The sequence below is a fragment of the Rhea pennata genome, chromosome 2 (assembly GCF_028389875.1).
Source record: "Rhea pennata isolate bPtePen1 chromosome 2, bPtePen1.pri, whole genome shotgun sequence".
NCBI lineage: Eukaryota > Metazoa > Chordata > Aves > Rheiformes > Rheidae > Rhea > Rhea pennata.
In genome coordinates, this window is record NC_084664.1 from 131,837,966 (window position 1) to 131,947,904 (window position 109,939).

A 109,939-nucleotide genomic window follows, 5' to 3' on the forward strand; every position below is an offset into this window, starting at 1 on the left:
TTGACTATCTGCTGCTAACTGGTATTGTCATGTCTTAAAAACTTGAGAACAGCTGTAAAAACATAGTTTTTTCCTGGGATAAATATCCTCCACTTCAGGAGTTACAGATTATGTAGGTTTAAAAAGATGGAATGTCTCACTGAAGCAATGTTTGTGTGTTTTTATTAATATTTACAACTTCTTTCCTATTAAGTGAGTTTATTAATACAATTATAAGTGTAAGTAGTAAATAAATATATTCACAGTTAAATCACTGTAGTAACCCCAAACAGGAATAACAAATGCAAAGAGATTATTTCTTTCCTTTACTTTCCTGAGTTACAATCTTCATTTTTCTTTTCCTTCTGTCTCCAGCCGTTATTTTTTTTCACAATACGTATTGAAAACTTGCACAAGAATAATGAGGGGAAAAGGAGTTAAGGCCTGAGGAAGGTGAATATTAAAATATCTAGAGCCGTAAAAGCAAAATTAATTGGACAGATGCGTCAATAATAATTTGTTGCTTAAGTTTTAGATACAAAGTTATACAAAGTGTTACAACCTCAGACACAGGCATTTGCCTCTATCTCCTTTAATCTAAACCACGAACAGGAAGTGCAAAGTTGTCTAAGGTCTTTGAAGCTTGAGACAGTCAAGTTGGCTGTGACAGGGCTCTTGTGCACCTTACACCAGGCACACAGGTGAGCGTGCCCCTCGTTACCTGCCAGTAGGTACGCAGGGCTGATGAACCTGTTATCCTGAAGGCAGTTAGCTATCTGACAATGCCTATTTTCAGTGTTTCTGCTTGAGATGACGATTTCATGAATGATATTTGGCTTTTCCTGTTTTCTCTGTAGCCCATAGCTCACTGTGGTGGGTTTGTTGGATTTACTATAAAGGTTCTGTTCGCACCCTGTGGGTTGGGTTAAGAATTAGGATTTATGCATTTACTTCTACTGTTGTATTGTTTATACAGCTTTGGTTTAGTTTTGATCCCCCCCTTTTTTTTTTTTTTTTTTTTTTTTTTGCCTTTGAGGCTCTTCCACAGTGTCAGCTGCTGACTGATAGTAGGAGAACGGCCTCGTGGTGTGAATGAAAGGGACCTAGCGGTTGGTAAACAGAGATAAGGAATAAATAGAGCACAGGCAAAAGGAGATAGTTCTGTGGGAGCCCAGATTGCCGCCAGTCTGTTCAAGTGAGATGCAGTGCCTGTCCTTTTCCCAGATTAAATTAGTGTGCGAAATCTCCAGTGACCTCCTCCCCTTCTCCCCATACTCTTTAGCCAAGCTGAACAGCCTCTGCTGTAAAGTATTCATTTTATCCGGGGACAAGTTGGACAATAGAACTCTCCCTGTTACTTATGGACAGCTGTCGTCATTCATAGGGCTTTTCAGCATTTCATTTTTCATAAGAGTTAAAAGGATTTTACCTAGTAACTGACGAGAGGTTAGAAATGCAAAGATGCCAGCCCTGAGGTTGCCATCCTAAGGAAGTTAATAAATAAATATCGCCCCCCCCCCAACACACACACGTCTCCCCTCCCCAGCATGTGAAAGGCTGTGTATTTTGTTAGTGCTGCTGCTCTTATTTAAAGGGGTTTAATTGTGATAACACGATTACACTGAGGCATGAACTGCACGGAGAAACTAACAAGCAGAGACACAGCGATATGCAGGGCCCCCAAGGTTCCCTAAATTAAAGGTGACCAGCGCAGACCCGGCTGAGTGCCCCTCTCCCTTCTTTGCCCTTGCTTTTGCCTATATCTCCTATCACTTTATTACCTACAAATAACTCCCAGGAAAAGTAAGTCCTCATGAGATACCTCTCTGGTCCCGTATTTTTTTTTTTTTTTTTTTTTTTTTTTAGTGATTTACTGCAAATATATTCAGCATTTTGACTGATTAAATAGACCTTCGGCAACCTTGAGGGTCACTGTGTAGAGTATGTACATAGAAAATGCATCAGCCCATTGTACCCTGGCAGCTAATGAGATTGGTCGTTAAGTAAATGACACAAAGCCTACAAAAAAAGCTTAGCAGCTCACTAGAGTATCACAGAGTGTCCCTGCACACCACACAACGACACAAACAGTGGACTAACCTAGCCCACCCCTGCTTTATTCTACATCACTGCTTCCCTGATGTCAGCGTGAGAGGCAGAACAAAGGCTAAAAGGCACACGGTAAGTCAGTCTGACAATTACGCCCGAGGGAGAAAGTGGAGCAAATCTTAGCCTAACCATGGGGTTGAAAGTCCGTTTCTAGACAAGTAGGTCATAATGAAGGGATTGCTTTCCCTGTCACTTCACGAAGGGGAGAAAAATGTCTCTGGGATCAAGGTTGGGTTTCTTTCTCGCTGTTCGTTTCCTTTGCTCTCTGTTATTGTTTGCCAGCTTACAAAAGTTTCTGGAATTCCAAAAGTAGCGTGGAGCAGGATGTTTTGTGAACTGGGTGTTGTAGTTATTATAGCGTAATGAAATAAATGTTCTTTGTAGGAACTGCCACACAGTAAGCACCACCTCAGACGTACATTAACATCTGATGAACTTTGCAGACAGAAAGTTTCTGTTTACTTCTCTGTAAAAATCTACTGAAAATATGTTATATGTGGGAGTACACAGTTCAGTCCAGTAGCCTGCTGCTTGCACCCTTGAATAAATGGTACAGTTTTTAGAATTGTGCAGACATAAGTGGATTTGTTACTATAATTTGGGTTTCTTGTTTTTCAAGTGAATTTTACATGCTGTCTCTCTAAGTGTTGTCTTTTACATGAGCTGAAATTAAAGAAAAAGAGTTGGAAATACGGTCATTATCCATTTTCTTTACGCAGCAGCAAAATATTCAGCTGATATTTTGCAATAGCAGTTGCCTGTCTGTGTATCCAGTGATAAAATCTGTTCTATCAGTGTTTGAGTTTAATATCTTAGGACCCTTTATTTTGCTGAAAAATGGCAACAGGAAGTTACCAGAAAGTCCTGTTTGTATTACTAGAATGTTTCTGTCTGCTTTGCACTTTGGAGGCTCAGGGGAAGTTAGATTCAAAAGAACATGATATTATTACAAGATGTCTGTGTGAATTATTTTTTTTCCTTAAATCACTGAAAAAGAAACAAAAATGATATTTTAAGACTGTTATCTCAAATATAAATAGTTAAAGAAGTGGAGTTTAGATATCAGCCTGCATTATAGTTGGGTTTTGATGCTTTTTGTTTTGGAAGAGTTACTTAATTTGGGAAAACACTTTGCAATGTTTGTTTGTACAGACATGTCAGGATAACCTGCTTGTTTAATTAAAACTCCTCATAGGTCACAGAAGTCAGTTTGCTATGATGTATCGCTTACCCAGAAACATCCTTTTTACCGCATGGACAATAGAAATATCATCATGGCTTACAGAAACTAAGATAAAATGTGTCTTTTTAATATATGTGCTTGGGGAGTCCTCCAAAGGTGTGTGTGTGTATGCATATAGATGAATCCACACATGCTTATTTATATAACAGTGTACATATGCAGAAGTCTATGTTCACCTATATGGTACTAGCAGTATATTGAGACTCACTATATATTCAATAACAGATGATGTCTGCTTTTTACATCTCCCAATATTTCCAACTTAGGAAATTTAATGAGGGAATAAGCAAACACAAGTAAAATTTTATATTCATTTTTTTTTTTTGCATATGTCTAGGTGTTTGCATCTCAGCAACGTTTTCCTTATGTTATCTCAGAAAATATACAGCATCAGAAAACAAACTTGCTTTCTCAGCTGAGTCATATAATTCATACCTAACTCTTGGATCAGCAGAGGTTTTAGTAGGCTACAGGGTTAGGACACAGTTTTGCTTTGAACTTTGTGATTGATACAAAGTTTTCACTACATTTTAACAAATAAAAATCTGAAGATATTTTATGTTCTGTTACATCAGCACAGCTTTTAAAAATGTGCATGTCCCTGTCACACAGACGTCAGGCTTTTTACATACCTATGTGAATGAGAGTAAAGGGTATTTGGTATTACAGCATTCATCACATTACTGACCAAGTTCAGCAGCCCTTTATCCTCTTAAAAGTGCAGAGTGGTTTCATAGGGGTGATGTACAAAAGTAGCAGTGCTGCAAAAGTAATAACCATACTGAAATCAGACAGGTTGAGCCACACTAAGTTTCTTCAGTTTTTCATAGCTTCATTCATTTTTATCTTGTCTTTTTTTTTTCTTTTTTTTTTTGGGGGGGGGGTGGGGGGGGGTGGGGGTTATAGCTAAGCAAAAAGCAAAAAACCCTTGATTTAGGATAATTAATGTTGTCAGCTGATCTCTCATATATCTGAGATAAAAATCTCAGATTTTTAGGCAATACTTTTAGATACAGACTTTCTGGACCTCACCTTCCAGCCTTTGCACATATCTTAGTGTTCAGTTCTGATGAACACCAATTTCTGTTGTGCATATGAGTCTGAAAACATTTATGACACTGCACAAGTGATTCGAATAAATCTAATTCAGTCTTCTGAATGATAATATTTTTTCAAACCAGAAATACCAAAATATCTGATATTCCTGAAGAAGTACATATTTCCAATGTCACTTATAACTATCCTTTTGAAGGCTTGACTGTCACTCCAGAATAAAATGTGGCAAATAACATGTAGATTAAACTTTATGTCCTAACACATCCATATCTATTCAGAACGTTTAGACCAAAATCTTGTTACTTGCACTGATTGATTTGGGAATTGCGCCTGGATAACTGAGACTGCACCACTTCTTGAACTTGTAGTTTACGTGGGCATAGTTGTAGGTTATTAAAAACTCCATAAGCAGAATGAGTGCTTCTGAATTTTAATTATCTTGAATCATTTCAGACTAAAGATACTGTTCAATTAGTGATAAAAAAATTCTCCCTCTTAACCTGCTTTAGTACTTAAATAAAATCTCTTTGAAGCAAAATTGCTCTCATTTATGTTCATGGGAAGTCTTTTAGTAATATGGGCAACTTTTACCTCTCTAAATGATAGATTTCTATTTCACAAAAGATAGTAACTTATCACTACAGTGGTGCCTTGGGATGAAAGCGGGGCCTACCTGCTCAGGTAATGAACATTTACGGAAGCAATTGTGCATATGCGAGTGCTTCCACTGAGGTCGGACGGATGGCTCACTTCAGTGGAGTAAAGCAGGTGTGTAAGTGTTCGGAAGATGAGGTGTTTATTGATTTATTTAGTAGATTTGGGTAACATCTACTAGGTCATTTTTCAGATTTGGCTTCATATATAAGTTTTTCCTCCATTAAGGAACTTTGTTTAAAAGAAGCTTATTTCCCTTTAATTTAAAGACATTTGAATTCTTCTACATCAGAAATATAAATGCCTTAGAACTTTTTCAAATTATCATTTCATGTGAGAATCGGAGATTCCAGTTTCTTCCTAACAGTGTTTCGACAGGTGATAGTCAGTTCACTAAGTTCCTTAAACCTCAGGAGAAAATTTGACACCTTCATTGCCCCCCCCCTCCGAGCACATGTACAGCAGCTGGATTGGCACAACAAAATAGTAATGGCTCCAAAGGCACCGTTATGGACTATCAGGTCAATAATCCTTCTGCTAAGAAGGATTTACATGATACAGAGTAATGGCTCTGTCATTTCTCAAGTAAAAATCCACTTTTTAACAAGCATCAAAATACTATTTTCCACTCTTGATATCAGAGATATTATGGTAGTAAAAAAAAGCATATATTCTCCAAATAAATGTTCATGTTTAAATATTTTTGATTAATAAATGTGAAAATACTGTAGGTCTTATATAGACAGCTAAAATACCGCAGAGCGAGATGTTTTTGAAAATGCATCTAGGATTGTTTTCAAATCTCTTCTTTCTTGTTATATCGGAAAATTATAGGATATTGGTGAATATGATGTCTTCAAATAGCATTTTTATGATGCAGTCTAGAAATAGATTCCACTTGGGGGAATTTATTGTGGTTTATTTTGTTTAATTTTTCTACTGTGTGACTTTCTCCAACTTCAGACAGAAGTTTGACATAATCTATCATATACAATCGAGATCTTATTACAAAAATAAGTTTCAAGGTAAGAAAAACAGTGGCCAGAGAAATATAAGATTACGATTTTTATGTTAATTTATTTTTTCATATGATACAATTTCTTGCGATGAAAAATATTTAATAAATTTCCCATACTTGGGGGAAAATATTTCTTGCTAACAGTGTAGTTACTCAATAAGTGAGTATAAAATAATAAATGAGTATACAAGCAATAGAAAGTCACAAGATCTTAAACTGAAAGACGTACCATAGCAGTAGAAATGAAGAGACTGAGTACAGATATTTTCATTGTATTTCTAACATTTTATAATATTAAACATCATTTTGAACTATGCATCTGATGGGAATCATCCTACATATAAGCACTACAAAATATAATGATCAAAGTGCAACTGAACATATAACTCATTCTAAATAACATTGACACTTGGTCAAAAGAAACAAATATATTTAAGGCTCAAGTGTATGGTCAAGGTACTTTATGGATAGCCCTTCCCATTATTTTTGTGAGATACAGTACTGTCTAAAAAAAGGGTTAAAGAAAATGCATTCTGTTGCATCTGCTTACTAAATCCCTTACTTTAGTAGAAATTCAAATTTTGTAAAGATTATTCATTTTATTGATGCATATAATTATAATCACAAGCCATCTGCTGATTTGGCAGGCATGGTTAAAATTCTCTAACTCTCATAACCTTTCAAGTACAGTGCCCTTGGGACTCTATTTCACTTTTATATTTTGGAAAACATGTAGGGACAAACAAGAGAGGTCATCTGCCGAAAGTCAGACTTCTAAAACATTAAAAGAATAAAGATCGTGATGACTGCTGTTGTTTTAATAGCAAAGAAAGTGTTTTCTGTTTTATTTCTGACTTCAGGAAGGATTATACTGGTTTCCATCATGCACTTTGGGAATCTGAGTTTTTTCTAGGGATTAAAGCTCTCTCCTAGCACTCCTGGGATCTGGGTTCCAAGTCTAAACTGAAAGAACAAATATTGTTCATTTTGATTGTCACAGGTGATTTAAATATATTTGACCTTGGCCTTCATTTTCATTTTAAGCAAATCTGATTACATTTATATTTGAAATGTTTTAAGAAACACTTTCCTATTTTTATTTTTTTTTTTTAGTTTTTGGAAGTTGATCAGTTTTTGATTGAATGGCACAGAGTAGCATCTATCATGTATTTAGTTTTTTCCCTGAAGCTCAAAAAGGTATTTTAATTTTGAAGGCAGCATACAATAAGGTATAAAATGAATAGCTAATATTCTTTGCCATAGTCCTTTTGAAGTGCATGCCTATATGTATATTAGCCTACCACGGGCAGGTAGTGAGCCACAGTTACATGTGTTACATATGTTTGTTTGTATTTTTGGTTATGTCAAGTCTAGTTTTCCATTTTCTTGTGTCCAGCATCACGTTTAGCCAAGCTATTTCAAACCTAAATTTCCTTCCTTTCTTTCTTTCTTTTTTTTTTTTTTGTGCTGTTACATGTTACGTCCCCTGCTCCTTCTAGCATAAAACATCCACAAGAGAAAAAAAATATTATCTAGGAGATGCTCTCTCTATATGACAAAAAATGATTGGATTTCACCAAGCTGTAGGATACTGTCAATGTTCTGGGCTAGGAAAACAGGGGTGTTTTAGAGAGAAAATACACGAAGCTGAGAAAACTTGTTGCAGAATGGGATAATCCAGCGATTTCTCGGTACTAGGCAAAGACGATCACCCCTCAGCAGAAGTGTCTTGCGTAATGCTGTGTAGACGTGTATCTCATAGGCACAAAAGATGCAACTCTCACTTCGGCTTAATTGGTACGTCTGAAGGCCCGTGTGCGGCCCGCGTGCTGCTGTGCCCCTTCGGAGGGCTCGGCTCTCACCCCGCACCCTCGTTACGATGGGCAGGAGGGAAATGCACATGTTTGAAAGTGTCTTCACAGCTGAAACTAGGGAAACGGGCCGAGAGTAGCTCTGGTTTATTTCACAACCAATTAAGTATGACATCTGTTGAAACTCAGGAAATAAGTCTCCCTTCCCCCTGTTCGTATACTTACTTAAGCTGCCAGTCTTTTGTTTGGATACGATGGATTTTACTCCCAAGACTTTGTTTTGTCACAGCGAATACACAAAATAAATAAACCGAGATATAAAAGCTGCTTTTATTTAACTTGGTTTCAGTAAGCGCGTGTGAAAAAGCCCTGTGTGGCACACACAAACTGAGCGAATATCTGTGTTAATAATTCTTTGCCTAAGCACTCACCTTACTTGCTGTAAAAGGGGATGTTTGTGGCAGGCAGCGTGGGCACAATAACACTTTCTTTTTGAAAATTTGGCTCTTGCCGTTGACTCTTAAAAGCCATTGAGGGTTGGTAGAAGGAATCTGGATTTTGATTTCTTTAGTTTAATGATCGGAAACTTGTTATTGCAAAGAAGGCCCCAAACAGAGCAGGGCGTATGGCATTATGAATGGTTAAAAAAAAAAAAAAAATGCAGAACCACTGTTATTGATGAGATCAGGATGCTTAAGTATACAGAAGTACATTAAAATCTAAGTGAAAAACTCAGCTGAGCTTAAATAGCAAACCTATTGAGAAAACCCTATAAACAATCATAGTCAGTATCAGATAATAGTAATTCAAGTTGAGAGGCACTTTCCATTTATCAGACACCCAGCCACGAGAAGCATTTACTTGTCTTTGAAACTTTTATTCCTTCATAAAATATTTTCAATCAAAATACTAAAAAGATATCATTTCAGTCCATACTGACTCAGAGAGTTCAGTCTATCTCTGCTGTTCTTAAAACTTGATAGTATTCATTCTTTTATGTCTAAGTAAAAGAATATTTTCCATGTCATCCCAAGCTCATTCTTTCTCTCCCTCTGGACACTGGATCCTCCCATCATTCTGAAGCCACACTCCTCGTATCAAAGCCATGACTAACTCTTCTTTTTTCTTTAGTTTATACCGTCCACTCTTTCTATTTGTTCGTCAGCTTCGTTTTCTTTTTCTTTTTCTTTTTTTTTCTTTTTTAACCAATTCTTCCTTTCTACAAAGATCAACATTACCTTCATTCCTGGAGAATGGATTCCCTACTTTATTTCTCTCTTTTTTTTTTCCCCATCCCTATTTTAAGTACAGCTCAGAGCCACATAGTGTACCTGTTTTATAAGCTGTAAGATGTTGCTCAGCAATTAGCATGCATTCCTTGTTTAGGAATCCTCCGATGAAATGTCTGGGTACACAATGTAGGTATCTAGACCTAAGCTAGTCATCCAGTCATCCCTTTAGTCAGTGGAAAGGAAGAGACATTTCCCTGATGCAATTTATCTCATCCAGAAGTAGGTATATAAAGTAAGTAAGAGGTATCACACATCTACACAGCGGTAGAAATGCCTAGTGCTACCCACAGCCCCTGGGGAGCCAAGGGAGGTAGCTAAGATACAAATGTTTCAGATATGTAAAGCTAGGTGAATTCTGTTGTTCCTGTCCAGCCTGTAGGACTTCATTTCTTCTTGTGTCTTGTCTCCACAGCAACTCATTCTATCTCTAAATTTCATAAAAGACAGTGCTATGAATAGTATGGTATAACTTAGACCAAAACTTTCCCCTTGCATATACACAACACAGTGAAATCTGGTATGGGCTTAGATATTAAGAAAGAGCAGAATAGTAAAGCTGAATATCGCTGTGCAGCTCTGAAAACAAAAATTTTCCCTGGAAACATGGTATTTATAAAAAAGAAATTAATTCCTTTTTCTCTTCTTAGGAGCCATTATTTTTTCCTTCCAGAAAATGTTTTATTTTCTCATAGCTAATTCTTAAAAATAACAAAAAAATGAACTGTAAAGATTACAATATCCATGTTCATGTCAATATACAATAGAGATGTCTACATTAAATCAGCTGGATTTTTTAAACTCTAGTAGTAGAAACATTTCCAGATTCTCAGCTCTAGATTTTCTTTCTCTCTTTGATCACTACTAGGGCTCTGCAGGCATTTTTACAGATGCCTCTGTGATTTATCTCTTTTTTCAGGCTTTCAAGACTTTGTTTCTCAAACAGTAAGGTAGTGAAGGATAGAATAGATGATGGTTTGGTGGTATTTCTTCCCATGATTATAGTGATTCTCATGTTATTATAAAAACTAAAAGCAAAGTTTCGTTTCAAAATTCCGGTTGCTGGGTATATCCTACATGTATTTTTGTTTGTTTTTGTATTTGAAGAGCTTTAATGACACAACTTTTGTTTTTCAGAGGATTATATATCATAAACATAACTTTAGGATATATATATATATATATATATATGTATTTTAACAAGTCTTTGTTCCTTAAAGCTCTAGGGACAGGTTCTCAAAGTTCTTCAGAGTCAAGGAAAAAAATGCTTAAGCTGTATTCCTAATTGGTCAGTTAAGAATTTATTCAGGAATCAGAGTTAGATGGGGCTCCATTAAGGTGTGCTGACTAACTCTGATGTGCTGGACGGTCGCTGTGGATCCATACAGGATCATATAGCCTATGGGTATACACTGTCCTGAGCTATACCATGGCTGGCACAGATTGACCTTCGATGCAGGGAGCCGTAGTAATGTCTCTTAACAGTCTGTCACCTACCATACTGTCTTCCTGAGTGGAGACAGCCACAGTAGTAAACTTTGCCGTAAGATTATGCTCAGTTTGATCTAATTTTTTAATAAGTTTTATAAAGTGTTAGTAGCTGTGTATTTCCGGTAACACTTTCACATACAGTCTTCAAAATCAATGAAAATGGTGCCCCAAATGTGGATATGCAAAGTACAATTTAACACCAGCTAAATAAGTAGCCATTAGACCAGCTTAACATTTGTCTTGAAAAGCTCATGCTGCTCACACACACTTTTCTTAGAATTTTTTTCCCTCACAGTCAATATTTTAGTGATTGACATTAAAAAGTGTCCTTTTAAATATCCGTAACTCATCTTTAATAATGAGAGTAATTAATTTTAGCCTTGAACACTTTTGAGCCCATTATTTATAGCAACATTAGTAATGCTACTTATTTGTATTAATATTAATAATAATTGCAAGTATTTTGTGATCACAGCAAATACTGTAATATTGTGGAAATGCAAGTTGCTGTCAGTCAGTAGCAACCTTCAAAAAGCAATTTTGGTATAGTGGGGTACCTTCCCTCCAGATCATACAGCATGCTGTATTTATTTTATTATTATTTATTTGTGGGGTTTGTTATTATTTTGTTTGATATTCTGTTAGCAGTGTGATATTCTCTATTTTTTAAATTTAGAAATTACATGGCTATTTTGATGACACTTAAAAAGTAACAAGACAAGTTTTTAATTGGGCACACTATGGGAGATATCAGGATTTTTTGGCCTTATATTCTTCAGAGAGACTATTTGGCATGCCTTCTCCCTCCTGAACCTCTAAGAGGGATCCCCGGAGGAGAGCTGTCATCAATCCAGTAGGCTCTTTAGAGAAGCTGTCTTATAGTGTCTCAGCTGCTTTAGCAAACAGCAAGAGTACTACTTCTAATAGAGAGCAAGCACACCCTAATACTGGTGGGGCTGAAGTTAAACAGATTGTACCTTAGGAACTGGTGATCCTAGATGTTCCTATCAGCCAAATGCAGAGGACTGGTTCCCAGTTTTCCTGCCTGTGGACCAAGAAGGCAGAATGTTCTTGAGAACTCAGGAAAAGACAAGCAAGCAGCATGTGATGATCTTTAAGTAGAAGGAAAAAGTCTGTCCTATGCTATCCCTGAGAAGGTTTTTGAACAGTAGAGGGGGGTGAGGTACAATGTGCTGGACAAGGAAACAGTTTCTTGAGCAGTGAGAGGATCTAAGACAAAGTGGCTATTACATAATAATGGTTTTCCCTAGCTGGACTTGAATGATCAGTAGTTTCTGTGAATCATTAAGCCCAGTTAATGCACCTCCAGGAAATTCCCTTTCATATAAAATTCCAAAATCAAGCAAGAAAATTGCTTCTAATAGAGCCTTAAATAACTATCTGCCTTTTAAAAGATCATTGCTACATAGCTGATGTTTTCTCATTGCTCGAAGTGGCTGAGGTTGTGGATGCAACTTGCACAACTTGGGCATGGGAGAAAGGGGTACTTCGTTATTGTAACAGTCAAAAAAAATACTTGACTAATTTCCCAGATGACCGTTCAAGTGATCCCTTAGAATCCCATAGTCCTTGTTGTCTTGGTAATTTTAAAAACAAGTTTATCATATTTTGAGCTGCCAGCCCTGCGAAGTTAACATGGAAAGTTTATCTTTCCTCCTCCATTGTCATACACAGGAGGTCATATTCTTCCCTTAAATTTGGCAATTATCTTCATATTATGTGACAGCAAGCGAGGAATTCAGCCTCAAATAATATCATCATGAGCAGTTTGTTAAAAATACGACTGCAAGTAGTTGAGCTTATTCTCATATAATTTGTACTGGGTGGTGTTCCTTTGGTGTGTTGTGAAAATTTACTTTCTTGGCTAATGTCTACAGATATTTCCAGGAGGGCTGCAGCTCAGATGTGGGCAATCTCTGCAGTTTAGCACAGATGCGTGTTTTGAAGACATTGCCAGGTTAGAATCCAGCCCTCAGCAATGGGAAAAGCAAACATTTCCTGACTTTCGACCAAAGCCGGACCTGAGCCTTGGAAGCTCTCTCACTAAGGCCAACTTTAGCCATAGTTTTCTTAGCTGCTTATGAGAAAGCTGGAATCATTTAGTGAGTGGCTGAGACCTGCTGTAGGTGCTCAGTACTGCCTTGGAGAAGCCTGGTCCTTACTCCTTTGGTAATAAGGCTAGAAGAGAGTCCTCTCCCTGTTGCTAAAATTAGTGTTTTTAAATATTCTCAAAGTTTTATACAATCTGTAAGGAGGACATGTAAAGGAGATACACAAGGATCTCTGCTGATCTTATACAGCTGTAAAGAATACATCCTGTGCATCCCAGTTGGAAAATGATGTGTTTTATTTGGTTGCTATTGAATTACCTATTAGAATTATGTAAACTCATTAGCAAGAGGTTACTGAAAGCCCTAAATCATTGTCTCATTAGATTTTGCCATAATGCTAATGCATACTCTTTCCATAAACACATTATTTTTGCACTATTATCTGTTCTACTGGTTAATATAATATTTTATAAAGAAGTTTTCCAGTCCATAAACCAGCAAGTTATAAATAAACATTCTCACCCAAAAATCGGATAAGACAAGCTGGCTGGATGTACAGATCCAATCTTCCTTAAATAAGCTCTTATGCAATATTACAAAAATGAATTTTTATTAGTTCCCATGTCCTTTGATTTGTAGTCTTTTTTATTAATTCAGTAGCTTTGAGAACACAGTGTTGGTCTGAAAAATACAGTTGTTTCCATGAAAAGGGACGTGGAAATGGCAGGACTTTTATATATATTTTTTAAAAACTGCTTTGCAAATTCTTTGCACAACAAACCTCACCAATATGTAAACAGGGCTCTAGCTACTGTGTTTGTCCACAGCTAGAGCTACAGATGAACACAGTGTAGTTGTGTGATGACAGGAACAGCTGACTCATTAGTAGAGAGCAGTGAAAGGTAATTAACCCTGGGAAAAGTACAGCTGCCATGCGAGCTGTTCCTTTCTGTAGAATCTGATTAGAAATTAGTGTTAAACCACTGATTCTTTTAAAAAAATGTCATTTATAATTCACTTTCTCTCTCAGGTGTGGCCCCTAATAGGGGCTTAGGATAGAACTAGTGTACAAAAGGTCTTCCATCTGAAACAGCCCTTTCTGAGAGAAGTACACACCTGTTTGGCTGCTTCTGGAGTTTTCTTAACCATAAATATTGTCCCGGCTTTGAACGTTTTGAGGACACCCTCCAAGTCTATGGGCAGAGAATACATTGTCAAAATGATTTAAGGCAGAACATCATTGTTTGCCTTAATGGAGCTCATAGTGAGGCTGATTATGTAAAAATCACAGCCACTACCTCTTGCGTCGGGACATAGTTCTAATGCAAAGTGATGCAGTCTTCTTCTTAAGAAGACGAAAATGTGTCTCCTGAGGTAGGAGAATATGAAAGAGGGATTATGCCCTGACCACGAAAGGTGGTCTCCCCACCCTCCTTTTTCTGCACATACCTTGGGCATGCCAGCAGAGGAGACAGAACCCATGATTTATTGTGACGGCCAAACAACAAGCCAGCCAATTACTACATATTCAGACACCTGATACAGTCCTGCTTATCAAGAACGACATAACTATCAACTAAAATAGCAATATTTCTTGAATGTGCTATTGAAATTTCTAAAGTACTGTTTTTTATTTACTGTTATAATATGCAAAAGTGTTTTTAATCGTCATACTTTGTTAGATCTTCTAGCCAGAACTGTATCTTTGCATACCTATGTAATTAATACTGAGTGTAGAGGCGTACTTCCACGCATAAATTAATGTATTTACTTCCACATGTAAATACCTGTATTATTGAGGTCCAAGAGAGTTTTCTGGTGGTTATTAATGGAGCCAAACTTACACTGGGAAGTTTGAAGGAAAACTGTTTTTAAAGTGATAAAGCATATAATACATCTTTTCATCGGAAGATTTTAGCTTACTGTTCAAGCCATGTTCACTGAAAAACACAAACAAATCTGCCACAGTAGGATGAATATTGGATTTCTATTATTTAACCAATATAAAATAAAATTACAAAAATATGTTTCTGTGGTTTCATTGTTAGTGCTAACAGTGGGCTATTTTCTTACTGTACATCTAATATAATCCCATTGAAAGTAACTTTTCTTTTCTGGATTCTTTTAAATGAAATGTAGTGCTCACTCCTATGTACAGTATTTGAACTCAGGGTTACCACAAAGATATATGTTTACTGTATTGATTGATAAAGTTTTCAGCATTGAGAGCAAACCCATTCAAACCAAAAGGGCTGAAGATATTTTCTAGAAGAATGTTTTTCTTTGTAAGAAAATAGGTAAAAAAAGATTTTTAAGACAAAGACCTGAGCATGCCAAGAGTGCACTTGCCTCCTGTTTGGCTAATATGTTAAGAGAAAAGAGATGAAAAACATTTTGATTTTTTTGGCCATTCATCATATATTCCTTAGTATTTATTCTCAGAATTATCCTTTTTTGATTGTTTGTTTTTAGTCAAAACACTTGAAGAGAAAGAGGAAACATTTTTTTTCTTGGAAATCCCAAATGATAGCATACTCTTCAAGTATCAGATTGCATTTCAGAGGAAGTGAAAACATGAGCTTGCTATTAAATTGATGAACGCATCAGGATGAAAACAATATTCAGTACCTTAAAGCATGGTTAGAAATGCACAAAAGCACTTCACAGCACTCTACATCATTATCCTCATTTAGCTGAAAGGTTAAGAGACTTGCTGAAGGTCATAGAATAGATCAGTGGCAGAGGCAAGAATGGAGAGTTCCTGAATCCTATTTCTTTTCGTTATTCTCTCAGTCATGGTCAGTCTTGGTGCCTCCTGTTTGTGTCCATGACAAAAGACAGATGCCATATTTTGAAAAAATCTTTGTCCCTCTCCAAAATCATAAAGGCCCCCAAAAGAGAGTTGAATCCACCATCCCTGGAGCCATTTGCCTCTTGATATAACTGAGCAGGCTGAATGCCTTTTTCCTTGCTCTACACTCATGATCTAAACTTTTGCTAAGCTAAACATTTTCAGATAGGAAGTCTCTGTCAGCAGCTATATTATGTATACACTTCGGTATCTGACAAATATTAGTGAATATTTTTGCATAAGCCTTGTTGCTTTGATTTTCAAGGTGGTATTTTTATTCTCAGCTTGTTTTTTTGCCTGTGCTGCTCGACATGCTCCCAGGATCTTCAGGGCAGTGCAGTAGTGTAAGCAAGTCCCATTATCTTTAGCAGTTAGGGTCATTACAAGTCTTTTAGATGGTGGCAGACTGTACTTCACATGGCACTCTTGAAGTTAATGAACATATGTGATTTGCATGTTGAGGGAAGGCACACTTCTTCCCTTTGTGTGACTTTCCCCTTCTTGGGACATGTCTGTCATGCTTAATGAAGAGAGCTTGTTATTCAGAAAGGCGAGGATGAATGCATATGAAAGCAGAATGGTAGTTGCATTTCTTTTTATAAAAATAGTTTGTATTTCTAGATTCATTGTTCCATTTGACTCCTTGTCAGAGAATATTCAATGAGCTAATTATTTATTTCATTTTATTTATTTATTTATTTATTTTGTCCAGCATAAAAACTGGTATGTTCTGTTTCTAGCTACTAAATCAATCCCATAAATATTGATTAGAATAGATAGAAATCAGAGGAAAAGAATGTAGTAACCTAGATTAAGCCTGTGAGTACGTGCAAAGTGACCATTTGGACTGAACCTAATCAGCTCCAGCACTTTTGTAGAAGTTCAGTGCAACCATAATAGCACTCCCATAAAATTGCCCTTTAAACCCACTGATTCCTAGTTAACTTACTGGAAACCATATAGGGTACAAGGACTATAAGAGCAGTCCCTAAACACAGGACTGTAGCAATACCGGAGCATCTTCCTGCTGTTGAAGAAAGCTGTAGTAGGGTAATTAAAACACTGCAAGATTTTGCAACTCTTAGTTTTACTGATCTATGTGCTCCGGTATCTCACTCTGGCCTCAATCCTGCCACTTCTAAGCACCCTTTCGATGAGCTTACCATGGTCAGCTCGTGCTGAAGTCAGTAGCAGTCCCCACACACAGCAGCTCTCAGCAGAGATGACTCTATGCAGGAAAAGTCATCCAGGCTGAAAAAGAGTAAACATGTTTTAAAATAAAACAAACCCTGTGTTCCAGAATCAATGACGCATGCTCTTTGAACTTTCTTTTAAAATTGCTCTGAAATCATAAGGTTGTTATGGTGTGGTTTTACTCAAAATAATGCATATCATTGTAACACAAGCCTTGAAGTTAAGTGACTACTTTAATGAAACATAGTTACCATAGTTACCACAGGAGAACAGAGAATAAGTTTTAGTTCTTTTGAAGCTATGAATTAGTTTAAAAAGAGGAAAAGGAATAAACAAGCATGCAGAAGTTTATTATTCAGTGTTTCATGCCTGATCAACTCTAAAAAAGGAAAACTCTCCCTAGACTAGGGCATTAACATTTTCCAGCTGAAAACTATAATTGCCCATCAGCAAACACAAAATCACATTTCAGCTCTTCAGTATCTCACTTTCCATGTTTTTTCCTGAGTCAGAGAAGAAACAGATTTTTCCAAAATTCTACCTTCAGAATTTTGTTAGTAAATGACATTTTACAGTATCTTGTTTGCTAAAAAATAGGATCCTGTAGGCAGTAATACATTGCTAAACACAATAACTCATGAAATCTATGGTCTAATTTTATTATTCGTTATAAACGCTATCTTCTTTAAAGCTTGATGGGAGGGAAATAAGAATCTGTCTTAGTGAAGATGTCTTCCAGGACCAGCTCCATTGTTTTTCAGTTTAGCGTTGAGATGTGCTCTCTCCCTGAAGTGTTAATGGAGGTCACTGTTGTTGCTCTCCTTTACTGTGTCAAAGCAAAGGAGTTCCTACATAGTTGACTATTGAGAAACAAAATGATGTACTTTCCAGTATATCACCTTCAGCTTATGAGCCTCTAAAGCAGTGGTGATTAACAGGACTTTTATAAAGTTTCTGTGTAGTTACAAGGACAGCTTCAATCTTCTGTCATTTTTTTGCATTAGCTATGATTATGCTTTTACCACCAAAATGCATTTATTTTAAAGGTAACAATACAGACTCAGAGAATAGCTTATGTTTCATCTATATTTATCAGCACTCACTGTACATTTGTGTCTTCATTACCAGGAAATATTAAGGGACATTGTGCCATCTATTCCTGTTTACAGTTTATTATGCAGAGATAGGAAACACTTAGCATGTAAAATGAATGTAGAAATTATTCCTGGATAGAAACACGGACATTTCCCACTCGTTGGCTCTTTCTCCTCCATCACCGGATCAGAGTGTAATTGTCAGTAATCAGGCCTGCTTGCTGCTGATAAAACCACTCTGAATGCTAGCAGCCTTCTTTGTGTGATGACTCAATTATTCCAGAAGTGCCTCATCAAATCTGCCCCATCAGCTGGGCTAATAAATAAGGAGAAGAAACTGGCCCCCCAAAGCAAATTATAAATCCATTTGCATTAACCATTTCGCTGGTCCATGATCTAGGCAGAAATAAGCATGGCAGATTGTGTTAAGCTTATTTGAATATGTTTATAATGTTTACAGCATGCAACCCTTTTTTTTTCACAAGGTGTTGGAATTATCAGTCATGAATAGCATCTAAATGCAGTTATGTTAATTACAGCAAAGCCTCAGGCATCTTTGAGGGATAGTTTGTAGCTTAAATCAGGTGAAAGTTAAACCCTTCTGCTAGGCGAAATATGATCTTGCACATGGCACTGGATTTACTGCCATGTTTAAAAGAGAGAACGAGGGCAAGAGATGTATTTTTTGCAGGTACTGGAAGGACAAGGACATGTGTTATGAGGCTGTCTTGCACTGGTAACATGACCTCTTGTTCATCTCAGTGTAGAAATAAGTAACATAAAATTAAGCCATGTCTGGCAAAGAAATACACTAGTCGAGGTAGCAGTGATTACGTTTGATAGCGCAGATGTTTTGTGCACTTAATAAAACAAGTGTAAAGAGTAGTACTCTGCCCCGAGGAAATTCTTTTCTGAATCCCAAATTATAAACGTTGATGCAGCCACATAGTCCTCTTCATATTACCAGAACTTCTCATATATACTCTGGTGAGCATGTTAAAGTATCAGAGGGCCTGGTGAAATTCATTTTAGTCGTGTGCTGAACAGTTCACATCTGCTTAAGGATCTCACTGAGATGCCCTATAAATCTGTGCATAACTTAGTGTGTAAAGTTAGGTACTGCCTTCAGCCTCTGCAGAATAAAGATCTGCTTGCAGACAAGAACTCGTTATGTCTTTATTCATTTGTAATGGCATCTTTTGCTTTCACATTTTTTTTCTGATACTAAATGTGTTATTTTATTTTAAGGAAGATAAACCATTGTCACTATATAAAAAAAATTCTGAGATCATAGCGGTGAGCACATTGGATTTTGTTTCTTAGCTATTACTTCTATTCTGAGTTAATGAATCACAAACTGTTACGATAGTTCATTTTCATATTTGCAAGTTATCAGCTGCTGATGTGGTAAATACAAGAAAATCAAACTCATCTGTTGGAAATTATATCCATTATGGTCAAAACCTAGTTGTTAGGGGTCTTTCACAAAGCTAGTGGAACTTTGTGTACTGCAATTCTGTCAGAGAAACAACCTCAGAGTTCTGGTGAGACTATTTACAAATATAGAATATAGTTTTTTTTTCACTATTAAAGTTTTCAGAAAACAGCATTTTTATAAACTAAGGCTACAATCTAGTAATATAACCTGAATGAGTGGACTTTCACCCATAGACAATGGGTCAGCAAGAATGCTTGCTTGAAGGGATTTGTCACATCCATCTGATTTGAGGATCATGGCCGTAACGGTGATTCACACTGGCATCCTGATGTGACTCATGGATCTCAGTAGGCTGTGACTTCAGAGTCAGTACAAAATCATGTTGCACTGGAAATGGCTATGAACCAAAGAATGAATTGCAAAGGTTCCAGGTGACTTCACTGAACCATTACATTGACAAATCAAGCAACTCGTTTATTCCATCTTTGTGGGTTTATAGAGTTTATCATTTTAGCTGAATTGGGATGCTGGTTGACAAGGGTGGGCAGGCAAGCTTCACCTTCCGGGTAAAAAAAAGCAAAAAAATCTGTTCAGACAAATAGGAAGTTTAAGTGTAGTCATTAGTTACCATCTGTAAGTCACAGATTTTTAGCCTTCCCAATTCTTTACTTAAATGGATAAATGAACTGATACAAGCTATGGATAGATTGGGGCAAAACTCTTCACATGAATATATGAGTGCGCTTAAGGTGAATGATCCTATCAGGGAGTATTTATAAATTGTTTGACAAATAAATAAATTATTACTATTACAATCTTATCATCAAAATTTCCCCAAACCTACAGAGATAGTCCTTGGGGCCTCTTGGGGTTGAGGTAGTCATTCTTTAAGTTGGCATTGCAGCCTGAAGCCCTTTTCACCATACTCCTTAGTCAGCCTCAGAATCTGGCCCACAGTTCACTTTATGCTGGATAAAATATACTAAAACAAAGCGTTCCTCAATAAATTATTGTATTGGACTTTGATGTTCAGGAAAATCAGCACTAGCTCTTCCCAGTTTGTTTGCTACCTGAAGTATCAGATCTCAGCACTGTATTTGAAATCCAAGTTACTTTTTGGAGTGTGGCACAGATGACACACAGTTTATATTCCATCAGAGGTGTGTCACATCCTGTGACACAGCGTAGTCCTACACACCCTGTTTATAACATGACAGATGCATGACACTGTATTAGATAGGAAATATCTTCAAATGTGATACTCACCCACGAATCAGTTGTATGGCAGCCAGTACCTTGTTATATGAAAAAAAGTAGAAAATAGCAAATTTACACTCATTTATCAATAAATTCTGTTGTAATCAAAACATAGGAGAAGGGTCAGGTTTTGTGCTTTATGTCAGTCTTGCTTTTGTCCTGCTATAATACTCTCTGCTTTACAATGATAGATGATGATCTGGTATACAAGACAGATGGGAATAAAATAGCAAATGGCACTGTTGCATGTAGTTTTCCAGCACAGTTTTAACTTCCCCCTACCAGCGCAGCCTTCTTTTCTTAAAAGGAGGTTTTTCAATGTATGTGCTTATTATGTAAAAGTAAATGCAAAAAGTTTTGTATTTTTTTCCTGTCCTTTGTGCACTTTTCTAAGTGGATCTCAGCTGTGCTGTCTTAACTCTCAGTCCCTTAGGATGAGAGAGACAGCAGATGGGGTTAGGGCAGAGGGCTGATGCTTCTGACAGCAAACGGCCTGGTTGTTGAGTGGAAGCTGTGAGCGTCAGGAAGCTCCTTTTCCCCAGAGAACCAACTAACCACTGAAGAAAGTTGAAAATGAGCCCTTTGAGAAACGCTATTAAAAGTAGTAAAAAATTGCAATTGTGCAGATGATGTGCTGCTGTGTGGTTATTCGGATGCTAATGAGTTTGACATTAGGGAACTCAAAGGGTTTACAGCTACTCCCTTATGTGATTTAGTTCTTTATTGGCAATCTTTGAGAAAATAAATGAAAAATGTATTGCTAATAAATACATAACATGATAGGATTTTAGACAAAAAGCTGCTAAGTTTTAGGCTTGAGAGCGAGCTTTTTTTCACCGTTGTGGCTATTCTCAGAGCTCTTTTGTTTTAGAGTGTATTTGGAACAAAGAGGAAGAGGCAGGTAGCAAGCTTTAAAAGTCCTCTTGGTTCTTTTCGTGGATTAAAATAGAATAACAGGAAAAGAGACCTTTGAGCTTAAACAGAATCCTTTTCCTGGAACATACTGTCTAGAAAACCGCTTAAAAATGTTTTAGGTATTGAGCTGTTTTATTCTGTTTTTTCTACCCTCTTTATCATGTTGCATATGTTGTCTGTTTTGCCACTTGATAAAAGCTTATTTATTTTAATTAAAAGTTATCGATGGGATGCAACTAGTATAACACTCTGCTGCGACTCAGGCATAAATCCATCAAAAACTCTAACTTCCCAGAAAAACTGTTTAGAATGAGTCTTTCCAGTAAGAAAAGTTAAAATTACAAATTTTACCGACAAAATTTTATCAGACACCATTAAATGAATAGATAATGTTTGACCTTGAAATTCCAAGTGTTTCTGTGCAAACTTTTCCATTAACCTACAAATGGAATAGGTGGAATGAATACCTGTATTTTACTAAATATGCTGGATAATATCTGAAAAGAACCTCTGAAGTTGCAGGTGATAATAAAATATTTATATTTTGACCAATAGCAGGAGTGATGCTGATAGGTTGCATATAAATAACTGATCACAACTCGATTTTCCTAGATTACAAGTGCCTAGAATTTTCTCTTAAAATTTCTGCGGGCATGGGTGTTCATTATTTCTGAGTACAAGGCCTTTAGTATTGTACTTATCAACCTCTGCAGCTCTTCTTCCTTCATTGTTATTCTTCATTTAGTGTGAGTTACCTCACAGAAAGGCATAAAATTTGAGAACGCAGAAATGTCAAGAATTTCCTCTGGTTTGCTTATGGTGAGAACACTGCCACTCTGCCAAACTTTAAATACTGATTTTCAAAATCAGAAAAAAATAAAACTCAGGATTTCTCTGCTATGATTAAAATGTTTTAGAATCTTTCCTAAATGCTTCTCGTTTTGCATCCTGTACTGAACCACGTTACTTGATTGAAGGGATACTGGTGCAATAAAGATGTTTGAGTCCGGACTTTTAGGTGTATAAACTGTAAGTTTCTGTCTGTGCAGGAATAAAAACTTTTCTTAGAGTAGGTCAAATTCATAAGCTACTGCAGAAGGCATTTGTAATATAAACAAGGCACCGTAAAAAATAAACATTTTCCTCTATTTCTACCCTTTAAAAGCATCACTGATGCCTCTGTGCCACATCTCAGAGAAACAGTGCAAGAAAACAATGTGCCTGGATTCTTTGCCTATTTGATGTAATACTGTCCTGTTTCATCTACGTTTTATTTAGTTTAACTGTTTTTTTTTCTTCTTACAGAGAATGAATTTCAGGATTATCTGTTAAATCAGTCAAAGCTTCTTGGTCAGAGTGACAAATTCGGTCCTTTGGAATCTGCCCATAATTTCACCTGGAAACACGCAAAGGTGGGATAATTTGTTTACATAAATTAATTTGAGTCAAAATGTATCTGTGTATTAATACTAGTATACTTTATGTTTTCACTTGTATTATTCATCTTCTACGGCTATTTTCCTAGTATAGTCTTTGCTATATTAAAACAGCAGTCTACAAGAGTCAAGTGTAACAATACTGAACAACTGGGAAAAATGTAAATGTTTATAAATGCCTAGAAATTTTAGTTTTTTACTTTCGTAACTACACTTTGTTAAGTTAATATACTGACAAAGGCACAAATATCTTTGAATCTCTATGCCTCTATGTGTGAGAATGTATTTCAAAATGTACTGCTTAAATTTAATCCACAAGGGATGACTTGTTTGAAAATTTTTGATAATGAATATTGATTTTTTTTTTAGTATAGGTCAGTAGGGTGGAATAAATGCTTTTCCTTATTTGTTAAAGATTTCAAGGTGTCAAAGCAGTTTGATTTTGAGTATAATTAATACTTTTTTCCTTCATTAAGAAAAAAATGATTTTTAGTATATAGTATTATCATATTAAAGTAGCCTAGGAGATAGTGACAAGGCATTGAACTATGTCCAGAATAAAAATCCAAGAAAAAAAAAACTTCAAAAAGTAACATCTCATGTCAGCTTGTGTTAAGCTGCATTTCAGTAGGGTACAGTATATAATTTTGCTCTAAATTTATAAAGCTAGCAGTTGCCCGTTAATTTCATAAAGCTGTGACTCTGCCCTCTAATGCCTTGGTAACGCAGACTAATAGAAATACTTGGCACACATTGGTTACCTAAGGGAATAATAGAACTATTTGCTGTAGTCGTTTGGCAAAAGGACATAAACATATGGCTTTGGTTTATATTCAGCACTGCCAGTTGTGCAAAGTTGCATGGATGAAGTATACAACAGCAGTGACAACTCAGAAATCAGAAGTGAGAATCAAAATAAATCATCCTCATTACAAAACCATTCAAGCTTGTCTCTGATTTAAGGTTTATTTTGCTACCACATATTTTCAAGTAGTGACTTCATTGTAAAAATATCTGCTTCTCAAAAATACATATGCATTTAACAACATTGCAAAATAACAAATCCTTCGTGGTTTACAAATATTATGAATTTACTTTAAAGTTTACATTCTGTTGATGCACTTGAAATACATCTGAACCGATTATTTACATGTTATTCAGGTTTCTCCTAGAGAAATCAAAAATAGTATTGTGTAAACTAGAGCAAAAGTTTAAAAATAAAGATTTGATGACTCCTTGGTTAAGAATAATCAAAACCATAAAAAGGCATGTTTTCAGAAATAGTCTTTAAGAACAAGTCATTTTTTTAGTATTTCTTCTTCTTTCTATCAATTTGTGATTAGAAAGAATAAAAAGAAGAGGAGGAGGAGAGAAACTTTAAGCCTCAGTATGGACAATGTTCCTGAAAATATTATCTTCAGAGTTTGGTGCAGAAATATATGAAAATGGGAAAGTCTGCTTTTTCGCTTCTAGGAATCAGAACGTATAAGCTTTGTCTAGCTGCTGTACTTGCTGTACTTGCCGTTTGCAATTTCTTCTCACTCTGTACTTCTTACCTTCATTCTGTCATTAATATTTCACATTAAAAAAAGCTATCATAGAGTGACAAAAAGATGCACGTACATGTATACATGAATAGCTAAACACAGTTCTGTACTCTTGGACAGACTGCAGGAAATTTTATTACTTTGTGATTCATTAAAGAAAAAGTTTTTCTTTATGACTATGATCCCCTTTCTAGATTCTTAAGTCAGTCGTTGAAAGGAAACATTGAAAGATGGGTGTCAAAGACACTGAAAAGCTTCCTCTGACGGTATTCTTTGTAGGGAGAGGGACCATTTTCCCACACAGTGCCATCTCATCTTGGGGTACAGCACAGCATAGACATATGTTCATAGTGCTTAGCAGTGTCTGACTTCAACTTTGAAGTTTGTAGCTTGTGTTTAAAAATTGAAGAAGGGCTTCTGTGCCTTAAAAGTCATCATTCTTTTCTGCCTAAGTCCATTGGCCTAATGACAGATGTACATATTACTTCTATACTGACTTATGTATGGATAATTATATACAAATATACAAGTAATACAGTAAATCTATCATTTTTTCAGACCTTACAAAATCAGACAAAATTTGTCCTAGAAGAGTTATTTGCCAAATTTCATTTTGAAAATTAGATCTAACTTTTGCTGGAAAACCAGAGGGAAGGAAACATCAGCTTTTATACTCCTTACCACTGTATAAACTGGTGCTTTTCTTTTCTCCAGTTACACAGAAGGAAACAGGCTGCCACTTCAGGAGCCTGGAACCCACTCAGGGAAGGTCATGCTTGTGCCGAGAATACAATAGATGTTGGAGGGTGCATAGCTCTTTGCAGGAGGTGCATTTCCCTTTTATGTATGTCAGGAGCACTGGCTTCCCAGGTCGTGCTTTTTTTCACAATAATGTACTAGTGGCTCAGTTCAGCTTCAGAAATTAAAGTCTTAAAATGTGCAAATAAACTGAAAGAGTCATTATTATTATTATTATTATTATTAATTTTACGTGTTCTATTTCAGCTGTTAGTCATATTCTTGGATCCCGTTATGACATCTGTACACGCACACGTGCACGGATATGCTCCAGGCATGCATAAAAACGAATTGAGAGCCAAACCCTAATTCCCTCACTCAGGGAAGTATTTCCAGGCCCTTCCCTCAAGTATTCTGGCTACTTTGAGATGGTACAAACAGGAGAAGTAACATTTGGTTTCTGTAGCCAGGAACTTTGAAATAGTTTGTTCAGCAAATAGGATTGCTGCTATTCCGGCAGGCTCATCTGGAGAAAAATGAATATCCTGCAGCATGGACCTAGCAATCAACTCCATTTTTAGTCAGGCAGAGTTTGCCAGTGACTCCAATCAGTTTTCTGCCTTGTAGTTATTGGCTTAGCCTTATGTGTCAACGAATAATGAAGGAAAAGTGAAGGAAGGATCTGTTTTCAGAGCTATAAGTTCAAACAAAAAGCATTTGTAAACTTAATAAGGTTTGTCAGATCATGCTTTCAGAAAACAGTTCAGCATCAACATCCAGAGTAACTTTCCAAATCACAGAAATATGGTGTTAATGAAGGAACTCTAAGTCAGGCACTAATTTCTTAGGCTGCTTTCATAGTAATCTATGGTTACATATCTGCTCATTCTCTGTGTGTCTATCTGTATTTCTGACTGTATGTCTCTCACTAACTCCTTTCGAGTTCATTAACAAATTTCAACTAATTTTGAATGGAAAGTGTTTGGATGGGTTTAAATCCTGTCATATCAGCGAATTTAATTATAAGATGTAATAGTAGGGTGGAATTAGTTTCCCTCTTCATGGAACTACTTGTCACTATTATTGGATGTATTTTCCTCATGAAGTTTGCCTTTACAAAATATGAGTTTGCAATTCCTGATAGAATTTTCTTGGGAAGTACTTAGATGTTATCCTGATGACAATGATTGCTGAAAAATCAGTAGAAACATATCACCATAAGGATTTTGTGTACACATGTCATTCTATTTATCCCTTATATCTTCTTCTCTCAAGAAAACATGTATATCTGAAGGGAAGGCTGCCGTATCAAACTTTGAGTACACCCAGCACCTTCCAAAATCTGTCCAATCTTTAGTGTGTATAACACTAAGATATGACTCCCAAATTCACACTCTCATAACAATTACCTCTAAAATCTTTGGACAGAAGTTCTCATTTAGACTTTATTTCTTTTGTTCTTTCATGTGTGATTTGAAAGTTTGAATAGTTTTCATTTACTATCTGTCACTATAGTTTTGTGTAAAACAGTCGCTAAGTAGATAAAAATAAGTGAACTTTTTTCACTTTTTCAGTTTCAGGAAATCTTTGAAAGAACTAACAAAACTCAAGATTATTACATTCAAATTTTTAGCAAGAGAGGTGTTTTTGCAGTCACATTTGTAAGATTCCACAGCTTTAATTTTCAAGTAACTCAAGTAATTTTCAAGATAATGCAAGATACTTTTTGTAAGTTGAGCTGTACTTCATGCAACACAGATATTTAGAAGATGATTGTTTTACAGTACAGTATGCACCAGGCTAAACAGTCCTATCAATTATAGGTTTTAGCTGATTAAACAACTCTCATAATTTCAAATTATTGTAGGAAAGAAAATCAATAGAAAAATCACCTTCATTGATTTTATTGTTGGTTTCCAGTCATTGTGCAGTTTTTTAAATATTCATCCCTATGCAATGTGCTATTTAGACCAAAGTAACTGCTATTCAGTAGAAGCAGTGGACACTTTTTGTTTCATAATTAAAAGAGCAGCACTGTGATTGGTGTGGTATTTATTATGAAATGATGACAAAGGAGTACCAGTGGTTTTAATAGTTTTAGCTTACAGGAGCTGCTGTTAATTTTGTCTGTAGAGTTGCAGGTGAAATAATGCACAGTGGATAAATAGTCTATATTGGTTTAACTGAACATAATATATAGTGTGTTCTGGAGTTGTTTGTCTCAATAGACTATAGTAATCAAAAGTAATGAACCTATTATGTGCAGGACCTTGGAGAGCATAGAATGGCAGTAAAAGTGTGGCACATAAAAGGTTTATTAAAGGAAATTAAAGTCCATCATTGCCACACCTGCTCCCCTATTATAAGTCTATGGCAGGTCAGTGCCTTCAATCACAACTCAGCATCAGAGAACAGAGCCATGTTTCCCATTACCATTGCAGTCACATTGCAAAATCTCGTTCTCCAGGTTTTAAGGATAGTAACAAGTAAAGGCTGCCATCAGTCCCACTACATAAACACAAGCCACTTATTTTTCTTCCCTACTAAGAAGGAACATCAAATGTAAATTTAAACAGAGAAAAGATAGCATTACTTGGCTTTGAAATGTGTTGTGATTAATGTATACTTTCATTTCAGATATCACTAACCCAGGTTTTAGAATTAGATTTCTTCAAGTACATGAATACCCCTTCTGAATGCTTGTGTTCTCTCCTGTAAATAGGTATTTTGATTCCCCTGGCTGCATATCATCTGTAGCCATATATAACAGCGAACCGGAAAAAGCTAGGAAATTAGAGAAATGCTTCTTTTCCTCTAGAAAGGCTGACAAAACTGTTTTTCTATCTCAGGTTAATTCTGCTGTATTTTGAAAGGTTCTTTCAGGTTAGACCTTCAAAACGTCTGTTATCTGAGTCGTGTAAACCTAAAAATAAAGCATCCTCAGATCTTCAAATTCTGTAAACTGAAAAGCACAAACAGAACTTTTTACATCTTCCCTCTAGGGTAAATCAGTGCTGCTGATCCTCAGGAAGGGCGAAATAATAGATAGGATTTTCTGCTGGCAAGAATTGCCACCTTTTGCCAGGAAAGATTCTCAGATACTGGATGTGGGCAACTTCTGGTATCCACAGAACAGAGACTCTGCAGCTACCTTTTGCCCAGCAAAGTTACACAAATCAGATGTTAGCGTAGGCGTTTGTTCCTACATATCAGTCAGTGTACAAATATGAGAGTGACTTCATCCACGGGATGTTTGACCATTTTACAGACAGAGAAAATGAGATTCAAAGCAAAGATAGACCATAAAGTAATAAAATGGTTGAAGAAAGATTGCAGAGTTCCTGTTATTTTGCCTTGTTCAAAATTTCTCATGATAGATTTTACCTTACCTAAGAATTAATGTTACTTTTAGAAAGAATGGGAGTTTGCCTCCTCGGACATGGTCAAAATTACATTGTCATGCAATCTGCTGTATGTCACTGCAGCTCTCCACAGCAGAACATGAAATCTTAATCCTTTTGAATTTCAGGGGTTTGTAATAAAAACCAGGGATTGAAAACCTGCCCCTACAATTACCAGTCTGGGCCAGATCCAAGACCAGAAGGTGCATATTTCCAATGCTGGTTTAGATATAGCCAAAAATGTCATGAGAACAGCTATCTTGCAAGGTGACTATTCTTTCAGTCAGAATCTTATGGCAGCAGCTCACATTTCTTTCTTTTTTTCTTCTTTTCTTTCTTTCTTTTTTTTTTTTTTTGTTGCAAAATCCAAAACTGAACCTGATCTTTTCCTCAAAACTTGTACAAATCTGTAACTTTCTCCTCACCAAATGCATACTTAAGAAGGAAATGTGATGCAGTATTTCATAGCTATGCATGTGTAGTTATGCATATGCAAGTAAGAGGGTTTCACCCTTTAAGGTTTGAAGTTGTCAGAGATGCATGTTTGATTGCAACTATTAGGATATGCTTCACTTGCAATGGTAATGCTGGGCAATGGTAGGCACCAGGGCTTTCTGAGACCCATTCTTCATGGAAGTGGATGCTGCAAGCAACAGTCGTAGAACATGGCCATTTCTAACCTTATGTCTTGAGCTAACACCTGTAGACCTTGTCATTAAACCTTAAAGTGTCACTCATAACCATCACTTTGTTAAACAAATCTGTATCATTAAAGGTATCTCCTAGGTATTTACTAGATATTCACAGATGGCTTTTTATCTCTTTGACAAGTTTAATAAGGCATGATTATTCTTCTTTCTATTAGTGTCTAGCCTTTGGAAATGTGAAAAAAAAAAAAGCACTGGAGACTTTTTTCTCAATGGCAAAAGGAATGAATTAAAGACTTTGTGTTAATATTACAGATGGATGCAGATGGGGAAAATAAAAAGCTGCGCACACGCTCAAAAGGAAGCAAGGGTGAGTTAGCAAGCATGTTCCCTGACCCTGTGCCCAGCACACCATGAAATACGATAGTTCCTGTGCACAATCCCTAATGTGCAGTAAGAGAGTATGTGGCTTCCTTAGGGCTGCTTTTTTAATCAAGGCAGGGCACAGACTGCTGGCATTAGGAGGCACGATGTTATTAGCTACAGTTTAAAGAAAAGCAGAAAAAAAATCTACTGTATACTATTTTCTCTGAGCTATTTCTCAAAGATAAAAAAGGTAATGCTTTTTGTTATGCAAGCAAAGATTTTCAATAGGGAGTAGAACTAGGCAATATTAAATGCATACTTTCAAAATCATGTAGAAAACTTTATCTAAGCCAACTGAATATTTTTCTGTCTATTGCCATTAATTGTCTATAAAATGTCTGCCTAAATGGTCCAGAAGTAAGTGTACTTCAATCAAAAGGTGCAAGTATATGTGGTAGAGGGGAACCTTGTGTTTTTCTTTTAAGTGCTAGCACTTGTGTTTCATTTTGCAAAGTTATGACATAGTTGTATTTCCCAGCTATTCCTCTCTTTTTATAAGGAACAGATGGAAATGCAGTACTGAGAGATAAACAAGCCCTTAATGATCGAAACATCTGGAAAACATGATTGACTAGCAATACGGTCTTTCCAGGAAAATAACTCTTTATTTTAATTCATAACGCTTCTTTTGACTATTGATAATGAGTGGGAAATGGAGATATGTAAAAATAAATGTCAAAGTTTTGCCTTCCCTGTGATCATTCTCACTTGTGGCTGTTTTCAGAGGTACAGAGCACCTGTCCGTCACTCTGATTTTAATGGGAACTGTGCACTCTCAGGATTATGAAAAACAAGGCAATTTGACTCATTGTCACAACTCAGTAGTCCTATATTGTTAAAATTGCACCTTCAGCTTCAAATTATGGTCAGAATGAAAAATTAAAGTGCAGTTTGGTTTAATTTGCTGGTTTCATAGCACCAAAGACCTGCAAACTGCTCGACCTCACTTAGGAAAAGACAGAGGGGAAGTGAGCAGGAATGCCACCAGCTGCCCACAGACAAGGGGATGAAAGTAGGCAAGTTTTCCTTAAAAGTATAAGCATTGTCATAGCAAATCTTTGAAGCATCCTTCAGGAATATTGTCTGAAATTAATGCAGAATTCCTCTCTATTTCAAAAGGACCGGAACAGAGGACCTGAACAGAGTTACTGAACAGGAAAGTTACCTACATCTCAGCATTAGAGCATTCCTTCTCGGTTGGTCAGGACTATTAGTTAAGAGAGTCTGACTGACTTTCAGTTAACAGACTTTAATTGTTGTTAGTATAGGATTTAACCTTCAAATCTTTTTTACTTTAAAAGCTAATTAAACTCTTTTTGGGAATTTATGGATTGTCTTTCTCTGCGGTTTTTTAGACACATGCACATGCATGAGTATAAATTAATAGGTCAGGAACATTTTCCCAGAAGTGAAACAACAAAAGTTGCCTGTGCAACACGAGTAATCTTTAGAGCCACCTGTTGGCTTTGTCAGGGTGCTGTATATCCTTGTGTGGGCAGGTATTTGTAAACACCAGCCTTCTTCATTCCCAATTCAAATTAACATTCGGTAAAAGCAGAGATTTTTCATTTTTTCATCATGCTTTCAATAAAAAACAATATTTTCTTTTTTTTTTTTTTTTTTAGTTTTTGCATATTTCTCTGCTGAAAAGTCGTCCTCTACATTTTATGCATAGCTTATCTAAAATAATGGTGGGAATTATACGTTCAGTTAGCATTTGCCGGTAGTAGCTACAATCCTGTGGTTAGCATGAAATAATCACCTGTGTTTTGATAGCCGCTCCTCTGTCATCACAGATAGGCAGGTGCAAGGTTGCAGAAAACCCAAGTCTGGATGTGTAAACTAATTCAATCTTTCCTTCTGCTTTTATTAACAGTTCAAGTGGACTCTATAGCTCAAGAGCTCAGGTAAGAACTCAGGTAGTTTATTTTTTGTTTTATTTTATGATTACATTGATGAATTCATATCAAGGATATTGCTCTAAAACAGCGAATCTAGTAAATGGTGCATCATACAGAGATTTAGCATGGCTCTGACAAAAAGTGCTTGATGTAGATTCACTTTTTAAATAGCCTCAAAATAAAAGCAAAAGGTGAGGAATAATTATGCAAGTATAACCAAAAATTAATGCAAACTGGGCAGGATTCTAATGTGTTCTCTTTATCTTTAGTGTGAGTCAGAGCACAGAACAAACAAGAATGGTTTCTGATCAGTCTTTCTTTTTCTGTAATAAATATTATAGTAGTTTAACATTTGAACATTCTAAGAGATATTTACCATTATAGGGTTTTGTAAATGCTAAATGCCACAAATTGCTTGCTTTTCATCAAGTACCTTATGAGATTCTGTATTTTATTGAAGTAGCAGAGAACAGTTTTCAAATTTGCATAAAGCATGGCTGTCCAGTCAAAACCATATAATCTACAAGAATATTTCAGATTGCTAATAATTTATAAAAATTTTAATATCTGAATTACATATCCCATGTATAAATATAACAAAATATAATGACAGAGATCTCTTTTCTTTAAAAATAGTAATTTTACTAATATGTGCACTTAGAACAAAGTATGGAAAGAATGGTATATTCTTCAGCACTGCGTCCTCAAAAAAGAATATTTGCCACCAAATTGAAGTTTATCACTGGGACAAGATCTCTTTTCATGTTGCAATTAAAAAAAAAGTAGTAATTGACGTGAGTGTACAGGATCCCTCAAAAATATTTACAAGTGGCTGCAAATCCTTACAGCTATCCATCAAAAAATACAAAGAGCTATAACTGCAAAATAAATACTAAAAACATTTTTACAAAAACTCTCAAGAGTTTTTCTTAAATTAACTTGTTATGGCTACACTTACTATTCTTCATCACACACACGTCGCTGAGCTGTTTTGATAAGCATTGCAGGCATCTGAAACACACGTTTGTGGGCTCATCTGCCTAGGGAAGAGAAACAGCATCATGTGATTTAGCTGGTCAATCAAAATGCCACTCTCTTTTTAATATAGGGTATGAAATGATTACAGCAAATTATTTACAGTTTAATCATATAATGTATTAAAGTTTTATTTTGTTACAAAACTGAGGAGATTATAAACTATTTTTAGTTATTCCATGAACAGAAACAGAGGCTGACTTTTCAGATAAATTATTCGCGGTGAGTCACTCATTCAGCTGTACCTTGAAACTCATTTTTCTGTATGGCTTCAGTTTCCCGAGATTTAGTGCTTCTCCTTTTTCCTCTGTGCATCTCTAATTTATGCACCAGAAGGATGCATTAATCCGAAGAGGCAGTCATCCAAAAATGAGGATGGTCCATGTGTTCCTAAGAGAAAAATGTTTGAAAAATAGAGGATGTGCAAGTTTCTGCAACATCAGGGAAGCTGTAATTTATGTGTTATCAATTTATGTAGTCTTTCCCAAGCAATTTTGCTGTTTCCTGTGAAACACATGCTATCTTCAGAACTGCTGTGTCACTGATTATTCTTTCTGTGTGTAGTGCCTCTATGAAGAAATGTACATTGATCTGAAGCACTGAACTAAGCAGTCAACAAAGCCATCGCCCAGTCCCTGACTCAGTATTTGTAATTCCTACAGTATAAAATTCCATTTTAGGTATCTCAGCAGTCAAGTAGCTCTACTGGCATGCAAGTCAGGTGATCAACTTTTGTGAAGCCATTTGTGTATGAAAGATGAGAGAGAGAAAGAGAAACAGCGGCTGCTTCTTGAAAAATGTAGTCTATGAACTGTATTCCTATTACTCATACCCATATTGTTGTGGAAGAACTATTGAACATTCCTCAAGAATTAAAGAATGAAATATCTATTGTATTCCCTGGATACCGATATTGGAACCACTGTCTTTTCTGACCAAGGTTCTAAATGCCTTGTTGGCTGAGAAATTTAAATCCATGCTTAATTAATTTCCCCTTTTCCCCTGGCTTATCCTATCTGACAAAGCACTTTTGCACTCCTTATTGAGTTTCTGTTACAAAGTGCCTTGGGATACTTCTACATGAAAAGCACTACATAAGCTTACATGCTCATATTGTATTACTATTAGTTTTGTAACATTGATTGGTTTGAGAGCATTTGTTAGCCTTTCTTATTCCGCAACTTGTGTTTCACAAAAGTAGAGGAAAAAACAAATGAAAAACCAAACAAAGAGTTACAACCACTGAAGTCACATGAACCAATTACATGCAATAATACATGAAAATTTCTCTCTTCTAAGTTTCAAGGATTACTTTCTTGCTTAATGGAATTCAGTGTTAAAAAATTCCATTGATTTCAAGAAAGCCAAGATTTCTTCCATAAATCTGTCTATAATTTTACTATCACCTGTCTTTTTATGAGTAATAGAGCCACCTTCCTATTAAAAAAGTCTGTTTTAAGAAAAATACCACCTTAAAGCCAAGGTGAGGTTTTTTTATTTATTTATTAAAATAAAAATTACTTTGCATTGCACTCAGTTTTTGGAGGACTTTTCTTCCGGACACTGAGCACCTGTGTACGTAGCACTGCTGTTTAAGTGCCAAACTTGTGCTGATTTCATATAATTATATTCCCTGAAGGATCCCAAATTTGGAAATTATATAATTTTTTTTCCACACATGCATATTATTAATATCAGGGTGTTATTAGTTCACATTTATAAGACTTCTTTTACTGTTTGTAATGTACATGTGGTAATGTTTAAGTGTAATTTCCTAAATTTAATAAGACATCAATAATCCTTTACTCCAGAACTATTTCCTCTTCCAGCCTTAATTATTTACTTGCAAACAACATGGTTTGATTTTTCATGTAGGAACATAGTGCTGAGGTCATTCCGTTGGTAGCAAACTACCCAAAGGAAGTGATGAATCTTTTATCACAGCCTAAACAAAACAAAAGACAATATGTGTTTGAAGCGAGTGCTGAAGCCTGGAGCTCTTTGTTCCATACATTCAAGTTTGCATCTGACATTCTTCAGGCATAATATCTCTGTTGAATCTGTCTTCTCCAGGAAAAAGAGATCTTCTCTTAGCTGATTTAGTCATGGGCCAGTGAAAGGACCAGGACCTTCAGCTGTCTTCAGGGTTAGAATGAAAACCAAAGGAAAGTGAGGAATATTGGGGTGATACATTCTCATTACTGTGTTCAACTTAACAGATGGGATACAGCATGATGAACCATCTGTAGGTTGTGGAATGACATCTGGGTCAGACCAAAGAAGAGCAAATTGGTTTGATCCAAGCTTGGGATTACAAAAGCATTGATCACTTTGGCTAGGTCCGTATATGAACAGAAAGAGTTCCATTTCTGGGTTAGTTACAAGTGAAACCAAGTCTTTCTGGCTTATGTCACTAATGATTAATGAAGATTGTACAAGACACCAGTGTTTCAAGTCACAGAAAACAGACCTGCTCTTTGATGGCTACAGTCACATTTCCCCTTACTCTCTATAGTTTTGGAGCATTTAAAGGAAAGTTATCTTTTACCTGGGCTCTTGATCCAGGTGTTGTGAGACATGTTAGATACTCAGATAAGTTGAACTGCTCAGTGTGAATGAACTAGATATGAGCATCTTGAATGTTTTAGCAGAGAGAGAAGTGATAGAGCAGAGCTGCCTGGATTTATTTAATGGAAGGAATAACTGGACACTTCACCCTTCTCTAATTAGGAGAGAAAAAAAAACAAGCAAGGCAACTGCAATTAGCAGTTTTTAAGTTTTACAAAAGGTTTTATTTCACTGAAATGTGTGCCTCAGATTTATCCAAAATGTTTAAGATGTATTTCAGTGTAAATAACAGTATTGACAGCAAACTAAAAAGCATTATGCTAATAGAAGTAGCTATTATTTGTTTTGCAGTGCTCAGTATTTTTCTGGTTTCCTTTAAGTACTGGTGAGATGGCATGACTTGTGTCGCATTAAATCTGCCCTCTAGTTTCAGACAGTAATGGAATGAAGGTAGAGAGTTTGATAGATAAAAGCAGATACCACTCAGGAAAAGTTCATAGCATGAAAGAAATGTGCATGCCTGGCTGCAGTTAAAAAGGAAAGTTCGTTGGTAACTCTTTTTGTGAGCTTCATAAAATAAGTAGGTTTTTAAGAGTATTTGCATGAAAAGAAAGCAGTAATTTGCCAGGTGACCTGAGAAAGAGGTAGAAGTAGTATTTAGATGATGCAAGAAGCAGGCACAAGAAACAAAGTCTAGGATTGGTGGCACAAGGATTCAAAGAGGTTCCTCAGCAAGAGTTGCGACAATGCTTGATTAGTCTAGCTATCACCTTCACGGCACCCTGATCCCAAAGAGCTGCTTAGAAATGAGACAGTGACTGAGAAAGCCATTTATTACTACTCTGCACTAAGAAAGACTGGTGGGTTTGGACTTTGTTTGTGCTTTCACAAAAGCTCGCCTTTGACTCAAGTAGATTTTCTGGAAACTCCTAGGAGAAGGCACACTTGTGTGATACAGAGTAAGCATGGTTGGAGAAGAACTGAAGTGGACTCGTAAGTTTCCTGGAGACCCATCTATCTCCCACTGACATAGAGTGTGAGACCTCCATAGTTTCTAATGTGCTTTACAGAAACAGAGGATGTCCTTGAATGCATGTGGACTTAGTAGTAAATTCAAAATGAAGATGGTCAGATTCTACAGAGCTGTATCAGCTGTCGGGGTGTTTATCCTGATTTGTTTAAGAAATCAGATAGGTAAGTTTGAGTTTGAAAAAAGTCTTTCCTGCAATTGAAAATTGGTTCTTGAAAGCATACATTCCCAGCAGGGCTTACCAGTGTTGCCTGTGATTGTAACTGGCTGGGACAGAGCCGTGCTAACTTGTCATTCAAATATTTCTTCATGATGCATCTAGATTAGGCATTTCATCTGAAATAAAGATCTATATCATGGTAATTTTTTTTTGATAACTGACCTTGAATTAAAGAATAGGCATGTATCTTAAGAGCCTCTACTTCACTTTTGGGGATCAGAACATCAAGAGTTATCTTTTATTTGCTCTTTAGCTAGGGAAGGAAACTTCCTCCCTGTCTTAGTCATTGCAGAAATTAAAATGATTATAGGACTTTAAAAATATTCAGCTTCTTCTTCTTATGCCATGGCTTCTGGTATAATCAAAGCTTCTTGACAGTGCTGCTAGATTCTTTAGGAATTCAGGCTAGCGTGCTAGTCAGTACTTTCCTCAAGGAATCTGTGAAAACCTGTTTTCTACTAAGGAAAAAATCCTTTTCAAATTGATGTTTGATAGAAAATACTGAACAGTCAAGCATAAACAAACCCTGAACAGTCAGTATGTGGCACAGGGTGAGGCAGAGGTAAGCATATACTGGTCGCAGAGCTAGTAAAATAATAGTACTGAAATTCAGCTGTCTTTATTATGACATCTTGTATGTCAACCACTCTCTTCATGACTAATAAACCAAGCATAAACATAAGTTGTAACTGCAGTCAAGGTTATGGGACTGTCATGTCTAAAATTCTCCCTTGTTTCCTTCTTCATCTTCTAGTTCCTCTTTAGCCATCAAACTGTGAAATCTACAGTACTGACATCTCTTCTCTTCGTTTCCCTCTCCTTCTCCTGTCCTTCGCTCTTCCTCTCCTCTTCCCTTTTCAGTGCTCTGATGAGTTTCTGGACTCAAAGCTTTTGCCTTTTTTGTAGTCCCACGTACTTTCATACTTCAGAAACAAATTGTTCAATATCTTCAATATTGTAAAAATATATCACTAAAACAGTAACTGAAAAACAAATAAACATAGAAAGGAATTCAAAATTCAAACATTTTCCACCTCAAGCTTTCTGCCTTCAAACATTCATGTGAGTGGGTTTCTGTTTGCATAAAATGTTTGGAATTGCTCTATAATGAATATCAAATAAAACATTTTTTTCAATTGAAATGTCATTCCCTGAATGAAATTTTAAGTGATTATATGAACAGCCATTCTTAAAAATGTTATCGTTATTTCAGCAAGGAGAAATAGTACCATATGGTTCTACGTGATCAAAAATAATGACTTTAATATTTTGCAGGTAACCCTGAGGTTAATAGTTGACCTAGCTATTTAGGGAACTATTCCAAATAACCATTAAGATAGTTGGAAAGGGATTTGTATCTTACATTGGTTTTGAGACAACAGTGGCTGGAGTTGTTAATTATAATGTATCATTTGCCTAATTCCTGCATATATTAGAACCTTTTAGTCTAAGCACTGTGACCTATAGCTTTTTCTTCTGGATTTATTTAGAACATTTAAAATCTGTATTTTATGTGTAGATTTCCATTTTAGTTTATTTTAGTTGATTCTTTATGTGCAACTGTGTTTATTTTTTATAGGTGATATTAATATCTTTCTTAAATAACTAAGGCATTAGATAAGTTGCTGACATATTATAGGCTTCTCTTAATGTGTGCTATGTTCTTTTCTAAATAACACCTGCAACCTCAATGTCTTTTTTCCCCCATCAATGTATTTTATCTGGCTGTGGTTTTACAGGTTTTCTCCTTGAAGTCTCAATTTAATATAAAAAAGTAATGATTAATTATTCTCAATGTATGTTTTTCTGTTAACAATTAGTTTCATAATATGTGCCAATCCACATCACTTTAATTATGTCTGCTAGACTGGCAGATAGCTATTTTCAGATTTTTTTTGTACCTGACAGCTTGTTGCATCTTATAATGTTCCTTCCTGAACCTCTTGAACTAAAAATTTTCCATTACTTAATGTATTCCATACTTTTCATTCTATCATTGCTTTTTCATCTGTTCCCCAAGAGTCATTATCTTTCCCCATCACAACTTCTGTGTTCATCAGCACAGTAAATATTATTATCCCAATCCTACACAGTCATTTAGAGTTGCATATGCATAATACCTTCTGCTGGGTGACAGAATGCATCAGAACATTATAGCCCCAGATGCTTTTTCCTCTTATGGCTGATCTTTTCTCTGTGGAGAACTGTAATGCCAACCGGTGACTTCTGCCTCATATATGCCGACCGTGAGTTAAATATTACGGCTGGCTTGACGGCTGTGTCTGACTGATATCAAGGGTGGATGCAGCCAGGCAAAAGCAAGCCAAAACAGACTGTGGACAGCCTGGAGATAGCAAGGAAAGGAAAAGAATACAGCCCTGGGATCTCCTTCTACATGGAAGGATATACTGGGATCTGACAGCGTGTTGCTTACAGTCCCCTTGTCTGTTGGGAAGCAAACAAAAAGAAATAAAGCATCTTATTTTCCTTTTACATCATGTATAGCGAGACTGTTTTTGCAAGTATGACTTTTTTTTATTATTTATTTAAGCATTTGTTGGGGTCAGCAGGCTGACCATTTACGTGCAAGGCTTTCTTTTTCCAAAGACTTTGCGGATGAACTGTCGTTCTGCATAGAAACTTAATCCATTCTAAGCCAAATTCCTGGCTAGGGTCTCACTGGACTTTGTTGACCTACTGAACCCAGACAGAATGAGAGATTGAATGAAAAGGGGACTAAAGTGACTGAATTTGGCCCAACTCTTGGACATTCATTCATATCACTGAATTTAAGAATTTGTTGAGCTCCAGGCAATAAAAACTAATTTTCCTTCAGGCTGGCTTTCACTGAAAATGCCTTCACCGTCAGAAAAGGGTCCAGATTTACAACTTTACTCATTTAGAATTCTTGGTCTGTATTTATAGGACTTTAACATCAAAACATATATGTTTATATATATATTTATATATATCTCCTATATATATATTCCTATTTTATAGGAATAACAACCAGAGAAAGACCATCACTTTCATTAACTTAGTATTCCAATTAGGGCATTTATATACATTATTTTATATATAATCTGAGTATCCTTATGATCCTCCAAGCTCTTGAACAGAAATGAGAAAAACAGAAAGGAGAAGAGAATTTAAATCTGTGCTGTCCTGCTCTGACTTACATTTCCTGTGGGGGAATCCTGTTGTAATAGCAAACTAAATTAAAAAAAAAAAAAAAAAAAAAAAAAAAAAAAACACTTAAAGGAAAAGAGTCATGTCATGAGCATAATGAGCATGCTCTAATCCAAATGTAACTATTGCAGTCTGAAATGATTGCCTTTTACCTCAGGGTCCACAGTGAGCTTGAGGAGTGGGTGGATTTCACCATAACTTTTTCACCATTCCTTTTCCTGTGTTATCGCTGACTTACTCTGCTCTTTTTAGATGCTTCTTTTATTTGCTCAATCATTTCACAGTCCAGTTATTCTTTTTGGTCAGGTGGCCTATAACATTTAGTTTACTGTTTGAAACATCTCCAAGCTCAGAATATAACGACACAACACCTTTACCCATTTCTCCCCAGTCTCTTATGGGAGCTGATAAATCCTCTTTCACCAACAACATTATGGCAGCTTCTTTGCTTTTCTTCTCTGTCTTTTTTAAATCAAATACATCTTTCAATATATAGCTCCAGCCAGCTTTGTTACGATAGCATATTTTCTCTACATTATTATCTGTCCAGTTCTGATACTTTTTCCTACCTAAACCTTTCATTTGTTTATATAGACAGACACTTTAATACCCCCAAGTTACTGAGCTTATTTTACTCCATATTAGTGTTCATAAATATGAATTTCCCTTTTATCTTTCTCCCATCTATACTTTATGTGCATTCCTTTCATCTTGGTTCAACCCTGGATTGAACTCCTCACAACTCTGACATTTTAGAGTAAGAGCATTGGCCATGTATGGCAGCAACCTTTTCTATTTGTAGAAGGTCCTTTAACCCTAGAATGATTGCTGCAATGCGCAGGAACAAGCCCTCTCCTTTACACAGATACAACTCGTAAACCAAGTGTATGGGTTTATCAGAAACAGAAGACATGAAATGCATTTATTGCGTTGTCTGAGATACTGAAAAATGGGAAGCATTCATATTTTCTTTAATTATCGTTGGAGTAAATCCTACTAGTTCTGAGCTTCTGTCACTGCCATGGTGACATCAACTTACCAAGTCTAAACTGAGAGTGATTTTTCCTCACACAGTTTATCAATGTAAGTTCTTCTCATTTTAATACTTTAAAATGTTGATGGAAGAAAATGACTTTTAAGTGACAAATTCTTTCTCAAATGATTTTACAGGAATTCTCAGTTGGAGCTATTTTCAGATGAAACTTGATTTTTTTCGCATAATCTAGGGTGAATACGTGAAATATCCCACACTCAGCCATGGAATCCAAATGTTGCAGACTGTTTAAAAGCTACTGTGGTTAGGTCTACTTTACAAAATACAAGAAAATGTAAATGTTATTTTGAATAACTGAAAATGTGAATAACTTTGACTCCATACTAGCAACCAGGGCAGATACTTGTTCAGCTTTTTTCTCACTGATGAGAAATAAGTGGTCCTTTCTAGTACTACCCTGAAAAAATTAATCTGTAAAACCTTACATCGAAGTCCTGTTAATAAATGATCTCTTTTTTAACATTTTCACATAAAGCCATAAGTTTTCCCTGGCATAATATTTGGATATATTTCAATATTTCTAATAAGAATTATTTAAGAGTATGTAATGTAATGTAATGTACGTCTTTTTAGTGTTTAACTCAGTCTTAGGCTATCAATGAACAGTTGTCTCTGGACTACAATTTTTTCAGTTGCACATTCCTATTCCTTGAGGTTCTTCAGATAGTCGATGTGCTGTCATCTATACCTTGCAAATCAAGCAGTTTTTTATGGACACATGAAATTCCTCTCCTCCCTCCATATCAGAAATCTTCTTTCTCATTTTGACTTCTTTGGCTAGATAAAGTGGTCATTTCATTTAACCTGTGCACCAACATGTTGCACTATTCAGGGAGAAATTCTCCAGCAGTATGCAAAATATCTGTAAGTGTGCTTTCATATTCCACTGAGTAAAACACGGTTTGGAACTGGGAAGTGTCTTTCAGGGTGGTGCATCAGAATGCAGTGCTGTAGAAATCCCAAGAATATATGTAGCCCATAATGCAGACAACAAGGTGTTTGTAAACCTTACAGGTTTTTGTAGGACTGAAATTTGAAAGGTAAAGAGATGAGAGGAAGTCACTGGAGTCTTCTCTTGTGATGAAAAGAATCTAATCAAGTAGCTTCCTAAAAAAAAAAAAAAAAAAAAAAAGAAAAAAAAAAGTATGTTGACCAAAAGTTCAATAAATAAATAATTTTGTTTATGTCCTCTGAGAAACTATAGATAGTTTTGCTTTTAGCACCTGTAAGGATTTTAGTATGGAATATAGTAAATGGAAGAATTATTTTGCTGTTATTTTTTTGAAGAACATGAACCTTGTATATTTTATATTTCAATATTCATGGCCAGAAGTGATGCAACTTACTTTCTTCATTTATAAAATGATATTCTCTATTTATAAAATCTATGACTAATCCATGTTTTTTAAGAGTGGTTTTCTGAATCTAGGATTCATCTTTGAATATAGTCAGGATATATGTATTCTTTCATATTCAGTAAGTAATTTCATGGAATTGGAAACACTAGCCTTGTCTTTGAATCCTAAAGAGTTCTTGCAAATCTGACTGATGCTGTGGATTTTTACTCTTTCTGCAGCGATTCCAACTTCTCTCTATGAGGAGACCATATATTAATGCCGTCTTTATGTCTCTTCTCACTGTTGACAGCAACGTAGGCTGATAACACTATCAGTCTCAATTCCACTGAGCTATAAAATTTACACACACGCTTTACAAACAGTGAAGGTTACTTAAGGAAACAGAACATAAATCCCACCATCTTAATCTGAAGGCAATGTAAACAATTGAGTTATATTTACTCTCCCCCTTCCCACCAACTTCTGTTGTCAATCTAAAGTTGCTCTAATTAATAGTACTTAAATGGATTTTCAATCGCCCCGATCAGACTCCCCACTCTGTTTCTCTGTATTCTGATATTGCAGCTCCTTTCATGCACCTTCAGCGTTGTTGGCTTATGTAAACAATAAAATCAATGTCCTTTCAACTGTCCTGTGACGGGGTCTAGGAGCAGATCGCCCCCCTTTCTGTATCCAGTGCTAATAATTGCTCCTGTTCATCATCACAGTATGGAGAGCTCAGGATTTTTGCGTGAGTTTTGGGGTATTGCACACATACAGCTGTAGCCAAAACCCTGGAGAGATGTTGCACTAGATAGTCAGTCAGAATCCAGTTGTGTCTGTTTTTCAGACGAACAACAGACACACATAGAAGAGGACTAAGCTGGGGAGACATTCAGAACTTGTGTTCCTTCTCAGTACTTCTGAATCGTTACAATCCTAAAATTCCGAGTAGGAAATCCAGTCATGGCAGAATCTCTAAGGTACTGGTTCCTTTGTGAGGGATGAGTGTCCCTGCATCTTTGACTGTCAGCTTTGCCCTCTTGTAAGAAAAAAAGTAGCATTTGACTTCCAAAGTGTCCTAGATCATCTCCAAGTTCGTAAACAAAACTTGAGCAAGGCCTAAAGTGGCTGGCAACATTTTTACTCACACTATAAACAGCATTTGCACTAACCTTCTCCTTTTAACTACTGGTCTGAAGTTAAGTGTTTCTGAAGATCAGAAGATACCTCCTTTCATTATAATTCTAGAGTCTGTTTTATCCTGTGGTGTAGTTAAGTGAACAGTCAGAGGGGAATTCAGGCTAAGAATTTAAAATTATTTTCTCTACAAACTAAAAAGTTCTACTAATTATTCTTGCACAGATTTCCATTAGATAATTTGATAATTAAATAAGTGTAAATGCCTTCATATTCAGGGATATTTATTTTCTCTTCTGAAGCAGAGGAGTGTGTGTGAGATGCAGTGTGTTCTGTTCTTATTATTTCACTTGACATCCATTACAGGCATTGATGAGCACCAGTTGTCAGGCTAACCATACCCTAGGTTTTACCCAATATGGTAATTCTTAACTCTGCTATCCTGCTTTACCAGCCTGCAGGAATAAGAAAAAAAATCCCCCCAAGATCTGCAAGTCTTGCCAACAGATTAATGACAAAAACCCTTGCTGGTTACAAAATGTTTAAAGGTCAGGTTAAAGGCTTGACAAACATATCGCATAGATGTCCTCATTGCATAAAAGATGGACATGACAGTTTTCAGTAATGAGAAAAGTTAAATATCATTAGGATTGCTTAAAATCACTCTAGTCACCCCTCTCTTTCCTCTGAGACATTGCTCTTTGGGGGGGGGGGGGGGAATAGCCTACCGTTCCACCTGTACACTACCAGTGTCTGCCCACATCATCTAAGACATGTTCTGGACAGAAAGAAAGTAGAGAGAAGACCCCAATAAATTCTAAAAAGCGATTGTTTAACATGGATTTTTTTGAACACATGCAACTATGTCTTACATGTCTTATATGTTAACCTCTTGGCTCACACTATTATAACTGACCCAAGATTGGTTTTGGTAGCTGAGTCATTGACTAAAACAATAATAATAATAAAAAATTTGCTCATTATAGATAGTATTAAACTGATTTATTATTCATAAAATTTAAGTACAGTTAAATTGGGAAAAAGCATGTATTGGCTTTGAGTTCATAACAAAAAGAGCTTCTCCTGTTTTATGAGCCTCAGATTACCAAATAACCTTGACAGCTGAATCAGTGTTCCATGACAACAAGCAGGCCATTGATAAATAGCAACAAAACTATTAGATGTTGAATTTATGAGATGAGTAATAGAGAAGCTAAATTATAGGTTTACCATTTGACAAACTACAGCTTGACAAATCCCTGCTAGTGTGTGTGTGTGTGTGTGTGTGTGTGTGTGTGTGTGTGTATGAACGTACATAAGCAGAAGAGAGAAATAGAAACTTTTTAAGACAAAGATATCAACGTGTCATGAGTGTTACAAAGGCATAAATATACTCTTTTTAAAGTCGTTAGATTCCCAGTCATTATCAAATACTGAACAAGTCACTTTAAATACTTGAAAATGCTAACATTCGTGAAGTTGGTTTCTTCTGATTTTATTTTCATTTTTACTTTTAAGCACTAGAATGTAGAAAAGAAAGGGAGTAGCTACTTGGCAGATGCTTAAACTGGTAAACTGATAGATTCCAGCTAAAATTCAAAATCAGAAGTTTAAAATAGAAGTTTAGGAAGTCACCAGCAAAAACAAGAGCATATGTTGTTGGAGTTAAAAATCTTTTCCTGGCCTATGGAAAGCAATTTGCACTTGCTAGGGAAGAAGCAACAACCGTGGTTTTTCGTGCTCCCAGAATCAGAGTGGAAGGTATCAGGAATAAGTTTAAGGAAATCTAAGTCTCAAACATTCACTAACTTTAAAGTGATGGGAACTATATAGAAAACAAGTGAGTGGCTACTTATATACAAAATACGTGACTATACGTATACCTATGCATAAGACAAGCTAGTGTGTGCTGTTCTTGTTCCTAAAGAAGAAATCATGTAATACTAGCAGTGTGTTTCCAGGCAGGTTTTTAGGCCTCCTGGTCAGTGACATTGGTGAGGCAGCTTTTGATTAACAACTGCATAACCGCAAGAGCAAAACTGAGTCTGGAAATTTGACTCAAACAGATCCTGAAGTGGTATATCTGCTTCAGAAAGTTGCTCTGCTGTGATCCAACCAAATACACAGGGGACTATGGAGTCGTGTGAGCAGCATAAATCAAAGCTGCATCTCTCCTCCTGCCAGATCATGGTAGTTATAGTCAAGTGGGATTCTCATGCTCTCATTTCCCAGCACATAACTGCAGGTGGCAGGTGGCAGCAGTGCCCCTGGCACTCATCTTGACTGTGGTCTGCTAACATCTGAGTTGGGTTATCTTCTAGGGTTTTGGTGAAACATCTGTGTGTTTAAACACTGTTGTGCCTTCCCACAGTGGTGGGCTTGTAACACTGAGTTACTAGAAAAAGATTGTACTCAGTGAACAAGTGTACAGCAGCAATCTTACCATGTTTTTCCCTAACTTGACTGGAAGATAGATTACAGCCAGACAAGTTAGGTAAGTTACATAGGTATATATGAAGAACTAGGTGAAGTTCTGTGAACTATGTCATACTAGATGATCTAATCAGATCTCCTATTCTAAAAATCTATTAATTATGCTTGTATAAGAAACAGCTGTAGCTTTGTTGAAAGGAAATTAAACACTGGAAATTCATCTGTTCCTAAATACTCTCACAATAACTACTGGAGGTAAATTTGAAATTTGACAAATAAACGAAAAAGATTTGAAAACAAACCTAGTGATGGCTTTGGTTGATAAAACAACTATGTGAAAGGTTTTTCAAACATTTGCCAGTTGTACAATTTGTCTATAACAACATGAATGGTATGAACTGCTATTCTCAAATACGAATTAAGAAACTTGTACTTCCTTAGGAAGAAATTATGCATATGCATATCCACTACATCCGTCCCTGAAGTCTGCTTGTTATATGACATCATTTCCAAGAGGATACTTGTTGGATTGTGATTCTGACTTTTAATATGATACTTGTGCTATTCTGTACTCAAAAACTGAGAAATAACAGAGAAACCATAATATATTCAACTACAGCAGGTGGTTAGCGTCCAGTATTGCTGATGCCCGTAGCATTTTAGGTTTTAGAAGATCAAGAATATCCACTGTGTTTATGATGCATATGGTAGGATTTTAACATTCCTCCAAACTGCAGATCTTCATATTTCCATGTCCTTCATGTTTGCAATGATGAATTGCCAAAAAGGTGCTTAGCCAAAAATGGGTATTTTTTTAAACAAAAAGCTCAAGTTAGTCATATGCTTTCATCCAAAACAATCAGAACCTGAGCCAATTTAGTGCACATAAGATACCTTGGAAGGATTAATTTATGCTGTTGAGCTTGTAATATGTGTAACCAATAGGAGCTGTCTGCATACATGGATTTTTTGAAAATCTTGCAGCTAAGTCATTGAGCCAAATGCAAAATCCAGCACCTAAGGGCATCATGTAGATTTGTAATGCACCCTGGAGGCCTAAGGTTGAGAAACCATTGAGTGGATTACACAGATTCATATATGTAGTTTTTTCATCTCTGACAGATATAATATGAGCACTATTATTTGAACTACATACATTTCTTAGAATATTATGTATGAGAGAACAATATGCACAACGAAATCAGTTATGCAAAAAGTAAAAAGAGGAACGGGGAAGGGGCTTAAAGATTCAGACCTCTTTAGCGAGATGTCATATGATGTAACACCTGTATATTTTACAGGTCAAAAGCTTTATTACTGGCAAAGACTTTAGCTGCAGAAGTAATTGATATGCAGATCAATATGTGGATCTCAGAGGAGCTGAAAGTATATGGAATCTGTGAGAAATCTTCTTTAAGAGGCAATGATCTCTTGTTGTGTCACTCACCTGAAAACTAGGCATCTAGACTGGTCAAGACCTTTCCAGGGGAATGATTCATCCTCTTTATCTAATGTACCTAGTTTCAAATGGGATGAATTGCCTTCTGGAGGAACCTCTCTCTTTCCTCCTCTTCTCTTCTCTGAGAAGAGCTTAAATCAGACATTTATGACTAAAGTTAATAAAATGATACCATCACACGGGCATGATACTAAAATAGGAATCCGTATTGCAAAACATTGCGAAGGGGCAGTGTGTTTCATATACATTTTGTGTTGTTGAACTGTGTACAGTGACTAAGAATTTCATTCACAATACATAATTGGATTTTCAACTTATGTAAATATGTGGAAGTTTAAACACCTGACCCAGAGTAGAGGAGTGAAAAAAAAATCACTTTTTATGACCAAAATGACCAAATAACCAAAGCTAATAAGTATTGTATTTCCTGGTCATGCACAATAGCTGTTCAGTCAAAGTCTACTTTTTTTGTGTCGCCCCCCAAGCATAACGTTATAATAATCAGCATTGCCATTCTTGTGTCTATGCAAATGACAGGGAAGGCAGTTCAGAAACACACCATTATAATAAAGCACAAAGCATCAATAAAAAATACCTAAGCAGACGCAATCTACGAACGTAGATATAACAAGAAATGGGCATATTCTGAGATACTGCTGCAATTCCATTAACACAGGCAAGTATCATCCAGTGTAACAGAGAGGGGAGCCTGGCGTAGCCTGAATGGTAGCTCATGACTGTGTCAAACGTACAAAGACAAAATTTGTCAATAATTGTATAAAATTTATGATGTCCTTTCCCCCTTACCCCAATTCAGCATGGCTCTTTTTAATTAATCTCGAAGGTAATAAAACTGAACATTGGATCACGCAAAGGTAGGGGATCATAGCAAAAATAAACAAGCAAAACCCCTGTGATCAGCAACATAAAGGAGACAAGCAAGTTTCCATACTAATGGAAAGATAACGGAGCTAAAGGTTCGGAAGGTCATAGTGTAACTGGTGGTATGTTTTTCACATTAGCTGTTTCTCTGGATTATCTGCCCAGTCTAAATCTTTCTTCATCCTTTCCTGGCTGTATCTATTTTACTGTAGAACAGAGCTTAGATTAACATATGCTTACTTAGGATTAAGGATGTTGGGTTATGGGTGTTTTGGTTTTGTCTTTCCCCCTCCCATTCCCCTTCCCCCAAACACACTTTGGCAGCAGTGGAAAAAAAAAAAAAAAAAAAAACAAACAAACAAAAAAAGAACAGTACAGTACAGTAGATTGCCTGTGCCCTGAACTTTGAATACATGAGCTAAAACTAAACATCCACTAAACACAACTAGCGAAAACTGCAAGTAAAGTAGTATTTTGTCATTCTTCACTTCTCTGCTTGAAATTAAAATAGAGAATGGTGCTGTTTGTTTAATAATTTTCCCATCACTTCTCCCACTTTTTTCTCCATCATCACCCATTTCTTGATCATTTCAGTGCCTACAAATGCTCTATGGCTAAGAAGAGGAAAGCTGAAGAGCAGCTTTCAGGCGTTCCAGTCAACAAAAGAAAATCCCTCTTAATGAAACCCCGCCATTACAGCCCCAGTTTGGAATGCAAAGAAGAAAATGAAGACAGGACAGATTTACAGGAAGATATCAATGTCCTTGAAAGCAGTTCAACACCAGGTAGCTGTGCAGTGTGGCTTGGTTTGAATGTGAATTCCACAGAAACGAAGCACTGTATTTTCAGAAAGGGTGTAGAACGCGTTTGGCTTTTAACAGGTTTGGAAGGGTGCATTACTGTCTTGGTATAAGTATCATACATCAAATTATTTTGTACAGTAAATCATGGGGTCTAGTAATTGCTTTGTAGGTCACAGAGACAGACATCCGCTACCGCATGTCATATATGGAGCAGCATCTGCTTCTTTGCTAGCTCTGTCAAAGAACAAGGTTAAGCCCACCACCAAGAAAAACACATTTATGAAAAGTAGATTTTCACTGGAATATATAGAGCTCTTATGAAGAAAAAACAAACTGCTTAGCAAAACATTGTTGACTTTAACATTTAGCAAAGCAATTTCATGCATGTGACTGCTACGTGTGTTCTATTTAACACAATTATTAGACTCAGCACTTTTATACTTGTTATTCCAGCTCTGCTAAGCCAAACATATCCAACAATTTATAGAGAGTTCTACAATGTGTGTGCCGAAAAATATGGAAGAGGCCAGGGGAGACAGAAAGATATAGCTACAGTATGTCTTTATTGCTCTTTCTTTGTAATATATGTAATATATGTTTACAAACAAACATTATATATATTCAGGATGAATAACAAATATCAAATTATATGGGCCATCACATAATTGCTTAAGAAGTCCTGCGCCAATTGTTAATCAGGCAAATGAGGAGAAATCAGTGGCATACAAGCTGCATTTGTTTTAAATGGAAGATTCAGCATTAGATCATGAAGCCAAGCTAAAAGGAAGATGATCTGGCACTGGGAAATTTGTAATCACAGGTGCTATGAAAACTGATAGGAACGTATATTGCACTCAGTTGCTAAAATTGGTTATTACAGGTGTTTAAAGGTAATTTATTTTCAACTCCCATTATAAGTTCCTTGAACCAACTTTTCCAATACTTTAAAAGGAAGCAAAATCTAATATTAGGGATTTGTATCTTTATCTACTCTAAAAAGAATTTCCTTTAAAATCTTTTTCATATGCGTTATATGTATGAATACCATAAAACAGATGAATTACAAAGCCTGTCTTTCAGATTAAGAAGCCGAATCTGGCTCTGTTGAAATCAGTGATGGGCTTTGTGTTGTTCCCATAGAGCAAATATTTGAGCCAGTGCTCACTTGTGAGTCTTCTAGAAGGACTCTCCCACAGGTGTCCAGATCCTATCAGTATGAAGACTAGAAGGGAGCTGCCTCATCAAGCAGAATGCCAATTAACAATGTGATACCCGATGTCTGTGTCTTCTGGATGATATTGCTAAGCCAAATTCATCAAGCAAAGAGCACCATGGTTTTCAATGGCCTACAAGGAATATTTGTATCTCCTAACATCACAAATATTGAGAAAATTTGTTTGAGAAAGAATTCTTGCACCTTTTCGTAAATCTGTAAATTTTAGCTTTTTTTTTTTTTTTTTTTTTTTTTTTTTTTTTTTTTTAAATATATATATTATATATTGATTCAGCCTGGTCTGGCCTTCCAGAACTGCCCTCAGTCATGTGCTTTCTTTCCCTTGTGTCTATCCTCTGTCCAGCTTAAAGAACTCACTGAAAGGAAAGCACTTTACTGGGTGTAGGGGTAAAACAAATGCAGATATTCAGAGGAATCTAAGTTATTTAACTTTTTATTTTCAAAAGAAAAGGCCAACTGTTAGCTCAGATTCAGTGATGTAAACATAGGGGAACCCTCTATACACCCAGCCAGTCAGTTAGAAGAAAAAAAACACTTTATTTAGAAAAGTTAAATTTGATACCAATTAGATTTCTCCAGATCTGCTTGTATATGTGATAATACAAGCTAACCCTTTTGTTTTAATTTTACCAATTAAAGTAGCTGAAAACAATTATCATCTAGAGCATATAGCTGGTCTGGATATGTAGGTTTATTTACAATTTCTTAGTGTAGTATTGCTTATTTTATTGTGAACTCATGATTCTTGTCAGTTGGTGTGTTAATGCTTCAGTTCATGGATTGATGCAACTGTAAACTAAGCTCAGCTTTGATTATTTCCAAAGGAAATTTCCAGCCCATAGGAGTGAAAAGCAAAGCTGAGGCAGCTGAACCATTAAGACTGGTTCAACAACAAATTTTTAAACATTGCCTTTAAAAGTTCCTCATCATTTTAGCATCAATCTTGATGGTTCAGGTATCAAACATCTCAGTTATATAGTATTTATATTATTTTTCATCTTGCTTCTTGTTCAGGCAGTCTTTTACCCAGAAAAAAATAATTTTAAAGACCTATTACTATTGTCTTATTTTGTTTTGTTTTGTTTCATTTTATTTTGAAGGGTGAGAAGACTTTTTTAAAACTAGAATCCTTTGCCTTTTAAAAGGACCTGATGATGGGATTGCATTTTTATCTAAATGGCGAGAGAGAAAATAATGAAAACCCAAGCAGTCATTTGACGAAAGTTTGTTGTAGAGCTAAATCATCATTCTTATTTGCTGAGATGTGAAAAGACGACATACTTTTTCATTCAGAAGACTGCAATGTGTGTGGTACTAAACTAGCTGCTAAAAAGTTGCTCTAAGGTTTACGGACATTTTTTTTTAAACACAACTTTATATACACAGTGCACAAGGCCACCTCTCCCTGCATGAATCCAATTTTCTGAAGAAGAATAAGAATTAATCAATATTTTCTTTTAACATATAACAAACAGTTGAACCAAACAATTATGTAAACTGGAAATGACCCAAAATGCTAACAGTTTGGCAGCAGTAAAGTGAAATGCATTGTGGTGCACATGTGCATTTTTGTCCCCCTTTTCCCCTCCACAATAATCTGCACTTAATAGGAATATTTTAAACTATGTAGCTAAGCAACAGAGGTAATTGTTGCTTTCTAGAGCTTTTGTTAGGCACTCTAACACAGCCCAAATATGCATAATTAGGTATAATGTCTATAAATCATTATTGTACACATGTGGGTAGTTAAGTGGATTGAGAGAATAGTTCAATGAATTGGACATATTCACTGAAAATGCTTTTTATTTGTTTTCTGTAGTTCATAATACTTTAAAATTATCATAACCCTTTACACTTTTTCTTAATAGCTCACTGTGTTATTGAGAGAAACTTCATTTGCATTTTAGACTATGCTTAATTTATTATTTAAACCTGGAGTTCTTCTGATCCGGGAGAGGACAGATAGATCTTATCAAATAGTCTGTGCTTGTTTATTCATCCTCCTTTCTAGGAAGTAAAATGTTAAATTTTTCAGTTTATGTTGAATAGATCCCAACAAAAGAATGTACCCTATAATCAGCATTATTGAAGGGGCTAGTGTTGTGACTAAATTCTTCCCTTCATCCAAAAATGCTTTTAGTTACTATGGCAATATTTACTTGATCCTGGCAAACCAGTGTTGATTTTAGAGAGATAATTACCAGAAAGGAAGATGATGGAGATGTATTTTTGAGTGTCCTTGTCAGAGGAAATGTTTATAAAAAATTAAATGAGATAAAAAAGGCGCATTGTCTTCCACACCAACAACCTCTCCTACGTGCAGCCTCTATTACCTGCTGACTGCCGCTTTTCTTCTGAAGAAAGATGTTTATAAAGACAGGATGCACTTCAGTGGTGTCTTTAACAAGTCCTTTATGAGTCTGTACATAACAACCATTTCTGTTTGCCTGTGCATGACCTGATCTATCACTTAATGTGGCAATTGCAATGGTGACCAGGAGCTTGCCCTTTGTAAAGTATTGAGCTTTTTCCATCAAGGTCTTTCATAGGGTTTGGAATGATTTGAAAAGTAATTAGGGGTCTATTTTGGGGAAATATTTGGGAATCTTAGATGAGAGAGAAGTGAAATATAAAGGAATTTGAAAATGTGTGTGTGCGTGTCTGTGTGTGTGTGTACGTATGCATACTATATGTATCCTATATTTTTACTGCATTGTATTTATATGAATGTGTGTGTGTTCTAAGACAATATATGTCCTTTTACCATCAGAGAAAAACAACAACACGTTTATTTCTCATATAGCTTTGGAGCTATAGCATAAAGTGGATATAATCTCAGACGGGCTTTTCTTGATGCTGCAGTCATTTTAGATGTAGCTGTGGTGCCTATGATCGTTTCAGAGTACCTTTGAGTAAAGAAATGGAAATTGGCAAATAAATAACTTCGTATCAATTCTACAACATACCAAAAGCAGTTATTCTTACATGTTTTTCTCTTGCTTTTTTCCAATGTAGCAGAAAATACTGCAAAATCATCTGAGGAAACCTCTCATATGAGTGGGCAAGAAAATTCCAGTCAAAGGAAAGATAACTACACCGCCTACCAAGATGCCATGGCCAAATCTTTGACGAACATGGGAAAATTAGCAAAGGATGCACCCAACCAAGCAGTGATGGAAAATCTAATTGATAGCGGCCTTCACTCCTTAAAAACAGAAAATGATGACACTGATGAATGTTACATGATTAACTCTACTGAAGGAAAGGAAAAGACTGGTGTTTCTGACCCAAAATACTCTTCATCTGAGGAAAATGAAAGTACCTCTGAAATTATGGACAACGAGTGGGACAGCTCCTCAAATTTTTCAGAAGAAACTAATGTAAAGCCCCATGTAACAACTCGGAAATATATTGTAGAGTGTAATCAGCCGAGCATCCTGGAAGTCCCGGAAATTAAGAAGGAAGAAGTAGAATTTGGCCCTTGTGAAACAGTTTGTGACTCAGAAACAGAACTAAGAGCACCCCAGGAGTCTCACGCAGACTCTTTTGAGAAGAGAATTCAGAATCCCTTCCCTGAGAGCGAGGAAGATGACAACGAGTGCCTGTCAGAAACTACAGAAGTGTCTGTTGATCTGGACAAGACAAAAGGGAACTTGAGTTTGCTCGAACAAGCGATAGCTCTGCAGGCAGAGCAAGGCCATGTGTTTCACAGCACCTACAAAGAACTGGATAGGTTTCTTCTGGAGCATCTAGCAGGGGAAAGGAGACAAACCAAAGTTATTGACATTGGTGGGAGACAGATATTTAGCAACAAACGTAAGGAAGTATTTTTGGCTGTTCTTACTGGTTTAAGCATTTATCCTATGACTGATAGAGGATTCTGAGAGAGGTTTTATAGCAACAGTTAAGAATCTGGAATTTAGCTGGTAATTTTGTTAATTACATACCTTCACTCTAGTGCCTTACATCTAACCAGGTTAAACACTAGGTACTTGGCTTCTTGCCAAACCACTATGTGAAATGATCGGTAATGGCTACTAAAAGGGCTGTGTAGCTGGCACTGACACTCCTCCTCCTCCTTCTCCTCTTCCTCTTCCCACCCCCTCCTTCCCCTGTTCCTCCTCCTCTTCCTCCATAGAGCAGTAATACATACCTCCTGAATTTCAGCAGCCAAGAGAGAAGGCAAGGAAAAGTTACGATGAAAAACTGGCCCCTTCCAAACATACCATCTTATTTCTAAGACCTGTGTTTTCTGAGTTCTGTCTCCTTCACATATCAACATTACATTTTACTGTAGCCAGCATTTCAGAGCCAGGAGAGCACAAGCTGTGCCTCTTCTGCCTCATTCACCATCAGCAGAATTGCCAATAAGTTCCAAAATCTTTATTGTTTCTGATAGTTTGTGAAATCCCACTAGGCCATAGGAACATAGCTCCATTTTCAGCATCTAATCAGGCTTCCAGAAGTAGAGCTATAAAAAATTTGGGTTTGATTTGTAAAGTGGGTTGTGGGGTATGAAACTCCTTGACTGAGGATAATTACAGAACATCAAAAGATGTCATTTTATAAGCACATTCCTGCTGTAGTAGGTAACAATACCTACATTTGCCCTTTGAGTTTCCCTTTTTGACTTGCTCACTTGACTCACTTGACTCACTTGATATAGTGAGATCACCCCAGCATCGTTGCAATTTCTGCCTTTGATAAACAAATAGAGTTAGTCTGGTATTTCTAGTGTTACTTTAGAATAGTCCATATATTTACTCTTTTATATTTTATATATATATATATATAAAATAAAATATATATATTAAATATATATATTACAGTAGTTTAGTTATTTAAGGTATTTACTGTCTAAGATAACTGGGATGTTTTTTAAGGAGTTCCAAGTATGCAACATTTTCTGTAGCAATAAGATAGTGTATGCATGTATCTGCCTTTTCTGTCTCAAACAGTCATTTCATTAACATGTCTTAAGCTGTATATGCAAGATATTAGCTTACCTCCTTGCTAAATTACATTGACCTTTGTTTGCTCAGATGACTGCGATCTGTGCAGGAATCTTACAGATACCTTTTCTTATCTTGAGACCAGCTTTGTTTACCAGGGGTCACATTGGAGTCAATGTGACTTTCCTACAGCACACACAGGAAGAAGTAGTGATGATGAGCATGGCGGAATTTGGCCCTTCCTGAGTCACCTCATATTATTATTAACTATAGTTTGCAAGTTAATCCAGAGGTAGCATTCATTCATGGAGGAAAAAATGGGCTTTCCTCAGGTTGTGTAAACGTTGTATGATTTTAGTCAGTGTAGTGTCAGGCACAGAAATTATTTCAATTAGAAAATTAACTGTTCTTTATTTTTGGTGCTGAAAACGCATCATCTTTTTTCAGGTCTTAATTTTCTTTCTTGGATCCTATATCAAATAAACATGGTTTAAATGTACATTTTTTCCATGATTTTAATGATAAACCTCTCCAGTTAGTGGAGTGAAAATTAAATCATTTTTTTAGGATCCCTCTTCATTTTCTGCACCGTTGCAGCAAAGAGTTTCAAAGGAGGAGTCTGGACTCCTCACTTTCCATTTGCAGTGATTCTTGGCTTGGGGTCTCCTCTTGATGTTCACTCTTTCTTTCCTCCTTGTTTTCTTTTGGTTTTGTTTTTGGTTTTTTTAACCTAGAGGCTTGCCAGGACGTTTTACCTTCGGCTGTCTCTGGTGATCCCGTCCCTAAGCGCGTTCTGCGTGGAGCCCAACAGCATGTGCTTGAAGGAGGCTGCTCCCTGCGCTGGCTGCAGCTGTTTTCTCCCTCCGTGCTGAAAGTTGTTGGCAGCCAATCACAGATTGAGCTAAAACATCCTCAGCAATTTATGCGGCCACTTCCCGCATATTTCTCCCAAGAGAATTTGTGGACCAGGATTCATGCCTTTCTCTCCCAGACTTTTTGATCCCACCTTGGAAATCAAATAAAAGCCTTCTGACTGGTGCTTCTTGCACATTTCTAGGTGCTTGAAGCAAAAATTGGGAATGCACTGTGGTCGTCGCAGGGTGGTAGCTGTGGGACTGGGCTGAGACCTGCCCTTTGAAAGGGTATCGGCTGCTCCATGTTTTCGCTGTCATTGTGGGCTGCTCCACAAAGCGATATTGCCGTGTGTACCAGAGGGAACTGCCTGCCTTGCCTCTCAAATGTAAAGTGGCACGTATTCAGTTTCCTAACAAAGAACTCCCAGCCTAGAGATCTGCGATATTTAAGGAATGGCTTCTGGTTGAAACGCTTTTTGTTTGTTTGTTTATTTCGAACCTCAGCTTTTATTTGGTTAGCCTGGCTTCCTGGAGTCTGACATTAACAGAGTAAAAGATTGTTTCTGTTTTTTTATTTATTCCTTTATAGATCTGGCTGTTGGTTGATGCTGCCAGTTTTCTGGCTTATTGGATTGTGGCTTGTGTCCTGTTTGAGGCTTTGAATAGAATAAATGACACTGCAATCCTAAAGCAATATAGTTTAGCACATAAATGACGTAGGATGGGGGAGCTGTTGTTTAAAGGACACTATGAAGACCTAAAGGAATACTTAAATTGCTTAAGTCTCTGTTGAAGCCTTTTCTAGGAATTGCATCTGATGTACAAAAGAAATATTATCAAGCTGCTAAGATCATTCAGTTGAATGCAGGCTGGGTCTACAACCAAACAAAATCCTTATCTGATTTCTTTGCAGATTCACCCAGGCCTGAAAAGAGAGAAACCAAATGTCCCATCCCAGGATGTGATGGCACAGGGCATGTGACTGGGCTGTACCCTCACCACCGCAGTCTCTCAGGCTGTCCACATAAAGTTAGAGTGCCACTAGAAAGTGAGTATCACCCGCAGTCCAGGCAGCAACTGGATCTGACTCAGCACCCTGGGTCATGTGTACTCATGCTGGAAAAGAAATGTAGATATTCTGGGTGAGATTGCAGAATGAGGCTGAAGGAGAGGCTGTCACACCGTCTTTGCCCTCCAGCTCTTAGTCACGTCCTACTTCCCACACTTGTGAAACTCTAAGCACTACTTATCAGAAGCATTGCAAATAGTACTTGGCTCCTCAAATGGCCAGGGAATAACAAGACCACAGACCAGCTATCTGCATGCTGCCAGCAGACCTACCTGCTGTAGCCCTATCTATCCTCTTGATCGTGTTTGGCCATGCCTTGCTAAGGCATAGTGCACAGAGCACGTACCTGCCCTTGTTTCAGAACTATGACCCGATTTGCTGCAGTCATGCACCAACCCAGGCTGCTGTTTTCCAATTTCCAATAATTAGAGGCCTAGGACATGCTTGTTCAGAGCTGTTTCGGATGTTGTCCTTAATTCTCAGCTCAAGGAGGTTACATCTTTAAGTTCAAGGAGAAAAGATCCCAGCCTTGATCCACAGCATGTCCCTCTCTTATGACTCCGTATGATGCTAACCTTTGTATGGCCACTGTAGCCTCAATTCCACATTTATTTCTAACTGTGCTGATCTGATTACATTCGTTTGTGCATGTGTGTCATCTTGTGATATGATACAATGAAATGATACATAATAATCAAAAATGTAATGTGAAACTATGCATTTGAATAACCTAGTCAGTTGGATGGTTTTTTTTGTAGTGGTATACATAGCAGCAAATTAGAAGAATACTTGCACTTTACCAAAGTCCTGTTCCTAACTGTGGATCTCTCTTTTTAAAAATCTGGTACTAAACTGTATTTATGGAAACATCTGTTGAATTAAGCAGGCTGCTGCTTTTGGAAGGCCATAGCAACATTAACTTTTTTAAAAACAAGTCCTTTTTAATTATCACACTTCCAATCAGATATCATCTGTCCTGCTGGCTAAAAAATAATTATCTGTAACCAAGATTTGGTTCTTGACAGAACAAACCAGTTGACTGGACAATCAGTCCTTCTGAAGCACAGTGCACCTAAGGGGTAATGCAGCACAGAAGGCATGAGGGAAGATGTACAAAGATATATTCTGTATTATACAGATATTCATCTACCATTGGTAAAGACAATCCACATCAAAGGACGTAAGAAATGTACATTCAACAGGTTGTATTCACTGCTTGTGAAGCTGTCTCTGTGATGACTTCTGTTGGCATGACTGTCAGCTGCTGCTTGGAGGCATGACCGATTGATCTAAAGTGGGTTCAGCACAGAGCAGGTGATTAGAAGGGACCGAGATTCAAAGGGAACTTACTCAGAACAAATCATCTTACTCAGGCGCAAGGAATAAAAAGGCTTCCTTAATCTGAGAGTTTGGCATCCCTGAGCCAGAGAGAGACTGTATTTATGTGTAACACAGCTGTGTGGCCTGAGGCCCTCTATGACCTCCCTTTTCTGACTACTTTAATAGTGTCTGAGACAGAGGGCAAAAAATCTAATGGCATATATCTGTGTTAACTTCCGTCTTTCTTCTTTTGAAGTCCCTGGAAACAATCCTGTATATGGAACTTATTCCACCACCATGCAGGGATAAACTGGTATATCCTGTAGGCATTGGCCTTGCTGCATTGTAGGTCCTTTGCTTCTCCTGTTCTTTTGTGGCCAAAGTGTGACAAAGTTGAAAGTCTTCTGACTCTGAAAAAGGAATGTTCATATGTTTTAACGTATGTATTTTTCATTAATGTATGTTGTTATCACTTACATTTTTTTTTTCTTCCTGTTTAGTTCTTGCCATGCATGAAAATGTTTTAAAATGCCCCACTCCAGGATGCACCGGAAGAGGACATGTCAACAGCAATCGCAACACACACAGAAGGTAGATCAGAACAGTTCCTATTCCTGTTTGCTTCAAAGCCTGCGTGTGCCTGAGAGTCAATTGACAAGCACATCTTGGAGCTAGATGTGATACGCTACCCTGACGAATGCCTATGAACCACAAGGGTAGCTGGTATAATTTATAGCCAAATAATTGTGTTCAACTTCGTTATATCAAAAATGGCTGCAGCAGTAAGTATGGCAAACTCCATTAGTCTTTTTCACAGGAGAGATTTGAACTGCCACTGTATCACAGTGTTCACAGTGAAACACCGTCATGTAAATGACCTATGAATGAACAAATATGCTGTTATTGCTACATCTGAAAATCCCAGCTGAGACCAAAGCTTCAGTGTTTTGCACACATACATGCTAGACCTTGGCAGGATTTTTCCATCAACACACTTTTAGCAAAATTGGAAATTTTAAGGGGGATACTTTAGAATGTCTGTAAAAACTTACTCCATTTATTAGCCTCAGGAATGTCAGCTTCCCACCTGGAGCACTTTTGCCGGTTTAACTTTCTACCTGCAGGGAGAAAGTAAAATTGAGATAAGGCTTCCAGACAGGCAGCTGGGGAATCGCAGCTGGGCTGCAGGTGAGGCAGAGAGGCGAAGTGCTCTGTCTCCAGCAAATGGCTGTTGTTGGCACAGCACTTGTCAACATTGCTTTCTGCTGGAAGCCAGTAAGCCAAATAATTCCAGAGGCGTTCTTCTAGAGGGTCGTTCCTCTAGAAAAATACATTTTCAATCTTATGGCCAAACTTGGGGCAGAAAATTGTCAAAAATAACTTTTGCTTGTTGGATTGGATATTTGTGGTTCTTTTTAAATTTGATTTCCAGTTTTGAGCCGCCTTAGCACATGGTGATGATTCGTTGATTCATTCATTGGTTATCGTGTGAGGAAATCAAGGATTAGCACATCGTGTTACTATCAGTAACACACAAAAAAAGTAAAGCAAAGTCTATACCAGAGGCGTCACAAGCTTGGCTACAGGAATATAGAAGAGGTAAAAAGGCAAGAAACAATTAAAAATATTTTCACTCTTTTTCCTGTTTTAAACCCTCAGTCATCTTTGCAGCACATTAGCTGTATCATAAACAATCCTTTAATAGGACAAGAAGACATGTTCTAATCTGGAAATAAAACAAACAATCAAAAAAAGAAAATATAACTTGAAATGACAGAAATATGTATGTAAATGACAGAAATGTGTATGTTGGTAACAGTCATTATTCATATACAGAGGTACATGATTTTTTCCCCAAATCCTTTCCTTTTAATTGGTGAGAGGCTTATACCTATGGTTTGCAGATAAAATAAATGCCATTTGTCAAAAAAAAAATAAATAAAAAGGTAAATTTTGCCTGCCACAAAACCTCTATGCTGAGCTGTGGAAATCTCCTGCATGATTAGTTTCCAAGTATTTCACGTCAAATACAGAGGTTTCACAGATTTGCGTAAAGGAGCAAAAACAGATGAATCTGGGCTGAAATAGCAGCAGCTGTTCCCATAGGTGCACAGACCTTCAGAGAGGTTCAAAATCATTGCGTTCCACAGTACACATTTTCTGCACTTACAATTTTGTTTTAACATTTTTCTTCTTGTTTCTTTTCTCCACCTTGTTTTTTAATAGTCTTTCTGGTTGTCCAATTGCTGCAGCTGAAAAATTGGCAATGTCCCAGGAAAAAAACCAGCTCGAGTCTCCAAAAGCTGGACAGTGCTATGATCAGACTCACAGGTAGGAGTCCTCCTCAGCTAGTGTCTCCAAGGTTTTTTTACATAAACACTGTTGTTCAGTCCTCAGATCTTTCACCCATTTCAGTTCTTAGCTACTGAGGTAAACTCATTTTAGCAAGATGATTCTCTGCAAAATATGTAACTTGACTACATCTTAGAATTGTCAAGCAACATTCTGGTGGTCCTTGGGACTATGGCTGACATTAAAAGACTATATACATATCTTTTGAAAAGCAATCAAATTATTCTAGTAAATCTTAATTCAATGTAAGTAGCCTGATCAATGGTTCTCAAATGTCTTTCACCAGTAAACCAAATCTCCTATCTTGAGAAAATGTTTTAAAACATTTTTAAAACAGTTTCTTTATAATATTTTGGCCATTGAAACTTGATTAGAGATCTTTTTTGATATTATTACACTTTTAGCTGCACATTTATTTTGTCATGCTTTTCAAAGGAATTTTCCACTGATCCTAAGTTGCATGGCGTGTAACACACACACACTGCAGGTATCTGAAAGGGTTGAGAACTCTATTCATTCTGTTTTCCCACCATTAATTAATTCATATTTTTAGTTGCTTTATTTTAAGTTTATTTGTTTAATTAGTTTAATTTATTCTTATATAATGGCATCAAAAAGGGGAAACAATTTTTATAGCAATTCAACAGAATTGTTTAAGAGTTATATAGACCCTACAGACATGCATAATTTGTACATCATTGGCACCACGACCATTACAACCTATTATATTCAGGTCTATTTGGGGACACTTTAATTTGTGGATTATTGACATGATCAGCTCTAATGGTTCCTTCAGAGCCATTACAGAATATTATGTCCATGTGTCTGCCAACTGCACGTGCCTTAACTCTACATATGAAAAGTCCTTAGGAAATTACTAAAGACAAGTAGTTACTGAACAGTAGCTAAATGGAATAACACATTGCTAATCATTATTTCCTCCCAAATAGCAGTGGCAATTATTTTGGATCACCTTATATTATATTTATATAATATTCATTCACAGTAAAGTGAGAACAGTCATGATCCATTACACTACAAGCCTTGTGCCTAGCAAAAGTCCAGATAACCTTTAGAAAAGAAAAGGAAACACTATCCTACAGTGGTAATCTAGAAGTAAATCAGTATCTTCCTTGTAAATAGCCTGCAAGCATTACTAGAGAATAGTAGATTTTTTAACGACTACAACTTTGAACTTGTCAAAGTACTCTTTGGCCACTAGATCACCCATGATTATATTACATATTCCTTTTATACACCTACTAATAGATTTTACATGTGATAAAAGCACTTGCTGATACTGAGATGCAGCTATATCCTATTTTTCAATAAAATGTCATTTAAAGATAATCTTGCTTTGCCATTCCCGTCTTTCTCATTCTTTTCCTCGTTCTCTCTGCAGGACAAATTTAACTAAGCAGCCTGAAGTAGCTCAGTACAATTACAGGACTTCACAGCCAGTCACATCCTCCAGAGCCACCCTGATGAAAGAACAGGAGAAGTTTGGGAAAGTACCATTTGATTATGCCAGCTTTGATGCACAAGTCTTTGGCAAACGCACAATGGCACCGGTGGTGCAAGGACGAAAGACACCCCAGTTCCTCGAATGTAAGCTTGAAATTCCATTTTATCTTAAAAGATGAGCAAAATGGCTTTCTTTGCTTGCTTGCTTGTTCTGCTTTCAATCTTATAAGATTCAAAGAATCTCTATAGGAAGCTTCTGTAACTGCTTGTGGCCAGAATGCTAAAATAATCACTAGTGATTAAAAGGTTTGCTTTCTTTCTTCTTCTTCCCCTCCCCCCCCCACCTTTTTCTTCCAAGTACAATTATCAGGGGAAGGGGAGAGTAAAAAGGAATGATTTACTTTTTATCTGTCACTTTCCCCCTTGGCTAAACTGTGATATCTTTATGCACGTGATAACGTGCTGCTATGAGAAGTCCCATTGAATATGTCTACACAAGACACTATGAACAGTAGTACAGAGATATCTAAGTTGGGTTTTAAAAGGCATTTTAGATATCTTTTAGCTCCATCAGTACAGGTATTCATGCTTTCTAGAAAACCATGTGCCTCAGCTGCACTGCTTCCAGGCCTCAATTTAATTCATTTTGATCTCAGATACTTCTGCGCTATGCCATATTTGTAGCACAGACATAACCAGTGAAGCAAATTGTTAGCTCCCTGACATCAATGAGTTGCCCCTGCTTGCATCACTTACAGATTTGCTGGAGTATTACTCTGCACAAATGAGATATCACAGTGTGAACACTTATTACTTATTGCAGATAATCTTCAGAATCTGCATGGGATATTTCAGCAAGATTCTGCCATTATTTTATCCATTACAAAATACTCTCGAGTTACAAGTAACAAGCAATTCAGTTGCCCTAAGGACAGTGGAAAAAGGGGTTTTGTTATGCCATATTGGGGTTCAGCAATGTGGCAAAAGGCTGTCTAGGTTTTTTGATGAAAAATATATTAAATTAAAAAAAAAATACATCCCACTTATCCCAACAAAGGAGAACATTCACAGTAAGGTGAACAGAAAAGCAGAAATTTTATGTATGTATATATTTATCTGTGTGTGTGCCAGTGTATATGAGAAAGAATGTGTGTGTGTGTGTGTATAAAATGTATGTATGTATCTATGTATTTGTATATATGTAAATATCTATTTAAAATTGTAAATGCAAAGTAGATATGTATCTGGCCTGGAAAATCAGCTTGTTAAATGTAAGCAAATATGTGCACTGCCAGCTACTTGGGTGGAAGATTTTCCAATTTTGTATGTAAAATTGAATAGTCTCTGTTAGCTGTCGCTTTGCACAGATGCATGTCTATTTCACAGGTTCATTTCAAGGAAAAAAAAATGACTGAAATGTTTTTATACAAATGCAAAGCCATACATATGCAATTTATGTATGATGTATATCAGGGCTGAAGTTTACAGCATGTTGTTCCTGTAAAGATTGCACAGCATACAGCTATTATTTTAATGGAAAGGTGAAAGTAAAAGAGCAGGTGAGTGTTCTGACTACGCAGCTATACAAAAGTTGCCAATAAGAAGCTGGTGATGTAGAGGTTGATTCAGCATCCTCTGTAAATAAATACTAGCCCAAAGTCGATCACTAGTCCTCTGTGGATTCTGCATTCATAAATTTGAGTTGTTGGCAAAACAAACATCCTTCATAGCCTGCTTTTTTTGGTCTTTTAGAGTGGGTAATGGAAGATGCACCTTTTTGCTCTTTAAATATCATTTGAAGTTAGCTGTAGTAACTGCTAAAAATGTAGACCCTCTTGCTCATGCTCCAGTTTTACAGCAGGGTAAGTAAAATCCTTTTTCATTTGCACTGAAGAAAGGGAAAGCCAAATGATCAGGCTCCACTGAGATGCCTCCAGTGTTTAGAAAAACTGAATATGACATTCAGCTACAGTCAGTGCACACAAACAAGCATTTTTCTCAGAGCAGCCTAAGTTTGAGGAAAGATGAGTTCTTCAATGTCTCATGTAGGTCATAGCATTAAAACGTACTCAGCCAAAGCAAAAGGATCCAGGGGATCCAGAGCAGTGGGGCTCAGATCTTTACATGGTGAGCAGATGGCTATACAAGGAAATGTTCTTGGTGTATCTGGGTGTAGGCTGAGAAACTGGATTTTGCTTAGTTTATCTTTGTAGAGTGCTGTGAGAGCTACAGACAAAAGAAATTATTATTGCTTACTAAGAGCTGAGATCATGATGCTGTGTTTTCCCTGCAACAGTTAATGACATTTCAGACTCCAAAATCCAGAATAAAGAGCTGAGTTCTTTCTACCTGTTTTAGAGTAAATGCTAGTGATGAAGGGAAAAACACAGAACCACATACTCCACTTCTGTCTGTGAAAGTGCTTTTCTGTTCACCTGTAAGTTAGTTTTTCATTCTTAACTGATCTATTTAGCTATATATTATTCGAGATGATATCAAATATAAAAAAGGTGAGCTAAGACCAATTTTATTCTGAATGTTCATTGTTGGGGTTTTCTAATTGATTAAAGAGTAAAAAGTACTAAAATACTAAAAACATTCATGAAAACAAAACTGAATATTTCTAACAGGTAATATTCTTATCTGACTGCTGCCGGTTTGTTCAAGAGCCTCATCTTGTTCACCTTTCTCCCATAAGCTAAGCAATTTGAATAAAAGAATTACTCATTTATGTAGGGCAAGCAGTGTGGTTTTAGCTAAGACTGAATAAGTCATTGGGTTTTTTTTCACAACAGAGCTCCAAGAAGAAGCAGTTAAAAGGATGCAATTGCAATTGTATTTGCCCACCAGTGTTATCAGGTCAAGACTGATAACGCACTAAAGCTTGTTCAGTCTTTCCTTGGACAACATTGCTTTTAATGCCTGAGTAAGCAGTGAGTAAAATCTGAGTAAAAAATCTCAGATGCATTTGTTGTAAGAGGTGTATATGGCAAAGGTATTTTTCTGGTAAAAATCAAATTATCATGTTTCTGAACCCACTTTTACAGCAAGCCTTTATAACCTGTAGGAAATGGATTGTTTTAAATGTATTCTTTGAATATTTTAATGTATGAAATTATAGTCTGGGAAAGAAAACTATTTAATGGGAGGAATCGCATACATGCAATTGCTAATCAAATCTCTCTTCAACAGCAAAGCATTTTTCAAATCCAGTGAAATTTTCTAATCGACTGCCTAGTGCTAGCGCCCACACACAGAGCCCTTGCCATGCCAACTCTTATAGCTACGGTCAATGTAGTGAAGACACCCACATAGCAGCAGCTGCTGCTATCCTGAACCTTTCCACCCGCTGCAGGGAAGCAGCAGAGATCCTCTCCAACAAACCACAGAGTCTGTCTGCCAAGGTAGGGTAGTCCAAGAACCTGGAGGGTGTGCTAGCTACTGAACTGTGCGAATAAACTGTCTTTCATGTTAGTGACTGCATTAAATACCCAAAAAGGAGGCTTCTGTTTGCATGCTCTTTTGAAGAGAGACAGAGAAAAAATTGGTATTGTAGTGACCGATTCTGATGCAAATAAATAAATAGGAGAAATTATGTTCTAACTGTCTTCATAATTGAACCCTAAATACAAGGTGGGTGTTTTGTGGGAGGGAAGGAGAAGGATATTTGAAATCCAGCAATAATTTATAGTGGATAATAAATTAGATCTGATTAAAGAGGGAATTTTCCTCCCTCTGAAACCTGTCACAAACAATCGTTTTGGAGGCTACTAAAAAAGTCATGTGATTAATCAAGGTGATGTATTTCTAGCAATGGAATGAAACTGTACCTATCGAGTCTGATGTGTTCTGAGCTTGTGACAGCTTTACAAGGTGTGGGGAGGGAAGCGACAACTGACTTTAGTAAATTCTGCTTTCTACCAGCGAGAAAGAGGAGAATCAGGCTCGCAGCATTTGGAGATAGATAATTTGTGCAAGTCTGTCATGATGGAAAGCTGCCTAAAATCGTAGATGTTTGTGTGGCTTTCATGTTCTGGTTTCTGCTCTACATTTCCTTGCAGATCTTTATGATTTACAAATGGTACTGTGTGAGCTTGGAGCCTTATTTTCTGTGCCATTACACAGTAGTATATTGTTGATGAAAATAGACAAGACTTTTTTCTGATGACCATGGTTGCAGGAGCACTGTTTATTATTTGTATTACAGTCACACATGATCCACTTCAGTGAAACTCTTGAAAGCTTTGTGTAGATGAGGGGATGCAGTTACAAAACCTGAGAAGAAATCAATGGGAAGGAAAAAGATATGTATTTATCAAGATGTAAAATATCAGATTTTTTTCTACTATGGGACTTGAGTAATGATGTGTGTTCCAAAAGATGGATGAACTATGTCTTTGCAAGCTAGTGACATTCTACCATGTCTGTTGTACCAGCAGGCTCAGCCTGGCTAGAGGTGGCTTCCATCGCTGTTGGTCTACAAAGCTTTTCAGGCTTCCATGCTAAAAGGGTAGCTGTTATTCTTTGTGAAGAACTACATCTTTTAACAGCAGTGTAGTACTTCATTACCTATTCCAAATCTTGCACCTCTGCAAAGCAGAAGAATCTGGTTTTCTGCCTTTGATATCCACTTGTAGGGTCTTGGATCTTGAAAAGGGTGTTTAGGAATGCCACAGTGTAGACATTTTAGAGTGCATCCCCCATAACTCAGACGTTATCCATCTCAAACTATGCACATGAAACCTTTCCCAGATGACAGATTCATCCCTGATATCCACTGCAGAAAGCTCCTTACAATGGACTTCAGTAGAGGATTCTTCTAGCAATGAAAAGGAAACTGATGCCAATGGCTGGATTAAATTGCTGCTACAGCCTTTGGCTGACCTCAGCAATAGACCTTTCTTGCCAGAGAAGAGCAGTAAAGGGACCAGGTATAAACCAAAGATTTTCTCCTCCATACCTGCTTCATAGTTGCCAAATCATGGGAAAGGTTTGAGTGGACGTAAACATAATAGTAATGATATGGAGAGACTCTTGGGGTATATAGCTTACTCCTTTCATACAGCCAGGAATACAGCCTAAAAGAAAATCAACTGTATATCTTGATGTCTGCCTGTCTCCACTCTTGCCAGGCTTTCTGGAGGGCATACTGCTACAGAGCATCTGACAGAAGAATCAGAATTACCTCCTGGCTAGAACATAGGCAAAGAAGCCCCAAAAAGATTTAGTGGCCAAAACCACTAAAAAGCCCTGCTTTTATTTAGTTTTAACTATCTATTACTTTTATCACAGAGGAATAAAGGAGAAATTGTAGATATAAATCTCTGGAAACCGTGTCTTCAGTGAAGAGGCTTTCTTATCTTAAAATATGAAGCAAAAGGCTATTTTAAAAAGAAGATATTTACCATCTATTTATCAATTTTTCTGAATTGTTTTATGGATGGTATTTGCCACAGGGATAAATGTTTAACTACTAGAATATCTTACAAATTTGTTAATCATCAAAAATATCCCCTAAGGCCTTTATCAGTGTGCATATTCAAATAATACAGCATCAAGAGATGACTACAGAGTTAACGATTTCTTTTTCTGTTTTTGATAGCACACGCAGTCCCCAGGTCTGACAGTACTTGCGTGGGGTGCCGTAATGGCAGATCTCCTCAGCCCTGCCCTGTGCCCCATTTCTTTTTGTTCGTTTGCCAAAGAAAAACTGCGCAGCGTAGACCATACTATAGCAGATCAAAGCTCCTGACTTGAAAAGGTGTTTTGTCTCTTTACGTGAGCATCAGGCAGCCACCCCCCAATCCAAGCCACGAGCTTCACAGATGGGAGCCAGCGTGATGGAGCAGGGGCTGACGGGACTGCAGAAGATATGGCAGGAAATCTTTTGCAAGTTCATTTGCAATTGTCAGATCTGTAAAAATATTGTGTTTCCAGGTTTCAAAAGCAGAACTTGAACTTCAAACATTTCAAGCAAGTGTCATTTTCTTGTTTTCGCTCAAGGCACAGTGTGCATATGTCGCCTTGCTTAAACAGGTGGAGAAAACACCAAAACATTTTTTTTAGCACAAGTGTTTTCCCAAAGTCTTTTTTTTTTTTCTTTCTGTCTCTCAAATTTTATTTTCTGAGTTCCAAAGTGTTTTCCATCTTTTAAGAAAAGTTTGACTTTTTACCTTGAATGTTCATCACTTCCCAGTTATTATAGCCAATACTTAAATGAAAAAATGACTGTTTTTTTTAAACCACTCTTTCAACTTTCATGAATTTAATAGATTTTCATATATATTAAGAAATGTTCTCATATTTTCTACACATCAGCTCAAAAGGGAGAACCGGAGACAGGAAAAATGGTAGCAAGGATAGAGAAATCACATTGCACACTAGCATGCTGTTCATAAGCGAAACTTCACAAAAAAGAATTCATGTGCAAAGATGATCTGCCAGATATAACTATACAAAAATTCTGATTTTAGAAATTAAATAATTTTATGAACAAATTTATTCTGGACTGGACTGTCAAAATAAAATGGAACCTAAGCTTTCTCTGTGAATTATCTATCAGCTGTCTACAAAATGCTAAGATCATAAGATACCTTGATGATATGATTTTGAAAAATATTTAATATCCTTGTTATTTTATCTAAGACCACAGGTGCAGAACTGTAGTAGACTGTTCCCCTGAATATAACCATGGTCAGACAATTCTCGTGCAGTCTTTAACCCAAACCTGTCTCTCGCAGGCTGCATCTCATTTTCAGCTTATGTAATTTCATTCAACTCCTATTGAAGCCAATAAAAGAACTCCCTTAAAAGCCAAATTAGCCCACAGTTTCTAGCACAGTGCTAGAGTCTACATTGTAACATCCCGAGATCTTCCCTATTTACAACTCTTACCACACTCACTACTCACAGAGGTAGTTGCAAGCAATACAGTTCATCTGTATCCTGATCACTACGGCTTGCCAAACATTTTGTTGAATGTTTTGGTGTTTTTCCCACCTGTTTAGACAAAATGGCATATGCACACTATGCCTTGAAAGAAAACAAAAAAAAAAAAAAAAAAAAAAAAAAAGAGAGAGAGAGAGACTTGCTAAAAATGTTTAAGGTTCATATTCTGTTTTTGAACAAAATTATGTCATCTCTCCATTCTTGGATATCAATGATAGTGATAATTACATCAGTTATTTCAACAATGTAGTTAATGCTCAGCACATTTGTCAGACATGTCTTTACTCCAAATATTGTAAAGCCTAAATACAGGATGAAAAATCAGCCAGGATTATCGCTAGGTGCCATCCTGTTGTACTGCTGTGCTTGTTGCTCCTTGAGTATACTCTTGGCAGTCTTTTTTTAATTTGTGAATTGCTCTGGGCAGAAGTTGTGACTTCATTTGTGTCTCAAATATTGCTGGGCAATTACAAATACTCTCATTTCAACAAAAAATATCTACACTTACAGTAGCAGAAGAACTCAATTGTCTGAATGTAAGTCTGAAGAATGGTGGACCAAATGCATATATTTTTTGAGGATTATTAGTAGAAAGGTTGTACTCTTCTGAATGGAGTTGCACTGAGAGCAGTACACATGGCAACAAATTAGTTCAAGAGTTATTCCCAGTGCCAGAACTGAAGGGCCCTTTTGCACTTTTAGAACAAGACTGAACTGCATTTGGGAAAGCAAAATCATTAGTAATGTTGTTCTTCTGGACTTAATACTAGTGCTGTGGCTGATGTCAGCCAAGGAATACATAAAACTCCTTACATGTTATGATACAATCTCCCTAAGGCCACCGCTTTGAAATAAGATTCATGCAGATGCAATAATTCACTCTTTCTGATCCAGCTATGAGATAAAGCTTAACTTGCAATCATTACTTGAGACACACTGCAGAGTATTAAATGTTGTGAGCTATTGGATGAACCAAAAGCATATGAAAAAATGCAGGAGTAATTTATCATAAAAACAACAGTCTATTGTCTTAGGTGATGCAGTTCAAAGACCTGAATTACAGTTCTGCTATATTTATTTTATAAAATAAAGAATGCTGAAAAAGCTTGACTTTTGAGTTCAAAGTACTTAAGGTGGATAGAGACATGGATAGAGACTATTCTTTGTATGCAAATTTTTACTAGTTTTCATTTTAGATAGATATTCATTGTAGAGTACTGCTTGTACCTTATCTTTTCATTGAATAGATCCTGGAATAAAGAAAACAGCCTTCAGTCATTTTTCACTCATTTTTCATACTGAACTCCTTTTCCCAGCTGCTTGTAAAAGCCGTGGGAGTGATTACACTGTCACTGATGTGGGAGTAGATAAGGACTAACCTGAATTCAATCACTGTGTTTCTCCTCTCACCCTCATTGATTTTGTTTCATAGCTTCAGTGACTTTTCTCCTGGTTTACACCAGTGTAAATGTAAATGAGATCAAAGTCAGGCTTCAAAGATTACACGGTTGTAAACCGATATAAGTTAGGAAATAATAACATAAATTTACACCTTTATTTTACTTACATTTCTATGGAAGAATTAGAACAATTTAAATTGGTTTTGATAGTTATATTTAATATGTTAAATATTATCATGTTACATGGATAAATATAGGCCTGTTCTAACATGCACCAGAATCAACAGCAGTAAGATCTGGCCCTTACTGAGAACACAGCCCTTACAAGTCTGTGCTAGGCATAGTAAATGCCATTTTCTTTCCCTATGCCATAGCATTGTTCTAGCATTTTTTGCCATTCTTGTCTTTTTAGTTCCATTTTAAAATTAATGTAAAAATAAATGTGGCAAAACAAGCAAAGGAGACATATTGAGAGGAGGGTGGGATGAGAGTAGGAACGAAAACTGGAACAGTATCTCTGACCATTCTCTTTTTTTTGCTCTGCCATTTGGAGTTTACTATGAATGCAGCAAAGTGATAGCTATTTTATACTGTTCTGAATAAAAAGCCATGCTGTAAACGTGTGATCCATCCTATGATGGGCAAAAGAGGATATTTTTCCATGACTATATTTAATTGTTCCGTGCATCTGTGAGCTCACTTAAACCCCATCTGTATGCTACTTCACAAACACACAACCCAGCCTTTCCTTCTCACGCGTTGGACAACCCAACTTCTGTGTGAATTTCAGGAAAGTGCTGAAGAATCTGTAAATACCCACATTAGTAAATGTTCTGCTCATCACTCAAAGATCCTCGATGCTGCTAATTGTATCCATTTCTCAGAGACAATAGAAGTTTCCTGATATTTTTCTATGAACAGTTTCATTTGGGAGGGAACTGTGATTGCTTTGGTCTTTGTTGTTGTTGTTGTTGTTGTTGCTGTTGCCTTCTGAGTAGTTGGTATTTTGTCAGTGACGGAGAAACTGCACAATTTATGGTTTCGCACTATAAAACTACTGCAGCCCAGTCACATGGCTTCCTTTTCTAAGCCATCTGTCACAGAGGTCTGGAATTTTATGTGAATGTTGGTTGTGCAGACTTAACCCAAGTTTTTTTATTATGAAAAATGTCAGCAACTACAATATTTAGCATTTTACTTTACATTGGTCATTAAACTTGATTACTGTAGCTCTGTTTCATTGCTATAGTTACATATCAACTATGAAGCCAAAAAAACACTCGGGTGATCATGGCACAGCTATATCGTCAGATCCTGGAGTGTGCAGTTGGCACTGATATAGTTAATATCTTGGATTTTTGTAACTAAGGTTTATTAATGCTGGTATAAAAATGTATTTGATATTATACAGATGGCATAAGATGTTGTGGATGCGAAGTTATTATCCAGGATAAGCTGCACTGTCAAATTCAGGGCTTAAAACTATCACAGGAGATTAAACTATTTACTAAAAAGGGGCAGAAAGATATAACCAAAGCGTCTTAGTATGAACATATTAGAAGTGTATTTACTTCCCATAAATATAATAAAGCATGTCTCTCTCTAAGCTGTGCAATTGAAAATGTGAACTTCCTCATGCAGGAGAAGCCAAAACAAGAGGTGTCTGAGTTTCTGAATTAGGAACAAGCAGATGGCTTGGTGGTGTTTCAGTCTAGGTGGGCATCTGTCTTGGGCCCATGGCTACAAAGTGGAATTAGTATCCCTGAGCGAGGGCAGATCACTGGATCCTCAATTTTCATTTTCTACCAACATTTACCTTCTGGTTGAGAAGATTTCATCTATTGCATTTCATTGCATTTCACCTTTAAATGTGTCACCACTGACTATGGTAGAAGAGAAGGCTGCATGAAGGAAGCTTGTGCCTTCAGGCCAACCAAGGTGGCCCGGTCACATTGTCAGCACAGAGGAAGAATTCCCTGTTTTGCTATAATTGTTTTTAAGATCCTCAAGTAAGGATAGCTCTCACTGCCCTAATATTTAACCATCTAAACCTTAGGCTAACAATTAATCTCCCAAAGTATTTGATGGGAAGAAAGAGAAAGGTAGTCTTTTTGAGAGTTTCCCATCCTTTCCTAAGACGTCTAAGAAGGATGGAAAAACTTGCCCTCTGGTCATATCTATCTCTTTCCCATTTTCTAGAGAGATTCTAAGTGATTTCCTTATGCAACAGGTTTACTTTTATATTACTGAAGACAGAAAGGCTGAATCTAGGCTTATACTAACATCTTTTAAATTACACAACACCTAACACATCTAGCCCCAAATTCCCAACTGATCTCTGAGCTTTGTGGTGATGTTAATAAGGAAGAGAGATGATGACAATGGCAGGAAGACACAGAGTAGCATTAATTATAGCATTCTACATGTATATTACTTGATAAATTAGCCTTCCTATGATCTTGTCATTTATCTCCATAGTCTCTGACTGTTTTCTGGCTTAGGCAGAATGACACATACAACTAGACTACCAAATATGCTTCTAGAAGCCACCTCTTTACTTCCAGCTATATACCTCTTCCCCTAATGTAATATCTGTTTTCCATAGCAAGGATCAATTTTATACTCATTGCTCTCTACACAATATGTCAATAGAGGGTGTTGCTCCCTACTTAAGACCTACATGTTAATTCCAGTCACTGTTCTTACATTTGAAATAGCAAGAACAATTACATACATATATATATATATATATATACACACACACATATATATATATGTAACCTCTTAATTATGGCCATTCTGAACAATTAGTTGTAGACTGGAGCTATAGAGGAGCTTCAATGGCCACAGAGAAGTTCATGGTGGTAAAACAGCTTCATGTCACCTCTGGCTCCATTCCCAGTTTAGTGTCCATGGGAAGAGGATAAAGGAACAGAATCTCGCTAGTAAGTGATAGGGTAGAGGATCTGAACTTCTTAAAGGATGCTGTGGACATGCCTATGTGGGCCTGTGTTTGGAAGCAGAGGGAAAGAGAGAGACTGCTCCTTCAATGCAGAAGCCACTCAGGGTAAATGCTACCAAAGTCCTATAGTGCATGAGATGAAATTTTTGTTCCTTCCTAGTAAGTTCCACTTTCAGGAGCTTTTTGTCATTCTAAGAAGTGATATTTATATTCTTTTCCTGCGCTCAGACTGGGAGGCAAAGCAGTGAGCTTTCCTTCCCTTTATCGCCTTGAACAGCTGAGCAGCACCTGCCCATTCTTGTGAGCAGAAGTTCTTCTGAGAGGTTCTCCCAGCCTGGAAAGAGAAGTTGGGTCTCTTGCCCCACTACACACCCCTGCAATCAGAGGCTGCTACTCCTGGGGGGCCAGAGTAGCAAAGGGTTGTTAGCTCATGCTGGAGGAGTCAGGAATTTCAAGCCGAACCTGAAGACAGATCTTCCTGTGGCTCCCAGTGTAGTGGTCTCAGTGCAGACCTGTGTCTCAGTGGCTTAATCTGGCCCCTGTTTTGTAATAAACCTGTTCAAAAGTGATTTCCAAGGCAAACTGATTAAGGCAATATGTTATTTTCAGTGTGGATGAAACTCCAATGAAAATTTCTCCTATTATATCTTTTAGCATATTTCTCCCCTACCCCCTCTTTCCCTCATGATGCAGATGTTGTAATATTTCTGGGGTGGGGGGGAAGGGAGGACAGTAATGCTGGTGATGACCTGACCAATGCATTAATGCTTTTAACTCTGAATTGGGGTCATAGTTCTCTCAAAGAATAAAAAGATCAAGAAGATTTAAAGCTAAACTTTTTTTAAATAAAACTAGATTTAGGATGTATAGGTTCTGATTTAGAGGCATCTTATTTAAATTCTACTTACTATATTTAAGCTGAGAAGCAGGGAAACCATTACTGAGGGTACTCCTAAGTCTGCCTAAGAGTTGGACATTAACTGGTATAAATCGAAAAGCTGGGTTTAGATTCAGATAAATTTAAATAAAAGCGTGCATTTACATTTATCCTTTAAAAGCACCACATGGTTATGTTGCAGCCTCACCATGTCTGTGTCTAAACATGTCTCTGTTTCCTGTTGCATGTCTCAGGGAGCTGAGATAGAAGTGGATGAAAATGGCACTCTGGATTTGAGCATGAAAAAGAATCGAAGCCAAGACAAAGTTATGCCTCTCACTTCTTCCAGCACAGCACTTCCTACTCCTTCCTCTTCTCCTTTCAAAACAAGCAGTATCCTCGTAAATGCAGCTTTCTACCAGGCTCTTTGCGAACAGGAAGGCTGGGATACACCAATCAACTACAGCAAGACCCAGGGCAGGAAAGAAGAAGAAAAGGAGGTACATTTTCAGCTTCTCAGCTTGTGAATGGCCAGATGATGGTCTCTGGGATGACCTGTCTAGTGCAGTCTTAAGGGAACTGACTTCCACAGGGTGGAGGTTTGTGAATATTGAGCTGGCTTTAATGGCCTCTCAGACATGGCACACAAAATCACTGCTCACTGAAGAATCCTGCTCTCAGAGCCCACTTTCAGAGACAGAAAACAACAACTATTTGTTGTTTTCTAGATAACTCGTTATCTAGGTATTTAAATACATGCCTAGAGCCTTGCCTACAATATTCTTTCAGTAGAAAACTTTTTATTTTACATTTAACATATTTCAAGAAATCTTTGCCAATGTCTACATCTCACAAGTGAGTCTTGTGGTCCAGAAGTCTGTCTGAGACTGTAAATTCATAAATAGTAACTCTTAAAGCTTTGAAATACAAGTAGCATAAGGGGCGATATATGTAATTTCCACTAATTTAATGCTGTTTATCCCATGAGGAAACAGCATGGAAAAGGTATATTAATATATACAAGTGTCTTGCTTTTTTAACTTGTCTTAGGAAATGTATAAGATTGAACTTCAAAATGCAATTGCAGGCCCAAAGACGAGCAACTAAATTCAAGTAAATATTTCCATTTATCAGCTTTCTGCCTTTTGGGGCTAGTTTTCTAGATTGCTTCTTCAAACCTGATAATTTTCTTGATTTTATTTTTGTTTCTGTTTTGCCCTTTTATATGCATTTATCCCATGTTGGTAATATGGCAGCATAGTCTCTTATTCCCTTACTTTTCTTTCCTTTTTTTTTAATTTTACAGACAAGTTTTATATTTTTCTCTTGCTGTCAGAGTGTAGATTACTCGCATTTTTGTTAAATGAGGAAGGAACAGTCCATCAGTACCTTTTAAGGCTAATTAAATGAAATCTTGCTAATTAACATAGATGAGCTTCAGTGATAACTTTCTGAAGCAGACTCAGAGATGTCCCAATTTGAATTTTTGTTCAGCTTCATATACCTTTTCTCATCACCTTTTTTGAATACCAAATAATAGCACTTGAACTTTACAACTGTTTTTGTTCAGATATCATTTTGTTCAGACAAAATTTTAGTTTTATTCAGATACCAGAACTGGCACTTTATAAGTGAGAGACGAGGATAAATCTAGAGTTACGAGATTCAGGCCTCCAGTTTCAAAAATACCTCGAAAGAAAATATATTTTGGTTGAGTGAATAAAAATATCTGTCAACACTGGGTCAAGAATCATCCTTTTATAACAAGGTTTTGGAGCGTGGTTTATAGACTGAGGAGTCAGACCCTTCCCCGTGATGGAGCCTCGCGATGCCGCATATTGAGCGGGTATATCCAGCTTTGAGAAAAACCGCCTTGCTGCAGGCGATCAATTGGTTTCGCAGACTTGGCAGGGGGCCCGTAGTGCCGATCCTCCTCCCTGCTGCCAGCGTGGCTCAGCGCGAGAGCTATGGCAGGCGCACCTCGGCATCGCCCTGCTCCTCTCTCCACTTCTGCAGAGCCGAGAGGGCTGGCTGGCCGCTTCCCTCGGCATGGCCGGAGGCATTGGCGAACTACCCAGAAGGACATTCAGATCCACGTTCAGGCGTCCTTGCCCTTGCATTCAGTGCTTTGATAGCGCGCAGTTTGTCCTTAATCAAGGTTCTGGCCCCAGACCTCTGTTCTGAGCTTTTCTGATCCCAGAGAGCATTGACATGTCCAGTGGTCTACGGGCCAGAGGCTCTGTTTTGCAAATCAAAGACTGGCAGTTATCCTTATGCAAAGAAAATGAGTGATTATATCTATTTTTAATTCTTTGTTATCCGGTTCATATGCACAACAGTTGCTTAATTTTGGTGGTAATTTCCAGAAAATATTGTCTCTCTCTCTCTCAGTGAAATAGCCTGTCCAGATGCCCCCTTAAAAAAAAATTTTTGAATTTGGAAAAAGCTCAAAATCTCTCCAAAAGGAAAGCACTGAGAAATAACTAGAGCTGTCAGTTAGTTCAACTGTCAGTTCTCCAAAGATTTCAGGGCTTAAAAATGTTAAAAGTGCCAGATGCTATTATCTGTTATTCATGTTACCATTATGTTCTGGTCTTTGCTGAAATCAATATAAACTTCCATCTGTACATTAATGGAGGCTCATTGCTTCCTTGCTTTCTGTAGTGTGCATGCGTGAGTACACACATGCTCTTTTAGATAATAGTAGTTTTTGGACTGTTTGGACTGGTTCTGATTTTCCTTTTAGTCTGGAATTCTTCAGAATTTTAATATAATTTAATTCTAAATCTGTTCAAATGGGAAAGGAAAAAAACATACATAGGTTTGACCTTGATTAGCTGTGATGATCATCACTTAGAAAGTGGTAAGGGCTAAAGATGTTTCCCAAAGGATTCTCCATTTAATGATAAATCTCTAAAGATTTATCATTAAAAGATAAAATAGGTAAAGATAAGATAAGATAAAATCACAGAGCTTGAGCTCTGGAGCCATGGTGCTCCATGTTTAGTCCTAGGTATGGAGAACCAAGAAATCACAGAATCATAGAATCAGTAAGGTTGGAAGGGACCTCTGGAGATCATCTAGTCCAACACCCTGCTCAGCAGGGTCACCTAGAGCATGTGAGACAGGGTTGTGTCCTGGGCGGGCTTTGAATATCTCCAGAGATGTATCTTTAGTTCTGGCCTAGAAAGGTACCTTTAGTTCTAACCTGCTTGTTTCACCAGAAGCAGTCCCTGTAGAGCCACATATCCTGATGCAAGGCCCTCAAAGGCAGGGAGTTTAAGTATTTTTCTACCTGCATTCTCTTTGCACTTTCTTGTGCGACTTCTACACATCTGAAGATTTCATGCTACTTGAGTAGATGTTTCACAAGCTACTGAGGCAATGCTGGTGTAATTACCTGCTTAAATGTCTATATGCTGGTGTAATTACCTGCTTAAATGTCTATATGCCTCCCTCATTCCTCAGAAATATGCTAAGGAATATTAACTAGAAAACAAACTGCAGTCCCTATTAGTATGTTTCCAATACCATGTTCTTTCCTTTAAAAGGGTTTTCTGTTGCAAAGAAGTAGTTGCTATGAAATTGTTTGTGTGTGTACAGCTTGGTTTTAAAATCTTCAAAAAATACAAATTTGAAATTTAAAAGTCAATTCAGGAAATTCACAATTAAAATGGGAAAAAATGCGTTCTTTGAAAATTAGAAAATGAAAATACTGCTGTTCAAAAAGCCTCCAGTATCACTTTTGCTGATGACTGTAAATATACATATGTCGATCTTAATCTTGCCGTCTTAGTTTCATTAACTAATTCAGTGAAGCATCATTAAATGGAGCTGTGTATTTAAACTGTAATACTGTAGTTTTTTGTCACGCCCTTATTTGTATAATTCACAGTCAATCCTCTCTGTGCAGTAGGATATCAGACAGTGACAGGACGAATCCCTCACACATGCAAGTTCCTCCTCCATCACCAGCAAAAGATCAAGAGATATCTTCCATTTGAGATAAAGAGCACAAGCTGTAGCTAAGGGCATTAATAAATCCTGCAGCTTGAACTGTAGCTAGTATTTGCTACAGGTGTATCCCAAGGTCCATTGTGCAGCTCAGGAACCTGGTGAAGTGCCAGGGTGGATTTTCTACCACCCTGTACACCAGGATCCTCTCAGCTGGGCTGTAAACGTGAGGTGGAGGAGGCTGATGCTCACCTGGTCTTGAAAGATAGTTAAGATGCAGCCAAGGTATGCACTAAGTCTTCAGTTCAGTTATAGGCATAGCTGTCTATAGTTGTAGACATAGCCTGAGCTACTTGATAGAAAATGTATACACAAATTGGCCTTCTTCAATGTCCATTACTTTAAAAGGAGACCACCTTGCCTGCAGGTTGAAGTTATTTTGACATCTTATCCATTGCAGCTGGCAACAGAGGAGTGCCGTTTTGTTATTTCTTCTGGGAGCTTTTGATTTTATGGAAAGTTACACTGGTGATGATCCCTGTAATAGCTTGCATAGGTATATAAGAAAGGCAGGTCAGAAAATGTGGAAGAAAAAGTCAGTGACTAGAAGCCTCATTCAGTTGATTGCAGTAGCAAAATCACTCCAATATATCACTAGAAACCAAGATTTAACTTGATGTTGAAAAAATAGTCTGTCAGGTTTCTTGAATTATGACCAAAATTTCTCACTTTTAGTCTTCAGAGTTTTGAATTCCATGTTTGGAGGACTTTCAACTATTTAGGATTTTTATATTAACATTCTAGCGATATTCATCATTGTTTTTATTTTTTTCTATTAGTTTTTATCTGAACTTTTCCCTTAGAAAAATTCTAGGAACCTGAAATATATCAGTTTATTTTTATGATATTTTAAAGTGTTACTTGCTAATTACTATGAAAGAGCATTTAGAAAAGCTGAAGACACATATTTTTACTTTCTATATTTGTAGCATATGAGATTTTTCCCAAACAAAGTAACCCCACAAATGTAGTTGCAAAAATCAGTAGTAATTGATATATCAATAATATGGCATGGATTCTATATGTATGTATAGTGTGAGTTACAGTAGGCAGTAGGTAGCCAGTACCAGAAAGCAGAAGGAAGTCATATTGAGGAGCCAGCCTCCAAACAGGCAAAGACGAGCTGCCAGGATTGAGGACCATATGGAAGCTTTATCAGAAGAAACACCCCCGCAGAGCTTACAAGTCCCATTAGGCAGAATCTCCATTTTCAGTCCAGATTCTCCTCAGCCCTCCACTCTGTGCTTAACAGCTCTGTAGACATCCCTGCCCCTCTGTCCTGGCATGTTCATCAGCTGTACAAGCCCAGAGCATCGATGGCACCAGCCCTGAGAGTTTAGCAGGAGCTGGGAGCTTCCCCTCTCACTGCAGGTAGCAGTTTCTGCGCCCACACGCTGTAGTCTCTGGGGACTATCTACCTGAGGATCTGAGCAGAGCTACAAAACCAACATGAAATCCCAGCAGGGATTTATACAGATCTGATAATTAACGCCATGGGCTTTGTAGATTTCTTAAATGTTACGATATCCACACAGCATCCCTCTGGAAATGAAACACTTATCCTTCATACAAATAATAATAATTGAAGGCATTAATCATCAGAACAGTATTAACCAAGCTATTTTGAAGTGATCAAATACAATTTTTCAGTAAATGGAAATGTGATATCCTTACACATTTCCAGATTTCCTAAATGCCTTCTCAAGAGAATGAATACTCATGGCTCCATAGCATCCATCCAACAGTACTGTAGTGGTGCTGATTTTAATCTACAAATAGTAGAAATCAAGAACTATCCTTAGCAGCCTCCTACTAAAGAACATTTGAAAGCATTTTTGTGCATGTGGTTTGTATTTTAACAAGAATCTGCTCTATGGATTAGATAGTCAAGTCATCCTGTTCTACAGACCTGGAAAGTTTTGCATTTTTACATAGCTTTATGTACAGTGGTTTTGTGATTTATAATTATATAGTACAAGGATACATACGTACAAAGCTCAATGATGTACTTGCACAGAAGAAGCAAGAATATACTGTCCTGCGGTATGTGGAGCTCTTGTGTGGCTCTAAACATTTATTCTCTGTGTGTATTTTTCTTTGGTCTTCATCCCCATTTACAAGTGAAACCAGATTTTCTTCATATACAGCTTAACATTGCATCTGCCCTCAGGAAAAATTATATGAATATACTGTTGTAACATTAAAATAATTACATAAGTGCCTGAAAATACGATGTATTAAACTTTCTTCATCATTTTCCCCATCCCTTCTTATGAAGCTTTTTTGTAATGTTTTCAAAGTGGTTATCTTCCTGCCACAGTAACAATTATTTGCTGAATATAAGGGCCTTAAAGAGAGAAACCTTTTTTTCATGTTCCCATCTAATATTTCAGAAAGATCCAGTGAACTCTACAGAAAACATGGAGGAAAAAAAGTATCCAGGAGATGTCTCCATACCAAGTCCTAAACCCAAGCTCCATTCAAGAGATCTCAAAAAGGAACTTATCACGTGAGTCACAGAAAGTGTCATGTTTTTCTCTGCCCCTCCTAAAGCCTGACTATACAGTTGTTCTGTGGTTGGAGCATGTTTGTAGGATCTGAGACTCCTCGGGAGACTGTTCGTTGTGGATAATTTCCCACTGGGACTATGCAAGTAGGTATAAATGAGGTTTGGAGCTGGGACAGGCCAGGTAGGTTTGAGGATCTGGACATATTCATGACTTATGCTCTACTTTATTCCTCATATAGATAGCTATCAAAGTTCCTGCTACAAAACAACACGTTGTTTTGTAATGTGCTGCAGCTGTGCTGATGTTTAGGTAGCTAGGTAAACTCCTTTGGGGCAGCCTTTGATATAGATCGACTGCTGAGGATTTGTGTCTGAAAAGTCTTGGGGACTTCTCAGGTATAAAAGATGCAAATTTAATAAAAAGATGAAACATAAACCAGCTGGGAGCTGCCCCAGGGTCTCCTGACCTATAGGATATCTATATTTAAATCCTTGATCTACTTCCTTCAAAGCAGAGTTTGTCATTCTATCTGGCTGAAAATCCAGCGGATGCACACTTTCACACTGTTCTCACAAGTACAGTCTCTCTTGCTCTGCCTTAAATGCCAGGACTTTCTTCTCAAAAACTGCATATAAACCAGTCTGATTCCATTGCATCTTTCTGCATGCAACAGCTTGTTTTGATTTAGAATCATTTCAGTGAAATTCTTCAAACTAGTTGAAATCCCTGGTCACTTTTTAAAACCTCAGCAAGGCTCTTCAAAAAAGCCTGCTCAATTCAGGCTCTATAGATTTTGATATCTATAGAGTGGTCTCACTGTAAGAGTCACCAGGGACTTAGCACTTTTCTTTTTGTCCCCAAAACAGAGTTGGTCTCTCTCACACTCTTAGGCAAGTGCACTCTGTATTTCTTAGTGGTAATAGTCAGTCTATAGCATATCACTGCAGGCTCATCCGTAAATAAATGAGTCTCATCCTGTCACCCTGTGTCCTGCTCTCCAGACTCAGTGGCACTGAATCAGTTGGATACGTCTCTCTCTCCAGAAATTACATTTCCCTGGGGCAAGCTTCTCTGAAGAGTGATTCTTTCACCTCATGCTGTGCAGCCTGCCTGTTATCTGCTCATCATATTGTATCTGCAGTTGTAGTTCATGACCTAAATTGCCACAGGTCGTGTTTGTTTTGCCTCTTTTAAAACAAATGCATATAAAAATTGCTGTGAGTTTATCTGCTGAGAACTCTAATGGCTTTTCTTTTGTAATATTTATTCCTTTGTGATATTGACCAGTTCTGAGATGGCCATAAATTACTTTTCTACTTCTCTAAATAATAATTCCCCAGAGTACTTAAAAGAGTGATGCTTGGCTTGTGGCATTTTTAGTGTGTGTATTGCACAGTGAGTAGAAACAGACATCTAAATGTGAGCGGCCAGAAAATTAAATAAGAAATAGTTTAAACATATAGGAAGAATCTATAGGCAATACAGGGAATAGATTGCATTTACTATAAACCCACTGAGCTTGGAACTCATACTGAGCAATTGAGTACAGGTGGCTCCATCATGAGGAAGTTTTTAAAATGACATAAGCACTTAGAAAGAAAAATTCCTGAGATAGCAACTCAGCTGTGGTAAGCTGTTGTATGAATACCATCTCCTAGCACGTGCTTTCCAGTTTTCCATGTTAACTTCCTTGCCCAAAAACGTATTTCGGCACTGATAACTATATTGCTCAGGTTGAAGTTAGCTGTGCAAATGAGGCTGATGCCTTCCTGAGTCACAGGTTTGAAAAAAGCTCCTACCACTCTGCCAGCTCAGAGAAAACATCCAGGTGAGAATCTCAGGCACCATTCCTCATGCCTGTGAAGCACTGGCTAGAAGTTCCAGTGTTCCAGTTTGTGCTAAGCTACTGAGATCCCTTGGCCATCTTATCCCTAGACCCACTGAGAGAAGACACACCCTTTATAAGGTGACTCCACAGGGTTGATATTGGAGTATTTTAAAATAGTACAGAAAGGTCTGTTTAATTCACCTGTCTCCCTTCCACAACTTCCCTTAAAAGATCCCAAAACTTTTGTCTTCCCTGCCCTTTTGCAGAGGAATGTGTCCTCATTTGATAGCTGAGCTCAATGCTGTGACCGAAGAAGAAGAGGAACAACAAGAGTTTTAATATATTCTCCAGTTCCCCCAAAAGAACAAAGGAGGCCTTGAGCTAACAGCCTAATAGGCCTAACACTTATTCCAGAAGCCTGAAATAGCAAATAAATAAATAAATATGTTCACGGGCCATTCCTGTTGCAAAGGTAAGACAGTTATGCCCTTTGGGTCCCTCTTTCCTCTAGGGAGTGAGCAGGCAAGTCTGGTTGACTGCTAGCCTTGAGGGAGCCAGGATAGAGCATTCATAGAGCAACAGCAAGAATAATTATTTAGGGTCTGATTCCCAGCTCATTAAAAGTCATTTTCATCATTCTGATGGTATCAAGAGGTCCTTGAAAATGAGTATAGACAACAAATACAGAGGAGCTCACAAGAGAGAAAAAGACTCCATAAACTGGATAGAAGATAAACTCTCTCTTACACCTAGATTGCATAACATTTTTATTTATTTAAAGAACCTCCTATTTAGATGCTCAGGAAATTTGGTTGTTCAGTCTTCAGCATTGTGGAATATACCTCTATTTCTTGGCATAAAGGAACAAATCTTTTGTGCTAGATTTACAGCACCTTCATTCAGCAGAGAAATTTCCAGGGAAAATTTTGGTCTCATTCTGAACCTTGTCTGTCTCCAACTGATGTGTGCTTTCTGTTCTGCAAGCAAACATAACTTCTGATTTTGCCCCTGAAGTCAGCAAATAAAGATTGGATGCATTTCTAGAAAAGGGGCTTTATTTTACTCAGAAGCTGAGGGAATGATGTCAGATATTAACGTTCTTTGGCTTGTGTTGTACAGTAGGTAAGATTAGAACATTCAGCCTTAACCGTAATTGTCCTCTAAATTTAATATCATTAGCAAAACTGTCTTTTTAAGAATTTAAGCCATAACTGAAAATTTGAGTAAAATATTGTGGTTTTACATTACATATATATTAAAAAAAAAGATTTATTTGCCTGGAAATATGAATACTTTTTCAGTCCTGTAACTAGAAATACCATATAAGTTTTGCTAGTTTTCAGTAGTGTCATGATAGTGTTGAGATGATTAATGATGAATGTGGTTGCCCTAAGAATTATTCTGTAGTTCATTGCAGAGTAGGGTGAGCTTTGTCATGTATTATTTATTCTCTCACTCCTCACTGCATCTTCTTTGTGCAGCTGTCCAACTCCAGGATGTGATGGTAGTGGTCACGTAACAGGAAACTATGCCTCACACCGCAGGTGAGAAACAAGACAACCAAAGCAGGAAGTAGAACTGGTTTTAGCTGTTGTCATCTTTGAACAGTTTTATACCAACTATGGATAAGTATGCAAAAATAATTTGCAGAAAATAATCCATACAGAAATGTACCTGTTTTCTGTTTCTATTTTGTGAATGTCTTGACTCAATAGATTGATGGAGTTAAGCAGCCTGTCTTAGCTGAGGCCTGAAGATAAGTCATTCTGTAATGTTTAAACTTCCCTAAGTGTACAAGCACTCTCCATACAGATGCTAGCACATGGGATTTTAAACAAGGTTTCTGCAAGCATCTCTACAGGTGGCTTCGAAATTCGTAGTTCTACCAACACACACCATCGGTGTGTGTTCCTCAGAATAACCTATTCTCTGCCTGGGGAGTTAAAACAAGGAATTCCTGCCTTTCCTTTTGGGAGCATGATGGAACCAGATTTTGTCTTTTTCCAGTCGCATGGACCAGACGATCTACCTGCCCTTTACACTGGCCACCTAAAGAAAGGGCGATCCCTGCCACTGCCTCCGTGCAGAGCTTTACAGGGACTTAGAAACCTCTGGCTCTGACCCAATCACTTTCCAGTGACTTAAGAGCTACAGACTGATATTGGCTGCTCCTCCTCTGCCAACAGCAAATATGTTTTTCCTCATTGTAAATCATAAATTGTCTAGAGGTTGTTGTTTTAAGGAAAAAAAAAACATTCTATTTTAATGAAACATTTCACGTCTGTTTTCTTAGTGTCTCTGGGTGCCCATTAGCTGACAAGACATTAAAATCTCTTATGGCTGCCAACTCTCAGGAGCTTAAGTAAGTATTGATTATAGCAAAAATATGATTGCTATTTATTTCTGATCAGCTTGTTCCCTACATTAATTCAACTGTTTATCTGATTTCCTTTGAGTTCGGTCAAGCCTTTTTTAAAAAATTTCAGATGAACTGAATTGAAAACTTTCCAGAGAGATAAGAGTTCATTTTTCTCCATTTGTCTTTCTTCTTTTTTGTACTTCTTCGTTTCCGTATACTAACCATGACCTGAAGAAAGAATGTGTAAGCACTAAGAAAGAGACTGTTCACACAGTTTTTCTGACTCAGACAGAACCAGGAAGTATCTTACATGTAAGACTGATCTGGCAAATTACTCCATCTGATCAGAGAAGTTAGAATAAATCTAAAAAACAAAACTCCTGTCAATCGTTTTTCATCATTCACTACCCTATATTATGAGGTTAACGTCACTGAAGCAGACATCAAGTCATATGATTTGGTGCTGGCATAATTCTCACCATGAAATGTCACTTACAAAAGGACTGTGCAGGCTCCGCTATACGGACAGATGTATAGGGACATATGAATATTTCAAAAATCTGTAGTCAAGAGAGGCACTGGCAACTAGTCATCTAGTTATTGAATTGGCTCTGTCAATAAGGATGTGGGGAAGAGGAAAGGATAATTAGAGTTCTTTCATAGCTTTCCCTCTGCAACTTGTAAATTGGATCCCATAATAAATGCCTTGGAAATTTTATGAATGTATGTAGAAAGAGGAGAATCTTGTGACTGTACTTTCTGCCCTTCTGGAGGTTCATTCCTAGTCCAGACAGAAGAAAATAAAGTTTGCTCATGGTACTTTTACACTATCATAATGGTATTAATAGTAGTAGTAACTACATTTGGACTTGACTCAGTGTCTAGTCATAAATGAGCTTCCCCAGATCAAATGTCAGTGCATCCCGTCCTGTATCCTGGCAACTTGTTACATAACAACTGGTGTTAAAAACAAGTTGCTGAACTAATGGTAGCTACATAGGTGAAGATGCTGGAGATGCAACAAAAAGGCAAAGAAAGGCCGTTTATATGGGCAACTGATCAAAGCAGTTCCCAAAGCCAGTAGGTAAATTGACACACTGGCATAATACTTCAGCTTTTGGATCCACTGATCCGCTGATCCACTGGTCTCAAAGATACAAAATTTGGGTTTAGTTTGTTTTGAAAAGAGCAGCTCAAGAAGCGGGGAACTGACTTGTGAAAATGCTGACAAATTCGAAATCATTTGCTGAGTCATATATATTTGTCCCTGCTTTTGTTGGCTTTCTGCCATAAATAGATGCTCACACAAATATTTTGAATAGTTGCTCTTCATGCAGCCCCTTCCCCCCATATTCATGTGCGAATAAGGAAATTTGCATACCAATATGGTTATTTTTCCACTAAAGCTTTTAGAGTTTTGGTCATGCCATAAGGAAAGAGGAGCAACAGCATATGACTTAAATGACAAACCGCACACTGTATGCCATGTATAATAAGTGAGTTGTGAAAGACAAAGTCAAAGTTCATGAACATTTCACAGACAGAAATATGTTGCATAATGTACTTAGCATTTAATTTCAATTAACTAGAAAAAGAGCAAAAATCAAAATCTGTTCACAGACAATTTGCAAAAGGAAAAAAGACTAAATATTTTTTTTCCACAAATGCACCACCTTATCTTAGCTTCCTTCAAACCTTATTCAGGTGTGATTTTAAATAAAACCCTGGTTTTGAGAAGGATTGGCTAAGTGAAATCTTTTGCCACAAACTACAATCATACCTGCAGTATAGTGATGTCAGTAGTTAATTTTGTTTCATAGACATGTGAGAAAAGGGCATAAATGCTCATAGAATCAGGCCATCAAAGTACCCTCATGTAGTTAGGCATGAATGTAGTTAGGCATGAACATGAAAAAGCTGTATTTTTTTCCAAATGTTATTCATATTTAAATTGCCAGAATCAAGATGGGATTTTGGCTTTAACTGTGAATCTCTAAGCCAGCAAAGTCGCAAGATTTCCATGTGATCTACAGTTTGGAAATAAGGAAGATCTGTTCAAAAAGTAAGCCTTTGAGTCAGATTGGGGAAATTTTAAATCTGAAGAGAGCAGTCTAAGGTGATCAGATTAAGAAATAATGAGGTTGATAATGATTTATAGGCTTTAAAGCTATAAGGGAAAATTATGATTGATTATCCTATTTCACTTTCTCCGATTTCATCAGAGTTGCTTGTCAAACCTTGAACAGGTTTGAAAGTGTACTTTAGAAAGATATCTACTTACAGTTCAGAAACCTTAAATAATAGGTAATCAATTCTATCCTTAAATAAAATGTTATAGTGGTTAAATATGGGAATCCACAGCAGAGGATGTCTCCCTAGATGGGGCACCAGTCCAAACTCATCAGTCAGTTAAATATTGGTGAAGATCCACAAAGTGTCGGGCAATATATTGCTGGTGTAGTTATATTGTGGAATTTTAGAATTTATATAAAGACTATTCAATACAACCACTATTTGGAAAATCCAACTCAGTGATTATGCGCATTACTAGTATAGGTTCTTACTAATTTGTTAGGTGTCCACCTGAAATGTCATCCTATAATTTTATTAATACTAATAACATCTCAGCCTCAAATCTTTAATGACCCTAAGAATATCTTGAATTCTAATCTGGATATGACAACTAACTGCTGACAGAGGTGATAAATACAGATGAGAAGATGCAAAATTATTTCAGTGTCATTTTTAAGTCCGTAACAGACTTGTGATCTGAATGTCTCCCATAAAAAGCTCTTACCAAAATAAATCCGCATACAATCTAGCTGGACAGCTCTTCCATCTGTGATCATCTGATAAAATTAGCAGCCAAAATTAATACCCATAGTTTTTGGCATGTATTCTGGGTTTACTTGTGAGCACTCACACTCTCCAGACATTGCCCTGCTTGCTTCACATAACATTGTGCCCACTCATTATCCCATACTCAGACAGATCAACATTTAGCTCTGCACAGGCAAACATATCTGGGACACAGCAACCCACACCTCTACCTTAGCTGTCAGTATGAAGCATGTCATTCTGCCAAAATATTTTGTTCAGAAAATGTCATTATGAAATGTTTTGACATTGTCTTTAAAAAAATTCTCCCCTTTCTACAGTTTAAATTATTTGCTGAATTCTACTTGAATCATTGAAAAAATTTGGTCATGCCCAAGGGAGTCAGGTTTTTGACAAATTAATTGTTTTCAGAAAAATAGTCTCAAATATTCTGTGAAGAGATAAACTGCAATGGATATTGCAATTGTATACTTAGGTGTTTTCCATGTCAGCCTACAAACAACTTTATTAAATCACCCATCTCCTCATCTTAGTAAGAAATCAGTAAGAACTGAGTCCTTCAAGGGATTACTGAGAGCTGCAGATTTCCATAGTGGTTTATTTAATACAAGATTATTTGGCACAACTCTCTCTCTAAGTCTGATACTCTGTAAAAACCATAGCATTCAAAAGCCCTTAGGGATGCTTAACATCCTTAGTGCTTAACTTAGTGCTGTGCAATACAGAAATGTAGAAACAGCTGGCTCAACTTCTAAAAGTCGGTATTTCGCTTGTGCTGCTTTATGTTCTATCATATGTTTTTGTTCTCTTTAAAAACACACACGCAAACACAAATGCAATTCCCTCCAATGGAGAAAAAAAAAAAAAAAAAAACAGTAGATCTGTCTGAAAGGTATGAAAGATGCATAAGATTACTTCTCAGGTGGAAGGTGATATCAGTAAGGTCCTGCTCCAAAACCTGCAGAAGTCAATGGAAAGACCCACTGACTGCAGTAGACTTTCGGAGCACACTCTTCATGCACTGCCAGCAGGCGAGAAGCTTCCCCACCCAGAGCACAAGCGACACAATAACAGGCAGGCTTGCTTCTTCCCACTGTATGCATGTTTTGGTGTTAAACATTCATATTTGAAAAAGCTTCTGTCTGTTGCACGTACCCACATGCAAAAGCCCCTTAACTGTAAGACATAAGCATAATCCACTTGCCAAGCTGAATACCCAATTGAATCTAGTGTTAGATAGATACGGTCCTGTTGTACACTTACTGTGCTAGAAAATACAAGCTACTAAATTCAAATTCTGGCTATCGCACTGACTGTATTGATGGCCAAAAGGAAAACTGCTTCTCTGCTTCCATTTTCCCTTCTGTAAATACTGGCAAAGTGTTTATTTGTGTCTGTACCTGAAAACATCAGAGGAATAACAAACAAACACATAACAGTAAATTTACAAATAGATCAATATCAAGCTGTTTTTCTTCTTTTAATGTTGATCCTGCACAAGGAAAAATGTTTGATGAAAACAGTGTTATAAACTATTTAAATCCATGCATCATATGCGATATACTTCACATTGCTTATTAAAATTCATATATAAAATAAAAAATGAAAGCAGATTGCTCATTTAAAAAATAAACAAGAACTAGATTTGATTATTCAACAAAAGCTCTAGTGTTATTTCTTCTATTCTAGACAAACTGCACAAGGTGCGATGTATTTACTGTTACCTTTGCAGTTGTATTTTGTAAGCTGTCTGTATTTTCCTATAGGTGTCCGACACCTGGCTGCGACGGTTCTGGCCACGTGACTGGGAATTATGCATCACACAGAAGGTAAGAATTATCCCATTGTTTGGGGCTACATGCTGAGTTCTCAGCAAACAGCAGTGGAAAGAAGAGACTTTTATTCTGTGTACTTCTTTCAGCTTGTCTGGTTGCCCTCGTGCCAGGAAAGGTGGTATCAAAGTGACTCCTACCAAGGAAGAAAAAGAAGACCCAGAACTTAAGTGAGTAGCAAAAGCACAAGTCTACCAGCAGTGAAGGGGAAAAAAAGCAGTAAGAGTTCAGGACTTGACGCAACATAGGAAATGCCATGGTTAATTTGAGGCACGTGAGAACATCTCCTTGAGCTGGAGACAAATCAAGCGTTTCTGCTACTAGTGAAGCTGGTGGAGTCCATCACCCTGGAGCCTGAGCAGCTGGGGCGGGTTGCTGTGTTTGCTTTCGTTGTTCCAATTATTTTGAACAGTGCCATGCAAGTGCTTCTTGCTTGAGAATTTGGCAAAAATGAAGGAAAATAAATAATTTCAGCCTGAAGGGAAATCTCCCCATGTCAGCTGTGGTCATCATCAGCATGGACCCAAATAATAAACCCAAATTGCAAACAGTCACCAAAATCATGAATACAGAGTGCTAGCATTGACCCAATGAAATAATTAAAGCACAGTGACATCTTCAACATATGTCCCAGAGAATTTACATATATGTAAGTCTCATGCTGTTCCTTTATGTTAAAATTTCACTTGTGGTGAAAACTGGCAACTCAGTAGAGATTAACTATATTCCTTACTTGAATGCACATTCCATTAAATAAGTAAATGATCAACTGCCAGAATATCGATATAAAGATTTGATTACACTCAGTATGGTTCCTAATACTAATAAGAGGCTGAATAACATTGACAGAGTAGTGCAGGAAATCCCAAGCTTGACTTTGCAAGTATTTGCATGTGATAATACAGGTTTCCCAACTACCGAAACCCTGGTTTTATGCCAGAAATATAAATAGAGAAGAGAGAATGCTAGCTTTTCATACATTTTTAAAAGTGTGATTTATTGCCTCTGATAGAATTTCCATTTTCTTTTCTAGTAAAATACTATCTAAATGAATGTTCTAGTTCCTTAGGCTGTACAACTGCATTTTAAATCGCCTAAGATTGAAATAAGCTGTGCCTAAAGCTCAGCTTGACATGAATGAAATGCTTAGGTACAGCATATCTCTTGGGACACATTAGTGTAAGTGGTATGGACAGCTGGAATTATTTTGTTTTCTTGAGACTGTCTTCACCTGCTCCGTTTAGTGAAAATGAGGGCTCTTTTACTGTGTTTCTGTAGATGTCCAGTGATAGGCTGTGATGGCCAAGGTCACATATCAGGTAAATACACTTCTCATCGCACTGCTTCTGGTTGTCCTTTGGCTGCCAAGAGACAGAAGGAGAGTCCCGTCAATGGGTCTTCACTATCGTGGAAACTGAACAAACAAGAGCTGCCACACTGTCCTTTGCCAGGCTGCAACGGGCTGGGTCATGTTAATAATGTTTTTGTCACCCACAGAAGGTATAACTTTGTGTTTTCTCTTTTTACTTTTCCTTAACAATCCGCTGTTGAGTTGGCAACATATGAGGCTATAGTCTAAGTGAATTGTGTTGAAGTCTTTTAAATAACAATATAGTTTACACTGCAACTGAAGTAGTATGAAAGAGAATAACTTTGAGAGGATTGGGATGAACGTTTAACTCTTCTTTACATTCTCATTGCAGTGTGACTTTCCAAATTCTTTACTTAGTCTTAACACAGTTTCTATATGATTTAAAATGTAATAGAGTTCTTTCCTAGGCAAATATGGAGTTATACCTGTATGTTCTTTACAGAAAATGCAAGCATCATCCACAGAAAAAATATAGCAAAAGCATTCATTTCATCTTTCCACCAATGGGAAAAGCTATTTTCGTAAAGTTTATGTTTAAACAACAAAAATCAAACAGAAAGTAAAGATGCAGAATTCATATGAATTACACAAGTTTGAAGTTGCAACAGCTTGACAAAGGAAACAATCCTTATAAAGTGGGAATCGCATATATAAACAGTAACAGTAATCACTATTATTTCATACATCACTATGAAAACCCTAATATCATTTGAACCTATTCACTCAATAATATTCAAAGAATCTGGCTATAGAAACAGAATTAATACCTGATGAAGTTTGGTCTTCAGTGAATATCAGGAATTAAATCTATATTCTATCCCTCCTTTGCTTTCTTTCTAACAGTCTGAACCAACCTCTCCAACACAAGAATATCTGAGATGGTTCAGTCTGATTCGGCAGAACTGGCTGTTAAAAAGTCACAGCTTATGAAATCTGGTGTTTAATGGCCCTCCAGCAAGTTCCATTACTCTTACTCTTCCTTTTCCTTTGACCCTTGGGTCTGATTTGGTGAGCCACTCCTATTTTTCATCTTTTTACCATCTCAGTCTCAAGCTTGGAAGTCCTGCTGTGGCTCTGCCCCAGCCCACTCCCAGCTCACCCCAACAGTTGGTTATTGTATCTTCGGCTGCAAACCCCAGAGTAATACACAGTCATACAGAGCTAGGGCACTGTCCTGAAGTTTGGATGATCTGCTTCAGGTCCATCTGATACAGAGACTTGTATTTGGCAGCCAAGTTTCCTTATTTAGTGTTTGCTGTCAGGTGGCTCCCAGCTGCCAAAGACAGCTATGCAGGAAGAAACACTCACCACAAGTCCTTAGGTGACATTTGAGGCAATCTGAATGTGGACTTTGGCCTCTCTCTGTCATTTCCTCATCTATATAATGGATGTAATGGAATCAGCCCATCCTGGGAGTGCCGAGTGATAAATTCACCAAAGGGTTGTGAACGGCTCATAAGCAAACAACATAAAAAGCGTTAGCTGGTTGCAGCTCATCCTACAGATGATTCCTCTCCTACTTAAGGCTGGATGACATTCAAATGCATGTTGGTTAAAATGGAGTCCTTAATATTGTTTTGGACATTCTGTCCATGCTAGCACTTCTGAAGCCTGACAAGTTACCTGTGGCTTTGAGACATTCTTCTGACTAGTTGCTCTGGACAGAGATAATAAACAGTATTTAAAATCCAGAGAACTAGCACGTCCTCCTACATAGCTTTTAGCTAAGCAAGTGTGATGCTAATTTAACGCTACAAAAGCTTGTTTTCTGTTTGTTGAAGCACCATGTTTGTTAGAATCTTTGGGGGTTTTGCACCCAAAGCAAACAAACAAACAAAACCCCCAAACCCATGCATTCTCCTACTGGGATAAAATTTTGCTTTACTCCTTACTTGGCTAGATCTGAATACAAATCAGCATATGAGTATTTCTTCTTTGTTATTTATTAAGATACTATTAAGACAGTGCAATTCATCTTAGGCCTTTAGTGGGCTATAAAAATTGATTCAGATAATTACCAGCTGATGAAATTGTAAGCTTTGAAATAGCAAAATGTAATTTAATATGAACAATAGTTAAAAAGCAGAATGACTATGTAATAGAACCATTCAAGAAAACCTATCACAATCTATAGGGCATATCCAGAGTTATTATTATATTGATCATTATCATGTATCAACAAAATGATACAATAGTTGTGCAATGTGGAAATCATCCCATATACTAAATTTTCTTTTTTTAAAGAATGGTAAACCTGCCATTTTCAAGGACCATGCTGCCCTTCTCCTTTGAAGCATAACACTTCAATAAAAACTATAGAAAGTTTTTATTTAAAAGTGATGGGACTTCAAGAATCCTGTAAATATTTCTTCACATAACTCAATAATAGCTCCCACTGCTACTTAGATTATTCTGAAATGTGATTTAGAGTTGTTTACTTGTAAGTTGAGATTTCTGTGCCAGTTTTCAAGCTGGAATATACAGTTAAATAGCTCGTTATGAGTTATGTCAATCCCTGAAGCTATGCTATAATGGAGATACAGATGTGACCTTGGTACAGAGGTCTGACCAAGTGCATGATAATATTGCCTGAAAGGATTGTTGCCATTTTCAAGTGGGTGCTTATGGTTTTTTTCCTATCCTTTTCAGCCTGTCTGGTTGTCCTCTGAATGCGCAAGCCATAAAAAAGGGCAAAATTTCGGAAGAATTAATGACTATCAAGCTTAAAGCAAGTGGTGGTAAGGAGATTTGTAAAAGATGATGACATTTATTTAGATAGAAAGGCCTTGACTCCCATTTATACATATGCCCCTTTATGCCGTTCTGGCATTAATTCTCACTCCTTTCAGTTGTCTCTAGCAATAAAAAACTTCAATAACAAAGATCCTTGCATGAGAGATTATAAAATTCTTCTCATTTACATCATGGTAGCTCAACATTGTGGTACCTTTTGGTCTTAACTCAGAGTGTTATTTTTTATTTGAGGTTGTTTTAAATATCATTATTAGTAATAATATATTAGTTATAACTCAGGAGGACTGAGCTAACTAATGACTAGAGTAAGAAGAGGTAAATATTGCATGCAGAAATGGATTCATTTCCCTATCTTGAATTATGTGGTTTAGTTTCTGTGCAATACTTTGATGATTTTCCTAAAACATATAGTAAATATAAAGGAAAGTTACCAAATAGATATAAGGGGAAATAAGTAGAGTTTGCTTTCTTTCTTATTCAACATAGTTCAGAGAGTTGGACACTGAGCCAAGATTAAAGAGACTTAGCTTTTACGCCTCCGACTGCTGAGTAAAACAACTGTGTTATCTTGGGCAAATGAATTTGCTCCCATGCACCCTGCTCTCTGTCCAAGATACTGCTGGAGCAGGGACTGCTGCTTACAGATTTCCCATGCTGGGTCCCCAGTAGGCTCAGATCAGTAGTCTAGGTTTTAAAGCAGTAATGATGACAGAAGAATAATCTCTAAGCAGAGGTGATCTCAGATCAAGCAGAAAGAAGGACATGTATTGCCAGTTGTAGCTGCTCAATATTATTCAGGAAAAGACTTTCATTAAAGACTTGAAGATCTTTTCTTTGCTACTTAACTTGTGGGAATGTAAAAGTCCTCGCTCTTTTTTTTTTTTTCTATAATGCCTTTTAGCCTCCTGATAGTTTCCATTTTGCCATCATTTAAGTGCTTACTCATAACTAAGGCTGTGATTCTTCAAGTTATTCTGCATAGAGATTAATCCCCACAGAGCTTCTTGCAAGCTCAGTAGCAGGTATAAATGAGCCTACTAAAGTCAGCAAAATTATACAAGTGGCGATGTTAGCCTGGGTGCTCACTGCAGAAGAGTTGCTTTATGTTTCTTTTAAATCTAAAAAGGCATTGCTAAACTCACGGCAATCATCTTGTGTGATAGACTTTCCCCTTTCCAAACATTTCTAGCACTTTTCCCTTCTCTACTCTCCAGCTTGTGGTTGCATGCTGTACTGAAAAAAAAAAAAAAAAAAAAAAAAGAGAGAGAGAGAGAGAGAGAATTGAGAAACACAGAAACTCAGAAGGCATTACTTGCCCCTTACAGATTTCAGCTCATATAGATGTTTTACAGCTATCCAACAATTTTGACAGTAAAAGCAAAGAACGAGGCAATTTAAAGATCAATCATTCGACTAGAAAGCCTGTTATTTTCCTCTTGTCCAGTAACAGATAACCCAGCTTATTATTTGTGTATCCATGTACATGTGGACACTTTAAATCTGATCAGGGTACTTTCAACTATTTGCAGGGATTGAGAGTGATGAAGAAATCAGACACTTGGATGAGGAAATAAAAGAACTGAATGAATCCAATCTGAAAATTGAAGCTGACATGATGAAACTTCAGACCCAGGTATAATGTCAAAGCAAAGAGTTCAAAATTTTCTTATGTATGCAAATGTTATATTTAAATACAATTATTCTTGTGAACGCATATTTTCCCATCACTCTAGCATTTAAAACTGCCAAAATCCTACATGTTTTTTTTGTCTTTTTTTTTGTTTGTTTTCTGTAAACAAGCAGCAAATTCTTCTGTATTGTCATGAAAATTTACAGTGTGATAGATTGGAGACAGTTTGGAGCTACTCTTGGCAAGCAGGAAAACCATATTTACTAAACAAAACATGCATTTTCCTTTGTTGATCAAACCTGTGTTGAACAAACCATACAGAATCCCATGACCGCCATAAGAACTCATATTAGGGAAACTATTAGGAAATACCATTACTTCTTATGTGTACACCCTAACTGTTATGCAAGTTGATTTTGTTCCTATCTGGGCCTTAGAAAATTTCCCTGCTTCAATTCATCCACTTTCAGTTATTCAAATAGTTTGAATTTGGCCTCCAGGCAGCACCTGGTAAAGAATGGATGCCTTTTGCTGACTTGTATAGCAGATTAGTTTGATGAGGAGCTGTGGAAAAGAGTCGTTTCTCTTTCATTCTTTTGTATGCCAGCAGGAGTAAATTAGCCTTAAGATGCTGGTTGTGGTTGTATTGAGCCAGCTGAATATGTTCATATGTTCGTCCATGCAGAGACTACTATATACACCTGGTAATTCCCTTGCAAAAGCAAGAGCAGAATCTTGCTAAATATGTTAGGAGCAGTGAGAGCTTTGGAAAAAAAAATAAATGGGAACAGATCTAGAAACCCAGTATAAGTCTAAACTTGCCAAAACAAACTGTATTTGCACCACAGTGAAATGTGTACAGTGCTGGTGTATGCTGTTTTTATAACAGCCACAGCTTTTATGGTCTAAATAGGGGTCAAGTTTATATCACCTGCTCTGAGCTGACTGGCTTCGCACTACGAATGTGGCATATCCATCCCAAACTGCACTATGATGCTTTTCAGGGTCTCTGGACCCTTTTTCAAGTTCTCTCTGGAGAACACTGTGCTGTCTGTACAGGTACAAGAAATTGCCTAATTTTTGTGAGCACAGATTTCTTCCCCTCCGAATTTCTGCGTGCTGAAGGCAGTCCGACCAGCAGCCCTTGAACTGAACTGCGGTTGAGGGAGCAGGTCCCCTAAGCAGCTTTGCTCTGCCTCCTTTTAATCTCACTCGGCCAGGCGTTAGGCTTCTGCGAGCACGCTCCAGAGGCAAAGTCGTAGTGGATTTTCCTGGCACTTCATCACCGCAGGCAGGCAAGGAAGAGTTCTTCACCCTCAGGACGGTGTCAGTGTGTGACGGTTTCTTCCAGGATAGCAAAGGGAACTAAACCGGGCGCAGCAGGGGACAGATCGGAGCAGCGCGGGGGTACGCGGTGCTAATGAGGAGAGGTGGGCGCCGGGACCGCCGTGTTTTTCCACCTCAGGTGCTTTTTCCTGCCTTTTCTAAAAACCATGCGTTTCCATTCTGTTGCCCGGAGTCGATCTTTGCATTTATTCTGCTCTGGGAACCTCTCAGTTCCCTTCCCGCTCTATTTTTCTCGTATTGTTTCCAGCGTGTGCCCTCTCTCCAACCCAGATCGGCTCACAGCACTGCGCTGAGCCCGGGAGCCGGGCAGGAAAGTAGCACGGCAGCTCATACCCGTGTCCTTGCTATTGTGGTCAAGCAGCAGGGATGCTGTAAGAGAGGGCGGCAATGGGAACATCAGCCTCTGCTCTCCTTCCCCCTGCTCAGCTGCTTGACGCCTGGAGTCTTGCGTTCGTTTCCGAGCTCGTCTCCCCCGCGCAATGCGCTCCTCTGGCGCTGGGGCCGCTCGCGGGCACCTTGCTGACACAGAGTTTCCTGGTGAACCGGCAGCAAAGTCCGTCAGTTCAGAGTGAACGTGGCGTCTTCCTTGCTGTCAATATTCTGTGGAGAAATTATGTCTATCTTAAAAAAAAGCACCAGAATTCCCAGTCCGTGGTGTGGCCTTTCGCAGTCGCGTGACCGTCAGTTTGGGTTCGATACGCAGTTATAACGCAGCCGGGGTCTGTTTGTTTGTGTGTGCCTGCGATTTTTAGATCACATCCATGGAGAGCAATTTGAAAACGATAGAAGAGGAGAACAAACTTATAGAGCAGAACAACGAGAGCCTGTTGAAGGAGTTAGCTGGCCTAAGCCAAGCCCTCATCTCCAGCCTTGCTGACATTCAGCTTCCACAGATGGTAAGGCCACAGCCAGCAGCTTCACACCTTCTTTGGGACTGTTTTGCCAGCACTTGAAGCAGATGAGCAAGCTCAGGGACCAGCAGGAGCAGTGTAGCTGCATTAGCAGAGAGATCTGCTTAGACTAATTTACTCTGCAGAGATGCTGGCTCAGTGAACCTGGGGGGCTCTGCATGCTAACACTCGGATGCTTCCAGGACTGTGCCGACACTGTTATCTCTGCCCCGTACTGCCTTGTGCAAGACAGACTTTTCACTTCTCTCCCTCTCTGAATGTACAAGGCATGAGATTTGCACAACAGAGACTCCTTAGAGTTAATTTGTTCCTAGATCAAAATTTTAACCCATTTGACCCAACTCAGTGCAGTGATTTTTCTGAAGTCAGCAAAGCTCAACCTTTGGCTCAAAACCTATTTGTCTTACTTGCAAACACAAGCCAAATCCACAAAGACACTTAGATTTCTAGAATTACAGACTTTTTTTCCAGTTTCAAGTGGGAAATTAGGTGAGGAAAGTTACAGATATCTCAGCCATAATTCCAGAGCTAAACTGGCCACAATAGAAAAGCAAGTCACGTATCGCCCGTCCCTGTGGTTGGGAGAGTGCGTGGTTCCCCCAACACATGAATCTCCCTTCCCTTCCCCAAACCCTTCATTCGTTTGGGTGACTCTCATTTTTTGATATTTGTCCAGTTGCCCTGTGACTGCTTTTCCATGTGTTGGGATTGTATGTGTAGGTGGGGGGGGGCAGCCTTAATTTTATCTCCTGCAATTATAATCTGTTTTGTCTTCATTTAGGGGCCAATCAGTGAGCAGAATTTCGAAGCATATGTAAATACACTCACAGACATGTACAGCAATCTGGAACGGGACTATTCCCCCGAATGCAAAGCTCTGCTGGAAAGTATCAAACAGGCAGTGAAGGGCATCCATGTGTAGGATGTGAAAGCTGCTGGGCAACAGAAATTACTTAACAGCAGTAAACTCCAGATGGATCTGTTAGGAGTTCATGTACTGCTAAGGGGTGTAGGTTGCCATGCTGCATTTACAATTGCAACATTGCACTAATTTTTTTCCCAGCTGACATAAAAAAAAAAGAAGAAAAACACAACAGACTATTTGTATTAACAGCAATGCACTCTGTTAGTATATTGTATTTATTTCAGTACAATTCCTTTTTTTTTTCTTCTTTTGCACTCAGTTTTTGTAAAGTGAATGTAAAAAGTGTGTGCGACTATTTTTTATATTTTTTATTTATTTCTAATCAAAGAGTTGGTTTTTTTATCTTTTAACAGCATTTTTGCGGCCTGCCATATTTTTACAAATGTGTTTATTAATTTATTTTCCAATGGGATTTTAAATAGACTGAAAGTTATACTGTAAATTAAATAACTTGCTGGGTTTGTACAGGAAGAAAAAAAACCTATGAAAGTAACAAATGACTGAACTGTGGTTCTAGTTTTATTTTCCTCACATCCTGCTTTTTTATAATGGCTTTGTATCAGAAATGGGTTTGCAGTAACATGAGATGTGAAGATGCATGGAATGGGAAGATAAATGGTGCCCACTAGTGGGGAACTTGGGCTCTTAAAAGCACAGTATGCTGGAAAACAGTGTGTTAAAGAATACGTTAGCAATAATGAAATATAGCAATCAGCAAAGCACTTGACTTGGCTGTGTGATTTAGCCTACGCAAATGGTTATTTGAAATGTTTCAAGAGAACTTCAGAATTATTTTAACAATATTTTTTTTTCCAATTTAGTTCATGGAAGGAAATGACAATTATCTCTAAACAGGACTGGTACTTTTTTAGTATGATACGTTGAGGTTTTAACCAAGTGACCAGTATGGTGCCATGGATTTGTATTTGAAAAATGAAAACACATCCCAAGCTGAAGATTTTGTACATAATAATTAATCAAACGTATTTCCCCTGAAATGGCATTTAATACTGGCTTGAATTCACAGAAGCTGGAAAGGCAGCAGGCTGGAGAAGAAGAATATTGCTCCAGCGTAGTGGTGGTTGCTTTTCTCTTTACACGAGCTTAAGCAACACAATGACTGGTTTCTCCCATTCTTATTCTCTAAGGCTGATACTGAACTTGTTGCCGGTCTTTTGGTAGGGTACCAAGCGCTGCAGAACGTAGAGACGCACAGAGCTGGGGACACACACGCGCACGGCGGTACCGGCGTGTGCCTGCCTCGGGGTTTGCTTAGCCTGGGTTTGGAATTTCTGAATTTCTGCTCCGCCAGAAATTAGTGGTTGCTATAACAGAGGCAATGTCTATTTCAGGGATTGTAAGTAATTAAGCATTGTTTCAAAAGTTTTTTTTATATTTATTTTTTTTAAGAAAAAGGTATAAACAACCAGCTAAACTGCCTTTTTTGTATGCACACACACCTCATGTGCATATGTGCCTCAGTGTAAATGTATACATGGATCTAGCGTGTGTTTAATTTTTCCGTGCTATAATTAAAGTGTTTATTTTTATTAGCCTCATTTATATTTAGATTGAATATGATGGCATTCACAGGCTTGACATATACAATTATATTATTACTGTTCCTGCACAAAAGTACTATTCAAAAGTGATTCAACTCTCATGCACTGTGGTCACTGTTCTGCATTAGGTGGAGCTTGCTTTTCATTTGAGGGTTGACTCAACTCTCCAATCTTAGTTTAGAGAGGGGAAAATGTATGTTCTTAGAAGCTGTGTTTATTTTTTAAATGATTTTTCAAGAGCTACCATATGTGCTGTCTAATATAAATAGGAGGACACCAAACAAAAATTTGCTATTAAAGTTATTGTACTTGCTAAAAAACAAAAAGCAAACATTTGCTATACTTGTTAAATGCATACAAAATGAGTTCACTCATTACAAAGACTAAAATTTAATTTACTAAATATTTTAACAAATTTGTTATATATTTTATTTAAGTAAAAAAAATCTCTTACTGACCTATGTATTTATTATTATGATTTATTATGGCTTCAGGTTAATTTATCTGTGTTTGATTGTTTGCTCAGGATGTTCTGTGAAGTACATTTGTATTTATTTGCCTCCCTTGTACTTGATGTGTTTTGTAATGTGCACTGATTTTTTTCCTTTCTGTTTTCCTTTTTTTGTGTTTAACTTCATTGATGAGCTATACTGTAAATTAGACCTTTTGTAAAGAGCGATGATGTATGCATTTTTTAATTTGGAGTAGTTTGTATACTGTTTCTTCATACAATTAATATTTCTTACATCAAAGCAACAAAACTGTGTTCTGTGCTGTACATTTGGTGTATGGTAGGAAATAAAATTGATAATGAAACATTGCAGCAAGTTTGTTGGGGTTTTTAGCCTCTAGATGCCGACTTGTATCACACATTCTTAACTGCACCTGGCACTATACAATGTGTCAGATGTTTTATTTGCTTTGTGTACAAAATGTGTCATCCCTGTAAGTAAATGTCTGGTATAAATAATTTAATTAGTGTTTTACTTCGTCAATTTGAAATAAGGAGGAGAAAAATGGAACTGCCTGAGAGGTCCTTTTCACTTCTGAAGAGAAAAAAAAAAATCAAGAAAATAGTCGCTGCATTATTTAATGCATTCTTTTCTTGGCAGTTGTAGACTTCATTTATACTGATAAAGTAGAGGATTTGTGCTGACCTTTAACAGCTGCTAAATGATGTTGAAGCACAAAAGCCATTGTGAAGTTTCCAACAGTTCGGAGCCGCCCACTGCTCCAGTGTAATTTTCTGCTGAGATTTGCAGTGCTTAGACATTGCATAAATAAAAATCTGTTGGTTTTAGAAAGACAATATTTCCCGTATCTAATGGACTTTCTTTTCCATTGTTAGCTGTAGAGAAAACAAGCCAGTTTTATTTAGGAAGTGTGCTGATGGCTTCAGTGCTATTTCTTGTCTCAGATTCTGACTTCCCATGGGTAGATCAAGAATAATTTCTTATTATAATATATGGTAAATTTGAAGCTCGTGAAGTAGCTGATGAGTATTTTTTTGAATAGACATAGTTAGATCAATCCAAAATAGACTCTAACACCAGAAAAATTGACATTTCCAGAGTTTAAATACATCTGAGATTTAAAACTTGGATCATGACATGAATTCTGGATACTCTCAAATCTTGCAGAGTTTGGAGCTGTAGATTCAGTGAAGGATGTTTACAGAGAGAACAGATATGACAAATGTGAGTCCATCATATATTTATCTTCCTCTAAATTCAGGGATGCTTATGCCTAGAGATTTAGCTAAGTCATTTCTAAGAAGCTGTTCAGCTTGTGCTAAATTAAAGGGCATGGTGAATGACCATTTCCTGCTTCTCTCTCATCCTCTTTTTTCTGTATATATTCTACACGTAAAAACCCACTCAACTTAGACTCCTTTTCATTCAGTTCATGGTCCAAAATCATAGCTGATGTGTATAGATTGTGTATAGAACAGTTTTGGCTGTTCAAAGAGGTTACAGTTACCCTTGCACATAGACTAGCAGTAGAAAAAGGGCCCCTTGGTAAGTGGACTGGGAGTATTTAAATTAGTGGACTTCACAGGTTGACCTTAATCTGAGAAAAAGCATAAATGGTACCACTTTAAGATCCCTTAAATTCACCTATGCTTTATTTACACTAACGTTAGCATATGTTGTTAGGATATCTTCACTAACATGGGTACAGATTAACACTGTTTTGGGTGGCATGAAGGAGGAACACCACCTTGTTATGTACAGCTTCAGCAATCTTCTCGTATCCACTTTAAATTCTAGCTTTCTCTCTAAATGCATTTTCAAGTCTCTCGACTTCCACTTCTGACTGTGCTTAAGAGGTTGGATCCCGGATGGGGCTAGGCCTGTCCTGGGAAGCTCTGCTCAGCAGGAGTTGAGTTTTCTTTGCTCCAGGAGACCTATCTAAGGACAGCCCAAACCAGTTCTTAAGTAATTCATACTGACTAAGGTAATATTTTTTAATTAATATAAAATAACATTTTTTCAGAGTCCTTTAAAATAGCTGTTTAGTTTTAGCTGTAGATTAGCAGATCAACACAGATCCACATACATTAGTCAGGAGGTGCTAATGTGATAGTTCCTTCTGACTTCCTCCACAGCACAGATGAAACAGAAACAGGTCTCGCTTAGCAATTTGCCATAGCGCTAAACAAATAAAGACCAGGGCCAACATTTTCAGACTTGTCTGGGTCCCTAAATTCAAATTACAAAATTAAAAGGCCTTATTCTCAAACAAGCAGCTCCCCACAACTCATGTTTTAAGGATCTATGCTAATTCTGAATCTCTGCTATTTATAATTTTGGGGAAGGGCAGTGACATGAGGATGTTGATTTTTGTGTATGCCAGAGAAAACAGTGCTATATTCTCAAGTGTTTCTAGCAATCTGAGACAAAGAAGGGAGAGCAAACAAGTACTTTTCCTAGTGGGTTTGGATAGGAAATATGACATCCACTAACTGATTGATTAAATTAAGCTTACCTGAAGACTGCACCTGGATTCACTTTTAAATAACTTGCTCTGATTAGGTATATTTCACCAGCATTGAAATGGTGGTCTTCTTCCATTTAAAAAAAATTATGTGAACAGTTCAACCAGATACGTTATTAATCTGACATAGAGCATGTGTGAGGGGAAGACTTTTGCTTCAAATAACCTTCTAAACTATTCCCATCTTCTGAAGTTTTCATTTTTAATAATTGTTTTATATTTATGCCTATAAAAGGGAAAGTGTTTAATTCAGTAAAAATATGTAAATTACATTGATTGAATTAACTTAATTGGAATTCAAACTTAAAATATCAAAGAGAACAAAGAAGAGCAAAAATAGTCAATATTTGCTCTCCTATCAGCTCAGGAAGATTACTATCCTGTCTCTTAACTGACTATGACAAAGGTTTTTAAGTCTGTGGTGTAGAAATCACATTCTGTTTCCTACTGCAATTATATTTCTATTTACTAATTAAGAACCTCTTCTTCCCTGAAGGCTCAGTTTATGTAGCTAATTATAATTATATCATGATTTTTTCCACTCAGAGGCTCTTCATCTTACTATACTTTATTTTTTTCTATTTTTCTGTTTTTTATCTTTAGTCTCAAGGTTTCTTGACGGGAATTAGTGATTATGCAGTGGCACAGAGTTTGGCAGAAGTCAGCTCCGTTAGTCTATTTCTGTGTTCCTTCAGTGACACATATTCTGCCTACCTTCTCATTTCTACAATGATTTCTACAGCGCTTGAAGTATGATTTTTGTAGCTGCGTTATTCAGAAGCTGCTAGGAGATTTGCAGTGGACAATATCCTTTGTTCATCTTTCTTGGGATACCGTGGGATGATGGAGCTCCAGTTAACTTCTGTGTAATGTAGGACAGTGACCCAGTTTCATTACCTTACAATATCTCATCATCACTTGGTTTTCTTCTGCCTCTTTTGCTCTAGTAAGCCTTAGACAGCTTACACATAATTTCATTAAGGATTAGTTTCATTTCCTGTTTGACTTCATGGTACAAACTGCTTCAACTGCTTTTCAGTCTTAACAAATACTCCCAGGGACGTTGTCCAAGTATATCTCAGGACTTTTCAGTTATTTAATAACAATTACTACTTCGATTGCTGTTATTTGCTCCTGAAATTATAAGTATACAATTTTTTTCCAAATCAGCTTGTAGTTTTCATGCCCAGTTTCATGCCCTTTGAAGGATTGTCCTTTTTAGAAGCTACAGACTCAGCAGTTTTTGCCAAGCAGGGTGTTTTCCAAATTCCCTTCACCTCGGCAATCTAAAAAACTAGTTATTAAGAGTTCACATTTTTGTATAGTATCATTAGGTATATCATGTTAACATTTATTTGCATTTACAGAGCAACAGAAAATTCCCAGTAGGTATTTGTAGGTATAGAATAATTAAATATCTTTGATGTAACCAAGCCTAATTCTATCTCTTACCAAACTCCTCTTTTACTGTCTGTGCATACCTTTTTTTACAGTCTAACAGACAACAAAACAGGAATTCTTTCCCCTTTCCCCCCCAAAAAATTAGGACCAACCTTAGTTTCTTTATTTAACTGAAGAAATCATCTGTCCAAACAGTTCTCTGTTTTTCAGTGTTGCTGAAGTTGGAGCTGGGGCTTAGAGTATCTGGTCAGCAATCTTCTTTAATTACAGTCACACATATGATCTCATATGCACCCCCTGCTTGCTTTGGACACAGTAAGCAAAATCTGGATTTGGGAGCCATATTCTATGCTGATTTGGAGTGATTCAAATTTATCGGGACGAAATTCATTTGATCCTTTAGAAGCAGGATGAGCTTAGTTCCTTTGGGAGGGACTTGCCTAGAATTGGGAAATAGAATCAGTTTATTTAATCCTGATGTCTTGTCAAAAAGATTTTAGGGAAAGAATGAAGGTTTTTAAAAGCCCATGAAAACCTATTGGGAAAAGTTGTGTAAATCAAATGCCTTAAGGGAAAAACACAACACAAGCTCCATTGACTGTGCAGCTCAGCTCTTTCCACAAATGCTTATCAAAAGTGCTGCAGTATTGGCTGTGGCCTGAATGAATGTCTGGAGTTTTCCAGAAGACAACATTAAACCTCATCTCCAGAAATCCAGCTGTAGCCCCAACTGCACCATTTGGGTAACTCTGGGTGCGACACTTGAGTCTAGCTCTGTTTTCACGTCTGTGAAACAAGGAAATGCTCTACGTACTCTAAAGTGCTTTTGGAATGAACAATGCCAGTCCTAAAGCACATAGCATATGTCTGCGTACACAGTGAGAGAGAAAGAGCGAGAGCATATTTATAAGAGCATATGGTAGCTATTACTATATGACTAGATATATACAATCACTTTCAAGATAGTAACTGCCATGCTTGATGGGAGATATCTGCATTTCCCCACAATACATTAAATGCCTTGGTGGTAGCATACAAATGTTTCACCCTCTAGCTCTTGGAAAAGTTAAAAGGTACCAGCTGATGCTTTCAGGATTGCTGCCTCTGGTTTAGGTCCTCTGCATGGTTCTGCTTTGTGCTCTGCAGGTTCACTAGAAATCCCCACATTTGCTATTCCAATCTCCACATTATTACTTCTCATACTCAGCCCATCATTTGAGTTTGGTGCTTTTTTTTTTTTTTCTCCCAAGACATTCTCAGTCCTCATTTTATTCCTATGATTCTTATATTCTTTCCCCTGAAGATAACACTGGTAGTCAGTCTGAAACTAAATTTTCAACATGCGGAAACTTAAGCTTCGAAACAACAAAAGCAAAAGCTGTAAAAGCAGAAACATTTTTGCTGAGGTAATTGAGTTCCTACAGATTTTGTGAAAAATCAGCTGATCGCTTAAAGAACAAAATTATCATCCCCCCTAAGAGGGAAGGGGAAGCAGGCTCAGCTGTTATATATTCTGCTTGGCAAGAGCCAGCTCCCAAGGAGCAGAACGTACAGTCCAGCTTACCAGCACGAGTTATGCCAGAGAACCGCAGTCTCGTACATGATGCAGCATTAAAAGATATATAACCAGCACAAACTTTGTATGTGAACATAAATATTAGAGCAAGAAAGCAGGTAAGCAAGTAGCGGTTGTTGTGATAGTGCTAGGGTTAGAGGCAAAAGGACGGCGTCCATAGGGAGCCAAGCTACATCAGTTCTCTTTTCAGAACTGGTGTATTTTACAAATGTGGCTATTTTCCTATTTCGTCAAACTAAATACACTCTCAAGTTTGCTCTTGCATCTTCAAGAGTAGAATTACTAACACTGCATCCTGGGAAAGCCTAAGTGATCTCTTAGCTCTGATCCATCCAGGGAATGGCTTGTCTTGAAGAATTAGTAAATATTTCAATGTCTGTTCAGCGTGCTAGACTTTCCTATTGTAACTCTGGATAAGCATAAAACTAGAAGTGCTAGAGCACTTATCCTCATTAACTGGGGCTTGGTGGGGGGTTGTTGAGGGGAGGAACTAATGAGCTTGCTCTGTGCCTTTTTTCTGGGCCGCGTAGCACATCCCAGGCAACCCGACTGCAGGCCACCACTGTGCTTTCCCGCTTGTCCCCCTCCCTCAGCTGAGCAAGGCTGGAGGCTACCCTTACTCCTACAGCACGCTCAAGTCTCATTTCACCGTCCTGGGGCTGAAGCATGGCAGCAGCAGGGCCTGGCTGCTGTAGTTCATGGTGCCTCTTTTATTCGCAGATTAGGGGACGTTGTGGGGCCGCGTTCGGGGGACGGTGCAGGGCCGCGCTTGCGGGCCTTGCAGATAAGGTGCTGTACAAGCTCCAGCAGGTTCAAAACGCACCAGCACGGCTTTCTCAACCCGCCTACAGGATCAGAGTTTATTCCCCCAATGCAGACAGCTTTGCACTGCCTTCCTGTTAATTAAAGTATTGATTACAATACTGCACTGTTTACATGCAAGATTTCGCATGGTCTTGGCCATTCACATGCAAATGAATGTGTAAGCCTTTCTTTGCCCTAAAATCTGCTGATGTCAGTCTTCCAATTCTAACTCAGCGTTGCAGGACATGTGGCTTTCTATAGCTTAGCTTTGATGCCCCCAAGCCATATTATCTCAATTCTGAGGTTCATTACGATAAATCTTTTGCAGGTTTTAAATGAAAAACTTTAATTGTACTTTACTTATTCAGATTAGGTTTTGGATCCCAAAGGCAGCAGTTTTAATTGCATCATTTGTATAGTGGCCCAATATGTTTCGGTGTGAAAAGTGCATTATCACATTTAATTTTGCATTATTTTCTCCATATGTTTTAGTTACACTAAAACCTCAGATTAGAAGTGATGAAGCTTTCCCACTATTTTCTCGTTGTCCCTTCAGTGCTTTCCTCATGAGCTAGGGCCACACTATTTTCTTTTGTTCTGATCCCTGAGGTTTTAGGGAGCTGTTTATTTGTAGGGTAATTCCTGTATTTATGTAGAGCAAGGCATTAGGCATTTTTATCCTCTACTTATTAACAAGCCAGATGGCACCGGCTGCTACCCATACAACTCCAATTATCAGATGGCAAACTGAAATATACGTGGGGCAGATGAGAAGATGTATATTAAAGAAGCATCACTGAGAATTGGCTTCTTGGAGATGTTGATTTACAAAGGGGTAATAGCAATTAGGGTGTGACAGCCTGCTGCAGGAGGTATAACGTTGGCCTGAGCGCTCGATTGCTCGGCCTCCAAAATTTTAATATTACCTCAGTCTTTCCCCATGGAATGAGTGCTGATCTCCAAAACCTTATCTAGTGTTTTTCATCCTCTATATTTCTTGACCACTTTAGAGGAAGATGCAACTGAATTGGCTTCTGAAACCAATCAGTAAGTAAAGGTGCCCCAGGAAGAAGGAGAAAAGCTGAAAATGAACATGAAATTTGTGCACCATCTTTCCCAATACACCCTCATACACCCATGTGCAAGCACACAGCAACAACAGAGGACTAACACTGGAATGTAGGATCCAGCAACACATTGCTTGTTCAGGTCTCAACCTAACTCAGGATTTACACATGGATTTTTGCTTAAGGGTAGCTTCCAACTTCAGATTTAAATATAAGGAGGTCATGGAGGTTACAAACATAAGCCTGATCATGCTTATTGTATTTTGCTTTATGATCTTGTAAAAACAATTTTAGCAAATTCAGAACTTCTTAGATTCTTACTTCAGGTGAATGTCTAACTCAGTAACACCCTACTAATAAAAAAGGGATATTTTAATTGAAGCTTTCATAATGTTTCTGCGTTTTTTTTTTTTTCTGTCTGGAAGATACAACCTCTATACAAAATGTTTTAGGGTGAAAATTCTGTTCTCATACTCCCATTCTTTTAGCCTGGAAATCATATATATGAGGTGGCTAGGAAGATAGTGAGATATGTGGGATTGTGTGTGTGTGTGTGAAAATTCCTAATCCTTTTTTCCCCACTATTTCAAGCCAAAAACACTAATCCAGGCTGACCTGTGGAGAAATAAAGGTCCTCAGATCAGATTAGCTAAATGAAAACATTGCTTAAATAAAAGTAACAGTGTTCTAAAGTTCTTCAACTGAAGAATGCACACGGGCTATTTGAAGGTTAATTGTCCATGGTCTGTGTAGTAGGTTTTGCAAAAGCTGTAGTTTGAAACATTTCAGACTGGATGCTATAAACAGGGGAACTAGAGGTAACCAAGAGAACACCTTTTCTTTCAACAGCTCCTCTCATGAAGACAGGGAAAAGGTAGACTTTTAAGTGGAGCAATATTCTTGCAGCTGCTCCCCTAGCATCTTTATCCTTCAGATGTGGGGAAGTCACTTAATGGCATGAGCCTGAACAGGAAGATAAATCTGCTTTAAACTCCGTTTACACTTCAAACAGTTTAGTAGGTGTGAATAGTGCATGTGCAAATTCTCACTCCTATTCACTTGGAAGCAAAGGATGTGTGCAGGCATTTGGCTGCCATTTGGTTATGCAAGTGCATGGATTGGCAACTGTGAATGTGCTGGTGCTTCTTCTGCCTCACCTTTCGCCTGTGAAATTGAGACTAATAGTATCCCTCTCATCTTGCTGTTAGCAGTAGACATGACCAACATCTGCAGGGGTCTCTGGGATGCTCTCAGTGCGGTCCTAAGTGTTAATCAGTGATAAAACCATCAACAAAGTTTTGGGTAATTCAGGCAGGACTTCTGTACCTGGCATACTAGGCACAAAAAAGAAAAAAATATATGCAAAACAACAAAACCCCACCTGTTATTGTCCCAGAACATATTCAGTAAATCCTTATTCCAGTAAAAGCAGCCTAATGCCTACTTTAGGTTCCTGATGTTCCTCAAATAGGCAGAAGAGAGAGTCGCAGCAAACATCTCCTTGGAACTCCAAGTCTCTCCTAGTTGACACAAATTTAACATAGATTCACTTGTTCCGTTTCTATGTTTTTAAAATCAGTAAGGCCAAAATTTGATTGGTTTTCTTTAAAATAAGAAACCTAACACTAGATCAGATGTTTGAAGATCACTGACATCCAAATTTTTGCCAGGGCCGAATTGCAAAGAAGTGGTTAAATAGCTGAACATCTGTGTACTCACTCACATATAGTTGCTGTTTCACCCACAAGCAGCTGTGGAGTACACAGGCAAAAATTCTCTGCATGGAGCTAATTACAGTGTGCGTTACGAAGAAGGCACAGTCACAGAAGCATGCAAACAGCTTTTTATATATATATATATATATATGTATTATATATACTTTATCTGGAATAGGGCTACCCTGCTAGATTCAAGGCTAATGTTCATAAATGGATTTCTTGGTCAAAATAAAGAAAGATTTAGTCAGATCTGAACAAGACTAGCAAGTCACTTACTAAGCAGAAAACTTTTCCTAAGGTCAATTTTTCTGTTCTCAGTTCTATTCAGTTCTGCTACAGAAGCAA

General features: G+C 37.4%; 1 protein-coding gene across 6 annotated transcripts; it reads left to right on the forward strand.

The window, feature by feature from the left end:
- The first annotated feature begins 22,784 nt into the window (after window positions 1-22,784).
- On the forward strand, window positions 22,785-98,466 carry ST18 (ST18 C2H2C-type zinc finger transcription factor). Of its 6 annotated transcripts, XM_062568235.1 has the most exons (21): window positions 22,785-22,883; window positions 29,556-29,610; window positions 31,543-31,573; window positions 48,509-48,699; window positions 52,967-53,767; window positions 56,671-56,805; window positions 58,647-58,737; window positions 60,373-60,477; window positions 61,901-62,106; window positions 65,155-65,366; window positions 74,404-74,649; window positions 80,557-80,672; window positions 83,983-84,045; window positions 84,795-84,863; window positions 89,465-89,527; window positions 89,620-89,700; window positions 90,809-91,030; window positions 93,552-93,640; window positions 95,186-95,289; window positions 97,386-97,529; window positions 98,326-98,466. In XM_062568235.1, the coding sequence occupies exons 2-21, from the start codon at window positions 29,556-29,558 to the stop codon at window positions 98,464-98,466; spliced, it is 3,165 nt and encodes a 1,054-aa protein (XP_062424219.1). In that variant the 5' UTR covers window positions 22,785-22,883. The 6 variants fall into 6 exon arrangements, with proteins under 6 accessions (XP_062424219.1, XP_062424222.1, XP_062424220.1 ...); XM_062568238.1 differs by lacking the exons at window positions 22,785-22,883; window positions 29,556-29,610; window positions 31,543-31,573 and adding an exon at window positions 45,230-45,243 and having other exon boundaries at window positions 48,509-48,705; window positions 52,967-53,331; window positions 53,380-53,767; XM_062568236.1 differs by lacking the exons at window positions 22,785-22,883; window positions 29,556-29,610; window positions 31,543-31,573 and adding an exon at window positions 45,230-45,243 and having other exon boundaries at window positions 48,509-48,705.
- The last annotated feature ends 11,473 nt before the right edge of the window (window positions 98,467-109,939 follow it).

What these genes read in the sequence shown, in the direction of transcription:
- ST18 (XM_062568235.1), top strand. Translation starts at nt 29,556, where the DNA reads ATGGATGCAGATGGGGAAAATAAAAAGCTGCGCACACGCTCAAAAGGA. An exon ending in GACACCCCAGTTCCTCGAAT is followed by an intron (nt 62,107 to 65,154) that starts GTAAGCTTGAAA and finishes TCTCTTCAACAG; the next exon opens with CAAAGCATTTTTCAAATCCA. An exon ending in CACAGAGTCTGTCTGCCAAG is followed by an intron (nt 65,367 to 74,403) that starts GTAGGGTAGTCC and finishes TGCATGTCTCAG; the next exon opens with GGAGCTGAGATAGAAGTGGA.